This window comes from Heptranchias perlo, unplaced genomic scaffold, assembly GCF_035084215.1.
Source record: "Heptranchias perlo isolate sHepPer1 unplaced genomic scaffold, sHepPer1.hap1 HAP1_SCAFFOLD_457, whole genome shotgun sequence".
In the NCBI taxonomy this organism is placed as follows: Eukaryota; Metazoa; Chordata; class Chondrichthyes; order Hexanchiformes; family Hexanchidae; genus Heptranchias; species Heptranchias perlo.
Window position 1 is genome coordinate 3,242 of NW_027139471.1, and position 144,179 is coordinate 147,420.

The 144,179-nt window shown below is 46.0% G+C and overlaps 1 protein-coding gene across 1 annotated transcript; it reads left to right on the forward strand.

Annotated features, from left to right (window-relative positions):
- Positions 1 to 10,666: 10,666 nt before the first annotated feature.
- Positions 10,667 to 77,590, forward strand: LOC137313280 (excitatory amino acid transporter 1-like; the record flags this gene model as incomplete). The annotated part of the gene is made up of 3 exons (XM_067979403.1): positions 10,667 to 10,866; positions 18,778 to 18,912; positions 77,269 to 77,590. Coding segments are annotated over 3 exons (546 nt in total), but the record flags the coding sequence as incomplete, so codon positions are not given.
- Positions 77,591 to 144,179: the final 66,589 nt, after the last annotated feature.

Sequence of the window (144,179 nt, forward strand, 5' to 3'; positions counted from 1 at the left end):
CCCCTCCAATCACTGACCCCTCCACCACTCCCCCCTCCAATCACTGACCCCCCTCCACCACTCCCCCCTCCAATCACTGACCCCCTCCACCACTCCCCCCCTCCAATCACTGACCCCCTCCACCACTCCCCCCTCCAATCACTGACCCCTCCACCACTCCCCCCTCCAATCACTGCCCCCCTCCACCACTCCCCCTCCAATCACTGACCCCCCTCCACCACTCCCCCCTCCAATCACTGACCCCTCCACCACTCCCCCCTCCACCACTCCCCCCTCCAATCACTGACCCCCTCCACCGGTCCCCCCTCCAATCACTGACCCCTCCACCACTCCCCCTCCACCACTCCCCCCTCCAATCACTGACCCCTCCACCACTCCCCCCTCCAATCACTGACCCCTCCACCACTCCCCCCTCCAATCACTGACCCCCTCCACCACTCCCCCCTCCAATCACTGACCCCTCCACCACTCCCCCCTCCAATCACTGACCCCTCCACCACTCCCCCCTCCAATCACTGACCCCCCTCCACCACTCCCCCCTCCAATCACTGACCCCCCTCCACCACTCCCCCCTCCAATCACTGACCCCCCTCCACCACTCCCCCCTCCAATCACTGACCCCTCCACCACTCCCCCCTCCAATCACTGACCCCTCCAGCACTCCCCCCTCCAATCACTGACCCCTCCACGACTCCCCCCTCCAATCACTGACCCCCCTCCACCACTCCCCCCTCCAATCACTGACCCCTCCACCACTCCCCCCTCCAATCACTGACCCCTCCACCACTCCCCCCTCCAATCACTGACCCCCCTCCACCACTCCCCCCTCCAATCACTGACCCCCCTCCACCACTCCCCCCTCCAATCACTGACCCCCTCCACCACTCCCCCCTCCAATCACTGACCCCTCCACCACTCCCCCCTCCAATCACTGCCCCCTCCACCACTCCCCCCTCCAATCACTGACCCCCTCCACCACTCCCCCCTCCAATCACTGACCCCCTCCACCACTCCCCCCTCCAATCACTGACCCCTCCACCACTCCCCCCTCCAATCACTGACCCCTCCACCACTCCCCCCTCCAATCACTGCCCCCCTCCACCACTCCCCCCTCCAATCACTGCCCCCTCCACCACTCCCCCCTCCAATCACTGACCCCCTCCACCACTCCCCCCTCCAATCACTGACCCCTCCACCACTCCCCCCTCCAATCACTGACCCCTCCACCACTCCCCCCTCCAATCACTGACCCCCTCCACCACTCCCCCCTCCAATCACTGACCCCTCCACCACTCCCCCCTCCAATCACAGACCCCCTCCACCACTCCCCCCTCCAATCACTGACCCCTCCACCACTCCCCCCTCCACCACTCCCCCCCTCCAATCACTGACCCCCTCCACCACTCCCCCCTCCAATCACTGACCCCTCCACCACTCCCCCCTCCACCACTCCCCCCTCCAATCACTGACCCCTCCACCACTCCCCCCTCCAATCACTGACCCCTCCACCACTCCCCCCTCCAATCACTGACCCCTCCACCACTCCCCCCTCCAATCACTGACCCCCCTCCACCACTCCCCCCTCCAATCACTGACCCCTCCACCACTCCCCCCTCCAATCACTGACCCCCCTCCACCACTCCCCCCTCCAATCACTGACCCCTCCACCACTCCCCCCCTCCAATCACTGACCCCCCTCCACCACTCCCCCCTCCAATCACTGACCCCTCCACCACTCCCCCCTCCAATCACTGACCCCCTCCACCACTCCCCCCTCCAATCACTGACCCCCTCCACCACTCCCCCCTCCAATCACTGACCCCCCTCCACCACTCCCCCCTCCAATCACTGACCCCCTCCACCACTCCCCCCTCCAATCACTGACCCCTCCACCACTCCCCCCTCCAATCACTGACCCCTCCACCACTCCCCCCTCCAATCACTGACCCCTCCACCACTCCCCCCTCCAATCACTGACCCCTCCTCCACTGCCCCCTCCAATCACTGACCCCCTCCACCACTCCCCCCTCCAATCACTGACCCCTCCACCACTCCCCCCTCCAATCACTGACCCCCCTCCACTGCCATCCCGTCACCCTTTGAAAATTGAGTCCACAGATTCAAACTGAAAACACACACAGACGGCCTGATTTTGACCCTGAGCTGGGAAGGGGGCGGGGGTTGGGGAGGGGTCAGATTGTAGACGGGAAACCCGGAAATAGGGTTTCCCAAACGTCCTTACAATTTTGACGTAAGGACATCTTTTATGTTTTTTGTCGGTTTGCCGTCAGATTGACCGGCCTGATTGACCGGCCTGATTGACCGGTCAGATTGACAGGCCTGATTGACCGGTCAGATTGACCGGCCTGATTGACCGGTCTGATTGACAGGCCTGATTGACAGGCCTGATTGACCGGCCTGATTGACCGGTCAGATTGACAGGCCTGATTGACCGGTCTGATTGACAGGCCTGATTGACCGGCCTGATTGACCGGCCTGATTGACCGGCCTGATTGACCGGTCTGATTGACAGGCCTGATTGACCGGTCAGATTGACCGGCAGGTCTCAGTCAGACAGGAGAGCAGCCAGGGAGAGGACATGTGCAGGTAAGTCTTTGTTTGTATGGATGGGGGGGCGGGTTGGCACAGGGGTCACCTGCGCGGCGGTGGGGGGTTTGGGATCAGGGGTCAACGTGGAGTTCTGCACACATAGAAGCTCACATTTAGAGACTGAAACACACACAAATACACAGATTAAAACTCACACGGATTGAAACACACATGTAGTGAAACACACACAGACATACACACAGATGCAATTACACACACACATACAGATTGAAACACAAACACAGGCTAAAACACAAATACACACAGACTGAAACACACACACAGACTGAAACACACACACAGGCTGAAACACACACACAGACTGAGACACACACACAGACTGAGACACACACACAGGCTGAAACACACACACACAGACTGAAACACACACACAGGCTGAAACACACATTCACACAGACTGACACACACACACAGGCTGAAACACACACACAGACTGAGACACACACACAGACTGAAACACACACACAGGCTGAAACACACATTCACACAGACTGACACACACACACAGGCTGAAACACACACAGAGACTGAAACACACACAGGCTGAAACATACACACAGACTGAAACACACACAGAGACTGAAACACACACACAGGCTGAAACACACACACAGACTGAGACACACACACAGACTGAAACACACACACAGGCTGAAACACACACACAGACTGAGACACACACACAGACTGAAACACACACACAGGCTGAAACACACATTCACACAGACTGACACACACACACAGGCTGAAACACACACAGAGACTGAAACACACACAGGCTGAAACATACACACAGACTGAAACACACACAGAGACTGAAACACACACAGACTGAGACACACACACAGACTGAAACACACACAGAGACTGAAACACACACAGGCTGAAACACACATTCACACAGACTGAAACACACACACAGACTGAAACACACATTCACACAGACTGAAACACACATTCACACAGACTGAAACACACATTCACACAGGCTGAAACACACATTCACACAGACTGAAACACACACACAGACTGAAACACACATTCACACAGACTGAAACACACACACAGACTGAAACACACATTCACACAGGCTGAAACACACATTCACACAGACTGAAACACACATTCACACAGGCTGAAACACACATTCACACAGGCTGAAACACACATTCACACAGGCTGAAACACACACACAGACTGAAACACCCGCAGAGACTGAAACACACACCTACACAGACTGAAACACACACCTACACAGACTGAAACATACATCCACACAGACTGAAACACACACAGACTGAAACAAACACACAGACTGAAACACACAAACACACAGACTGAAACACACACAGGCTGAAACACACACACAGACTGAAACACACTCACACAGACTGAAACACACACACAGACTGAAACACCCGCAGAGACTGAAACACACACCTACACAGACTGAAACACACACCTACACAGACTGAAACATACATCCACACAGACTGAAACACACACACACAGACTGAAACACACACACACAGACTGAAACACACATTCACACAGACTGAAACACACACAGACTGAAACAAACACACAGACTGAAACACACAAACACACAGACTGAAACACACACAGACTGAAACAAACACACAGACTGAAACACACAAACACATAGACTGAAACACACACACAGACTGAAACACACACACACAGACTGAAACACACATTCACATAGACTGAAACACACACACACTGAAACACACACACAGTCTGAAACACACACACAGACTGAAACACACACACAGTCTGAAACACACACACAGACTGAAACACACATTCACATAGACTGAAACACACACACAGACTGAAACACACAGACTGAAACACACACTTAGATTGAAAAACACACACACAGGCTGAAACACACACAGGCTGAAACACACACAGGCTGAAACACACACAGGCTGAAACACACACAGGCTGAAACACACACAGACTGAAACACACACAGACTGAAACACACACAGACAAACAAACATTCACACAGACTGAAACACATTCACAAAAACTGAAACACACATTCACACAGGCTGAAACACACACACAGACTGAAACACACACTTAGATTGAAAAACACACACACAGGCTGAAACACACATTCACACAGACTGAAACACACACACAGACTGAAACACACATTCACATAGACTGAAACACACACACAGACTGAAACACACACACAGTCTGAAACACACACACAGACTGAAACACACATTCACATAGACTGAAACACACACACAGACTGAAACACACACACAGTCTGAAACACACACACAGACTGAAACACACAGACAGAAACACACACTTAGATTGAAAAACACACACAAAGGCTGAAACACACATTCACACAGACTGAAACACACACACAGACTGAAACACACACACAGACTGAAACACACACACAGACTGAAACACACGCACAGTCTGAAACACACACACAGACTGAAACACACAGACAGAAACACACACTTAGATTGAAAAACACACACACAGGCTGAAACACACACAGACTGAAAAACACACACACACAGACTGAAACACATTCACAAAAACTGAAACACACATTCACACAGGCTGAAACACACACACAGACTGAAACACACACACAGACTGAAACACACACTTAGATTGAAAAACACACACACAGGCTGAAACACACATTCACACAGACTGAAACACATACACAGACTGAAACACACACACAGGCTGAAACATACACACAGACTAAAACAAACACAGATGGAAACACACATTCACACAGGCTGAAACACATACACAGACTGTAACACCCGCAGAGACTGAAACACACGCAGAGACTGAAACACACGCAGAGACTGAAACACACGCAGAGACTGAAACACACGCAGAGACTGAAACACACGCAGAGGCTGAAACACACGCAGAGACTGAAACACACGCAGAGACTGAAACACACGCACAGGCTGAAACACACGCACAGGCTGAAACACACGCAGAGACTGAAACACACGCAGAGACTGAAACACACTCACAGACTGAAACACACTCACAGACTGAAACACACTCACAGACTGAAACACTCACACAGGCTGAAACACTCACACAGACTAAAACACAGACTGAAACACACACACAGGCTGAAACACACACAGAGTGAAACACACACAGAGACTGAAACAAACACAGACTGAAACACACATTCACACAGACTGAAACACACATTCACACAGACTGAAACACACATTCACACAGACTGAAACACACTCACAGACTGAAACACACTCACAGACTGAAACACACACAGACTGAAACACTCACACAGGCTGAAACACTCACACAGACTAAAACACAGACTGAAACACACACACAGGCTGAAACACACACAGAGTGAAACACACACAGAGACTGAAACAAACACAGACTGAAACACACATTCACACAGACTGAAACACACATTCACACAGGCTGAAGCACACACACAGAGACTGAAACACATGCAGAGACTGAGACAACCATTCACACAGACTGAAACACACATTCACACAGGCTGAAACACAAACACAGAGACTGAAACACACGCAGAGACTGAAACACTCGCAGAGACTGAAACACGCAGAGACTGAAACGCAAACACAGACTGAAACAAACATTCACACAGGCTGAAACACACACACAGACTGAAACACACGCAGAGACTAAACACACACACAGACTGAAACACACGGACAGGCTGAAACACATGGACTGTAACACGCACACAGACTGAAACACACACAGGCTGAAACACACTCACAGACTGAAACACACACAGGCTGAAACACACACAGGCTGAAACACACTCACAGACTGAAACACACATTCACACAGGCTGAAACACACACTCACACAAACTGAAATACACATTCACACAGACTGAAACACAAACACGGACTGAAACAAACATTCACACAGACTGAAACACACACACAGACTGAAACACGCATTCACACAGACTGAAACACACATTCACACAGACTGAAACACACATTCACACAGACTGAAACACACACACAGGCTTAAACACACATTCACACAGACTGAAACACACATTCACACAGACTGAAACACACACACAGGCTGAAACACACATTCACACAGACTGAAACACGCATTCACACAGACTGAAACACACATTCACACAGACTGAAACACACATTCACACAGACTGAAACACACACACAGACTGAAACACACATTCACACAGACTGAAACACACATTCACACAGACTGAAACACACACACAGGCTGAAACACACATTCACACAGACTGAAACACGCATTCACACAGGCTGAAACACACACACAGGCTGAAACACACACACACAGACTGAAACACACACACAGGCTGAAACACACACACAGGCTGAAACACACATTCACATAGACTGAAACACACACATAGACTGAAAAACATTCACACAGACTGAAACACACACACACAGACTGAAACACACACACACAGACTGAAACACGCACACAGACTGAAACACGCACACAGACTGAAACACGCACACAGACTGAAACACGCACACAGACTGAAACACACATTCACACAGCCTGAAACACACACAGACTCAAACACACAGACTGAAACACACATTCACATAGACTGAAACACACACACAGACTGAAACACACACACAGACTGAAACACACACACACAGACTGAAACACACACACACAGACTGAAACACACATTCACATAGACTGAAACACACACACAGACTGAAACACGCACACAGATTGAAACACGCACACAGACTGAAACACACATTCACACAGCCTGAAACACACACAGACTCAAACACACAGACTGAAACACACATTCACACAGACTGAAACACACACACAGACTGAAACACGCACACAGACTGAAACACGCACACAGACTGAAACACGCACACAGACTGAAACACGCACACAAACTGAAACACGCACACAGACTGAAACACGCACACAGACTGAAACACGCACACAGACTGAAACACGCACACAGACTGAAACACGCACACAGACTGAAACACACATTCACACAGACTGAAACACGCACACAGGCTGAAACACACACACAGACTGAAACACACACACACAGACTGAAACACACACACACAGACTGAAACACACATTCACATAGACTGAAACACACACACAGACTGAAACACACACTTAGATTGAAAAACACACACACAGGCTGAAACACACACAGACTGAAAAACATTCACACAGACTGAAACACACACAGAGACAAACAAACATTCACACAGACTGAAACACATTCACAAAAACTGAAACACACATTCACACAGGCTGAAACACACACACAGACTGAAACACACACACAGGCTGAAACACACACACACAGACTGAAACACGCACACAGACTGAAACACGCACACAGACTGAAACACACATTCACACAGCCTGAAACACACACAGACTCAAACACACAGACTGAAACACACATTCACATAGACTGAAACACACACACAGACTGAAACACACACACAGACTGAAACACACACACACAGACTGAAACACACATTCACATAGACTGAAACACACACACAGACTGAAACACACACACAGACTGAAACACACACACAGACTGAAACACACACACACAGACTGAAACACACATTCACATAGACTGAAACACGCACACAGACTGAAACACGCACACAGACTGAAACACGCACACAGATTGAAACACGCACACAGACTGAAACACACATTCACACAGCCTGAAACACACACAGACTCAAACACACAGACTGAAACACACATTCACACAGACTGAAACACACACACAGACTGAAACACGCACACAGACTGAAACACGCACACAGACTGAAACACGCACACAGACTGAAACACGCACACAAACTGAAACACGCACACAGACTGAAACACGCACACAGACTGAAACACGCACACAGACTGAAACACGCACACAGACTGAAACACACATTCACACAGACTGAAACACGCACACAGGCTGAAACACACACACAGACTGAAACACACACACACAGACTGAAACACACATTCACATAGACTGAAACACACACACAGGCTGAAACACACACAGACTGAAAAACATTCACACAGACTGAAACACACACAGAGACAAACAAACATTCACACAGACTGAAACACATTCACAAAAACTGAAACACACATTCACACAGGCTGAAACACACACACAGACTGAAAAACACATGCAGACTGAAACACACATTCACACCGGCTGAAACACACACACAGACTGAAACACACACACAGACTGAAACACACACACAGACTGAAACACACACACAGACTGAAACACACACACCGGCTGAAACACACACACCGGCTGAAACACACACACAGACTGAAACACACACACAGACTGAAACACACACACACAGACTGAAACACACATTCACATAGACTGAAACACACACACAGACTGAAACACACACACACAGACTGAAACACACATTCACATAGACTGAAACACACACACAGACTGAAACACACACACCGGCTGAAACACACACATAGACTGAAACACACACACAGACTGAAACACACATTCACATAGACTGAAACACACACACAGACTGAAACACACATTCACATAGACTGAAACACACACACAGGCTGAAACACACACACAGACTGAAACACACACACAGACTGAAACACACATTCACATAGACTGAAACACACACACACAGACTGAAACACACACACACAGACTGAAACACACATTCACATAGACTGAAACACACACACAGACTGAAACACACATTCACATAGACTGAAACACACACATAGACTGAAACACACACACAGACTGAAACACACATTCACATAGACTGAAACACACACACAGACTGAAACACACATTCACACAGGCTGAAACACACACACACAGACTGAAACACACACACACAGACTGAAACACACATTCACATAGACTGAAACACACACACAGGCTGAAACACACACACAGACTGAAACACACACACACAGACTGAAACACACACACACAGACTGAAACACACATTCACATAGACTGAAACACACATTCACATAGACTGAAACACACACACAGACTGAAACACACACACACAGACTGAAACACACATTCACATAGACTGAAACACACACACAGACTGAAACACACTCACAGACTGAAACACACACACAGACTGAAACACACATTCACACAGGCTGAAACACATACACAGACTGAAACACACACACAGGCTGAAACACACACACACAGACTGAAACACACACACAGGCTGAAACACACACAGGCTGAAACACACACAGACTGAAAAACATTCACACAGACTGAAACACACGCACACAGACTGAAACACGCACACAGACTGAAACACGCACACAGACTGAAACACACTCACAGACTGAAACACACACACAGACTGAAACACACATTCACACAGACTGAAACACACACAGACTGAAAAACATTCACACAGACTGAAACACACACAGACTGAAACACACACAGGCTGAAACACAAACACAGACAAACAAACATTCACACAGACTGAAACACATTCACAAAAACTGAAACACACATTCACACAGGCTGAAACACACACACAGACTGAAACACACACACAGACTGAAACACACATTCACACCGGCTGAAACACACACACAGACTGAAACACACACACAGACTGCTTGAAAAACATTCACACAGGCTGAAACACACATACAGACTGAAACACACGCGCAGACCGAAACACACGCACAGACCGAAACACACGCACAGACCGAAACACACGCACAGACCGAAACACACGCACAGACCGAAACACACGCACAGACCGAAACACACGCACAGACCGAAACACACGCATGTACACGTGTGGATTGACAGAGAGATCCTAGCCTGTAGCCGTGTTGTGACTCAGTATGGTGACATTAACCTCCCTGTCCTTCCAGCTCAGCCACCTTGCCCATCACCTTCCGTTGCCTGGAGGACAACATCGGGCTGGATAAACGAATCACCAGATTTGTGCTGCCTGTTGGTGCCACCATTAACATGGATGGCACTGCTCTCTATGAGGCTCTCGCTGCCATCTTCATCGCACAGGTTAACAACTTTGACCTCAACTTTGGACAAATCCTCACCATCAGGTAACAGGGCCCTTTACTCTGAAAACCTTATTTACTCACCACTAGAATTCCAGGACATTACCTAATAGGATAGCTCTTTCAAAGAGCTGGCACAGGCATAATGGGCCGAATGGCCTCCTTTTGTGCTGTATCGTTCTATGGTTCAATGATTGACCCAGTGGCAATAAAGGGTCTGTAATATATGTTCTAGTTGGGATGGTGTGTGATTTCGGGGCAGGGTGGGGTTGGGGGGATCTTGGATGTGATCGGGTTCCCATGACAATCCTGCTCTTGAATTTTGTGATCGTAGAGGAGGCAAGGTTGGGAGGTGCTGTCGAAGTGACTGTGATCAGTTGCTGCAGTGTAGCCAGTAGATTACGCACATTGCCAGTGTGCCAGTGGTGCAGAGAGTGGACAGTGAATGCAGTGCCAGGAATATCAACTTCTCTGTCCTGGATGGTGTCGAGTCTCTGGAGATGTGGCTGCACCCATCCAGGTGAGTACTGAGTATCCCCTCACACTCCTGACTTATGCCTTTATTAAATGGCGGACAGGCTTTGAGGGGTCAGGAGGTGGACCACTCATCACAAGAGTGCCCAGTTTGGGCCTGCGTTTGTGACTGTGGTGATGATATGGCTGCAATTCAGTTTGAAACAACCTAAATCAACTTTAAAAATGGCAATATCCAATCTCAATGGACGTGTACTTGGTCTTTGGGCGACAGTGAATCAGCCGCCTGATCTTTTAAATTGACATCAGTGGAATCGAAGGGGGGGGGTGTAAATCGGGGGGGTGTAAATCGGGGGGGGTTGTAAATCGGGGGGGGTGTAAATCGGTGGGGTAAATCGGGGGGTTTAAATGGGGGGGTGTAAATCGGGGGGGTGTAAATCGGGGGGGGTAAATCGGGGGGTTTAAATGGGGGGGTGTAAATCGGGGGGGGTAAATCGGGGGGTTTAAATGGGGGGTGTGTAAATTGGGGGGCTAAATCGGGGGGGTGTAAATCGGGGGGGTGTAAATCGAGGGTGTAAATCGGGGGGGTGTCAATTGGGGGGGTGTCAATCAGGGGGGTGTCAATCGGGGGAGTCTCAATTGGGGGGGTGTAAATCGGGGGGATGTAAATCGAGGGGGGTGTCAATTGGGGGGGTGTCAATTGGGGGGGTGTCAATCGGGGGGGTGTCAATCGGGGGGGTGTAAATCGAGGGGGGTGTCAATTGGGGGGGTCTCAATTGGGGGGGTGTAAATCGGGGGGGTGTAAATCGGGTGGGGTGTAAATCGAGGGGGGTAAATCGGGGGGTTTAAATCGGGGGTGTAAATCGAGGGGGTGTAAATCGAGGGGGTGTAAATCGGGGGGGTGTAAATCGGGGGGGTGTAAATCGAGGGGGGTAAATCGGGGGGGGTGTAAATCAGGGGTGTAAATCGAGGGGTGTAAATCGGGGGTGTAAATCAAGGGGGTGTAAATCGGGGGGGTGTAAATCGAGGGGGGTAAATCGAGGGGTGTAAATCGGGGGTGTAAATCGAGGGATGTAAATCGGGGGGGGTGTAAATCGAGGGGGTGTAAATCGGGGGGGGTGTAAATCGAGGGGGTGTAAATCGGGGGGGTAAATCGAGGGGGTGTAAATCGGGGGGTGTAAATCGGGGGGGTTTAAATCGAGGGGGGAAATCGGGGGGGGGTTTAAATGGGGGGGGTGTAAATCGGGGGGGATGTAAATCGGGGGGGGTTTAAATGGGGGGGTGTAAATCGGGGAGTGTAAATCAGGGGGTGTGTAAATCGAGGGGGGATGTAAATCGGGGGGGGGGTTAAATGGGGGGGTGTAAATCGGGGAGTGTAAATCGGGGGGTGTAAACTGGGGGGGGGGGGTCAATCGGGAGGGTGTCAATCGGGGGGGTGTAAATCGGGGGGCTAAATCGGGGGGGGGTGTAAATCGGGGGGGTCTCAATTGGGGGGGGTGTAAATCGGGGGGATGTAAATCGAGGGGGGTGTCAATTGGAGGGCGTGTAAATCGGGTGGGGTGTAAATCGGGGGGGTGTAAATCGAGGGGGGTGTAAATCGAGGGGGTAAATCGGGGGGGTGTAATTCGGGGGGTGTAAATCGGGGGGTGTAAATCGAGGGGGGTGTAAATCGAGGGGGTGTAAATCGAGGGCGGGTATAAATCGGGGGGGGTGTAAATCGAGGGGGGGTGTAAATCGGGGGGGTGTAAATCGAGGGGGGTGTAAATCGGGGAGTGTAAATCGGGGGGGTGTAAATCGAGGGGGATGTAAATCGTGGGATGTAAATCGAGGGGGGGTGTAAATCGGGGGGGTGTAAATCAAGGGGGGGTGTAAATCGGGGGGGGGTGTAAATTGGGGGGGGTAAATCGGGGGGGGGTGTAAATCGGGGGGGTAAATCGAGGGGTGTAAATCGGGGGGGTGTAAATCGAGGGGGGTAAATCAGGGGAGGTGTAAATCAGGGTGGATGTAAATCGAGGGGGGTGTAAATCGGGGGGGTGTAAATCGAGGGTGTAAATCGGGGGGGTTTAAATCGGGGGTGTAAATCGAGGGGTGTAAATCGGGGGGGTAAATCGAGGGGGGTGTAAATCGGGGGGTGTAAATCGGGGGGGGGGGAAATCGGGGGGGTTTAAATGGGGGGGTGTAAATCGGGGGGGGATGTAAATAAAGCGGGGGATGTAAATCGGGGGGTTTAAATGGGGGGGTGTAAATCGGGGAGTGTAAATCGAGGGGGGTGTAAATCGAGGCGTGTAAATCGAGGCGTGTAAATCGAGGGGTGTAAATCGAGGGGTGTAAATCGGGGTGGTAAATCGGGGGTGTAAATCGGGTGGTGTAAATCGGGGGGGCAAATCGGGGGGGGGTGTAAATCGAGGGTGGTGTAACTCGGGGGGGGGGTGTAAATGGGGGGGGGTGTAAATCGGGGGGGTGTAAATCGAGGGGGGTGTAAATCGAGGGAGGTAAATCGGGGGGGATATAAATAGAGGAGGGGGTGTAAATCGGGGGGGGGATATAAATCGAGGAGGGGGTGTAAATCGGGGGGGATATAAATCGAGGGGGGGATATAAATCGAGGAGGGGGTGTAAATCGGGGTGGGGGGAGATTTATATGGCTGGTCCAGTTAAGTTTCTGGTCAATGGTGACCCCCAGGATGTTGATGGTGGGGGATTCGGCGATGGTAATGCCGTTGAATGTCAAGGGGAGGTGGTTAGACTCTCTCTTGTTGGAGATGGTCATTGCCTGGCGGTTATCTGGCGCGAATGTTACTTCCCACATATCAGCCCAAGCCTGGATGTTGTCCAGGTCTTGCTGCATGCGGGCTTGTACTGCTTCATTATCTGAGGGGTTGTGAATGGAACTGAACACTGTGCAGTCATCAGCGAACATCCCCATTTCTGACCTTATGATGGAGGGAAGGTCATTGATGAAGCAGCTGAAGATGGTTGGGCCTAGGACACTGCCCTCAGGAACTCCTGCACCAATGTCCTGGGGCTGAGATGATTGGCCTCCAACAACCACTACCATCTTCCTTTGTGCTCGGTATGACTCCAGCCACTGGAGAGTTTTCCCCCTGATTCCCATTGACTTCAATTTTACTAGGGCTCCTTGATGATTGATACTGGGCTATGGGGAGAGAACGGGGCAGTGGGATTAGTTTTGGATTGATACAGGGCTGTGGGGAGAGAGTGGGGCAGTGGGATTAGTTACAGAAGAACATAAGAAATAGGAGCAGGAGTAGGCCAATCGGCCCCTCGAGCCTGCTCCGCCATTCAATAAGATCATGGCTGATCTGATCCTAACCTCAAATCTAAATTCATGTCCAATTTCCTGCCCGCTCCCCGTAACCCCTAATTCCCTTTACTTCTAGGAAACTGTCGATTTCTGTTTTAAATTTATTTAATGATGTAGCTTCCACAGCTTCCTGGGGCAGCAAATTCCACAGACCTACCACCCTCTGAGTGAAGAAGTTTCTCCTCATCTCAGTTTTGAAAGAGCAGCCCCTTATTCTAAGATTATGCCCCCTCGTTCTAGTTTCACCCATCCTTGGGAACATCCTTACTGCATCCACCCGATCAAGCCCCTTCACAATCTTATATGTTTCAATAAGATCGCCTCTCATTCTTCTGAACTCCAATGAGCAGAGTCCCAATCTACTCAACCTCTCCTCATATGTCCACCCCCTCATCCCCGGGATTAACCGAGTGAACCTTCTTTGTACTGCCTCGAGAGCAAGTATGTCTTTTCTTAAGTATGGACACCAAAACTGTATGCAGTATTCCAGGTGCGGTCTCACCAATACCTTATATAACTGCAGCAATACCTCCCTGTTTTTATATTCGATCCCCCGAGCAATAAAAGCCAACATTCCGTTGGCCTTCTTGATCACCTGCTGCACCTGCATACCAACTTTTTGATTTTCTTGCACTAGGACCCCCAGATCCCTTTGTACTGCAGTACTTTCCAGTTTCTTGCCATTAAGATAATAACTTGCTCTCTGATTTTTCCTGCCAAAGTGCATAACCTCACATTTTCCAATATTGTATTGCATCTGCCAAATCTCCGCCCACTCACCCAGCCTGTCTATATCCCCTTGTAGGTTTTTTATGTCCTCCTCACTCTCCACTTTCCCTCCCTTCTTTGTATCATCTGCAAACTTTGATATGTTGCACTAGGTCCCCTCCTCCAAATCGTTAATATAGATTGTAAAGAGTTGGGGACCCAGCACCGACCCCTGCGGAACACCACTGGCTACTGGTTGCCAGTCCGAGAATGAACCATTTATCCCAACTCCCTGCTTCCTGTTAGATAACCAATCCTCCACCCATGCCAGAATATTACCCCCAATCCAGTGATTCTTTATCTTGAGCAATAATCTTTTATGTGGCATCTTGTCGAATGCCTTCTGGAAGTCTAAATACACTACGTCCACTGGTTCCCCTTTATCCACCCTGTACGTTATGTCCTCAAAGAACTCAAACAAATTTGTCAGACATGACTTCCCCTTCATAAAGCCATGCTGACTTTGTCCTATTAAATTATGTTTATCCAAATGTTCCGCTACTGTCTCCTTAATAATAGACTCCAAAATTTTACCCACCACAGATGTTAGGCTAACTGGTCTATAATTTCCAGCCTTCTGCCTAATACCCTTTTTAAATAACGGTGTTACATTAGCAGTTTTCCAATCTGCCGGGACCTTTGCCGAGTCCAGAGAATTTTGGAAAATTATTACCAAAGCATCCACAATCCCTACTGCCACTTCCCTCAAGACCCTCGGATGTAAGCCATCAGGTCCAGGGGATTTATCCGCCTCGAGTCCCATTATTTTACTGAGTACCAATTCCTTAGTGATTTTAATCGTATTTAGCTCCTCCCCCCCCAGAGACCCCTGTTTGTCCAGTGTTGGGATATTCTTAGTGTCCTCTACTGTAAAGACTGAAACAAAATATTTGTTCAGCATTTTTGCCATCTCCATGTTTCCCACCATTAATTTCCCGGTCTCATCCTCTGAGGGACCTACGTTTGCCTTAGCCACCCTTTTTCTTTTTATATAACTATAGTTTGGGATTGATACAGGGCTATGGGGAGAGAGCGGGGCAGTGGGATTAGTTTGGGATTGATACAGAGTTATGGGGAGAGAGCGGGGCAGTGGGATTAGTTTTAGATTTGATATATATTAATGACTTTGACTTGGGTGTACAGGACACAATTTCAAAATTTGCAGATGACTGTAATTGAACAATGGACGGCCTTTTAAAGAGGAGATGGTTCGGGTACAGTCCAGGTACATTCCCACGAGGCAGAAAGGTGGGGCAACTGAAGCCAGAGCTCCCTGGATGACAAAAGAGATAGTGAGTAAGATGAAATGGAAAAAAGGGGTGTGTGACAGATGTCAGGTTGATAACACAAGTGAGAACCAGGCAGAATATAGAAAGTTCAGAGGGGAAGTGAAAAAGGAAATAAGAGAGGCAAAAAGGGAGTATGAGAATAGACTGGCGGCCAATATAAAAGGGAATCCCAAAGCCTTCTACAGGCAAATAAGTAGTAAACGGGTAGTAAGAGGAGCGGAGGGGCCGATTAGGGACCGTAAAGGAGATCTACTCATGGAGGCAGAGGGCATGGCTGAGGTATTAAATGAGAACTTTGCATCTGTCTTTACTAAGGAAGAAGATGCTGCCAGAGTCTCAGTAAAGGAAGATATAGTTAAGATACTGGAAGGACTAAAAATTGATGAAGAAGAGGTACTTGAAAGGCTAGCTGTACTTAAAGTAGATAAGTCACCCGGTCCGGATGGGATGCATCCTAGGTTGCTGAGGGAAGTAAGGGTGGAAATTGCGGAGGTACTGGCCATAATCTTCCAAACATCCTTAGATACGGTGGTGGTGCCAGAGGACTGGAGAATTGCAAATGTTACACCCTTGTTCAAAAAAAGGGTGTAAGGATAAACCCAGCAACTATAGGACAGTCAGTTTAAACTCAGTGGTGGGAAACTGTTAGAAACGATAATCCGGGACAGAATTAACAGTCACTTGGGCGAGTGTGGATTGATCAGGGAAAGCCAGCACAGATTTGTTAAAGGCAAATAGTGTTTAACCAACTTGATAGAGTTTTTTGATGAGGTAACAGAAGGGGTCGATGAGGGCAATGCAGTTGCTGTGGTGTATGTGGACTTTCAAAAGGCGTTTGATAAAGTGCCACACAGTAGGCTTATCATCAAGATTGCGGCCCATGGAATAAAGGGGGCAGTAGCAACATGGATACAGAATTGGCTAAGTGACAGGAAACAGAGAGTAGTGGTGAACGGTTGTTTTTCGGACTGGAGGGAGGTGTACAGTGGTGTTCCCCAGGGGTCAGTGCTGGGACCACTGCTTTTCTTGATATATATTAATGACTTGGACTTGGGTGTACAGGGCACAATTTCAAAATTTGCAGATGACACAAAACTTGGAAGTGCAGTAAACAGTGAGGAGGATAGTGATAGACTTCAAGAGGATATAGACAGGCTGGTGGAATGGGCGGACACGTGGCAGATGAAGTTTAACACAGAAAAATGCGAAGTGATACATTTCGGTAGGAAGAACAAGGAGAGGCAATATAAACTAGAGGGTACAATTCTAAAAGGGGTGGAGGAACAGAGAGATCTGGGGGTATTTGTGCACAAATCGTTGAAGGTGGCAGGGCAGGTTGAGAAAGCGGTTAAAAAAGCATACGGGGTCCTGGGCTTTATGAATAGAGGCATAGAGTACAAAAGCAAGGAAGTCATGATGAACCTTTATAAAACGCTGGTTCGACCACAGCTGGAGTATTGTGTCCAGTTCTGGGCACCGCACTTTAGGAAAGATGTGAAGGCCTTAGAGAGGGTGCAGAGGAGATTTACTAGAATGATTCCAGGGATGAGGGACTTTAGTTGTGTGGATAGACTGGAGAAGCTGGGGTTGTTCTCATTGGAACAGAGACGGTTGTGAGGAGATTTGATCGAGGTATTCAAAATCATGAAGGGTCGAGACAGAGTAGATAGAGAGAAACTGTTCCCATTGGTGGAAGGGTCAAGAACCAGAGGACACAGATTTAAGGTGATTGGCAAAAGAACCAAAGGTGAGATGAGGAAAAACTTTTTACCCAGCGAGTGGTTAGGATCTGGAATGCACTGCCCGAGGGGGTGGTGGAGGCAGATTCAATCATGGCCTTCAAAAGGAACTGGATAAGTACTTGAAAGGAAAAGATTTGCAAGGCTACGGGAATAGGGCGGGGAGTGGGACTGGATGGATTGCTCTTGCATTGAGCCGGCGGGGACTCAATGGGCTGAATGGCCTCCTTCCGTGCTGTAACCTTTCTATGATTTCACATTGTTGGGAATCCCATCCCTCCCCAACATTACCGACTTGACATTATTTCACAATGCCATTAGATTGGAGGTGAATTAACCCTTTGTCTTTCTCTGAAATCCAGCATCACAGCCACAGCTGCCAGTATTGGTGCTGCTGGCATTCCGCAGGCCGGCCTGGTTACAATGGTGATCGTCCTCACATCAGTGGGACTTCCGACAGACGACATTACTCTCATCATCGCAGTCGATTGGTTCCTGTACGTATCTGACTCACACACACACTTGATCATTTGGAGTTGTGGGAACCGTCAGGGTAGTCTCTGTTCACAACACAGAATACAAGATATACATCAGCCCAAAGTTCCTACAATTCAGCAACTGTATCCTGAAACAGTGAGAGCGGTTACAGACAGTGAGAGCAGTTACAGACAGTGAGAGCGGTTACAGACAGTGAGAGCAGTTACAGACAGTGAGAGCGGTTACAGACAGTGAGACCGTTATATACAGTGAGACCGTTATATACAGTGAGACCGTTATATACAGTGAGACCGTTATATACAGTGAGACCGTTATATACAGTGAGAGCGTTATATACAGTGAGAGTGGTTACAGACAGTGAGAGCAGTTACAGACAGTGAGAGCAGTTACAGACAGTGAGACCGTTATATACAGTGAGAGCGTTATATACAGTGAGACCGTTATATAGAGTGAGACCGTTATATAGAGTGAGAGCGTTATATACAGTGAGAGCGGTTACAGACAGTGAGACCGTTATATAGAGTGAGAGCGTTATATACAGTGAGAGCAGTTACAGACAGTGAGAGCGGTTACAGACAGTGAGAGCGTTATATACAGTGAGAGCGTTATATACAGTGAGACCGTTATATAGAGTGAGACCGTTATATAGAGTGAGAGCGTTATATACAGTGAGAGCGGTTACAGACAGTGAGACCGTTATATACAGTGAGACCGTTATATACAGTGAGGCCGTTATATACAGTGAGACCGTTATATACAGTGAGAGCGGTTACAGACAGTGAGACCGTTATATACAGTGAGACCGTTATATACAGTGAGACCGTTATATACAGTGAGAGCGTTATATACAGTGAGACCGTTATATACAGTGAGAGCGGTTACAGACAGTGAGACCGTTATATACAGTGAGACCGTTATATACAGTGAGACCGTTATATACAGTGAGAGCGTTATATACAGTGAGACCGTTATATACAGTGAGACCGTTACAGACAGTGAGAGCGGTTGCAGACAGTGAGACCGTTATATACAGTGAGACCGTTATATACAGTGAGAGCGGTTACAGACAGTGAGAGCGTTATATACAGTGAGACCGTTATATACAGTGAGACCGTTATATACAGTGAGAGCGGTTGCAGACAGTGAGACCGTTATATACAGTGAGACCGTTATATACAGTGAGACCGTTATATACAGTGAGAGCGATTACAGACAGTGAGACCGTTATATACAGTGAGACCGTTATATACATTGAGACCGTTATATACAGTGAGACCGTTATATACAGTGAGACCGTTATATACAGTGAGAGCGGTTACAGACAGTGAGACCGTTATATACAGTGAGACCGTTATATACAGTGAGACCGTTATATACAGTGAGAGCGTTATATACAGTGAGACCGTTACAGACAGTGAGAGCGGTTGCAGACAGTGAGACCGTTATATACAGTGAGACCGTTATATACAGTGAGAGCGGTTACAGACAGTGAGAGCGTTATATACAGTGAGACCGTTATATACAGTGAGACCGTTATATACAGTGAGAGCGGTTGCAGACAGTGAGACCGTTATATACAGTGAGACCGTTATATACAGTGAGACCGTTATATACAGTGAGACCGTTATGTACAGTGAGAGCGTTATATGCAGTGAGACCGTTATATACAGTGAGACCGTTATATACAGTGAGAGCGTTATATACAGTGAGACCGTTATATACAGTGAGAGCGTTATATACAGTGAGACAGTTATATACAGTGAGAGCGGTTACAGACAGTGAGACCGTTATATACAGTGAGACCGTTATATACAGTGAGAGCGTTATATACAGTGAGACCGTTATATACAGTGAGAGCGGTTACAGACAGTGAGACCGTTATATACAGTGAGAGCGTTATATACAGTGAGACCGTTATATACAGTGAGAGCGTTATATACAGTGAGACCGTTATATACAGTGAGACCGTTATATACAGTGAGAGCGTTATATACAGTGAGAGCGTTATATACAGTGAGACCGTTATATACAGTGAGACCGTTACAGACAGTGAGAGCGGTTGCAGACAGTGAGACCGTTATATACAGTGAGACCGTTATATACAGTGAGAGCGGTTACAGACAGTGAGAGCGTTATATACAGTGAGACCGTTATATACAGTGAGACCGTTATATACAGTGAGAGCGGTTACAGACAGTGAGAGCGTTATATACAGTGAGACCGTTATATACAGTGAGACCGTTATATACAGTGAGAGCGGTTACAGACAGTGAGAGCGTTATATACAGTGAGACCGTTATATACAGTGAGACCGTTATATACAGTGAGACCGTTATATACAGTGAGAGCGGTTACAGACAGTGAGAGCGTTATATACAGTGAGACCGTTATATACAGTGAGACCGTTATATACAGTGAGAGCGGTTACAGACAGTGAGACCGTTATATACAGTGAGAGCGGTTACAGACAGTGAGACCGTTATATACAGTGAGAGCAGTTACAGACAGTGAGACCGTTATATACAGTGAGACCGTTATATACAGTGAGACCGTTATATACAGTGAGACCGTTATATACAGTGAGACCAGTTATATACAGTGAGACCGTTATATACAGTGAGACCGTTATATACAGTGAGACCGTTATATACAGTGAGAGCGGTTACAGACAGTGAGACCGTTATATACAGTGAGACCGTTATATACAGTGAGAGCGGTTACAGACAGTGAGACCGTTATATACAGTGAGACCGTTATATACAGTGAGAGCGGTTACAGACAGTGAGACCGTTATATACAGTGAGACCGTGAGATACAGTGAGAGCGTTATATACAGTGAGACCGTTATATACAGTGAGTTCGTTATATACAGTGAGAGCGTTATATACAGTGAGACCGTTATATACAGTGAGTTCGTTATATACAGTGAGACCGTTATATACAGTGAGAGCGGTTACAGACATTGAGACCGTTATATACAGTGAGACCGTTACAGACAGTGAGAGCGGTTACAGACAGTGAGACCGTTATATACAGTGAGACCGTTATATACAGTGGGACCGTTATATACAGTGACAGCGGTTACAGACAGTGAGAGCGTTATATACAGTGAGACCGTTATATACAGTGAGACCGTTATATACAGTGAGAGCGGTTACAGACAGTGAGACCGTTATATACAGTGAGAGCAGTTACAGACAGTGAGACCGTTATATACAGTGAGACCGTTATATACAGTGAGACCGTTATATACAGTGAGAGCGGTTACAGACAGTGAGAGCGTCATATACAGTGAGAGCGTCATATACAGTGAGACCGTTATATACAGTGAGACCGTTATATACAGTGAGACCGTTATATACAGTGAGACCGTTATATACAGTGAGAGCGGTTACAGACAGTGAGACCGTTATATACAGTGAGACCGTTATATACAGTGAGACCGTTATATACAGTGAGACCGTTATATACAGTGAGAGCGGTTACAGACAGTGAGAGCGGTTACAGACAGTGAGACCGTTATATACAGTGAGACCGTTATATACAGTGAGAGCGGTTACAGACAGTGAGACCGTTATATACAGTGAGACCGTTATATACAGTGAGAGCGTTATGTACTGTGAGACCGTTATATACAGTGAGACCGTTATATACAGTGAGAGCGGTTACAGACAGTGAGACCGTTATATACAGTGAGACCAGTTATATACAGTGAGACAGTTATATACAGTGAGACCGTTATATACAGTGAGACCGTTATATACAGTGAGAGCGGTTACAGACAGTGAGACCGTTATATACAGTGAGACCGTTATATACAGTGAGAGCATTATATACAGTGAGACCGTTATATACAGTGAGAGCGGTTACAGACAGTGAGAGCGGTTACAGACAGTGAGACCGTTATATACAGAGAGACCGTTATATACAGTGAGACCGTTATATACAGTGACAGCGGTTACAGACAGTGAGAGCGGTTACAGACAGTGAGACCGTTATATACAGAGAGACCGTTATATACAGTGAGACCGTTATATACAGTGAGACCGTTATATACAGTGAGACCATTATATACAGTGAGAGCGGTTACAGACAGTGAGACCGTTATATACAGTGAGAGCATTATATACAGTGAGACCGTTATGTACAGTGAGAGCGGTTACAGACAGTGAGACCGTTATATACAGTGAGACCGTTATATACAGAGAGACAGTTATATACAGTGAGAGCGTTATATACAGTGAGACCGTTATATACAGTGAGACCGTTATATACAGTGAGAGCGGTTACAGACAGTGAGAGCGTTATATACAGTGAGACCGTTATATACAGTGAGACCGTTATATACAGTGAGAGCGGTTACAGACAGTGAGAGCGTTATATACAGTGAGACCGTTATATACAGTGAGACCGTTATATACAGTGAGACCGTTATATACAGTGAGAGCGGTTACAGACAGTGAGAGCGTTATATACAGTGAGACCGTTATATACAGTGAGACCGTTATATACAGTGAGAGCGGTTACAGACAGTGAGACCGTTATATACAGTGAGAGCGGTTACAGACAGTGAGACCGTTATATACAGTGAGAGCAGTTACAGACAGTGAGACCGTTATATACAGTGAGACCGTTATATACAGTGAGACCGTTATATACAGTGAGACCGTTATATACGGTGAGACCGTTATATACAGTGAGACCAGTTATATACAGTGAGACCGTTATATACAGTGAGACCGTTATATACAGTGAGACCGTTATATACAGTGAGAGCGGTTACAGACAGTGAGACCGTTATATACAGTGAGACCGTTATATACAGTGAGAGCGGTTACAGACAGTGAGACCGTTATATACAGTGAGACCGTTATATACAGTGAGAGCGGTTACAGACAGTGAGACCGTTATATACAGTGAGACCGTGAGATACAGTGAGAGCGTTATATACAGTGAGACCGTTATATACAGTGAGTTCGTTATATACAGTGAGAGCGTTATATACAGTGAGACCGTTATATACAGTGAGTTCGTTATATACAGTGAGACCGTTATATACAGTGAGAGCGGTTACAGACATTGAGACCGTTATATACAGTGAGACCGTTACAGACAGTGAGAGCGGTTACAGACAGTGAGACCGTTATATACAGTGAGACCGTTATATACAGTGGGACCGTTATATACAGTGACAGCGGTTACAGACAGTGAGAGCGTTATATACAGTGAGACCGTTATATACAGTGAGACCGTTATATACAGTGAGAGCGGTTACAGACAGTGAGACCGTTATATACAGTGAGAGCAGTTACAGACAGTGAGACCGTTATATACAGTGAGACCGTTATATACAGTGAGACCGTTATATACAGTGAGAGCGGTTACAGACAGTGAGAGCGTCATATACAGTGAGAGCGTCATATACAGTGAGACCGTTATATACAGTGAGACCGTTATATACAGTGAGACCGTTATATACAGTGAGACCGTTATATACAGTGAGACCGTTATATACAGTGAGAGCGGTTACAGACAGTGAGACCGTTATATACAGTGAGACCGTTATATACAGTGAGACCGTTATATACAGTGAGACCGTTATATACAGTGAGAGCGGTTACAGACAGTGAGAGCGGTTACAGACAGTGAGACCGTTATATACAGTGAGACCGTTATATACAGTGAGAGCGGTTACAGACAGTGAGACCGTTATATACAGTGAGACCGTTATATACAGTGAGAGCGTTATGTACTGTGAGACCGTTATATACAGTGAGACCGTTATATACAGTGAGAGCGGTTACAGACAGTGAGACCGTTATATACAGTGAGACCAGTTATATACAGTGAGACAGTTATATACAGTGAGACCGTTATATACAGTGAGACCGTTATATACAGTGAGAGCGGTTACAGACAGTGAGACCGTTATATACAGTGAGACCGTTATATACAGTGAGAGCATTATATACAGTGAGACCGTTATATACAGTGAGAGCGGTTACAGACAGTGAGAGCGGTTACAGACAGTGAGACCGTTATATACAGAGAGACCGTTATATACAGTGAGACCGTTATATACAGTGACAGCGGTTACAGACAGTGAGAGCGGTTACAGACAGTGAGACCGTTATATACAGAGAGACCGTTATATACAGTGAGACCGTTATATACAGTGAGACCGTTATATACAGTGAGACCATTATATACAGTGAGAGCGGTTACAGACAGTGAGACCGTTATATACAGTGAGAGCATTATATACAGTGAGACCGTTATGTACAGTGAGAGCGGTTACAGACAGTGAGACCGTTATATACAGTGAGACCGTTATATACAGAGAGACAGTTATATACAGTGAGAGCGTTATATACAGTGAGACCGTTATGTACAGTGAGAGCGTTATATACAGTGAGACCGTTATATACAGTGAGACAGTTATATACAGTGAGAGCGGTTACAGACAGTGAGACCGTTATATACAGTGAGAGTCTTATATACAGTGAGACCGTTATATACAGTGAGACAGTTATATACAGTGAGAGCGGTTACAGACAGTGAGACCGTTATATACAGTGAGAGCGTTATATACAGTGAGAGCGTTATATACAGTGAGACCGTTATATACAGTGAGAGCGTTATATACAGTGAGACCGTTATATACAGTGAGACCGTTATATACAGTGAGAGCGGTTACAGACAGTGAGACCGTTATATACAGTGAGACCGTGAGATACAGTGAGAGCGTTATATACAGTGAGACCGTTATATACAGTGAGTTCGTTATATACAGTGAGAGCGTTATATACAGTGAGACCGTTATATACAGTGAGTTCGTTATATACAGTGAGACCGTTATATACAGTGAGAGCGGTTACAGACATTGAGACCGTTATATACAGTGAGACCGTTACAGACAGTGAGAGCGGTTACAGACAGTGAGACCGTTATATACAGTGAGACCGTTATATACAGTGGGACCGTTATATACAGTGACAGCGGTTACAGACAGTGAGAGCGTTATATACAGTGAGACCGTTATATACAGTGAGACCGTTATATACAGTGAGAGCGGTTACAGACAGTGAGACCGTTATATACAGTGAGAGCAGTTACAGACAGTGAGACCGTTATATACAGTGAGACCGTTATATACAGTGAGACCGTTATATACAGTGAGAGCGGTTACAGACAGTGAGAGCGTCATATACAGTGAGAGCGTCATATACAGTGAGACCGTTATATACAGTGAGACCGTTATATACAGTGAGACCGTTATATACAGTGAGAGCGGTTACAGACAGTGAGACCGTTATATACAGTGAGACCGTTATATACAGTGAGACCGTTATATACAGTGAGAGCGGTTACAGACAGTGAGAGCGGTTACAGACAGTGAGACCGTTATATACAGTGAGACCGTTATATACAGTGAGACCGTTATATACAGTGAGAGCGGTTACAGACAGTGAGACCGTTATATACAGTGAGACCGTTATATACAGTGAGAGCGGTTACAGACAGTGAGACCGTTATATACAGTGAGACCGTTATATACAGTGAGAGCGGTTACAGACAGTGAGACCGTTATATACAGTGAGACCGTGAGATACAGTGAGAGCGTTATATACAGTGAGACCGTTATATACAGTGAGTTCGTTATATACAGTGAGACCGTTATATACAGTGAGAGCGGTTACAGACAGTGAGACCGTTATATACAGTGAGACCGTTATATACAGTGAGAGCGGTTACAGACAGTGAGACCGTTATATACAGTGAGACCGTGAGATACAGTGAGAGCGTTATATACAGTGAGACCGTTATATACAGTGAGTTCGTTATATACAGTGAGACCGTTATATACAGTGAGTTCGTTATATACAGTGAGACCGTTATATACAGTGAGTTCGTTATATACAGTGAGACCGTTATATACAGTGAGAGCGGTTACAGACATTGAGACCGTTATATACAGTGAGACCGTTACAGACAGTGAGAGCGGTTACAGACAGTGAGACCGTTATATACAGTGAGACCGTTATATACAGTGGGACCGTTATATACAGTGACAGCGGTTACAGACAGTGAGAGCGTTATATACAGTGAGACCGTTATATACAGTGAGACCGTTATATACAGTGAGAGCGGTTACAGACAGTGAGACCGTTATATACAGTGAGAGCAGTTACAGACAGTGAGACCGTTATATACAGTGAGACCGTTATATACAGTGAGACCGTTATATACAGTGAGAGCGGTTACAGACAGTGAGAGCGTCATATACAGTGAGAGCGTCATATACAGTGAGACCGTTATATACAGTGAGACCGTTATATACAGTGAGACCGTTATATACAGTGAGACCGTTATATACAGTGAGAGCGGTTACAGACAGTGAGACCGTTATATACAGTGAGACCGTTATATACAGTGAGACCGTTATATACAGTGAGACCGTTATATACAGTGAGAGCGGTTACAGACAGTGAGAGCGGTTACAGACAGTGAGACCGTTATATACAGTGAGACCGTTATATACAGTGAGAGCGGTTACAGACAGTGAGACCGTTATATACAGTGAGACCGTTATATACAGTGAGAGCGTTATGTACTGTGAGACCGTTATATACAGTGAGACCGTTATATACAGTGAGAGCGGTTACAGACAGTGAGACCGTTATATACAGTGAGACCAGTTATATACAGTGAGACAGTTATATACAGTGAGACCGTTATATACAGTGAGACCGTTATATACAGTGAGAGCGGTTACAGACAGTGAGACCGTTATATACAGTGAGACCGTTATATACAGTGAGAGCATTATATACAGTGAGACCGTTATATACAGTGAGAGCGGTTACAGACAGTGAGAGCGGTTACAGACAGTGAGACCGTTATATACAGAGAGACCGTTATATACAGTGAGACCGTTATATACAGTGACAGCGGTTACAGACAGTGAGAGCGGTTACAGACAGTGAGACCGTTATATACAGTGAGACCGTTATATACAGTGAGACCGTTATATACAGTGAGACCATTATATACAGTGAGAGCGGTTACAGACAGTGAGACCGTTATATACAGTGAGAGCATTATATACAGTGAGACCGTTATGTACAGTGAGAGCGGTTACAGACAGTGAGACCGTTATATACAGTGAGACCGTTATATACAGAGAGACAGTTATATACAGTGAGAGCGTTATATACAGTGAGACCGTTATGTACAGTGAGAGCGTTATATACAGTGAGACCGTTATATACAGTGAGACAGTTATATACAGTGAGAGCGGTTACAGACAGTGAGACCGTTATATACAGTGAGAGTCTTATATACAGTGAGACCGTTATATACAGTGAGACAGTTATATACAGTGAGAGCGGTTACAGACAGTGAGACCGTTATATACAGTGAGAGCGTTATATACAGTGAGAGCGTTATATACAGTGAGACCGTTATATACAGTGAGAGCGTTATATACAGTGAGACCGTTATATACAGTGAGACCGTTATATACAGTGAGAGCGGTTACAGACAGTGAGACCGTTATATACAGTGAGACCGTGAGATACAGTGAGAGCGTTATATACAGTGAGACCGTTATATACAGTGAGTTCGTTATATACAGTGAGAGCGTTATATACAGTGAGACCGTTATATACAGTGAGTTCGTTATATACAGTGAGACCGTTATATACAGTGAGAGCGGTTACAGACATTGAGACCGTTATATACAGTGAGACCGTTACAGACAGTGAGAGCGGTTACAGACAGTGAGACCGTTATATACAGTGAGACCGTTATATACAGTGGGACCGTTATATACAGTGACAGCGGTTACAGACAGTGAGAGCGTTATATACAGTGAGACCGTTATATACAGTGAGACCGTTATATACAGTGAGAGCGGTTACAGACAGTGAGACCGTTATATACAGTGAGAGCAGTTACAGACAGTGAGACCGTTATATACAGTGAGACCGTTATATACAGTGAGACCGTTATATACAGTGAGAGCGGTTACAGACAGTGAGAGCGTCATATACAGTGAGAGCGTCATATACAGTGAGACCGTTATATACAGTGAGACCGTTATATACAGTGAGACCGTTATATACAGTGAGAGCGGTTACAGACAGTGAGACCGTTATATACAGTGAGACCGTTATATACAGTGAGACCGTTATATACAGTGAGAGCGGTTACAGACAGTGAGAGCGGTTACAGACAGTGAGACCGTTATATACAGTGAGACCGTTATATACAGTGAGACCGTTATATACAGTGAGAGCGGTTACAGACAGTGAGACCGTTATATACAGTGAGACCGTTATATACAGTGAGAGCGTTATGTACTGTGAGACCGTTATATACAGTGAGACCGTTATATACAGTGAGAGCGGTTACAGACAGTGAGACCGTTATATACAGTGAGACCAGTTATATACAGTGAGACAGTTATATACAGTGAGACCGTTATATACAGTGAGACCGTTATATACAGTGAGAGCGGTTACAGACAGTGAGACCGTTATATACAGTGAGACCGTTATATACAGTGAGAGCATTATATACAGTGAGACCGTTATATACAGTGAGAGCGGTTACAGACAGTGAGAGCGGTTACAGACAGTGAGACCGTTATATACAGAGAGACCGTTATATACAGTGAGACCGTTATATACAGTGACAGCGGTTACAGACAGTGAGAGCGGTTACAGACAGTGAGACCGTTATATACAGAGAGACCGTTATATACAGTGAGACCGTTATATACAGTGAGACCGTTATATACAGTGAGACCATTATATACAGTGAGAGCGGTTACAGACAGTGAGACCGTTATATACAGTGAGAGCATTATATACAGTGAGACCGTTATGTACAGTGAGAGCGGTTACAGACAGTGAGACCGTTATATACAGTGAGACCGTTATATACAGAGAGACAGTTATATACAGTGAGAGCGTTATATACAGTGAGACCGTTATGTACAGTGAGAGCGTTATATACAGTGAGACCGTTATATACAGTGAGACAGTTATATACAGTGAGAGCGGTTACAGACAGTGAGACCGTTATATACAGTGAGAGTCTTATATACAGTGAGACCGTTATATACAGTGAGACAGTTATATACAGTGAGAGCGGTTACAGACAGTGAGACCGTTATATACAGTGAGAGCGTTATATACAGTGAGAGCGTTATATACAGTGAGACCGTTATATACAGTGAGAGCGTTATATACAGTGAGACCGTTATATACAGTGAGACCGTTATATACAGTGAGAGCGGTTACAGACAGTGAGACCGTTATATACAGTGAGACCGTTATATACAGTGAGACCGTTATATACAGTGAGAGCGTTATATACAGTGAGACCGTTATATACAGTGAGAGCGGTTACAGACAGTGAGACCGTTATATACAGTGAGACCGTTATATACAGTGAGAGCGGTTGCAGACAGTGAGACCGTTATATACAGTGAGACCGTTATATACAGTGAGAGCGGTTACAGACAGTGAGAGCGTTATATACAGTGAGACCGTTATATACAGTGAGACCGTTATATACAGTGAGAGCGGTTACAGACAGTGAGACCGTTATATACAGTGAGAGCAGTTACAGACAGTGAGACCGTTATATACAGTGAGACCAGTTATATACAGTGAGACCGTTATATACAGTGAGACCGTTATATACAGTGAGAGCGGTTTCAGACAGTGAGACCGTTATATACAGTGAGACCGTTATATACAGTGAGACCGTTATATACAGTGAGAGCGGTTACAGACAGTGAGACCGTTATATACAGTGAGACCGTTATATACAGTGAGAGCGGTTACAGACAGTGAGAGCGTTATATAAAGTGAGACCGTTATATACAGTGAGAGCGTTATATACAGTGAGACCGTTATATACAGTGAGTTCGTTATATACAGTGAGAGCGTTATATACAGTGAGAACGTTATATACAGTGAGAGCGGTTACAGACAGTGAGACCGTTATATACAGTGAGAGCGGTGACAGACAGTGAGACCGTTATATACAGTCAGACCGTTATATACAGTGAGAGCGTTATATACAGTGAGAGTGGTTACAGACAGTGAGAGCGTTATATACAGTGAGAGCGTTATATACAGTGAGAGCGGTAACAGAAAGTGAGACCGTTATATACAGTGAGACCGTTATATACAGTGAGACCGTTATATACAGTGAGAGCGGTGACAGACAGTGAAACCGTTATATACAGTGAGACCGTTATATACAGTGAGACCGTTATATACAGTGAGAGTGGTTACACACAGTGAGACCGTTATATACAGTGAGACCGTTATATACAGTGAGACCGTTATATACAGTGAGACCGTTATATACAGTGAGACCGTTATATACAGTGAGACCGTTATATACAGTGAGACCGTTATATACAGTGAGAGCGTTATATACAGTGAGAGTGGTGACAGACAGTGAGACCGTTATACACAGTGAGACCGTTATACACAGTGAGACCGTTATATACAGTGAGAGCGGTTATATACAGTGAGACCGTTATATACAGTGAGACCGTTATATACAGTGAGACCGGTTACAGACAGTGAGACCGTTATATACAGTGAGACCGTTATATACAGTGAGACCGTTATAAACAGTGAGAGCGGTTACAGACAGTGAGAGCGTTATATACAGTGAGACCGTTATATACAGTGAGACCGTTATATACAGTGAGAGCGGTTACAGACAGTGAGAGCGTTATATACAGTGAGACCGTTATATACAGTGAGACCGTTATATACAGTGAGAGCGGTGACAGACAGTGAAACCGTTATATACAGTGAGACCGTTATATACAGTGAGAGTGGTTACACACAGTGAGACCGTTATATACAGTGAGAGCGTTATATACAGTGAGAGTGGTTACAGACAGTGAGACCGTTATACACAGTGAGACCGTTATACACAGTGAGACCGTTACATACAGTGAGACCGTTATATACAGTGAGAGCGGTTATATACAGTGAGACCGTTATATACAGTGAGACCGTTATATAAAGTGAGACCGGTTACAGACAGTGAGACCGTTATATACAGTGAGACCGTTATATACAGTGAGACCGTTATAAACAGTGAGAGCGGTTACAGACAGTGAGACCGTTATTTCCAGTGAGACCTTTATATACAGTGAGACCGTTATATACAGTGAGACCGTTATATACAGTGAGAGCGGTTACAGACAGTGAGACCGTTATATACAGTGAGACCAGTTATATACAGTGAGACCGTTATATACAGTGAGACCGTTATATACAATGAGAGCGGTTACAGACAGTGAGACCGTTATATACAGTGAGACCGTTATATACAGTGAGACCGTTATATACAGTGAGAGCGTTATATACAGTGAGACCGTTATATACAGTGAGAGCGTTATATACAGTGAGACCGTTATATACAGTGAGAGCGGTTACAGACAGTGAGACCGTTATATACAGTGAGACCGTTATATACAGTGAGACCGTTATATACAGTGAGAGCGTTATATACAGTGAGACCGTTATATACAGTGAGAGCGGTTACAGACAGTGAGACCGTTATATACAGTGAGACCGTTATATACAGTGAGACCGTTATATACAGTGAGAGCGGTGACAGACAGTGAGACCGTTATATACAGTGAGACCGTTATATACAGTGAGACCGTTATATACAGTGAGACCGTTATATACACTGAGACCGTTACATACAGTGAGACCGTTATATACAGTGAGAGCGGTTACAGATAGTGAGACCGTTATATACAGTGAGACCGTTATATACAGTGAGACCGGTTACAGACAGTGAGACCGTTATATACAGTGAGACCGTTATATACAGTGAGAGCGTTATATACAGTGAGACCGTTATATACAGTGAGAGCGGTTACAGACAGTGAGACCATTATATACAGTGAGACCATTATATACAGTGAGAGCGGTTACAGACAGTGAGACCGTTATATACAGTGAGAGCGGTGACAGACAGTGAAACCATTATATACAGTGAGACCGTTATATACAGTGAGACCGTTATATACAGTGAGAGCGGTGACAGACAGTGAAACCATTATATACAGTGAGACCGTTATATACAGTGAGAGCGGTTACAGACAGTGAGACCGTTATATACAGTGAGAGCGGTGACAGACAGTGAAACCATTATATACAGTGAGACCGTTATATACAGTGAGACCGTTATATACAGTGAGAGTGGTTACACACAGTGAGACCGTTATATACAGTGAGAGCGTTATATACAGTGAGAGCGTTATATACAGTGAGACCGTTATATACAGTGAGTGGTTACAGACAGTGAGACCGTTATATACAGTGAGAGCGTTATATACAGTGAGAGCGTTATATACAGTGAGAGCGGTTACAGACAGTGAGACCGTTATATACAGTGAGACCGTTATATACAGTGAGACCGTTATATACAGTGAGAGCGGTTACAGACAGTGAGAGCGTTATATACAGTGAGACCGTTATATACAGTGAGACCAGTTATATACAGTGAGACCGTTATATACAGTGAGAGCGTTATATACAGTGAGACCGTTATATACAGTGAGTGGTTACAGACAGTGAGACCGTTATATACAGTGAGAGCGTTATATACAGTGAGAGCGGTTACAGACAGTGAGACCGTTATATACAGTGAGACCGTTATATACAGTGAGACCGTTATATACAGTGAGACCGTTATATACAGTGAGAGCGGTTACAGACAGTGAGAGCGTTATATACAGTGAGACCGTTATATACAGTGAGACCAGTTATATACAGTGAGACCGTTATATACAGTGAGAGCGGTTACAGACAGTGAGACCGTTATATACAGTGAGAGCGGTTACAGACAGTGAGACCGTTATATACAGTGAGACCGTTATATACAGTGAGAGCGTTATATACAGTGAGAGCGGTGACAGACAGTGAGACCATTATATACAGTGAGAGCGGTTACAGACAGTGAGACCGTTATATACAGTGAGAGCGGTTCCAGACAGTGAGACCGTTATATACAGTGAGACCGTTATATACAGTGAGAGCGTTATATACAGTGAGAGCGGTTACAGACAGTGAGAGCGGTTACAGACAGTGAGAGCGTTATATACAGTGAGAGCGTTATATACAGTGAGAGCGTTATATACAGTGAGAGCGGTGACAGACAGTGAGACCATTATATACAGTGAGAGCGGTTACAGACAGTGAGACCGTTATATACAGTGAGAGCGGTTACAGACAGTGAGACCGTTATATACAGTGAGACCGTTATATACAGTGAGAGCGTTATATACAGTGAGAGCGGTTACAGACAGTGAGAGCGGTTACAGACAGTGAGAGCGTTATATACAGTGAGAGCGTTATATACAGAGAGAGCGTTATATACAGTGAGACCGTGATATACAGTGAGACCGTTATATACAGTGAGAGTGGTTACAGACAGTGAGACCGTTATATACAGTGAGAGTGGTTACAGACAGTGAGACCGTTATATACAGTGAGACCGTTATATACAGTGAGACCGTTATATACAGTGAGAGCGGTTACAGACAGTGAGACCGTTATATACAGTGAGACCGTTATATACAGTGAGACCAGTTATATACAGTGAGACCGTTATATACCGTGAGAGCGGTTACAGACAGTGAGAGCGTTATATACAGTGAGACCGTTATATACAGTGAGACCGTTATATACAGTGAGAGCAGTTACAGACAGTGAGACCGTTATATACAGTGAGACCGTTATATACAGTGAGAAAGTTATTTCCAGTGAGAGCGTTATATACAGTGAGACCTTTATATACAGTGAGAGCGTTATATACAGTGAGACCGTTATATACAGTGAGACCGTTATATACAGTGAGAGCGGTTACAGACAGTGAGAACGTTATATACAGTGAGAAAGTTATTTCCAGTGAGAGCGTTATATACATTGAGACCGTTATATACAGTGAGAGCGTTATATACAGTGAGACCGTTATATACAGTGAGAGCGGTTAAAGACAGTGAGACCGTTATATACAGTGAGACCGTTATATACAGTGAGAAAGTTATTTCCAGTGAGAGCGTTATATACAGTGAGAGCAGTTACAGACAGTGAGACCGTTATATACAGTGAGAGCAGTTACAGACAGTGAGACCGTTATATACAGTGAGACCGTTATATACAGTGAGAGCGTTATATACAGTGAGACCGTTATATACAGTGAGACCGTTATATACAGTGAGAAAGTTATTTCCAGTGAGAGCGTTATATACAGAGAGACCGTTATATACAGTGAGACCGTTATATACGGTGAGAGCGTTATATACAGTGAGACCGTTATATACAGTGAGAGCGTTATATACAGAGAGACAGTTATATACAGTGAGACCGTTATATACAGTGAGTGCGTTATATACAGTGAGACCGTTATATACAGTGAGAGCGGTTACAGACAGTGAGACCGTTATATACAGTGAGACCGTTATATACAGTGAGAAAGTTATTTCCAGTGAGAGCGTTATATACAGTGAGACCGTTATACACAGTGAGAGCGTTATATACAGTGAGAGCGGTTACAGACAGTGAGACCGTTATATACAGTGAGACCGTTATATACAGAGAGACCGTTATATACAGTGAGACCGTTATATACAGTGAGACCGTTATATACAGTGAGAGCGGTTACAGACAGTGAGACCGTTATATACAGTGAGAGCGGTTACAGACAGTGAGACCGTTATATACAGTGAGACCGTTATATACAGTGAGAGCGGTTACAGACAGTGAGACCGTTATATACAGTGAGACCTTTATATACAGTGAGACCGTTATATACAGTGAGACCGTTATATACAGTGAGACCGTTATATACAGTGAGAGCGGTTACAGACAGTGAGAGCGTTATATACAGTGAGACCGTTATATACAGTGAGACCGTTATATACAGTGAGACCGTTATATACAGTGAGAGCGGTTACAGACAGTGAGACCGTTATATACAGTGAGACCGTTATATACAGTGAGACCGTTATATACAGTGAGAGCGTTATATACAGTGAGAGCGGTTACAGACAGTGAGAGCGTTATATACAGTGAGAGCGTTATATACCGTGAGACCGTTATATACAGTGTGACCGTTATATACAGTGAGACCGTTATATACAGTGAGACCGTTATATACAGTGAGATCGTTATATACAGTGAGACCGTTATATACAGTGAGACCGGTTACAGACAGTGAGAGCGGTTACAGACAGTGAGACCGTTATATACAGTGAGACCGTTATATACAGTGAGACCGTTATATACAGTGAGAGCGGTTACAGACAGTGAGAGCGTTATATACAGTGAGAGCGTTATATACAGTGAGACCGTTATATACAGTGAGACCGTTATATACAGTGAGAGCGGTTACAGACAGTGAGACCGTTATATACAGTGAGACCGTTATATACAGTGAGACCGTTATATACAGTGAGAGCGGTTACAGACAGTGAGACCGTTATATACAGTGAGACCGTTATGTACAGTGAGACCGTTATATACAGTGAGACCGTTATATACAGAGAGACCGTTATATACAGAGAGACGGTTATATACAGTGAGACCGTTATATACAGTGAGAGCGGTTACAGACAGTGAGAGCGTTATATACAGTGAGAGCGTTATATACAGTGAGACCGTTATATACAGTGAGAGCGTTATATACAGTGAGAGCGGTTACAGACAGTGAGACCGTTATATACAGTGAGACCGTTATATACAGTGAGAGCGTTATATACAGTGAGAGCGGTTACAGACAGTGATACCGTTATATACAGTGAGAGCGTTATATACAGTGAGAGCGGTTACAGACAGTGAGACCGTTATATACAGTGAGAGCGTTATATACAGTGAGAGCGTTATATACAGTGAGAGTGGTTACAGACAGTGAGACCGTTATATACAGTGAGACCGTTATATACAGTGAGACCGTTATATACAGTGAGAGCGGTTACAGACAGTTAGACCGTTATATACAGTGAGACCGTTATATACAGTGAGACCAGTTATATACAGTGAGACCGTTATATACAGTGAGACCGTTATATACAGTGAGACCGTTATATACAGTGAGAGCGGTTACAGACAGTGAGACCGTTATATACAGTGAGACCGTTATATACAGTGAGAGCGGTTACAGACAGTGAGACCGTTATATACAGTGAGACCGTTATATACAGTGAGAGCGTTATATACAGTGAGACCGTTATATACAGTGAGAGCGGTTACAGACAGTGAGACCGTTATATACAGTGAGACCGTTATATACAGTGAGAGCGGTTACAGACAGTGAGACCGTTATATACAGTGAGACCGTTATATACAGAGAGACCGTTATATACAGAGAGACGGTTATATACAGTGAGACCGTTATATACAGTGAGAGCGTTATATACAGTGAGAGCGGTTACAGACAGTGAGACCGTTATATACAGTGAGACCGTTATATACAGTGAGACCGTTATATACAGTGAGAGCGTTATATACAGTGAGAGCGTTATATACAGTGAGAGCGGTTACAGACAGTGAGACCGTTATATACAGTGAGAGCGTTATATACAGTGAGAGCGGTTACAGACAGTGAGACCGTTATATACAGTGAGACCGTTATATACAGTGAGAGCGTTATATACAGTGAGAGCGGTTACAGACAGTGAGACCGTTATATACAGTGAGACCGTTATATACAGTGAGACCGTTATATACAGTAAGAGCGGTTACAGACAGTGAGACCGTTATATACAGTGAGACCGTTATATACAGTGAGACCAGTTATATACAGTGAGAGCGGTTACAGACAGTGAGACCGTTATATACAGTGAGACCGTTATGTACAGTGAGACCGTTATATACAGTGAGAGCGGTTACAGACAGTGAGACCGTTATATACAGTGAGACCGTTATATACAGTGAGAGCGTTATATACAGTGAGACCGTTATATACAGTGAGAGCGGTTACAGACAGTGAGACCGTTATATAGAGTGAGAAAGTTATTTCCAGTGAGAGCGTTATATACAGTGAGAGCGTTATATACAGTGAGAGCGGTTACAGACAGTGAGACCGTTATATACAGTGAGACCGTTATATACAGTGAGAGCGGTTACAGACAGTGAGACCGTTATATACAGTGAGACCGTTATATACAGTGAGAGCGGTTACAGACAGTGAGACCGTTATATACAGTGAGACCGTTATATACAGTGAGAGCGGTTACAGACAGTGAGACCGTTATATGCAGTGAGACCGTTATATACAGTGAGAGCGTTATATACAGTGAGAGCGGTTACAGACAGTGAGACCGTTATATACAGTGAGAGCGTTATATACAGTGAGACCGTTATATACAGTGAGAGCGGTTACAGACAGTGAGACCTTTATATACAGTGAGACCGTTATATACAGTGAGAGCGTTATATACAGTGAGACCGTTATACACAGTGAGACCGTTATATACAGTGAGACCGTTATATACAGTGAGAGCGTTATATACAGTGAGAACATTATATACAGTGAGAGCGGTTACAGACAGTGAGACCGTTATATACAGTGAGACCGTTATACACAGTGAGAGCGTTATATACAGTGAGACCGTTATATACAGAGAGAGCGTTATATACAGTGAGACCGTGATATACAGTGAGACCGTTATATACAGTGAGAGCGTTATATACAGTGAGAGCGGTTACAGACAGTGAGACCGTTATATACAGTGAGAGCGTTATATATAGTGAGACCGTTACATACAGTGAGAGCGTTACGTACAGTGAGACCGTTATGTACAGTGAGACCGTTATATACAGTGAGAGCGGTTACAGACAGTGAGACCGTTATATACAGTGAGACCGTTATATACAGTGAGAGCGGTTACAGACAGTGAGACCGTTATATACAGTGAGACCGTTATATACAGTTAGACCGTTATATACAGTGAGAGCGGTTACAGACAGTGAGAGCGTTATATACAGTGAGACCGTTATATACAGTGAGACCGTTATATACAGTGAGAGCGGTTACAGACAGTGAGACCGTTATATACAGTGAGACCGTTATATACAGTGAGAGCGGTTACAGACAGTGAGACCGTTATATACAGTGAGACCGTTATATACAGTGAGACCCTTATATACAGTGAGAGCGTTATATACAGTGAGACCGTTATATACAGTGAGAGCGTTATATACAGAGAGACCGTTATATACAGTGAGAGCGTTATATACAGTGAGAGCGTTATATACAGTGAGACCGTTATATACAGTGAGAGCGGTTACAGACAGTGAGACCGTTATATACAGTGAGACCGTTATATACAGTGAGAGCAGTTACAGACAGTGAGACCGTTATATACAGTGAGAAAGTTATTTCCAGTGAGACCGTTATATACAGTGAGACCGTTATATACAGTGAGACCGTTATATACAGTCAGAGCGGTTACAGACAGTGAGACCGTTATATACAGTGAGACCGTTATATACAGTGAGAGCGTTATATACAGTGAGAGCGGTTATATACAGTGAGAGCGTTATATACAGTGAGACCGTTATGTTCAGTGAGACCGTTATATACAGTGAGAGCGGTTACAGACAGTGAGACCGTTATATACAGTGAGACCGTTATATACAGTGAGACCAGTTATATACAGTGAGACCGTTATATACAGTGAGAACGGTTACAGACAGTGAGACCGTTATATACAGTGAGACCGTTATATACAGTGAGAGCGGTTACAGACAGTGAGAGCGGTTACAGACAGTGAGAGCGTTATATACAGTGAGACCGTTATATACAGTGAGACCGTTATATACAGTGAGAGCGGTTACAGACAGTGAGACCGTTATATACAGTGAGACCGTTATATACAGTGAGAGCGGTTACAGACAGTGAGACCGTTATATACAGTGAGACCGTTATATACAGTGAGACCCTTATATACAGTGAGAGCGTTATATACAGTGAGACCGTTATATACAGTGAGAGCGTTATAGACAGTGAGACCGTTAATATACCGTTACAGGAGAGCGTGATTTTTTTTCATTACAGTGAGACGTTTATCAGACAGTGAGACGTTACCTCAGTTAGACCTTATACAGTGAGACCGTTATATACAGTTGAGACCGTTATATACAGTGAGAGCGTTATATACAGAGAGACCGTTATATACAGTGAGAGCGTTATATACAGTGAGAGCGTTATATACAGTGAGACCGTTATATACAGTGAGAGCGGTTACAGACAGTGAGACCGTTATATACAGTGAGACCGTTATATACAGTGAGAGCGGTTACAGACAGTGAGACCGTTATATACAGTGAGAAAGTTATTTCCAGTGAGAGCGTTATATACAGTGAGAGCGTTATATGCAGTGAGACCGTTATATACAGTGAGAGCGTTATATACAGTGAATCCGTTATATACAGCAAGAGCGTTATATACAGTGAGAGCGTTATATACAGTGAGAGCGGTTACAGACAGTGAGACCGTTATATACAGTGAGACCGTTATATACAGTGAGACCGTTATATACAGTGAGAGCGGTTACAGACAGTGAGACCGTTATATACAGTGAGAAAGTTATTTCCAGTGAGACCGTTATATACAGTGAGACCGTTATATACAGTGAGACCGTTATATGCAGTGAGAGCGGTTACAGACAGTGAGAGCGTTATATACAGTGAGAGCGTTATATACAGTGAGAGCGTTATATACAGTGAGACCGTTATATGCAGTGAGAGCGGTTACAGACAGTGAGAGCGTTATATACAGTGAGAGCGTTATATACAGTGAGAGCGTTATATACAGTGAGACCGTTATATACAGTGAGACCGTTATGTACAGTAAGAGCGGTTACAGGCAGTGAGACCGTTATATACAGTGAGACCGTTATATGCAGTGAGAGCGGTTACAGACAGTGAGACCGTTATATACAGTGAGACCGTTATATACAGTGAGACCGTTATATACAGTGAGAGCGGTTACAGACAGTGAGACCGTTATATGCAGTGAGACCGTTATATACAGTGAGACCGTTATATACAGTGAGACCGTTATATACAGTGAGAGCGGTTACAGACAGTGAGACCGTTATATACAGTGAGACCGTTATATACAGTGAGACCGTTATGTACAGTGAGACCGTTATGTACAGTAAGAGCGGTTACAGGCAGTGAGACCGTTATATACAGTGAGACCGTTATATGCAGTGAGAGCGGTTACAGACAGTGAGACCGTTATATACAGTGAGACCGTTATATACAGTGAGACCGTTATATACAGTGAGACCGTTATATACAGTGAGAGCGGTTACAGACAGTGAGAGCGTTATATACAGTGAGACCGTTATATACAGTGAGAGCGGTTACAGACAGTGAGACCGTTATATACAGTGAGAAAGTTATTTCCAGTGAGACCGTTATATACAGTGAGACCGTTATATACAGTGAGAGCGGGTATATACAGTGAGAGCGTTATATACAGTGAGAGCGGTTACAGACAGTGAGAACGTTATATACAGTGAGAGCATTATATACAGTGAGACCGTTATATACAGTGAGAGCGGTTACAGACAGTGAGACCGTTATATACAGTGAGACCGTTATATACAGTGAGACCGTTATATACAGTGAGAGCGGTTACAGACAGTGAGACCGTTATATACAGTGAGACCGTTATATACAGTGAGAGCGGTTACAGACAGTGAGACCGTTATATACAGTGAGAAAGTTATTTCCAGTGAGACCGTTATATACAGTGAGACCGTTATATACAGTGAGAGCGGTTATATACAGTGAGAGCGTTATATACAGTGAGAGCGGTTACAGACAGTGAGAACGTTATATACAGTGAGAGCATTATATACAGTGAGACCGTTATATACAGTGAGAGCGGTTACAGACAGTGAGACCGTTATATACAGTGAGACCGTTATATACAGTGAGACCGTTATATACAGTGAGAGCGTTATATACAGTCAGACCGTTATGTACAGTGAGACCGTTATATACAGTGAGAGCGTTATATACAGTGAGAGCGGTTACAGACAGTGAGACCGTTATATACAGTGAGAGCGTTATATATAGTGAGACCGTTACATACAGTGAGAGCGTTACGTACAGTGAGACCGTTATGTACAGTGAGACCGTTATATACAGTGAGAGCGGTTACAGACAGTGAGACCGTTATATACAGTGAGACCGTTATATACAGTGAGAGCGGTTACAGACAGTGAGACCGTTATATACAGTGAGACCGTTATATACAGTTAGACCGTTATATACAGTGAGAGCGGTTACAGACAGTGAGAGCGTTATATACAGTGAGACCGTTATATACAGTGAGACCGTTATATACAGTGAGAGCGGTTACAGACAGTGAGACCGTTATATACAGTGAGACCGTTATATACAGTGAGAGCGGTTACAGACAGTGAGACCGTTATATACAGTGAGACCGTTATATACAGTGAGACCCTTATATACAGTGAGAGCGTTATATACAGTGAGACCGTTATATACAGTGAGAGCGTTATATACAGAGAGACCGTTATATACAGTGAGAGCGTTATATACAGTGAGACCGTTATATACAGTGAGAGCGGTAACAGACAGTGAGACCGTTATATACAGTGAGACCGTTATATACAGTGAGAGCAGTTACAGACAGTGAGACCGTTATATACAGTGAGAAATTTATTTCCAGTGAGACCGTTATATACAGTGAGACCGTTATATACAGTGAGACCGTTATATACAGTCAGAGCGGTTACAGACAGTGAGACCGTTATATACAGTGAGACCGTTATATACAGTGAGACCGTTATATACATTATATACAGTGAGAACGGTTACAGACAGTGAGACCGTTATATACAGTGAGACCGTTATATACAGTGAGAGCGGTTACAGACAGTGAGAGCGGTTACAGACAGTGAGAGCGTTATATACAGTGAGACCGTTATATACAGTGAGACCGTTATATACAGTGAGAGCGGTTACAGACAGTGAGACCGTTATATACAGTGAGACCGTTATATACAGTGAGAGCGGTTACAGACAGTGAGACCGTTATATACAGTGAGACCGTTATATACAGTGAGACCCTTATATACAGTGAGAGCGTTATATACAGTGAGACCGTTATATACAGTGAGAGCGTTATATACAGAGAGACCGTTATATACAGTGAGAGCGTTATATACAGTGAGAGCGTTATATACAGTGAGAGCGGTTACAGACAGTGAGACCGTTATATACAGTGAGACCGTTATATACAGTGAGAGCGGTTACAGACAGTGAGACCGTTATATACAGTGAGAAAGTTATTTCCAGTGAGAGCGTTATATACAGTGAGAGCGTTATATGCAGTGAGACCGTTATATACAGTGAGAGCGTTATATACAGTGAATCCGTTATATACAGCAAGAGCGTTATATACAGTGAGAGCGTTATATACAGTGAGAGCGGTTACAGACAGTGAGACCGTTATATACAGTGAGACCGTTATATACAGTGAGACCGTTATATACAGTGAGAGCGGTTACAGACAGTGAGACCGTTATATACAGTGAGAAAGTTATTTCCAGTGAGACCGTTATATACAGTGAGAGCGTTATATGCAGTGAGACCGTTATATGCAGTGAGAGCGGTTACAGACAGTGAGAGCGTTATATACAGTGAGAGCGTTATATACAGTGAGACCGTTATATACAGTGAGACCGTTATGTACAGTAAGAGCGGTTACAGGCAGTGAGACCGTTATATACAGTGAGACCGTTATATGCAGTGAGAGCGGTTACAGACAGTGAGACCGTTATATACAGTGAGACCGTGAAATACAGTGAGACCATTATATACAGTGAGAGCGGTTACAGACAGTGAGACCGTTATATGCAGTGAGACCGTTATATACAGTGAGACCGTTATATACAGTGAGACCGTTATATACAGTGAGAGCGGTTACAGACAGTGAGACCGTTATATACAGTGAGACCGTTATATACAGTGAGACCGTTATGTACAGTGAGACCGTTATGTACAGTAAGAGCGGTTACAGGCAGTGAGACCGTTATATACAGTGAGACCGTTATATGCAGTGAGAGCGGTTACAGACAGTGAGACCGTTATATACAGTGAGACCGTTATATACAGTGAGACCGTTATATACAGTGAGACCGTTATATACAGTGAGAGCGGTTACAGACAGTGAGAGCGTTATATACAGTGAGACCGTTATATACAGTGAGAGCGGTTACAGACAGTGAGACCGTTATATACAGTGAGAAAGTTATTTCCAGTGAGACCGTTATATACAGTGAGACCGTTATATACAGTGAGAGCGGTTATATACAGTGAGAGCGTTATATACAGTGAGAGCGGTTACAGACAGTGAGAACGTTATATACAGTGAGAGCATTATATACAGTGAGACCGTTATATACAGTGAGAGCGGTTACAGACAGTGAGACCGTTATATACAGTGAGACCGTTATATACAGTGAGACCGTTATATACAGTGAGAGCGGTTACAGACAGTGAGAGCGTTATATACAGTGAGACCGTTATATACAGTGAGAGCGGTTACAGACAGTGAGACCGTTATATACAGTGAGAAAGTTATTTCCAGTGAGACCGTTATATACAGTGAGACCGTTATATACAGTGAGAGCGGTTATATACAGTGAGAGCGTTATATACAGTGAGAGCGGTTACAGACAGTGAGAACGTTATATACAGTGAGAGCATTATATACAGTGAGACCGTTATATACAGTGAGAGCGGTTACAGACAGTGAGACCGTTATATACAGTGAGACCGTTATATACAGTGAGACCGTTATATACAGTGAGAGCGTTATATACAGTCAGACCGTTATGTACAGTGAGACCGTTATATACAGTGAGACCGTTATATACAGTGAGACCAGTTATATACAGTGAGACCGTTATATACAGTGAGACCAGTTATATACAGTGAGACCGTTATATACAGTGAGAGCGTTATATACAGTCAGACCGTTATGTACAGTGAGACCGTTATATACAGTGAGACCGTTATATACAGTGAGAGCGGTTACAGACAGTGAGACCGTTATATACAGTGAGACCGTTATATACGGTGAGACCGTTATATACAGTGAGACCGTTATATACAGTGAGAGCGGTTACAGACAGTGAGAGCGTTATATACAGTGAGAGCGTTATATACAGTGAGAGCGGTTACAGACAGTGAGACCGTTATATACAGTGAGACCGTTATATACAGTGAGACCGTTATAGACAGTGAGACCGTTATATACAGTGAGAGCGGTTACAGACAGTGAGACCGTTATATACAGTGAGAGCGGTTACAGACAGTGAGACCGTTATATACAGTGAGACCGTTATATACAGTGAGACAGTTATATACAGTGAGAGCGGTTACAGACAGTGAGACCGTTATATACAGTGAGAAAGTTATTTCCAGTGAGAGCGTTATATACAGTGAGAGCGTTATATACAGCGAGAGCGTTATATACAGTGAGAGCGTTATATACAGTGAGAGCGGTTATATACAGTGAGACCGTTATATACAGTGAGACCGTTATATACAGTGAGACCGTTAAAAACAGTGAGAGCGGTTACAGACAGTGAGACCGTTATATACAGTGAGACCGTTATATACAGTGAGAGCGGTTACAGACAGTGAGACCGTTATATACAGTGAGAGCGTTATATACAGTGAGACCGTTATATACAGTGAGAGCGGTTACAGACAGTGAGACCGTTATATACAGTGAGACCGTTATATACAGTGAGACCGTTATATACAGTGAGAGCGATTACAGACAGTGAGAGCGGTTATATACAGTGAGAGCGTTATGTACTGTGAGACCGTTATATACAGTGAGACCGTTATATACAGTGAGAGCGGTTACAGACAGTGAGACCGTTATATACAGTGAGACCAGTTATATACAGTGAGACCGTTATATACAGTGAGACCGTTATATACAGTGAGACCGTTATATACAGTGAGAGCGTTATGTACAGTGAGAGCGGTTACAGACAGTGAGACCGTTATATACAGTGAGACCGTTATATACAGAGAGACAGTTATATACAGTGAGACCGTTATATACAGTGAGAGCGTTATATACAGTGAGAGCGTTATATGCAGTGAGACCGTTATATACAGTGAGACAGTTATATACAGTGAGAGCGGTTACAGACAGTGAGACCGTAATATACAGTGAGACCGTTATATACAGTGAGACCGTTATATACAGTGAGAGCGTTATATACAGTGAGAGCGGTTACAGACAGTGAGACCGTTATATAGAGTGAGACCGTTATATACAGTGAGAGCGTTATATACAGTGAGAGCGGTTACAGACAGTGAGAGCGTTATATACAGTGAGACCGTTATATACAGTGAGAGCGTTATATACAGTGAGACCGTTATATACAGTGAGAGCGTTATATACAGTGAGACCGTTATATACAGTGAGACCGTTATATACAGTGAGAGCGTTATATACAGTGAGAGCGGTTACAGACAGTGAGACCGTTATATAGAGTGAGACCGTTATATACAGTGAGACCGTTATATACAGTGAGAGCGGTTACAGACAGTGAGAGCGTTATATACAGTGAGACCGTTATATACAGTGAGAGCGTTATATACAGTGAGACCGTTATATACAGTGAGAGCGTTATATACAGTGAGAGCGTTATATACAGTGAGACCGTTATATACAGTGAGACCGTTATATACAGTGAGAGCGTTATATACAGTGAGAGCGGTTACAGACAGTGAGACCGTTATATAGAGTGAGACCGTTATATACAGTGAGACCGTTATATACAGTGAGAGCGGTTACAGACAGTGAGAGCGTTATATACAGTGAGAGCGTTATATACAGTGAGACCGTTATATACAGTGAGAGCAGTTACAGACAGTGAGACCGTTATATACAGTGAGACCGTTATATACAGTGAGACCGTTATATACAGTGAGAGCGGTTACAGACAGTGAGACCGTTATATACAGTGAGACCGTTATATACAGTGAGACCGTTATATACAGTGAGAGCGGTGACAGACAGTGAAACCGTTATATACAGTGAGACCGTTATATACAGTGAGAGTGGTTACACACAGTGAGACCGTTATATACAGTGAGACCGTTATATACAGTGAGAGCGGTTACAGACAGTGAGACCGTTATATACAGTGAGACCGTTACAGACAGTGAGACCGTTATATACAGTGAGAGCGGTTACAGACAGTGAGACCGTTAAATACAGTGAGACCGTTATATACAGTGAGAGCGGTTACAGACAGTGAGAGCGTTATATACAGTGAGACCGTTATATACAGTGAGACCGTTATATACAGTGAGAGCGGTTACAGACAGTGAGACCGTTATATACAGTGAGACCGTTATATACAGTGAGACCGTTATATGCAGTGAGACCGTTATATACAGTGAGAGCGGTTACAGACAGTGAGACCGTTATATACAGTGAGACCGTTATATACAGTGAGACCAGTTATATACAGTGAGACCGTTATATACAGTGAGACCGTTATATGCAGTGAGACCGTTATATACAGTGAGACCGTTATATACAGTGAGAGCGTTATATACAGTGAGAGCGGTTACAGACAGTGAGACCGTTATATAGAGTGAGACCGTTATATACAGTGAGACCGTTATATACAGTGAGAGCGTTATACACAGTGAGACCGTTATACACAGTGAGACCGTTATATACAGTGAGACCGTTATATACAGTGAGACCGTTATATACAGTGAGACCGTTATATACAGTGAGACCGTTATATACAGTGAGAGCGGTGACAGACAGTGAAACCGTTATATACAGTGAGACCGTTATATACAGTGAGAGCGGTGACAGACAGTGAAACCGTTATATACAGTGAGACCGTTATATACAGTGAGAGCGTTATATACAGTGAGAGCGTTATATACAGTGAGACAGTTATATACAGTGAGAGCGGTTACAGACAGTGAGACCGTTATATACAGTGAGACCGTTATATACAGTGAGACCGTTATATACAGTGAGAGCGTTATATACAGTGAGAGCGGTTACAGACAGTGAGACCGTTATATAGAGTGAGACCGTTATATACAGTGAGACCGTTATATACAGTGAGAGCGGTTACAGACAGTGAGAGCGTTATATACAGTGAGACCGTTATATACAGTGAGAGCGTTATATACAGTGAGACCGTTATATACAGTGAGAGCGTTATATACAGTGAGAGCGGTTACAGACAGTGAGACCGTTATATAGAGTGAGACCGTTATATACAGTGAGACCGTTATATACAGTGAGAGCGGTTACAGACAGTGAGAGCGTTATATACAGTGAGAGCGTTATATACAGTGAGAGCGGTTACAGACAGTGAGACCGTTATAAACAGTGAGACCGTTATATACAGTGAGAGCGGTTACAGACAGTGAGACCGTTATATACAGTGAGACCGTTATATACAGTGAGACCGTTATATACAGTGAGAGCGGTGACAGACAGTGAAACCGTTATATACAGTGAGACCGTTATATACAGTTAGAGTGGTTACACACAGTGAGACCGTTATATACAGTGAGACCGTTATATACAGTGAGAGCGGTTACAGACAGTGAGACCGTTATATACAGTGAGACCGTTACAGACAGTGAGACCGTTATATACAGTGAGAGCGGTTACAGACAGTGAGACCGTTATATACAGTGAGACCGTTATATACAGTGAGAGCGGTTACAGACAGTGAGAGCGTTATATACAGTGAGACCGTTATATACAGTGAGACCGTTATATACAGTGAGACCGTTATATACAGTGAGAGCGGTTACAGACAGTGAGACCGTTATATACAGTGAGAGCGATTACAGACAGTGAGAGCGGTTATATACAGTGAGAGCGTTATGTACTGTGAGACCGTTATATACAGTGAGACCGTTATATACAGTGAGAGCGGTTACAGACAGTGAGACCGTTATATACAGTGAGACCAGTTATATACAGTGAGACCGTTATATACAGTGAGACCGTTATATACAGTGAGACCGTTATATACAGTGAGAGCGTTATATACAGTGAGAGCGTTATGTACAGTGAGAGCGGTTACAGACAGTGAGACCGTTATATACAGTGAGACCGTTATATACAGAGAGACAGTTATATACAGTGAGACCGTTATATACAGTGAGAGCGTTATATACAGTGAGAGCGTTATATGCAGTGAGACCGTTATATACAGTGAGACAGTTATATACAGTGAGAGCGGTTACAGACAGTGAGACCGTTATATACAGTGAGACCGTTATATACAGTGAGACCGTTATATACAGTGAGAGCGTTATATACAGTGAGAGCGGTTACAGACAGTGAGACCGTTATATAGAGTGAGACCGTTATATACAGTGAGAGCGTTATATACAGTGAGAGCGGTTACAGACAGTGAGAGCGTTATATACAGTGAGACCGTTATATACAGTGAGAGCGTTATATACAGTGAGACCGTTATATACAGTGAGAGCGTTATATACAGTGAGACCGTTATATACAGTGAGACCGTTATATACAGTGAGAGCGTTATATACAGTGAGAGCGGTTACAGACAGTGAGACCGTTATATAGAGTGAGACCGTTATATACAGTGAGACCGTTATATACAGTGAGAGCGGTTACAGACAGTGAGAGCGTTATATACAGTGAGACCGTTATATACAGTGAGAGCGTTATATACAGTGAGACCGTTATATACAGTGAGAGCGTTATATACAGTGAGAGCGTTATATACAGTGAGACCGTTATATACAGTGAGACCGTTATATACAGTGAGAGCGTTATGTACAGTGAGAGCGGTTACAGACAGTGAGACCGTTATATAGAGTGAGACCGTTATATACAGTGAGACCGTTATATACAGTGAGAGCGGTTACAGACAGTGAGAGCGTTATATACAGTGAGAGCGTTATATACAGTGAGACCGTTATATACAGTGAGAGCAGTTACAGACAGTGAGACCGTTATATACAGTGAGACCGTTATATACAGTGAGACCGTTATATACAGTGAGAGCGGTTACAGACAGTGAGACCGTTATATACAGTGAGACCGTTATATACAGTGAGACCGTTATATACAGTGAGAGCGGTGACAGACAGTGAAACCGTTATATACAGTGAGACCGTTATATACAGTGAGAGTGGTTACACACAGTGAGACCGTTATATACAGTGAGACCGTTATATACAGTGAGAGCGGTTACAGACAGTGAGACCGTTATATACAGTGAGACCGTTACAGACAGTGAGACCGTTATATACAGTGAGAGCGGTTACAGACAGTGAGACCGTTAAATACAGTGAGACCGTTATATACAGTGAGAGCGGTTACAGACAGTGAGAGCGTTATATACAGTGAGACCGTTATATACAGTGAGACCGTTATATACAGTGAGAGCGGTTACAGACAGTGAGACCGTTATATACAGTGAGACCGTTATATACAGTGAGACCGTTATATGCAGTGAGACCGTTATATACAGTGAGAGCGGTTACAGACAGTGAGACCGTTATATACAGTGAGACCGTTATATACAGTGAGACCAGTTATATACAGTGAGACCGTTATATACAGTGAGACCGTTATATGCAGTGAGACCGTTATATACAGTGAGACCGTTATATACAGTGAGAGCGTTATATACAGTGAGAGCGGTTACAGACAGTGAGACCGTTATATAGAGTGAGACCGTTATATACAGTGAGACCGTTATATACAGTGAGAGCGTTATACACAGTGAGACCGTTATACACAGTGAGACCGTTATATACAGTGAGACCGTTATATACAGTGAGACCGTTATATACAGTGAGACCGTTATATACAGTGAGACCGTTATATACAGTGAGAGCGGTGACAGACAGTGAAACCGTTATATACAGTGAGACCGTTATATACAGTGAGAGCGGTGACAGACAGTGAAACCGTTATATACAGTGAGACCGTTATATACAGTGAGAGCGTTATATACAGTGAGAGCGTTATATACAGTGAGACAGTTATATACAGTGAGAGCGGTTACAGACAGTGAGACCGTTATATACAGTGAGACCGTTATATACAGTGAGACCGTTATATACAGTGAGAGCGTTATATACAGTGAGAGCGGTTACAGACAGTGAGACCGTTATATAGAGTGAGACCGTTATATACAGTGAGACCGTTATATACAGTGAGAGCGGTTACAGACAGTGAGAGCGTTATATACAGTGAGACCGTTATATACAGTGAGAGCGTTATATACAGTGAGACCGTTATATACAGTGAGAGCGTTATATACAGTGAGAGCGGTTACAGACAGTGAGACCGTTATATAGAGTGAGACCGTTATATACAGTGAGACCGTTATATACAGTGAGAGCGGTTACAGACAGTGAGAGCGTTATATACAGTGAGAGCGTTATATACAGTGAGACCGTTATATACAGTGAGAGCGGTTACAGACAGTGAGACCGTTATAAACAGTGAGACCGTTATATACAGTGAGAGCGGTTACAGACAGTGAGACCGTTATATACAGTGAGACCGTTATATACAGTGAGACCGTTATATACAGTGAGAGCGGTGACAGACAGTGAAACCGTTATATACAGTGAGACCGTTATATACAGTTAGAGTGGTTACACACAGTGAGACCGTTATATACAGTGAGACCGTTATATACAGTGAGAGCGGTTACAGACAGTGAGACCGTTATATACAGTGAGACCGTTACAGACAGTGAGACCGTTATATACAGTGAGAGCGGTTACAGACAGTGAGACCGTTATATACAGTGAGACCGTTATATACAGTGAGAGCGGTTACAGACAGTGAGAGCGTTATATACAGTGAGACCGTTATATACAGTGAGACCGTTATATACAGTGAGAGCGGTTACAGACAGTGAGACCGTTATATACAGTGAGACCGTTATATACAGTGAGACCGTTATATGCAGTGAGACCGTTATATACAGTGAGAGCGGTTACAGACAGTGAGACCGTTATATACAGTGAGACCGTTATATACAGTGAGACCAGTTATATACAGTGAGACCGTTATATACAGTGAGACCGTTATATGCAGTGAGACCGTTATATACAGTGAGAGTGGTTACAGACAGTGAGAGCGTTATACATAGTGAGACCGTTATACACAGTGAGACCGTTATATACAGTGAGACCGTTATATACAGTGAGACCGTTATATACAGTGAGAGCGGTTATATACAGTGAGACCGTTATATACAGTGAGACCGTTATATACAGTGAGACCGTTATATACAGTGAGAGCGGTGACAGACAGTGAAACCGTTATATACAGTGAGACCGTTATATACAGTGAGAGCGTTATGTACTGTGAGACGGTTATATACAGTGAGACCGTTATATACAGTGAGAGCGGTTACAGACAGTGAGACCGTTATATACAGTGAGACCGTTATATACAGTGAGACCGTTATACACAGTGAGACCGTTATATACAGTGAGAGCGGTTACAGACAGTGAGACCGTTATATACAGTGAGACCGTTATATACAGAGAGACCGTTATATACAGTGAGAGCGGTTACAGACAGTGAGAGCGTCATATACAGTGAGACCGTTATATACAGTGAGACCGTTATATACAGTGAGAGCGGTTACAGACAGTGAGACCGTTATATACAGTGAGACCGTTATATACAGTGAGACCGTTATATACAGTGAGAGCGGTTACAGACAGTGAGACCGTTATATACAGTGAGACTGTTATATACAGTGAGAGCGTTATGTACTGTGAGACCGTTATATACAGTGAGACTGTTATATACAGTGAGAGCGGTTACAGACAGTGAGACCGTTATATACAGTGTGACCAGTTATATACAGTGAGACCGTTATATACAGTGAGACCGTTATATACAGTGTGACCAGTTATATACAGTGAGACCGTTATATACAGTGAGACCGTTATATACAGTGAGAGCGGTTATATACAGTGAGACCGTTATATACAGTGAGACCGTTATATACAGTGAGACCGTTATATACAGAGAGACCGTTATATACAGTGAGAGCGGTTACAGACAGTGAGACCGTTATATACAGTGAGAGCGTTATATACAGTGAGACCGTTATGTACAGTGAGAGCGGTTACAGACAGTGAGACCGTTATATACAGTGAGACCGTTATATACAGAGTGACAGTTATATACAGTGAGACCGTTATATACAGTGAGAGCGTTATATACAGTGAGAGCGTTATATACAGTGAGACCGTTATATACAGTGAGAGCGTTATATACAGTGAGACCGTTATATACAGTGAGACCGTTATATACAGTGAGAGCGGTTACAGACAGTGAGACCGTTATATACAGTGAGACCGTTATATACAGTGAGACCGTTATATACAGTGAGAGCGGTTACAGACAGTGAGACCGTTATATACAGTGAGACCGTTATATACAGTGAGAGCGTTATATACAGTAAGAGCGGTTACAGACAGTGAGACCGTTATATACAGTGAGACCGTTATATACAGTGAGACCGTTATATACAGTGAGAGCGGTGACAGACAGTGAAACCGTTATATACAGTGAGACCGTTATATACAGTGAGAGTGGTTACACAAAGTGAGACCGTTATATACAGTGAGACCGTTATATACAGTGAGAGCGGTTACAGACAGTGAGACCGTTATATACAGTGAGACCGTTATATACAGTGAGACCGTTACAGACAGTGAGAGCGGTTACAGACAGTGAGAGCGTTATATACAGTGAGACCGTTATATACAGTGAGACCGTTATATACAGTGAGACCAGTTATATACAGTGAGACCGTTATATACAGTGAGAGCGGTTACAGGCAGTGAGACCGTTATATACAGTGAGACCGTTATATACAGTGAGACCAGTTATATACAGTGAGACCGTTATATACAGTGAGGCCGTTATATACAGTGAGAGCGGTTACAGATAGTGAGACCGTTATATACAGTGAGACCGTTATATACAGTGAGACCGTTATATACAGTGAGAGCGGTTACAGACAGTGAGACCGTTATATACAGTGAGACCGTTGTATACAGTGAGACCGTTATATACAGTGAGACCGTTGTATACAGTGAGACCGTTATATACAGTGAGACCGTTATATACAGTGAGAGCGGTTACAGACAGTGAGACCATTATATACAGTGAGACCGTTATATACAGTGAGAGCGGTTACAGACAGTGAGACCGTTATATACAGTGAGAGCGTTATATACAGTGAGAGCGGTTACACACAGTGAGACCGTTATATACAGTGAGACCGTTATATACAGTGAGACCGTTATATACAGTGAGACCGTTATATACAGTGAGAGCGGTTACAGACAGTGAGACCGTTATATACAGTGAGACCGTTATATACAGTGAGAGCGGTTACAGACAGTGAGACCGTTATATACAGTGAGACCGTTATATACAGTGAGACCGTTATATACAGTGAGAGCGGTTACAGACAGTGAGAGCGTTATATACAGTGAGACCGTTATATACAGTGAGACCGTTATATACAGTGAGACCGTTATATACAGTGAGACCAGTTATATACAGTGAGACCGTTATATACAGTGAGAGCGGTTACAGACAGTGAGACCGTTATATACAGTGAGACCGTTATATACAGTGAGAGCGGTTACAGACAGTGAGACCGTTATATACAGTGAGACCGTTATATACAGAGGGGGCGTTATATACAGTGAGAGCGGTTACAGACAGTGAGACCGTTATATACAGTGAGACCGTTATATACAGAGAGAGCGTTATATACAGTGAGACCGTTACAGACAGTGAGAGCGGTTACAGACAGTGAGAGCGTTATATACAGTGAGAGCGTTATATACAGTGAGAGCGTTATATACAGTGAGAACGTTATATACAGTGAGACCGTTATATACAGTGAGAGCGTTGACAGACAGTGAGACCATTATATACAGTGAGACCGTTATATACAGTGAGAGCGTTATATACAGAGAGAGCGTTATATACAGTGAGACCGTGATATACAGTGAGACCTTTATATACAGTGAGAGTGGTTACAGACAGTGAGACCGTTATATACAGTGAGAGCGTTATATACAGTGAGAGCGTTATATACAGTGAGACCGTTATGTACAGTGAGACCGTTATATACAGTGAGAGCGGTTACAGACAGTGAGACCGTTATATACAGTGAGACCGTTATATACAGTGAGACCAGTTATATACAGTGAGACCGTTATATACCGTGAGAGCGGTTACAGACAGTGAGACCGTTATATACAGTGAGACCGTTATATACAGTGAGACCGTTATATACAGTGAGAGCAGTTACAGACAGTGAGAGCGTTATATACAGTGAGACCGTTATATACAGTGAGAAAGTTATTTCCAGTGAGAGCGTTATATACAGTGAGACCGTTATATACAGTGAGAGCGTTATATACAGTGAGACCGTTATATACAGTGAGACCGTTATATACAGTGAGAGCGGTTACAGACAGTGAGACCGTTATATACAGTGAGACCGTTATATACAGTGAGAGCGGTTACAGACAGTGAGAGCGTTATATACAGTGAGACCGTTATATACAGTGAGACCGTTATATACAGTGAGACCGTTATATACAGTGAGAGCGGTTACAGACAGTGAGACCGTTATATACAGTGAGACCGTTATATACAGTGAGAGCGGTTACAGACAGTGAGACCGTTATATACAGTTAGACCGTTATATACAGTGAGAGCGTTATATACAGTGAGACCGTTATATACAGTGAGAGCGTTATATACAGTGAGAACGTTATATACAGTGAGACCGTTATATACAGTGAGAGCGGTGACAGACAGTGAGACCATTATATACAGTGAGACCGTTATATACAGTGAGAGCGTTATATACAGTGAGACCTTTATATACAGTGAGAGTGGTTACAGACAGTGAGACCGTTATATACAGTGAGAGCGTTATATACAGTGAGAGCGTTATATACAGTGAGACCGTTATGTACAGTGAGAGCGGTTACAGACAGTGAGACCGTTATATACAGTGAGACCGTTATATACAGTGAGAGCGGTTACAGACAGTGAGAGCGTTATATACAGTGAGACCGTTATATACAGTGAGAGCGTTATATACAGTGAGACCGTTATGTACAGTGAGAGCGGTTACAGACAGTGAGACCGTTATATACAGTGAGACCGTTATATACAGTGAGACCGTTATATACAGTGAGAGCAGTTACAGACAGTGAGACCGTTATATACAGTGAGACCGTTATATACAGTGAGACCGTTATATACATTGAGAGCGGTTACAGACAGTGAGACCGTTATATACAGTGAGACCGTTATATACAGTGAGACCGTTATATACAGTGAGAGCGTTATATACAGTGAGACCGTTATATACAGTGAGAGCGGTTACAGACAGTGAGAGCGTTATATACAGTGAGAGCGTTATATACAGTGAGAGCGGTTACAGACAGTGTGACCGTTATATACAGTGTGACCGTTATATACAGTGAGAGCGGTTACAGACAGTGAGAGCGTTATATACAGTGAGAGCGTTATATACAGTGAGAGCGGTTACAGACAGTGTGACCGTTATATACAGTGTGACCGTTATATACAGTGAGATCGTTATATACAGTGAGAGCGGTTACAGACAGTGAGACCGTTATATACATTGAGACCGTTATATACAGTGAGACCGTTATATACAGTGAGACCGTTATATACAGTGAGACCGTTATATACAGTGAGAGCGGTTACAGACAGTGAGACCGTTATATACAGTGAGACCGTTATGTACAGTTAGACCGTTATATACAGTGAGACCGTTATATACAGTGAGAGCGGTTACAGACAGTGAGACCGTTATATACAGTGAGACCGTTATATACAGTGAGACCGTTATATACAGTGAGAGCGGTTACAGACAGTGAGAGCGTTATATACAGTGAGACCGTTATATACAGTGAGAGCGGTTACAGACAGTGAGAGCGGTTACAGACAGTGAGACCGTTATACACAGTGAGACCGTTATATACAGTGAGAGCGGTTACAGACAGTGAGACCGTTATATAAAGTGAGAGCGTTATATACAGTGAGAGCGTTATATACAGTGAGAGCGGTGACAGACAGTGAGACCGTTATATACAGTGGGACCGTTATATACAGTGAGACCAGTTATATACAGTGAGAGCGGTTACAGACAGTGAGACCGTTATATACAGTGAGACCGTTATGTACAGTGAGACCGTTATATACAGTGAGAGCGGTTACAGACAGTGAGACCGTTATATACAGTGAGACCGTTGTATACAGTGAGAGCGTTATATACAGTGAGACCGTTTTATACAGTGAGAGCGGTTACAGACAGTGAGACCGTTATATACAGTGAGACCGTTATATACAGTGAGACCGTTATATACAGTGAGAGCGGTTACAGACAGTGAGACCGTTATATACAGTGAGAAAGTTATTTCCAGTGAGAGCGTTATATACAGTGAGAGCGTTATATACAGTGAGAGCGGTTACAGACAGTGAGACCGTTATATACAGTGAGACCGTTATATACAGTGAGACCGTTATATACAGTGAGACCGTTATATACAGTGAGACCGTTATATACAGTGAGAGCGGTTACAGACAGTGAGACCGTTATATACAGTGAGAGCGTTATATACAGTGAGACCGTTATATACAGTGAGAGCGGTTACAGACAGTGAGAACGTTATATACAGTGAGACCGTTATATACAGTGAGAGCGTTATATACAGTGAGAACGTTATATACAGTGAGAGCGGTTACAGACAGTGAGACCGTTATATACAGTGAGACTGTTATATCCAGTGAGACCGTTATATACAGAGAGAGCGTTATATACAGTGAGACCGTGATATACAGTGAGACCGTTATATACAGTGAGAGCGTTATATACAGTGAGAGCGGTTACAGACAGTGAGACCGTTATATACAGTGAGACCGTTATATACAGTGAGAGCGTTATATATAGTGAGACCGTTACATACAGTGAGAGCGTTATGTACAGTGAGACCGTTATGTACAGTGAGACCGTTATATACAGTGAGAGCGGTTACAGACAGTGAGACCGTTATATACAGTGAGACCGTTATATTCTGTGAGAGCGTTATATACAGTGAGAGCGTTATATACAGTGAGAGCGGTTACAGACAGTGAGAGCGTTATATACAGTGAGAGCGGTTACAGACAGTGAGACCGTTATATACAGTGAGACCGTTATATACTGTGAGAGCGTTATATACAGTGAGAGCGTTATATACAGTGAGAGCGGTTACAGACAGTGAGACCGTTATATACAGTGAGACCGTTATATACAGTGAGACCGTTATATACTGTGAGAGCGTTATATACAGTGAGAGCGTTATATACAGTGAGAGCGGTTACAGACAGTGAGACCGTTATATACAGTGAGACCAGTTATATACAGTGAGACCGTTATATACAGTGAGAGCGGTTACAGACAGTGAGACCGTTATATACAGTGAGACCGTTATATACAGTGAGAGCGGTTACAGACAGTGAGAGCGTTATATACAGTGAGACCGTTATATACAGTGAGACCGTTATATACAGTGAGAGCGGTTGCAGACAGTGAGACCGTTATATACAGTGAGACCGTTATATACAGTGAGAAAGGTATTTCCAGTGAGAGCGTTATATACAGTGAGACCGTTATATACAGTGAGACCCTTATATACAGTGAGAGCGTTACATACAGTGAGACCGTTATATACAGTGAGAGCGTTATATACAGAGAGACCGTTATATACAGTGAGAGCGTTATATACAGTGAGACCGTTATATACAGTGAGAGCGGTTACAGACAGTGAGACCGTTATATACAGTGAGACCGTTATATACAGTGAGAGCGGTTACAGACAGTGAGACTGTTATATACAGTGAGACCGTTATATACAGTGAGAGCGGTTATATACAGTGAGACCGTTATATACAGTGAGACCGTTATATACAGTGAGAGCGGTTATATACAGTGAGAGCGTTATATACAGTGAGAGCGGTTACAGACAGTGAGAACGTTATATACAGTGAGACCGTTATATACAGTGAGACCGTTATATACAGTGAGACCGTTATATACAGTGAGAGCGGTTACAGACAGTGAGAACGTTATATACAGTGAGAGCATTATATACAGTGAGACCGTTATATACAGTGAGACCGTTATATACAGTGAGAGCGGTTACAGACAGTGAGACCGTTATATACAGTGAGACCGTTATATACAGTGAGAGCGGTTGCAGACAGTGAGAACGTTATATACAGTGAGACCGTTATATACAGTGAGAGCGGTTATATACAGTGAGACCGTTATATACAGTGAGACCGTTATATACAGTGAGAGCGGTTACAGACAGTGAGAACGTTATATACAGTGAGAGCATTATATACAGTGAGACCGTTATATACAGTGAGACCATTATATACAGTGAGAGCGGTTACAGACAGTGAGACCGTTATATACAGTGAGACCAGTTATATACAGTGAGACCGTTATATACAGTGAGAGCGTTATATACAGTCAGACCGTTATGTACAGTGAGACCGTTATATACAGTGAGACCGTTATATACAGTGAGAGCGGTTACAGACAGTGAGACCGTTATATACAGTGAGACCTTTATATACGGTGAGACCGTTATATACAGTGAGACCATTATATACAGTGAGAGCGTTATATACAGTGAGAGCGGTTACAGACAGTGAGAGCGTTATATACAGTGAGACCGTTATATACAGTGAGAGCGTTATATACAGTGAGAGCGGTTACAGACAGTGAGACCGTTATATACAGTGAGACCGTTATATACAGTGAGACCGTTATATACAGTGAGAGCGGTTACAGACAGTGAGACCGTTATATACAGTGAGAGCGGTTACAGACAGTGAGACCATTATATACAGTGAGAGCGTTATATGCAGTGAGACCGTTATGTTCAGTGAGACCGTTATATACAGTGAGAGCGTTATATACAGTGAGAGCGGTTACAGACAGTGAGACCATTATATACAGTGAGAGCGTTATATGCAGTGAGACCGTTATGTTCATTGAGACCGTTATATACAGTGAGAGCGGTGACAGACAGTGAGACCGTTATATACAGTGAGACCAGTTATATACAGAGAGACTGTTATATAAAGTGAGACCGTTATATACAGTGAGAGCGGTTACAGACAGTGAGACCGTTATATACAGTGAGACCGTTATATACAGTGAGAGCGGTTACAGACAGTGAGACCGTTATATACAGTGAGAAAGTTATTTCCAGTGAGAGCGTTATATACAGTGAGACCGTTATATACAGTGAGACCGTTATATACAGTGAGACCGTTATATGTAGTGAGAGCGGTTACAGACAGTGAGACCGTTATATACAGTGAGAAAGTTATTTCCAGTGAGAGCGTTATATACAGTGAGACCGTTATATACAGTGAGACCGTTATATACAGTGAGAGCGTTATATGCAGTGAGACCGTTATATACAGTGAGAGCGTTATATACAGTGAATCCGTTATATACAGCGAGAGCGTTATATACAGTGAGACCGTTATATACAGTGAGAGCGGTTACAGACAGTGAGACCGTTATATACAGTGAGAAAGTTATTTCCAGTGAGACCGTTATATACAGTGAGACCGTTATATACAGTGAGACCGTTATATACAGTGAGACCGTTATATGTAGTGAGAGCGGTTACAGACAGTGAGACCGTTATATACAGTGAGAGCGTTATATACAGTGAGAGCGTTATATACAGTGAGAGCGGTTGCAGACAGTGAGACCGTTATATACAGTGAGACCGTTATATACAGTGAGACCAGTTATATACAGTGAGACCGTTATATACAGTGAGACCGTTATATACAGTGAGAGCGGTTACAGACAGTGAGACCGTTATATACAGTGAGAGCGTTATATACAGTGAGACCGTTATATACAGTGAGACCGTTATATACAGTGAGAGCGGTTACAGACAGTGAGACCGTTATATACAGTGAGACCGTTATATACAGTGAGAGCGGTTACAGACAGTGAGACCGTTATATACAGTGAGACCGTTATATACAGTGAGACCGTTATATACAGTGAGAGCGGTTACAGACAGTGAGACCGTTATATACAGTGAGACCGTTATATACAGTGAGAGCGGTTACAGACAGTGAGAGCGTTATATACAGTGAGACCGTTATATACAGTGAGACCGTTATATACAGTGAGAGCGTTATATACAATGAGAGCGGTTGCAGACAGTGAGACCGTTATATACAGTGAGACCGTTATATACAGTGAGAGCGTTATATACAGTGAGACCGTTATATACAGTGAGAGCGTTATATACAGTAAGAGCGGTTACAGACAGTGAGACCGTTATATACAGTGAGACCGTTATATACAGTGAGAGCGTTATATACAGTGAGAACGTTATATACAGTGAGACCGTTATATACAGTGAGAGCGGTGACAGACAGTGAGACCATTATATACAGTGAGACCGTTATATACAGTGAGAGCGTTATATACAGTGAGACCTTTATATACAGTGAGAGTGGTTACAGACAGTGAGACCGTTATATACAGTGAGAGCGTTATATACAGTGAGAGCGTTATATACAGTGAGACCGTTATGTACAGTGAGAGCGGTTACAGACAGTGAGACCGTTATATACAGTGAGACCGTTATATACAGTGAGAGCGGTTACAGACAGTGAGAGCGTTATATACAGTGAGACCGTTATATACAGTGAGAGCGTTATATACAGTGAGACCGTTATGTACAGTGAGAGCGGTTACAGACAGTGAGACCGTTATATACAGTGAGACCGTTATATACAGTGAGACCGTTATATACAGTGAGAGCAGTTACAGACAGTGAGACCGTTATATACAGTGAGACCGTTATATACAGTGAGACCGTTATATACATTGAGAGCGGTTACAGACAGTGAGACCGTTATATACAGTGAGACCGTTATATACAGTGAGACCGTTATATACAGTGAGAGCGTTATATACAGTGAGACCGTTATATACAGTGAGAGCGGTTACAGACAGTGAGAGCGTTATATACAGTGAGAGCGTTATATACAGTGAGAGCGGTTACAGACAGTGTGACCGTTATATACAGTGTGACCGTTATATACAGTGAGAGCGGTTACAGACAGTGAGAGCGTTATATACAGTGAGAGCGTTATATACAGTGAGAGCGGTTACAGACAGTGTGACCGTTATATACAGTGTGACCGTTATATACAGTGAGATCGTTATATACAGTGAGAGCGGTTACAGACAGTGAGACCGTTATATACATTGAGACCGTTATATACAGTGAGACCGTTATATACAGTGAGACCGTTATATACAGTGAGACCGTTATATACAGTGAGAGCGGTTACAGACAGTGAGACCGTTATATACAGTGAGACCGTTATGTACAGTTAGACCGTTATATACAGTGAGACCGTTATATACAGTGAGAGCGGTTACAGACAGTGAGACCGTTATATACAGTGAGACCGTTATATACAGTGAGACCGTTATATACAGTGAGAGCGGTTACAGACAGTGAGAGCGTTATATACAGTGAGACCGTTATATACAGTGAGAGCGGTTACAGACAGTGAGAGCGGTTACAGACAGTGAGACCGTTATATACAGTGAGACCGTTATATACAGTGAGAGCGGTTACAGACAGTGAGACCGTTATATAAAGTGAGAGCGTTATATACAGTGAGAGCGTTATATACAGTGAGAGCGTTATATACAGTGAGAGCGGTTACAGACAGTGAGACCGTTATATACAGTGGGACCGTTATATACAGTGAGACCAGTTATATACAGTGAGAGCGGTTACAGACAGTGAGACCGTTATATACAGTGAGACCGTTGTATACAGTGAGAGCGTTATATACAGTGAGACCGTTTTATACAGTGAGAGCGGTTACAGACAGTGAGACCGTTATATACAGTGAGACCGTTATATACAGTGAGACCGTTATATACAGTGAGAGCGGTTACAGACAGTGAGACCGTTATATACAGTGAGACCGTTATATACAGTGAGAGCGTTATATACAGTGAGAGCGGTTACAGACAGTGAGACCGTTATATACAGTGAGACCGTTATATACAGTGAGAGCGGTTACAGACAGTGAGACCGTTATATACAGTGAGAGCGTTATATACAGTGAGACCGTTATATACAGTGAGAGCGGTTACAGACAGTGAGACCGTTATATACAGTGAGACCGTTATATACAGTGAGAGCGTTATATACAGTGAGAACGTTATATACAGTGAGAGCGGTTACAGACAGTGAGACCGTTATATACAGTGAGACTGTTATATACAGTGAGACCGTTATATACAGAGAGAGCGTTATATACAGTGAGACCGTGATATACAGTGAGACCGTTATATACAGTGAGAGCGTTATATACAGTGAGAGCGGTTACAGACAGTGAGACCGTTATATACAGTGAGAGCGTTATATACAGTGAGAGCGTTATATATAGTGAGACCGTTACATACAGTGAGAGCGTTATGTACAGTGAGACCGTTATGTACAGTGAGACCGTTATATACAGTGAGAGCGGTTACAGACAGTGAGACCGTTATATACAGTGAGACCGTTATATACTGTGAGAGCGTTATATCCAGTGAGAGCGTTAGATACAGTGAGAGCGGTTACAGACAGTGAGAGCGTTATATACAGTGAGAGCGGTTACAGACAGTGAGACCGTTATATACAGTGAGACCGTTATATACTGTGAGAGCGTTATATACAGTGAGAGCGTTATATACAGTGAGAGCGGTTACAGACAGTGAGACCGTTATATACAGTGAGACCGTTATATACAGTGAGACCGTTATATACTGTGAGAGCGTTATATACAGTGAGAGCGTTATATACAGTGAGAGCGGTTACAGACAGTGAGACCGTTATATACAGTGAGACCAGTTATATACAGTGAGACCGTTATATACAGTGAGACCGTTATATACAGTGAGAGCGGTTACAGACAGTGAGACCGTTATATACAGTGAGACCGTTATATACAGTGAGAGCGGTTACAGACAGTGAGAGCGTTATATACAGTGAGACCGTTATATACAGTGAGACCGTTATATACAGTGAGAGCGGTTGCAGACAGTGAGACCGTTATATACAGTGAGACCGTTATATACAGTGAGAAAGGTATTTCCAGTGAGAGCGTTATATACAGTGAGACCGTTATATACAGTGAGACCCTTATATACAGTGAGAGCGTTACATACAGTGAGACCGTTATATACAGTGAGAGCGTTATATACAGAGAGACCGTTATATACAGTGAGAGCGTTATATACAGTGAGACCGTTATATACAGTGAGAGCGGTTACAGACAGTGAGACCGTTATATACAGTGAGACCGTTATATACAGTGAGAGCGGTTACAGACAGTGAGACTGTTATATACAGTGAGACCGTTATATACAGTGAGAGCGGTTATATACAGTGAGACCGTTATATACAGTGAGACCGTTATATACAGTGAGAGCGGTTATATACAGTGAGAGCGTTATATACAGTGAGACCGTTATATACAGTGAGAGCGGTTACAGACAGTGAGAACGTTATATACAGTGAGAGCATTATATACAGTGAGACCGTTATATACAGTGAGACCGTTATATACAGTGAGAGCGGTTACAGACAGTGAGACCGTTATATACAGTGAGACCGTTATATACAGTGAGAGCGGTTGCAGACAGTGAGAACGTTATATACAGTGAGACCGTTATATACAGTGAGAGCGGTTATATACAGTGAGACCGTTATATACAGTGAGACCGTTATATACAGTGAGAGCGGTTACAGACAGTGAGAACGTTATATACAGTGAGAGCATTATATACAGTGAGACCGTTATATACAGTGAGACCATTATATACAGTGAGAGCGGTTACAGACAGTGAGACCGTTATATACAGTGAGACCAGTTATATACAGTGAGACCGTTATATACAGTGAGAGCGTTATATACAGTCAGACCGTTATGTACAGTGAGACCGTTATATACAGTGAGACCGTTATATACAGTGAGAGCGGTTACAGACAGTGAGACCGTTATATACAGTGAGACCTTTATATACGGTGAGACCGTTATATACAGTGAGACCATTATATACAGTGAGAGCGTTATATACAGTGAGAGCGGTTACAGACAGTGAGAGCGTTATATACAGTGAGACCGTTATATACAGTGAGAGCGTTATATACAGTGAGAGCGGTTACAGACAGTGAGACCGTTATATACAGTGAGACCGTTATATACAGTGAGACCGTTATATACAGTGAGAGCGGTTACAGACAGTGAGACCGTTATATACAGTGAGAGCGGTTACAGACAGTGAGACCATTATATACAGTGAGAGCGTTATATGCAGTGAGACCGTTATGTTCAGTGAGACCGTTATATACAGTGAGAGCGTTATATACAGTGAGAGCGGTTACAGACAGTGAGACCATTATATACAGTGAGAGCGTTATATGCAGTGAGACCGTTATGTTCATTGAGACCGTTATATACAGTGAGAGCGGTGACAGACAGTGAGACCGTTATATACAGTGAGACCAGTTATATACAGAGAGACTGTTATATAAAGTGAGACCGTTATATACAGTGAGAGCGGTTACAGACAGTGAGACCGTTATATACAGTGAGACCGTTATATACAGTGAGAGCGGTTACAGACAGTGAGACCGTTATATACAGTGAGAAAGTTATTTCCAGTGAGAGCGTTATATACAGTGAGAGCGTTATATGCAGTGAGACCGTTATATACAGTGAGAGCGTTATATACAGTGAATCCGTTATATACAGCGAGAGCGTTATATACAGTGAGACCGTTATATACAGTGAGAGCGGTTACAGACAGTGAGACCGTTATATACAGTGAGAAAGTTATTTCCAGTGAGACCGTTATATACAGTGAGACCGTTATACACAGTGAGACCGTTATATACAGTGAGACCGTTATATGTAGTGAGAGCGCTTACAGACAGTGAGAGCGTTATATACAGTGAGAGCGTTATATACAGTGAGAGCGGTTGCAGACAGTGAGACCGTTATATACAGTGAGACCGTTATATACAGTGAGACCAGTTATATACAGTGAGACCGTTATATACAGTGAGAGCGGTTACAGACAGTGAGACCGTTATATACAGTGAGAGCGTTATATACAGTGAGACCGTTATATACAGTGAGACCGTTATATACAGTGAGAGCGGTTACAGACAGTGAGACCGTTATATACAGTGAGACCGTTATATACAGTGAGAGCGGTTACAGACAGTGAGACCGTTATATACAGTGAGACCGTTATATACAGTGAGACCGTTATATACAGTGAGAGCGGTTACAGACAGTGAGACCGTTATATACAGTGAGACCGTTATATACAGTGAGAGCTGTTACAGACAGTGAGAGCGTTATATACAGTGAGACCGTTATATACAGTGAGACCGTTATATACAGTGAGAGCGTTATATACAGTGAGAGCGGTTGCAGACAGTGAGACCGTTATATACAGTGAGACCGTTATATACAGTGAGAGCGTTATATACAGTGAGACCGTTATATACAGTGAGAGCGTTATATACAGTAAGAGCGGTTACAGACAGTGAGACCGTTATATACAGTGAGACCGTTATATACAGTGAGAGCGGTTACAGACAGTGAGACCGTTATATACAGTGAGACCGTTATATACAGTGAGAGCGGTTACAGACAGTGAGACCGTTATATACAGTGAGACCGTTATATACAGTGAGACGGTTATAGACAGTGAGACCGTTATATACAGTGAGAGCGGTTACAGACAGTGAGACCGTTATATACAGTGAGACCGTTATATACAGTGAGACCGTTATAGACAGTGAGACCGTTATAGACAGTGAGACCGTTATATACAGTGAGAGCGGTTATAGACAGTGAGACCGTTATATACAGTGAGAGCGGTTGCAGACAGTGAGACCGTTATATACAGTGAGACCGTTATATACAGTGAGAGCGTTATATACAGTGAGAGCGGTTGCAGACAGTGAGACCGTTATATACAGTGAGACCGTTATATACAGTGAGAGCGTTATATACAGTGAGACCGTTATATACAGTGAGAGCGGTTGCAGACAGTGAGACCGTTATATACAGTGAGACCGTTATATACAGTGAGAGCGGTTACAGACAGTGAGACCGTTATATACAGTGAGACCGTTATATACAGTGAGACCGTTATATACAGTGAGAGCGGTTATATACAGTGAGAGCGTTATATACAGTGAGACCGTGAAATACAGTGAGAGCGGTTACAGACAGTGAGAACGTTATATACAGTGAGAGCGTTATATACAGTGAGACCGTTATATACAGTGAGAGCGGTTACAGACAGTGAGACCGTTATATACAGTGAGACCGTTATATACAGTGAGAGCGTTATATACAGTGAGAGCGGTTACAGACAGTGAGAACGTTATATACAGTGAGAGCATTATATACAGTGAGACCGTTATATACAGTGAGACCGTTATATACAGTGAGAGCGGTTACAGACAGTGAGACCGTTATATACAGTGAGACCAGTTATATACAGTGAGACCGTTATATACAGTGAGAGCGTTATATACAGTGAGACCGTTATGTACAGTGAGACCGTTATATACAGTGAGACCGTTATATACAGTGAGAGCGGTTACAGACAGTGAGACCGTTATATACAGTGAGACCTTTATATACGGTGAGACCGTTATATACAGTGAGACCATTATATACAGTGAGAGCGGTTACAGACAGTGAGACCGTTATATACAGTGAGACCGTTATATACAGTGAGAGCGTTATATACAGTGAGAGCGTTATATACAGTGAGAGCGGTTACAGACAGTGAGACCGTTATATACAGTGAGACCGTTATATACAGTGAGACCGTTATATACAGTGAGAGCGGTTACAGACAGTGAGACCTTTATATACAGTGAGAGCGGTTACAGATAGTGAGACCATTATATACAGTGAGAGCGTTATATGCAGTGAGACCGTTATGTTCAGTGAGACCGTTATATACAGTGAGAGCGGTTACAGACAGTGAGACCGTTATATACAGTGAGACCGTTATATACAGTGAGACCAGTTATATACAGTGAGACCGTTATATAAAGTGAGACCGTTATATACAGTGAGAACGGTTACAGACAGTGAGACCGTTATATACAGTGAGACCGTTATATACAGTGAGAGCGGTAACAGACAGTGAGAGCGTTATATACAGTGAGACCGTTATATACAGTGAGACCGTTATATACAGTGAGAGCGGTTACAGACAGTGAGACCGTTATATACAGTGAGAGCGGTTACAGACAGTGAGACCGTTATATAAAGTGAGAAAGTTATTTCCAGTGAGAGCGTTATATACAGTGAGAGCGTTATATACAGTGAGAGCGTTATATGCAGTGAGACCGTTATATACAGTGAGAGCGTTATATACAGTGAATCCGTTATATACAGCGAGAGCGTTATATACAGTGAGACCGTTATATACAGTGAGAGCGGTTACAGACAGTGAGACCGTTATATACAGTGAGAAAGTTATTTCCAGTGAGACCGTTATATACAGTGAGACCGTTATATGCAGTGAGAGCGGTTACAGACAGTGAGACCGTTATATACAGTGAGACCGTTATATGCAGTGAGAGCGGTTACAGACAGTGAGACCGTTATATACAGTGAGAGCGTTATATACAGTGAGAGCGTTATATACAGTGAGACCGTTATATACAGTGAGAGCGGTTGCAGACAGTGAGACCGTTATATACAGTGAGACCGTTATATACAGTGAGACCAGTTATATACAGTGAGACCGTTATATACAGTGAGACCGTTATATACAGTGAGAGCGGTTACAGACAGTGAGACCGTTATATACAGTGAGAGCGTTATATAGAGTGAGATCGTTATATACAGTGAGACCGTTATATACAGTGAGAGCGGTTACAGACAGTGAGACCGTTATATACAGTGAGACCGTTATATAGAGTGAGATCGTTATATACAGTGAGACCGTTATATACAGTGAGAGCGTTATATACAGTGAGAGCGGTTACAGACAGTGAGAGCGGTTACAGACAGTGAGACCGTTATATACAGTGAGACCGTTATATACAGTGAGAGCGGTTACAGACAGTGAGAGCGGTTACAGACAGTGACACCGTTATATACAGTGAGACCGTTATATACAGTGAGAGCGGTTACAGACAGTGAGAGCGGTTACAGACAGTGAGAGCGGTTACAGACAGTGAGACCGTTATATACAGTGAGACCGTTATATACAGTGAGAGCGGTTACAGACAGTGAGACCGTTATATACAGTGAGACCGTTATATACAGTGAGAGCGTTATATACAGTGAGAGCATTATATACAGTAAGAGCGGTTACAGGCAGTCAGTCCGTTATATACAGTGAGACCGTTATATACAGTGAGAGCGGTTACAGACAGTGAGACCGTTATATACAGTGAGACCGTTATATACAGTGAGAGCGGTTACAGACAGTGAGAGCGTTATATACAGTGAGACCGTTACATACAGTGAGAGCGGTTACAGACAGTGAGACCGTTATATACAGTGAGAAAGTTATTTCCAGTGAGACCGTTATATACAGTGAGACCGTTATATACAGTGAGAGCGGTTACAGACAGTGGGAGCATTATATACAGTGAGACCGTTATATACAGTGAGACCGTTATATACAGTGAGAGCGGTTATATACAGTGGGAGCGTTATATACAGTGAGAGCGGTTACAGACAGTGAGAACGTTATATACAGTGAGAGCATTATATACAGTGAGACCGTTATATACAGTGAGACCGTTATATACAGTGAGAGCGGTTGCAGACAGTGAGACCGTTATATACAGTGAGAGCGTTATATACAGTCAGACCGTTATATACAGTGAGACCGTTATATACAGTGAGACCGTTATATACAGTGAGAGCGGTTACAGACAGTGAGACCGTTATATACAGTGAGACCGTTATATACAGTGAGAGCGGTTACAGACAGTGAGACCGTTATGTTCAGTGAGACCGTTATATACAGTGAGACCGTTATATACAGTGAGAGCGTTATATACAGTGAGACCGTTATGTTCAGTGAGACCGTTATATACAGTGAGAGCGGTTACAGACAGTGAGACCGTTATATACAGTGAGACCAGTTATATACAGTGAGACCGTTATATACAGTGAGACCGTTATATACAGTGAGAACGGTTACAGACAGTGAGACCGTTATATACAGTGAGACCGTTATATACAGTGAGAGCGGTTACAGACAGTGAGACCGTTATATACAGTGAGACCGTTATATACAGTGAGAACGGTTACAGACAGTGAGACCGTTATATACAGTGAGACCGTTATATACAGTGAGAGCGGTTATATACAGTGAGAGCGTTATATACAGTGAGACCGTTATATACAGTGAGACCGTTATATACAGTGAGAGCGGTTACAGACAGTGAGACCGTTATATACAGTGAGAAAGTTATTTCCAGTGAGAGCGTTATATACAGTGAGAGCGTTATATGCAGTGAGACCATTATATACAGTGAGAGCGTTATATACAGTGAGAGCGTTATATGCAGTGAGACCATTATATACAGTGAGAGCGTTATATACAGTGAGAGCGTTATATACAGTGAGAGCGGTTACAGACAGTGAGACCGTTATATACAGTGAGACCATTATATACAGTGAGAGCGGTTACAGACAGTGAGACCGTTATATACAGTGAGACCGTTATATACAATGAGACCGTTATATACAGTGAGAGCGGTTACAGACAGTGAGACCGTTATATACAGTGAGAAAGTTATTTCCAGTGAGACCGTTATATACAGTGAGACCGTTATATACAGTGAGACCGTTATATGCAGTGAGAGCGGTTACAGACAGTGAGACCGTTATATACAGTGAGACCGTTATATACAGTGAGACCGTTATATACAGTGAGAGCGGTTACAGACAGTGAGACCGTTATATACAGTGAGACCGTTATATACAGTGAGACCAGTTATATACAGTGAGACCGTTATATACAGTGAGAACGGTTACAGACAGTGAGACCGTTATATACAGTGAGACCGTTATATACAGTGAGAGCGGTTACAGACAGTGAGACCGTTATATACAGTGAGACCGTTATATACAGTGAGAACGGTTACAGACAGTGAGACCGTTATATACAGTGAGACCGTTATATACAGTGAGAGCAGTTACAGACAGTGAGACCGTTATATACAGTGAGACCGTTATATACAATGAGACCGTTATATACAGTGAGAGCGTTATATACAGTGAGACCGTTATATACAGTGAGAGCGGTTCCAGACAGTGAGACCGTTATATACAGTGAGACCGTTATATACAGTGAGACCGTTATATACAGTGAGAGCGGTTGCAGACAGTGAGACCGTTATATACAGTGAGACCGTTATATACAGTGAGACCGTTATATACAATGAGACCGTTATATACAGTGAGAGCGTTATATACAGTGAGACCGTTATATACAGTGAGAGCGGTTCCAGACAGTGAGACCGTTATATACAGTGAGACCGTTATATACAGTGAGACCGTTATATACAGTGAGAGCGGTTGCAGACAGTGAGACCGTTATATACAGTGAGAAAGTTATTTCCAGTGAGACCGTTATATACAGTGAGACCGTTATATACAGTGAGACCGTTATATGCAGTGAGAGCGGTTACAGACAGTGAGACCGTTATATACAGTGAGACCGTTATATACAGTGAGAGCGTTATATACAGTGAGACCGTTATATACAGTGCGAGCGGTTGCAGACAGTGAGACCGTTATATACAGTGAGACCAGTTATATACAGTGAGACCGTTATATACAGTGAGAGCGGTTACAGACAGTGAGACCGTTATATACAGTGAGAGCGTTATATACAGTGAGACCGTTATATAGAGTGAGACCGTTATATACAGTGAGAGCGTTATATACAGTGAGACCGTTATATACAGTGAGAGCATTATATACAGTGAGACCGTTATATACAGTGAGAGCGGTTACAGACAGTGAGACCGTTATATACAGTGAGACCGTTATACACAGTGAGACCGTTATATACAGTGAGAGCATTATATACAGTGAGAGCGTTATATACAGTAAGAGCGGTTACAGGCAGTGAGACCGTTATATACAGTGAGAGCGGTTACAGGCAGTGAGACCGTTATATGCAGTGAGACCGTTATATGCAGTGAGAGCGGTTACAGACAGTGAGACCGTTATATACAGTGAGACCGTTATATACAGTGAGAGCGGTTACAGGCAGTGAGACCGTTATATACAGTGAGACCGTTATATACAGTGAGAGCGGTTACAGACAGTGAGACCGTTATATACAGTGAGACCGTTATATACAGTGAGAGCGGTTACAGACAGTGAGAGCGTTATAAACAGTGAGACCGTTATATACAGTGAGAGCGGTTACAGACAGTGAGACCGTTATGTACAGTGAGACCGTTATATACATAGAATCATAGAATCATAGAAGTTACAACATGGAAACAGGCCCTTCGGCCCAACATGTCCATGTCGCCCAGTTTATACCACTAAGCTAGTCCCAATTGCCTGCACTTGGCCCATATCCCTCTATACCCATCTTACCCATGTAACTGTCCAAATTCTTTTTAAAAGACAAAATTGTACCCGCCTCTCCTCCTGCCTCTGGCAGCTCGTTCCAGACACTCACCACCCTTTGAGTGAAAAAATTGCCCCTCTGGACCCTTTTGTATCTCTCCCCTCTCACCTTAAATCTATGCCCCCTCGTTATAGACTCCCCTACCTTTGGGAAAAGATTTTGACTGTCGACCTTATCTATGCCCCTCATTATTTTATAGACTTCTATAAGATCACCCCTTAACCTCCTACTCTCCAGGGAAAAAAGTCCCAGTCTCTCTAACCTCTCCCTATAAGTCAAACCATCAAGTCCCGGTAGCATCCTAGTAAATCTTTTCTGCACTCTTTCTAGTTTAATAATATCCTTTCTATAATAGGGTGACCAGAACTGTACACAGTACTCCAAGTGTGGCCTCACCAATGCCCTGTACAACTTCAACAAGACATCCCAACTCCTGCATTCAATGTTCTGACCAATGAAACCAAGCATGCCGAATGCCTTCTTCACCACCCTATCCACCTGTGACTCCACTTTCAAGGAGCTATGAATCTGTACTCCTAGATCTCTTTGTTCTATAACTCTCCCCAACGCCCTACCATTAACGGAGTAGGTCCTGGCCCGATTCGATCTACCAAAATGCATCACCTCACATTTATCTAAATTAAACTCCATATGCCATTCATCGGCCCACTGGCCCAATTGATCAAGATCCCGTTGCAATCCCAGATAACCTTCTTCACTGTCCACAATGCCACCAATCTTGGTGTCATCTGCAAACTTACTAACCATGCCTCCTAAATTCTCATCCAAATCATTAATATAAATAACAAATAACAGCGGACCCAGCACCGATCCCTGAGGCACACCGCTGGACACAGGCATCCAGTTTGAAAAACAACCCTCTACAACCACCCTCTGTCTTCTGTCGTCAAGCCAATTTTGTATCCAATTGGCTACCTCACCTTGGATCCCATGAGATTTAACCTTATGTAACAACCTACCATGCGGTACCTTGTCAAATGCTTTGCTGAAGTCCATGTTGACCACGTCTACTGCACAGCCCTCATCTATCTTCTTGGTTACCCCTTCAAAAAACTCAATCAAATTCGTGAGACATGATTTTCCTCTCACAAAACCATGCTGACTGTTCCTAATTAGTCCCTGCCTCTCCAAATGCCTGTAGATCCTGTCCCTCAGAATACCCTCTAACAACTTACCCACTACAGATGTCAGGCTCACTGGTCTGTAGTTCCCAGGCTTTTCCCTGCCGCCCTTCTTAAACAAAGGCACAACATTTGCTACCCTCCAATCTTCAGGCACCTCACCTGTAGCGGTGGATGATTCAAATATCTCTGCTAGGGGACCCGCAATTTCCTCCCTAACCTCCCATAACGTCCTGGGATACATTTCATCAGGTCCCGGAGATTTATCTACCTTGATGCACGTTAAGACTTCCAGCACCTCCCTCTCTGTAATATGTACACTCCTCAAGACATCACTATTTATTTCCCCAAGTTCCCTAATATCCATGCCTTTCTCAACCGTAAATACCGATGTGAAATATTCATTCAGGATCTCACCCATTTCTTGTGGTTCCGCACATAGATGACCTTGTTGATCCTTAAGAGGCCCTACTCTCTCCCTAGTTACCCTTTTGCCCTTTATGTATTTGTAGAAGCTCTTTGGATTCACCTTTGCCTGATCTGCCAAAGCAATCTCATATCCCCTTTTTGCCCTCCTGATTTCTCTCTTAACTCTACTCCGACAATCTCTATACTCTTCAAGGGATCCACTTGATCCCAGCTGCCTATGCATGTCATATGCCTCCTTCTTCTTTTTGACTAGTGCCTCAATCTCCCGAGTCATCCAAGGTTCCCTACTTCTACCAGCCTTGCCCTTCACTTTATAAGGAATGTGCTTACCCTGAACCCTGGTTAACACACTTTTGAAAGCCTCCCACTTACCAGACGTCCCTTTGCCTGCCAACAGACTCTCCCAATCAACTTCTGAAAGTTCCTGTCTAATGCCATCAAAATTGGCCTTTCCCCAATTTAGAATTTTAACTTTTGGGCCAGACCTATCCTTCTCCATAGCTATCTTAAAACTAATGGAATTATGATCACTGGTCCCAAAGTGATCCCTCACTAACACTTCTGTCACCTGCCCTTCCTTATTTCCCAAGAGGAGGTCAAGTTTTGCCCCCTCTCTAGTCGGGCCATCCACATACTGACTGAGAAATTCCTCCTGAATACACTCAACAAATTTCTCTCCATCCAAGCCCCTAATGCTATGGCTGTCCCAGTCAATGTTGGGAAAGTTAAAGTCCCCTACTATTACCACCCTATTTTTCTTGCAGCTGTCTGTAATCTCCTTACATATTTGCTCCTCAATTTCCCGTTGACTATTTGGGGGTCTGTAGTACAATCCTATCAAAGTGATCTCTCCCTTCTTATTTTTCAGTTCTACCCATATAGACTCAGTGGGCGAACCCTCGGATATATCCCCTCTCACTACTGCCGTGATGTTCTCCCTAATCAAGAACGCAACTCCCCCTCCTCTCTTACCTCCTGCTCTATCTTTCCTATAGCATCTGTACCCTGGAACATTGAGCTGCCAGTCCTGCCCCTCCCTTATCCATGTTTCAGTAATAGCTATAACATCCCAGTCCCATGTACCCATCCATGCCCTGAGTTCATCTGCCTTGCCCATCAGACTTCTTGCATTGAAATAAATGCAGTTTAATCTAGACTTCCCTTGGTCTTTGCCCTGCTTTCTCAGACCATCTGTCCGGTCATGTTCTGTACACTCTCCCTTACTGCCTTTTGTTTCTGTCACCATTTTATTTCCCACTGACTTCCTGCATCGGTTCCCATCCCCCTGCCACATTAGTTTAAACCCTCCCCAACAGCACTGGCAAACACTCCCCCTAGGACATTGGTTCCAGTCCTGCCCAGATGCAGACCGTCCAATTTGTACTGGTCCCACCTCCCCCAGAACCGGTTCCAATGGCCCAGGAATTTGAATCCCTCCCTCTTGCACCATCTCTCAAGCCACGTATTCACCCTAGCTATCCTGTCATTCCTACTCTGACTTGCCCGTGGCACTGGTAGCAATCCTGAGATTACTACCTTTGAGGTCCTACTCTTTAGTTTAACTCCTAACTCCCTAAATTCAGCTTGTAGGACCTCATCCTGTTTTTTACCTATATTGTTGGTACCTATATGCACCACGACAACTGGCTGTTCACCCTCCCCCTCCAGAATGTCCTGCAGCCGCTCCGAGACATCCTTGACCCTTGCACCAGGGAGGCAACATACCATCCTGGAGTCTCGGTTGCGTCCGCAGAAACGCCTGTCTATTCCCCTTACAATCGAGTCCCCTATCACTATAGCTCTGCCACTCTTTTTCCTGCCCTCCTGTGCAGCAGAGCCAGTGAGACCGTTATATACAGTGAGACCGTTATATACAGTGAGAGCGATTACAGACAGTGAGACCGTTATATACAGTGAGAGCGTTATATACAGTGAGACCGTTATATACAGTGAGAGCGTTATATACAGTGAGACCGTTATATACAGTGAGAGCGATTACAGACAGTGAGACCGTTATATACAGTGAGACCGTTATATACAGTGAGAGCGATTACAGACAGTGAGACCGTTATATACAGTGAGACCGTTATATACAGTGAGACCGTTATATACAGTGAGAGCGGTTACAGACAGTGAGACCGTTATGTACAGTGAGACCGTTATATACAGTGAGACCGTTATATACAGTGAGAGCGATTACAGACAGTGAGACCGTTATATACAGTGAGAGCGTTATATACAGTGAGACCGTTATATACAGTGAGAGCGATTACAGACAGTGAGACCGTTATATACAGTGAGACCGTTATATACAGTGAGACCGTTATATACAGTGAGAGCGGTTACAGACAGTGAGACCGTTATATACAGTGAGACCGTTATATACAGTGAGAGCGTTATATACAGTGAGACCGTTATATACAGTGAGAGCGATTACAGACAGTGAGACCGTTATATACAGTGAGACCGTTATATACAGAGAGACCGTTATATACAGTGAGAGCGGTTACAGACAGTGAGACCGTTATATACAGTGAGACCGTTATATACAGTGAGACCGTTATATACAGTGAGACCGTTATATACAGTGAGAGCGGTTACAGACAGTGAGACCGTTATATACAGTGAGACCGTTATATACAGTGAGACCGTTATATACAGTGAGACCGTTATATACAGTGAGAGCGTTATTTTCACTGATGAAACCTGTTTTCCGTGCTGGGAGCTGGGTTTTGGTGGTTTCACTGATGTGATGAAGGATTTGATGGGTGTGTGTGTATCGTTGATTGATTTTATAGGGATCGACTACGCACTACGACCAACGTCCTGGGAGACTCGCTGGGAGCAGGCATTGTGCAGCATCTCTCACACCATGAGCTTCAGAAAATGGACGCTGATATTGGCAACTCTGTCATTGAGGAGAATGAGATGAAGAAACCCTACCAGCTGATTTGCCAGGAGAACGAGAATGAGAATGAGAAGCCCGTAGACAGTGAGACCAAGATGTAGACAGGGACAAACACAAGATTTAAACTACCCCCCTGGCTATCTGCGGTGGGGCTGATCACATTATCTTGGCTGACTCCTCCTGTTCGTGGCAAGCCAGAAATAATAATTATTTTTTAAATTTAGAAATGATTGCCATATATTTTATCTTCATTTTCTACCCTCACATAGTCAGTCCTATTAGATGTCAGTGAGTCCTGTTATAAATGTAAGGAGCCGCACAACACCAGGTTATAGTCCAACTGCTTTATTTGAAATCACAAGCTTTCGGAGCTTTGCTCCTTCGTCAGGTGAAGTGAGGAGTTGCATAAAGGCACAGCGTATATAGTCAGAGAACAATGCCTGGTGATTACAGATAATCTTTCCAACTGCCCTTTATCACACCTCGGCTGGGAGATAATCACAGCAATCAAAGGAGTGGATGGTGTTCAGACAGGTTAGTCAGGGAAACATTACATCCAAGAATACTGAGGTGGGGTCACAAGGTGTCCGTTCATCCGTTGTCGCAGTGTCTGCATGGTCTCGCCGATGTACCATGCTCCGGGGCATCCTTTCCTTTCCTGCGACAACAGATGAACGGACACCGCACAACAATCGCCAGACAGGAGGGTTCCCTCCCAGTCGGGGAACACTTCAGCAGTCAAGGACATTCAGCCTCCGATCTTCGGGTAAGCGTTCTCCAAGGCGGCCTTCAGGACACACGACAACGCAAAATCGTCGAGCAGAAATTGATAGCCAAGTTCCGCACCCATGAGGACGGCCTCAACCGGGATCTTGGGTTCATGTCACGCTACACGTCACCCCACCTGACGTCGAGTCATCCAGACTCAGGTCGTAGTTGGCTTGTTCTCCATACACAGATGCGGCCGGACCTGCTGCGATTTCCAGCAAAAAAAGTTATCTGTTTTTAGTACAACTGGTCACACTCTCTCTCTCTCTCTCTCTCTGTTTTTCTGGTCTCTCTCGCTCTCTCTTTCTGTCTTTCTGATTTGACCCCTTGTGACCCCACCTCAGTATTCTTGGATGTAATGTGTCCCTGACTAACCTGTCTGAACACCATCCACTCCTTTGATTGCTGTGATTATCTCCCAGCCGAGGTGTGATAAAGGGCAGTTGGAAAGATTATCTGTAATCACCAGGCATTGTTCTCTGACTATATACGCTGTGCCTTTATGCAACTCCTCACTTCACCTGACGAAGGAGCAAAGCTCCGAAAGCTTGTGATTTCAAATAAAGCAGTTGGACTATAACCTGGTGTTGTGCGGCTCGTTACATTTGTCCACCCCAGTCCATCACCGGCATCTCCACATCAGTCCTGTTATATACAGTGAGTCCTGTTCTATACAATAGTCCTGTTCTATATAGTGAGTCCTGTTCTATACAATAGTCCTGTTCTATACAGTGAGTCCTGTTCTATACAATAGTCCTGTTCTATACAATAGTCCTGTTCTATACAGTGAGTCCTGTTCTATACAATAGTCTTGTTCTATACAGTGAGTCCTGTTCTATACAATAGTCCTGTTATATACAGTGAGTCCTGTTATATACAGTGAGTCCTGTTATATACAGTGAGTCCTGTTCTATACAGTGAGTCCTGTTATAGACAATGAGTCCTGTTCTATACAGTGAGTCCTGTTATATACAATGAGTCCTGTTATATACAGTGAGTCCTGTTCTATACAGTGAGTCCTGTTCTATACAATGAGTCCTGTTATATACAGTGAGTCCTGTTCTATACAGTGAGTCCTGTTATATACAGTGAGTCCTGTTCTATACAATGAGTCCTGTTCTATACAGTGAGTCCTGTTATATACAGTGAGTCATGTTCTATACAATAGTCCTGTTATATAGAGAGTCATAGAGAGAGTCATAGAGTCATAGAGTCATGCAGCATGGATAGAGGCCCTTCGGCCCATCGTGTCCGCGCCGGCCATCAGCCCTGTCTACTCTAATCCCATATTCCAGCATTTGGTCCGTAGCCTTGTATGCTATGGCATTTCAAGTGCTCATCCAAATGCTTCTTGAATGTTGTGAGGGTTCCTGCCTCCACAACCCTCTCAGGCAGTGAGTTCCAGACTCCAACCACCCTCTGGGTGAAAAAGTTCTTTCTCAAATCCCCTCTAAACCTCCCGCCTTTTACCTTGAATCTATGCCCCCTTGTTATAGAACCCTCAATGAAGGGAAAAAGCTCCTTAGTATCCATCCTATCTGTGCCCCTCATAATTTTGTACACCTCAATCATGTCCCCCCGCAGCCTCCTCTGCTCCAAGGAAAACAAACCCAATCTTCCCAGTCTCTCTTCATAGCTGAAGCGCTCCAGCCCTGGTAACATCCTGGTGAATCTCCTCTGCACCCTCTGCACCCTGTATATACAGTGAGTCCTGTTCTATACAGTGAGTCCTGTTATATACAGTGAGTCCTGTTCTATACAGTGAGTCCTGTTATAGACAATGAGTCCTGTTCTATACAGTGAGTCCTGTTATATACAGTGAGTCCTGTTATATACAGTGAGTCCTGTTATATACAGTGAGTCCTGTTATAGACAATGAGTCCTGTTCTATACAGTGAGTCCTGTTATATACAGTGAGTCCTGTTCTATACAATAGTCCTGTTCTATACAATTGTCCTGTTATATACAGTGAGTCCTGTTATATACAATGAGTCCTGTTCCATACAGTGAGTCCTGTTCTATACAATAGTCATAGAATCATAGAATCATAGAAGTTTACAACATGGAAACAGGCCCTTCGGCCCAACATGTCCATGTCGCCCAGTTCATACCACTAAGCTAGTCCCAATTGCCTGCACTTGGCCCATATCCCTCTATACCCATCTTACCCATGTAACTGTCCAAATGCTTTTTAAAAGACAAAATTGTACCCGCCTCTACTACTGCCTCTGGCAGCTCGTTCCAGACACTCACCACCCTTTGAGTGAAAAAATTGCCCCTCTGGACCCTTTTGTATCTCTCCCCTCTCACCTTAAATCTATGCCCCCTCGTTATAGACTCCCCTACCTTTGGGAAAAGATTTTGACTATCTACCTTATCTATGCCCCTCATTATTTTATAGACTTCTATAAGATCACCCCTTAACCTCCTACTCTCCAGGGAATAAAGTCCCAGTCTGTCTAACCTCTCCCTGTAAGTCAAACCATCAAGTCCCGGTAGCATCCTAGTAAATCTTTACTGCACTCTTTCTAGTTTAATAATATCCTTTCTATAATAGGGTGACCAGAACTGTACACAGTACTCCAAGTGTGGCCTTACTAATGTCTTGTACAACTTCAACAAGACATCCCAACTCCTGTATTCAATGTTCTTTACAATAGTGCTGTTATATACAATGAGTCCTGTTCTTTACAATAATGCTGTTATATACAATGAGTCCTGTTCTTTACAATAGTGCTGTTATAAACAATGAGTCCTGTTCTTTACAATAGTGCTGTTATATACAGTGAGTCCTGTTCTATACAATAGTGCTGTTATATACAGTGAGTCCTGTTCTTTACAAGAGTGCTGTTATATACAGTGAGTCCTGTTCTTTACAATAATGCTGTTATATACAATGAGTCCTGTTCTTTACAATAGTGCTGTTATAAACAATGAGTCCTGTTCTTTACAATAGTGCTGTTATATACAGTGAGTCCTGTTCTATACAATAGTGCTGTTATATACAGTGAGTCCTGTTCTTTACAATAGTGCTGTTATATACAATGAGTCCTGTTCTTTACAATAGTGCTGTTATATACAATGAGTCCTGTTCCTTACAATAGTCCTGTTATATACAGTGAGTCCTGTTCTATACAATAGTGCTGTTATATACAATGAGTCCTGTTCTTTACAATAGTCCTGTTATATACAATGAGTCCTGTTCTTTACAATAGTCCTGTTATATACAATGAGTCCTGTTCTTTACAATAGTCCTGTTATATACAATGAGTCCTGTTCTTTACAATAGTCCTGTTATATACAATGAGTCCTGTTCTATACAATAGTCCTGTTATATACAATGAGTCCTGTTATATACAATAGTGCTGCTATAAATCCAAATCCAATCCGGCCAATTACCGCCCCATCAGTCTACTCTCAATCATCAGCAAAGTGATGGAAGGTGTCGTCGACAGTGCTATCAAGCGGCACTTACTCACCAATAACCTGCTCACCGATGCTCAGTTTGGGTTCCGCCAGGACCACTCGGCTCCAGACCTCATTACAGCCTTGGTCCAAACATGGACCAAAACAGCTGAATTCCAGAGGTGAGGTGAGAGTGACTGCCCTTGACATCAAGGCAGCATTTGACCGAGTGTGGCACCAAGGAGCCCGAGTAAAATTGAAGTCAATGGGAATCAGGGGGAAAACTCTCCAGTGGCTCGAGTCATACCTAGCACAAAGGAAGATGGTAGTGGTTGTTGGAGGCCAATCATCTCAGCCCCAGGACATTGCTGCAGGAGTTCCTCAGGGCAGTGTCCTAGGCCCAATCATCTTCAGCTGCTTCATCAATGACCTTCCCTCCATCATAAGGTCAGAAATGGGGATGTTCGCTGATGATTGCACAGTGTTCAGTTCCATTCACGACCCCTCAGATAATGAAGCAGTCCGTGCCCGCATGCAGCAAGACCTGGACAACATCCAAGCTTGGACTGATAAATGGCAAGTAACTGTCGTGCCAGACAATGACCATCTCCAACAAGAGAGAGTCTAACCACCTCCCCTTGACATTCAACGGCATTACCATCGCCGAATCCCCCACCATCAACATCCTGGGGGTCACAATTGACCAGAAACTTAACTGGACCAGCCCCATAAATACTGTGGCTACAAGAGCAGGTCAGAGGCTGGGTATTCTGCGGCGAGTGACTCACCTCCTGACTCCCCAAAGCCTTTCCACCATCTACAAGGCACAAGTTAGGAGTGTGATGGAATACTCTCCACTTGCCTGGATGAGTGCAGCTCCAACAACACTCAAGAAGCTCGACACCATCCAGGACAAAGCAGCCCGCTTGATTGGCACCCCATCCTCCACTCTAAACATTCACTCCCTTCTCCACCGGCGCACAGTGGCTGCAGTGTGTACCATCCACAGGATGCACTGCAGCAACTCGCCAAGGCTTCTTCGACAGCACCTCCCAAACCCACGACCTCTACCACCTAGAAGGACAAGAGCAGCAGGCACATGGGAACAACACCACCTGCACGTTCCCCTCCAAGTCTCACACCATCCCGACTTGGAAATATATCGCCGTTCCTTCATCGTCGCTGGGTCAAAATCCTGGAACTCCCTTCCTAACAGCACTGTGGGAGAACCTTCACCACACGGACTGCAGCGGTTCAAGAAGGCGGCTCACCACCACCTTCTCAAGGGCAATTAGGGATGGGCAATAAATGCCAGCCTCGCCAGCGACGACCAAATCCCATGAATGAATAAAAAAAAATAAAGAGCAAGTCCTGTTATATACATTGAGTCCTGATATATACAGACAGTCAGGGGCCCTTCAGCTCCTCGAGCCTGTTCCACCCTTCAATGAGATCTGGCTGATCTGTATCCTAACCTCATCCACCTGCCTTGGCTCCATATCCCATAATATCCTTGGCGAGCAAAATTCTATTGATCTCAGATTTAAAATTATTAATTGAGCTAACATCTACTGCTTTTTGTGGGAGAGAGTTCCACACTTCTACCACCCTTTGTGTGTAAAGTGTTTCCGAACTTCTCTCCTGAATGGCCTGGCTCTGATTTTAAGGTTATGTCTCCTTGTCTTAGACTCCCCCACCAGCGAAAAATGTTTCTCTCTATCTACCCTATCAATTCCTTTCAAAATCCTAAATACCTCCAATCAGCCTTTAACCTTTATATTCCAGCGAATACAAGCTTACTTTATGTAACCTCTCCTCATAATCCAACCCCTGGAGCCCTGGTGACATTCTGGTCAATCTGTGCTGCACTCCTTCCAAGACCAATATCCCCTTTCTAAGGTGCGATGCCCAGAACTGTACACAGTCTCCAGATGTGGTCTAAGGTCCCGTTATACAGAGAGCGAGTCCTGTTATAGAGAGAGCGAGTCCTGTTATAGAGAGAGCGAGTCCTGTTATAGAGAGAGCGAGTCCTGTTATACGGAGAGCGAGTCCTGTTATACAGAGAGCGAGTCCTGTTATAGAGAGAGCGAGTCCTGTTATAGAGAGAGCGAGTCCTGTTATAGAGAGAGCGAGTCCTGTTATAGAGAGAGCGAGTCCTGTTATAGAGAGAGCGAGTCCTGTTATAGAGAGAGAGCGAGTCCTGTTATACGGAGAGCGAGTCCTGTTATAGAGAGAGCGAGTCCTGTTATAGAGAGAGCGAGTCCTGTTATAGAGAGAGCGAGTCCTGTTATAGAGAGAGCGAGTCCTGTTATAGAGAGAGCGAGTCCTGTTATAGAGAGAGCGAGTCCTGTTATACGGAGAGCGAGTCCTGTTATAGAGAGAGCGAGTCCTGTTATAGAGAGAGCGAGTCCTGTTATACGGAGAGCGAGTCCTGTTATAGAGAGAGCGAGTCCTGTTATAGAGAGAGCGAGTCCTGTTATAGAGAGAGCGAGTCCTGTTATACGGAGAGCGAGTCCTGTTATACAGAGAGCGAGTCCTGTTATAGAGAGAGCGAGTCCTGTTATAGAGAGAGCGAGTCCTGTTATACAGAGAGCGAGTCCTGTTATAGAGAGAGCGAGTCCTGTTATAGAGAGAGCGAGTCCTGTTATCGAGAGAGCGAGTCCTGTTATACAGAGAGCGAGTCCTGTTATACAGAGAGCGAGTCCTGTTATAGAGAGAGCGAGTCCTGTTATACAGAGAGCGAGTCCTGTTATAGAGAGAGCGAGTCCTGTTATAGAGAGAGCGAGTCCTGTTATAGAGAGAGCGAGTCCTGTTATAGAGAGAGCGAGTCCTGTTATACAGAGAGAGCGAGTCCTGTTATAGAGAGAGCGAGTCCTGTTATAGAGAGAGCGAGTCCTGTTATACGGAGAGCGAGTCCTGTTATACAGAGAGCGAGTCCTGTTATACAGAGAGCGAGTCCTGTTATAGAGAGAGCGAGTCCTGTTATACGGAGAGCGAGTCCTGTTATAGAGAGAGCGAGTCCTGTTATACAGAGAGCGAGTCCTGTTATACAGAGAGCGAGTCCTGTTATACGGAGAGCGAGTCCTGTTATAGAGAGAGCGAGTCCTGTGATAGAGAGAGCGAGTCCTGTTATACAGAGAGCGAGTCCTGTTATACAGAGAGCGAGTCCTGTTATACGGAGAGCGAGTCCTGTTATAGAGAGAGCGAGTCCTGTGATAGAGAGAGCGAGTCCTGTTATAGAGAGAGCGAGTCCTGTTATAGAGAGAGCGAGTCCTGTTATACGGAGAGCGAGTCCTGTTATAGAGAGAGCGAGTCCTGTTATATAGAGAGCGAGTCCTGTTATACAGAGAGAGCGAGTCCTGTTATAGAGAGAGCGAGTCCTGTTATAGAGAGAGCGAGTCCTGTTATACAGAGAGCGAGTCCTGTTATAGAGAGAGCGAGTCCTGTTATAGAGAGAGCGAGTCCTGTTATAGAGAGAGCGAGTCCTGTTATACAGAGAGCGAGTCCTGTTATAGAGAGAGCGAGTCCTGTTATACAGAGAGCGAGTCCTGTTATAGAGAGAGAGCGAGTCCTGTTATACGGAGAGCGAGTCCTGTTATAGAGAGAGCGAGTCCTGTGATAGAGAGAGCGAGTCCTGTTATAGAGAGAGCGAGTCCTGTTATACGGAGAGCGAGTCCTGTTATAGAGAGAGCGAGTCCTGTTATAGAGAGAGCGAGTCCTGTTATAGAGAGAGCGAGTCCTGTTATACAGAGAGAGCGAGTCCTGTTATAGAGAGAGCGAGTCCTGTTATAGAGAGAGCGAGTCCTGTTATAGAGAGAGAGCGAGTCCTGTTATACGGAGAGCGAGTCCTGTTGTAGAGAGAGCGAGTCCTGTTATACAGAGAGCGAGTTCTGTTATACGGAGAGCGAGTCCTGTTACAGAGAGAGCGAGTCCTGTTATAGAGAGAGCGAGTCCTGTTATAGAGAGAGCGAGTCCTGTTATAGAGAGAGCGAGTCCTGTTGTACAGAGAGCGAGTCCTGTGATACGGAGAGCGAGTCCTGTTATAGAGAGAGCGAGTCCTGTTATAGAGAGAGCGAGTCCTGTTATACAGAGAGCGAGTCCTGTTATACGGAGAGCGAGTCCTGTTACAGAGAGAGCGAGTCCTGTTATAGAGAGAGCGAGTCCTGTTATAGAGAGAGCGAGTCCTGTTATAGAGAGAGCGAGTCCTGTTGTACAGAGAGCGAGTCCTGTGATACGGAGAGCGAGTCCTGTTATAGAGAGAGCGAGTCCTGTTATACGGAGAGCGAGTCCTGTTATACGGAGAGCGAGTCCTGTTATAGAGAGAGCGAGTCCTGTTATACAGAGAGCGAGTCCTGTTATAGAGAGAGCGAGTCCTGTTATACTGAGAGCGAGTCCTGTTATACGGAGAGCGAGTCCAGTTATACGGAGAGCGAGTCCAGTTATACGGAGAGCGAGTCCTGCTATACTGAGAGCGAGTCCTGTTATACTGAGAGCGAGTCCTGTTATACGGAGAGCGAGTCCTGTTATACGGAGAGCGAGTCCTGTTATAGAGAGAGCGAGTCCTGTTATAGAGAGAGCGAGTCCTGTTATAGAGAGAGCGAGTCCTGTTATACGGAGAGCGAGTCCTGTTATAGAGAGAGCGAGTCCTGTTATAGAGAGAGCGAGTCCTGTTATACAGAGAGCGAGTCCTGTTATAGAGAGAGAGCGAGTCCTGTTATACAGAGAGCGAGTCCTGTTATAGAGAGAGCGAGTCCTGTTATAGAGAGAGCGAGTCCTGTTATACAGAGAGCGAGTCCTGTTATAGAGAGAGCGAGTCCTGTTATAGAGAGAGCGAGTCCTGTTATACAGAGAGCGAGTCCTGTTATACAGAGAGCGAGTCCTGTTATAGAGAGAGCGAGTCCTGTTATACAGAGAGCGAGTCCTGTTATAGAGAGAGCGAGTCCTGTTATAGAGAGAGCGAGTCCTGTTATACAGAGAGCGAGTCCTGTTATAGAGAGAGAGCGAGTCCTGTTATACAGAGAGCGAGTCCTGTTATAGAGAGAGCGAGTCCTGTTATAGAGAGAGCGAGTCCTGTTATAGAGAGAGCGAGTCCTGTTATACAGAGAGCGAGTCCTGTTATACAGAGAGCGAGTCCTGTTATAGAGAGAGCGAGTCCTGTTATACGGAGAGCGAGTCCTGTTATACAGAGAGCGAGTCCTGTTATAGAGAGAGCGAGTCCTGTTATAGAGAGAGCGAGTCCTGTTATACGGAGAGCGAGTCCTGTTATACGGAGAGCGAGTCCTGTTATACGGAGAGCGAGTCCTGTTATACAGAGAGCGAGTCCTGTTATAGAGAGAGCGAGTCCTGTTATAGAGAGAGCGAATCCTGTTATACAGAGAGCGAGTCCTGTTATAGAGAGAGCGAGTCCTGTTATAGAGAGAGCGAGTCCTGTTATACAGAGAGCGAGTCCTGTTATAGAGAGAGCGAGTCCTGTTATACAGAGAGCGAGTCCTGTTATAGAGAGAGCGAGTCCTGTTATAGAGAGAGCGAGTCCTGTTATAGAGAGAGCGAGTCCTGTTATAGAGAGAGCGAGTCCTGTTATACAGAGAGCGAGTCCTGTTATAGAGAGAGCGAGTCCCGTTATACGGAGAGCGAGTCCTGTTATAGAGAGAGCGAGTCCTGTTATACAGAGAGAACGAGTCCTGTTATACAGAGAGCGAGTCCTGTTATACAGAGAGCGAGTCCTGTTATACAGAGAGCGAGTCCTGTTATAGAGAGAGCGAGTCCTGTTATACAGAGAGAGCGAGTCCTGTTATAGAGAGAGCGAGTCCTGTTATAGAGAGAGCGAGTCCTGTTATACGGAGAGCGAGTCCTGTTATACAGAGAGCGAGTCCTGTTATAGAGAGAGCGAGTCCTGTTATAGAGAGAGCGAGTCCTGTTATACAGAGAGCGAGTCCTGTTATACAGAGAGCGAGTCCTGTTATACGGAGAGCGAGTCCTGTTATAGAGAGAGCGAGTCCTGTGATAGAGAGCGAGTCCTGTTATAGAGAGAGCGAGTCCTGTTATAGAGAGAGCGAGTCCTGTTATAGAGAGAGCGAGTCCTGTTATAGAGAGAGCGAGTCCTGTTATAGAGAGAGCGAGTCCTGTTATACAGAGAGAGCGAGTCCTGTTATGGAGAGAGCGAGTCCTGTTATAGAGAGAGAGCGAGTCCTGTTATACGGAGAGCGAGTCCTGTTATCGAGAGAGCGAGTCCTGTTATAGAGAGAGCGAGTCCTGTGATAGAGAGAGCGAGTCCTGTTATAGAGAGAGCGAGTCCTGTTATACGGAGAGCGAGTCCTGTTATACGGAGAGCGAGTCCTGTTATAGAGAGAGCGAGTCCTGTTATACGGAGAGCGAGTCCTGTTATACGGAGAGCGAGTCCTGTTATAGAGAGAGCGAGTCCTGTTATAGAGAGAGCGAGTCCTGTTATAGAGAGAGCGAGTCCTGTTATACAGAGAGAGCGAGTCCTGTTATAGAGAGAGCGAGTCCTGTTATAGAGAGAGCGAGTCCTGTTATAGAGAGAGCGAGTCCTGTTATACGGAGAGCGAGTCCTGTTATAGAGAGAGCGAGTCCTGTTATAGAGAGAGCGAGTCCTGTTATACAGAGAGAGCGAGTCCTGTTATAGAGAGAGCGAGTCCTGTTATAGAGAGAGCGAGTCCTGTTATACAGAGAGAGCGAGTCCTGTTATAGAGAGAGCGAGTCCTGTTATAGAGAGAGAGCGAGTCCTGTTATACAGAGAGCGAGTCCTGTTATACAGAGAGCGAGTCCTGTTATACAGAGAGCGAGTCCTGTTATACAGAGAGCGAGTCCTGTTAGAGAGAGAGCGAGTCGTGTTACAGAGAGAGCGAGTCGTGTTACAGAGAGAGCGAGTCCTGTTATACAGAGAGCGAGTCCTGTTATACAGAGAGCGAGTCCTGTTATAGAGAGAGCGAGTCCTGTTATAGAGAGAGCGAGTCCTGTTATAGAGAGAGCGAGTCCTGTTATAGAGAGAGCGAGTCCTGTTATAGAGAGAGCGAGTCCTGTTATAGAGAGAGCGAGTCCTGTTATACAGAGAGAGCGAGTCCTGTTATAGAGAGAGCGAGTCCTGTTATAGAGAGAGCGAGTCCTGTTATACAGAGAGAGCGAGTCCTGTTATAGAGAGAGCGAGTCCTGTTATAGAGAGAGAGCGAGTCCTGTTATACAGAGAGCGAGTCCTGTTATACAGAGAGCGAGTCCTGTTATACAGAGAGCGAGTCCTGTTATACAGAGAGCGAGTCCTGTTAGAGAGAGAGCGAGTCGTGTTACAGAGAGAGCGAGTCGTGTTACAGAGAGAGCGAGTCCTGTTATACAGAGAGCGAGTCCTGTTATACAGAGAGCGAGTCCTGTTATAGAGAGAGCGAGTCCTGTTATAGAGAGAGCGAGTCCTGTTATAGAGAGAGCGAGTCCTGTTATAGAGAGAGCGAGTCCTGTTATAGAGAGAGCGAGTCCTGTTATAGAGAGAGCGAGTCCTGTTATACAGAGAGAGCGAGTCCTGTTATAGAGAGAGCGAGTCCTGTTATAGAGAGAGCGAGTCCTGTTATACAGAGAGAGCGAGTCCTGTTATAGAGAGAGCGAGTCCTGTTATATACATTGAGTCCTGATATATACAGACAGTCAGGGGCCCTTCAGCTCCTCGAGCCTGTTCCACCCTTCAATGAGATCTGGCTGATCTGTATCCTAACCTCATCCACCTGCCTTGGCTCCATATCCCATAATATCCTTGGCGAGCAAAATTCTATTGATCTCAGATTTAAAATTATTAATTGAGCTAACATCTACTGCTTTTTGTGGGAGAGAGTTCCACACTTCTACCACCCTTTGTGTGTAAAGTGTTTCCGAACTTCTCTCCTGAATGGCCTGGCTCTGATTTTAAGGTTATGTCTCCTTGTCTTAGACTCCCCCACCAGCGAAAAATGTTTCTCTCTATCTACCCTATCAATTCCTTTCAAAATCCTAAATACCTCCAATCAGCCTTTAACCTTTATATTCCAGCGAATACAAGCTTACTTTATGTAACCTCTCCTCATAATCCAACCCCTGGAGCCCTGGTGACATTCTGGTCAATCTGTGCTGCACTCCTTCCAAGACCAATATCCCCTTTCTAAGGTGCGATGCCCAGAACTGTACACAGTCTCCAGATGTGGTCTAAGGTCCCGTTATACAGAGAGCGAGTCCTGTTATAGAGAGAGCGAGTCCTGTTATAGAGAGAGCGAGTCCTGTTATACGGAGAGCGAGTCCTGTTATAGAGAGAGCGAGTCCTGTTATAGAGAGAGCGAGTCCTGTTATAGAGAGAGCGAGTCCTGTTATAGAGAGAGCGAGTCCTGTTATAGAGAGAGCGAGTCCTGTTATAGAGAGAGCGAGTCCTGTTATACGGAGAGCGAGTCCTGTTATACAGAGAGCGAGTCCTGTTATACGGAGAGCGAGTCCTGTTATAGAGAGAGCGAGTCCTGTTATAGAGAGAGCGAGTCCTGTTATAGAGAGAGCGAGTCCTGTTATACAGAGAGAGCGAGTCCTGTTATAGAGAGAGCGAGTCCTGTTATAGAGAGAGCGAGTCCTGTTATAGAGAGAGCGAGTCCTGTTATAGAGAGAGAGCGAGTCCTGTTATACGGAGAGCGAGTCCTGTTATAGAGAGAGCGAGTCCTGTTATAGAGAGAGCGAGTCCTGTTATCGAGAGAGCGAGTCCTGTTACAGAGAGAGCGAGTCCTGTTATACGGAGAGCGAGTCCTGTTATACAGAGAGAGCGAGTCCTGTTATAGAGAGAGCGAGTCCTGTTATAGAGAGAGCGAGTCCTGTTATACAGAGACCGAGTCCTGTTATACAGAGAGCGAGTCCTGTTATAGAGAGAGCGAGTCCTGTTATAGAGAGAGCGAGTCCTGTTATACAGAGACCGAGTCCTGTTATACAGAGAGCGAGTCCTGTTATTGAGAGAGCGAGTCCTGTTATACAGAGAGCGAGTCCTGTTATACAGAGAGCGAGTCCTGTTATACGGAGAGCGAGTCCTGTTATAGAGAGAGCGAGTCCTGTGATAGAGAGAGCGAGTCCTGTTATAGAGAGAGCGAGTCCTGTTATAGAGAGAGCGAGTCCTGTTATACGGAGAGCGAGTCCTGTTATAGAGAGAGCGAGTCCTGTTATAGAGAGAGCGAGTCCTGTTATACAGAGAGAGCGAGTCCTGTTATAGAGAGAGCGAGTCCTGTTATAGAGAGAGCGAGTCCTGTTATACAGAGAGCGAGTCCTGTTATAGAGAGAGGGCGAGTCCTGTTATACGGAGAGCGAGTCCTGTTAGAGAGAGAGCGAGTCCTGTGATAGAGAGAGCGAGTCCTGTTATAGAGAGAGCGAGTCCTGTTATACGGAGAGCGAGTCCTGTTATAGAGAGAGCGAGTCCTGTTATAGAGAGAGCGAGTCCTGTTATAGAGAGAGCGAGTCCTGTTATACAGAGAGAGCGAGTCCTGTTATAGAGAGAGCGAGTCCTGTTATAGAGAGAGAGCGAGTCCTGTTATACGGAGAGCGAGTTCTGTTATACGGAGAGCGAGTCCTGTTACAGAGAGAGCGAGTCCTGTTATAGAGAGAGCGAGTCCTGTTATAGAGAGAGCGAGTCCTGTTATACAGAGAGCGAGTCCTGTTATAGAGAGAGCGAGTCCTGTTATAGAGAGAGCGAGTCCTGTTATACAGAGAGCGAGTCCTGTTATAGAGAGAGCGAGTCCTGTTATACGGAGAGCGAGTCCTGTTATAGAGAGAGCGAGTCCTGTTATAGAGAGAGCGAGTCCTGTTATAGAGAGAGAGCGAGTCCTGTTATACGGAGAGCGAGTTCTGTTATACGGAGAGCGAGTCCTGTTACAGAGAGAGCGAGTCCTGTTATAGAGAGAGCGAGTCCTGTTATATAGAGAGAGCGAGTCCTGTTATAGAGAGAGCGAGTCCTGTTATAGAGAGAGCGAGTCCTGTTATACAGAGAGCGAGTTCTGTTATACGGAGAGCGAGTCCTGTTACAGAGAGAGCGAGTCCTGTTATAGAGAGAGCGAGTCCTGTTATACGGAGAGCGAGTCCTGTTATAGAGAGAGCGAGTCCTGTTATAGAGAGAGCAAGTCCTGTTATACGGAGAGCGAGTCCTGTTATAGAGAGAGCGAGTCCTGTTATAGAGAGAGCGAGTCCTGTTATAGAGAGAGCGAGTCCTGTTGTACAGAGAGCGAGTCCTGTTATACAGAGAGCGAGTCCTGTTATACGGAGAGCGAGTCCTGTTACAGAGAGAGCGAGTCCTGTTATAGAGAGAGCGAGTCCTGTTGTACAGAGAGCGAGTCCTGTGATACGGAGAGCGAGTCCTGTTATAGAGAGAGCGAGTCCTGTTATACGGAGAGCGAGTCCTGTTATACTGAGAGCGAGTCCTGTTATACGGAGAGCGAGTCCAGTTATACGGAGAGCGAGTCCTGCTATACTGAGAGCGAGTCCTGTTATACGGAGAGCGAGTCCTGTTATAGAGAGAGCGAGTCCTGTTATACAGAGAGCGAGTCCTGTTATAGAGAGAGCGAGTCCTGTTATACTGAGAGCGAGTCCTGTTATACTGAGAGCGAGTCCAGTTATACGGAGAGCGAGTCCTGTTATACGGAGAGCGAGTCCTGTTATAGAGAGAGCGAGTCCTGTTATAGAGAGAGCGAGTCCTGTTATAGAGAGAGCGAGTCCTGTTATACGGAGAGCGAGTCCTGTTATACGGAGAGCGAGTCCTGTTATAGAGAGAGCGAGTCCTGTTATAGAGAGAGCGAGTCCTGTTATACGGAGAGCGAGTCCTGTTATAGAGAGAGCGAGTCCTGTTATACAGAGAGCGAGTCCTGTTATACAGAGAGAGCGAGTCCTGTTATACAGAGAGAGCGAGTCCTGTTATACAGAGAGCGAGTCCTGTTATAGAGAGAGCGAGTCCTGTTATCGAGAGAGCGAGTCCTGTTATACGGAGAGCGAGTCCAGTTATACGGAGAGCGAGTCCAGTTATACGGAGAGCGAGTCCTGTTATAGAGAGAGCGAGTCCTGTTATAGAGAGAGCGAGTCCTGTTATACAGAGAGCGAGTCCTGTTATACGGAGAGCGAGTCCTGTTATACGGAGAGCGAGTCCTGTTATACGGAGAGCGAGTCCTGTTATACGGAGAGCGAGTCCTGTTATAGAGAGAGCGAGTCCTGTTATAGAGAGAGCGAGTCCTGTTATACAGAGAGCGAGTCCTGTTATAGAGAGAGCGAGTCCTGTTATACAGAGAGCGAGTCCTGTTATAGAGAGAGCGAGTCCTGTTATACAGAGAGCGAGTCCTGTTATACGGAGAGCGAGTCCTGTTATAGAGAGAGCGAGTCCTGTTATACAGAGAGAGCGAGTCCTGTTATACAGAGAGCGAGTCCTGTTATAGAGAGAGCGAGTCCTGTTATAGAGAGAGCGAGTCCTGTTATACAGAGAGCGAGTCCTGTTATAGAGAGAGAGCGAGTCCTGTTATACAGAGAGCGAGTCCTGTTATAGAGAGAGCGAGTCCTGTTATAGAGAGAGCGAGTCCTGTTATAGAGAGAGCGAGTCCTGTTATACAGAGAGAGCGAGTCCTGTTATACGGAGAGCGAGTCCTGTTACAGAGAGAGCGAGTCCTGTTATAGAGAGAGCGAGTCCTGTTATAGAGAGAGCGAGTCCTGTTATAGAGAGAGCGAGTCCTGTTATACGGAGAGCGAGTCCTGTTACAGAGAGAGCGAGTCCTGTTATAGAGAGAGCGAGTCCTGTTATAGAGAGAGCGAGTCCTGTTATACGGAGAGCGAGTCCTGTTATACGGAGAGCGAGTCCTGTTATACAGAGAGCGAGTCCTGTTATAGAGAGAGCGAGTCCTGTTATACGGAGAGCGAGTCCTGTTATAGAGAGAGCGAGTCCTGTTACAGAGAGAGCGAGTCCTGTTATACGGAGAGCGAGTCCTGTTATACGGAGAGCGAGTCCTGTTATAGAGAGAGCGAGTCCTGTTATAGAGAGAGCGAGTCCTGTTATACAGAGAGCGAGTCCTGTTATAGAGAGAGCGAGTCCTGTTATACAGAGAGCGAGTCCTGTTATACAGAGAGAGCGAGTCCTGTTATACAGAGAGAGCGAGTCCTGTTATCCAGAGAGCGAGTCCTGTTATAGAGAGAGCGAGTCCTGTTATACGGAGAGCGAGTCCTGTTATACGGAGAGCGAGTCCTGTTATACGGAGAGCGAGTCCTGTTATAGAGAGAGCGAGTCCTGTTATAGAGAGAGCGAGTCCTGTTATAGAGAGAGCGAGTCCTGTTATACGGAGAGCGAGTCCTGTTATAGAGAGAGCGAGTCCTGTTATAGAGAGAGCGAGTCCTGTTATACGGAGAGCGAGTCCTGTTATACGGAGAGCGAGTCCTGTTATACGAAGAGCGAGTCCTGTTATAGAGAGAGCGAGTCCTGTTATAGAGAGAGCGAGTCCTGTTATACGGAGAGCGAGTCCTGTTATAGAGAGAGCGAGTCCTGTTATACAGAGAGCGAGTCCTGTTATAGAGAGAGCGAGTCCTGTTATAGAGAGAGCGAGTCCTGTTATACAGAGAGCGAGTCCTGTTATAGAGAGAGCGAGTCCTGTTATAGAGAGAGCGAGTCCTGTTATACGGAGAGCGAGTCCTGTTATACGGAGAGCGAGTCCTGTTATACGGAGAGCGAGTCCTGTTATACGGAGAGCGAGTCCTGTTATAGAGAGAGCGAGTCCTGTTATACGGAGAGCGAGTCCTGTTATACGGAGAGCGAGTCCTGTTCTCCGGAGAGCGAGTCCTGTTATAGAGAGAGCGAGTCCTGTTATAGAGAGAGCGAGTCCTGTTATACGGAGAGTGAGTTCTGTTATACGGAGAGCGAGTCCTGTTATAGAGAGAGCGAGTCCTGTTATAGAGAGAGCGAGTCCTGTTATACGGAGAGCGAGTCCTGTTATAGAGAGAGCGAGTCCTGTTATAGAGAGAGCGAGTCCAGTTATAGAGAGAGCGAGTCCTGTTATACGGAGAGCGAGTCCTGTTATAGGGAGAGCGAGTCCTGTTATACAGAGAGAGCGAGTCCTGTTATAGAGAGAGCGAGTCCTGTTATAGAGAGAGCGAGTCCTGTTATAGAGAGAGCGAGTCCTGTTATAGAGAGAGCGAGTCCTGTTAAAGAGAGAGCGAGTCCTGTTATAGAGAGAGCGAGTCCTGTTATACGGAGAGCGAGTCCTGTTATAGAGAGAGCGAGTCCTGTTATACGGAGAGCGAGTCCTGTTATACGGAGAGCGAGTCCTGTTATAGAGAGAGCGAGTCCTGTTATAGAGAGAGCGAGTCCTGTTATAGAGAGAGCGGGTCCTGTTATAGAGAGAGCGAGTCCTGTTATAGAGAGAGCGAGTCCTGTTATACAGAGAGCGAGTCCTGTTATAGAGAGAGCGAGTCCTGTTATAGAGAGAGCGAGTCCTGTTAGACAGAGAGCGAGTCCTGTTATAGAGAGAGCGAGTCCTGTTATACGGAGAGCGAGTCCTGTTATACGGAGAGCGAGTCCTGTTATACGGAGAGCGAGTCCTGTTATAGAGAGAGCGAGTCCTGTTATACGGAGAGCGAGTCCTGTTATAGAGAGAGCGAGTCCTGTTATACGGAGAGCGAGTCCTGTTATAGAGAGAGCGAGTCCTGTTATAGAGAGAGCGAGTCCTGTTATACGGAGAGAGCGAGTCCTGTTATAGAGAGAGCGAGTCCTGTTATACGGAGAGAGCGAGTCCTGTTATAGAGAGAGCGAGTCCTGTTATACAGAGAGCGAGTCCTGTTATACAGAGAGCGAGTCCTGTTATACAGAGAGCGAGTCCTGTTATAGAGTGAGCGAGTCCTGTTATAGAGAGAGCGAGTCCTGTTATAGAGAGAGCGAGTCCTGTTATAGAGAGAGCGAGTCCTGTTATACGGAGAGCGAGTCCTGTTCTTGAGAGAGAGCGAGTCCTGTTATAGAGAGAGCGAGTCCTGTTATAGAGAGAGCGAGTCCTGTTATAGAGAGAGCGAGTCCTGTTATACGGAGAGAGCGAGTCCTGTTATAGAGAGAGCGAGTCCTGTTATAGAGAGAGCGAGTCCTGTTATAGAGAGAGAGCAAGTCCTGTTATAGAGAGAGCGAGTCCTGTTATAGAGAGAGCGAGTCCTGTTACAGAGAGAGCGAGTCCTGTTATAGAGAGAGCGAGTCCTGTTATACGGAGAGCGAGTCCTGTTATAGAGAGAGCGAGTCCTGTTATACGGCGAGCGAGTCCTGTTATACGGAGAGCGAGTCCTGTTATAGAGAGAGCGAGTCCTGTTATAGAGAGAGCGAGTCCTGTTATAGAGAGAGCGAGTCCTGTTATAGAGAGAGCGAGTCCTGTTATACGGAGAGCGAGTCCTGTTATAGAGAGAGCGAGTCCTGTTATACGGAGAGCGAGTCCTGTTATAGAGAGAGCGAGTCCTGTTTTGAGAGAGCGAGTCCTGTTATAGAGAGAGCGAGTCCTGTTATAGAGAGAGCGAGTCCTGTTATACAGAGAGCGAGTCCTGTTATACGGAGAGCGAGTCCTGTTATAGAGAGAGCGAGTCCTGTTATCGAGAGAGCGAGTCCTGTTATAGAGAGAGCGAGTCCTGTTATACGGAGAGCGAGTCCTGTTATCGAGAGAGCGAGTCCTGTTATAGAGAGAGCGAGTCCTGTTATAGAGAGAGCGAGTCCTGTTATAGAGAGAGAGCGAGTCCTGTTTTGAGAGAGCGAGTCCTGTTATAGAGAGAGCGAGTCCTGTTATAGAGAGAGCGAGTCCTGTTATAGAGAGAGAGCGAGTCCTGTTATCCGGAGAGCGAGTCCTGTTTTGAGAGAGCGAGTCCTGTTATGAGAGAGCGAGTCCTGTTATAGAGAGAGCGAGTCCTGTTATCCGGAGAGCGAGTCCTGTTTTGAGAGAGCGAGTCCTGTTATACGGAGAGCGAGTCCTGTTATACAGAGAGCGAGTCCTGTTATAGAGAGAGCGAGTCCTGTTATAGAGAGAGCGAGTCCTGTAATACGGAGAGCGAGTCCTGTTATACGGAGAGCGAGTCCTGTTATACGGAGAGCGAGTCCTGTTATACAGAGAGCGAGTCCTGTTATAGAGAGAGCGAGTCCTGTTATACGGAGAGCGAGTCCTGTTATACGGAGAGCGAGTCCTGTTATAGAGAGAGCGAGTCCTGTTATAGAGAGAGAGCGAGTCCTGTTATAGAGAGAGCGAGTCCTGTTATACAGAGAGCGAGTCCTGTTATAGAGAGAGCGAGTCCTGTTATACGGAGAGCGAGTCCTGTTATAGAGAGAGCGAGTCCTGTTATACGGAGAGCGAGTCCTGTTATACGGAGAGCGAGTCCTGTTATACGGAGAGCGAGTCCTGTTATAGAGAGAGCGAGTCCTGTTATAGAGAGAGCGAGTCCTGTTATACAGAGATCGAGTCCTGTTAGACAGAGATCGAGTCCTGTTATGCAGAGAGCGAGTCCTGTTATAGAGAGAGCGAGTCCTGTTATAGAGAGAGCGAGTCCTGTTATACAGAGATCGAGTCCTGTTATGCAGAGAGCGAGTCCTGTTATAGAGAGAGCGAGTCCTGTTATACAGAGATCGAGTCCTGTTATAGAGAGAGCGAGTCCTGTTATACGGAGAGCGAGTCCTGTTATACGGCGAGCGAGTCCTGTTATACGGAGAGCGAGTCCTGTTATAGAGAGAGCGAGTCCTGTTATACAGAGATCGAGTCCTGTTATACAGAGATCGAGTCCTGTTATGCAGAGAGCGAGTCCTGTTATAGAGAGAGCGAGTCCTGTTATAGAGAGAGCGAGTCCTGTTATACAGAGATCGAGTCCTGTTATGCAGAGAGCGAGTCCTGTTATAGAGAGAGCGAGTCCTGTTATACAGAGATCGAGTCCTGTTATGGAGAGAGCGAGTCCTGTTATAGAGAGAGCGAGTCCTGTTATAGAGAGAGCGAGTCCTGTTATACGGCGAGCGAGTCCTGTTATACGGAGAGCGAGTCCTGTTATAGAGAGAGCGAGTCCTGTTATAGAGAGAGCGAGTCCTGTTATAGAGAGAGCGAGTCCTGTTATACAGAGATCGAGTCCTGTTATACAGAGATCGAGTCCTGTTATGCAGAGAGCGAGTCCTGTTATAGAGAGAGCGAGTCCTGTTATAGAGAGAGCGAGTCCTGTTATACAGAGAGCGAGTCCTGTTATACAGAGATCGAGTCCTGTTATGCAGAGAGCGAGTCCTGTTATAGAGAGAGCGAGTCCTGTTATACAGAGATCGAGTCCTGTTATGGAGAGAGCGAGTCCTGTTATAGAGAGAGCGAGTCGTGTTATACAGAGAGCGAGTCCTGTTATGGAGAGAGCGAGTCCTGTTATAGAGAGAGCGAGTCCTGTTATAGAGAGATCGAGTCCTGTTATACGGAGAGCGAGTCCTGTTATAGAGAGAGCGAGTCCTGTTATACAGAGATCGAGTCCTGTTATGGAGAGAGCGAGTCCTGTTATAGAGAGAGCGAGTCCTGTTATACAGAGAGAGCGAGTCCTGTTATACAGAGAGCGAGTCCTGTTATAGAGAGAGCGAGTCCTGTTATAGAGAGAGCGAGTCCTGTTATAGAGAGAGCGAGTCCTGTTATACAGAGAGAGCGAGTCCTGTTATAGAGAGAGCGAGTCCTGTTATACAGAGAGCGAGTCCTGTTATAGAGAGAGCGAGTCCTGTTATAGAGAGAGCGAGTCCTGTTATACGGAGAGCGAGTCCTGTTATAGAGAGAGCGAGTCCTGTTATACGGCGAGCGAGTCCTGTTATACGGAGAGCGAGTCCTGTTATAGAGAGAGCGAGTCCTGTTATAGAGAGAGCGAGTCCTGTTATAGAGAGAGCGAGTCCTGTTATACGGAGAGCGAGTCCTGTTATAGAGAGAGCGAGTCCTGTTATAGAGAGAGCGAGTCCTGTTATACGGAGAGCGAGTCCTGTTATAGAGAGAGCGAGTCCTGTTATACAGAGAGCGAGTCCTGTTATGCAGAGAGCGAGTCCTGTTATGCAGAGAGCGAGTCCTGTTATAGAGAGAGCGAGTCCTGTTATACAGAGATCGAGTCCTGTTATGGAGAGAGCGAGTCCTGTTATAGAGAGAGCGAGTCCTGTTATACAGAGAGCGAGTCCTGTTATACAGAGATCGAGTCCTGTTATACGGAGAGCGAGTCCTGTTATACAGAGATCGAGTCCTGTTATACAGAGATCGAGTCCTGTTATACGGAGAGCGAGTCCTGTTATAGAGAGAGCGAGTCCTGTTATACAGAGATCGAGTCCTGTTATACAGAGATCGAGTCCTGTTATGGAGAGAGCGAGTCCTGTTATACAGAGAGCGAGTCCTGTTATACAGAGATCGAGTCCTGTTATGCAGAGAGCGAGTCCTGTTATAGAGAGAGCAAGTCCTGTTATACAGAGAGCGAGTCCTGTTATAGAGAGAGCGAGTCCTGTTATAGAGAGAGCGAGTCCTGTTATACAGAGAGCGAGTCCTGTTATAGAGAGAGCGAGTCCTGTTATAGAGAGAGCGAGTCCTGTTATAGAGAGAGCGAGTCCTGTTATAGAGAGAGCGAGTCCTGTTATACAGAGAGCGAGTCCTGTTATAGAGAGAGCGAGTCCTGTTATAGAGAGAGCGAGTCCTGTTATACAGAGAGCGAGTCCTGTTATACAGAGAGCGAGTCCTGTTATAGAGAGAGCGAGTCCTGTTATAGAGAGAGCGAGTCCTGTTATACAGAGAGCGAGTCCTGTTACAGAGAGAGCGAGTCCTGTTATAGAGAGAGCGAGTCCTGTTATAGAGAGAGCGAGTCCTGTTATACAGAGAGCGAGTCCTGTTATAGAGAGAGCGAGTCCTGTTATACGGAGAGCGAGTCCTGTTATAGAGAGCGCGAGTCCTGTTATACGGAGAGCGAGTCCTGTTATAGAGAGAGCGAGTCCTGTTATACGGAGAGCGAGTCCTGTTATCGAGAGAGCGAGTCCTGTTATACAGAGAGCGAGTCCTGTTATAGAGAGAGCGAGTCCTGTTATACGGAGAGCGAGTCCTGTTATAGAGAGCGCGAGTCCTGTTATACGGAGAGCGAGTCCTGTTATAGAGAGAGCGAGTCCTGTTATACGGAGAGCGAGTCCTGTTATCGAGAGAGCGAGTCCTGTTATACAGAGAGCGAGTCCTGTTATAGAGAGATCGAGTCCTGTTATAGAGAGAGCGAGTCCTGTTATACAGAGAGCGAGTCCTGTTACAGAGAGAGCGAGTCCTGTTATAGAGAGAGCGAGTCCTGTTATACGGAGAGCGAGTCCTGTTATAGAGAGAGCGAGTCCTGTTATAGAGAGCGAGTCCTGTTACAGAGAGAGCGAGTCCTGTTATAGAGAGAGCGAGTCCTGTTATACAGAGAGCGAGTCCTGTTATAGAGAGAGCGAGTCCTGTTATACGGAGAGCGAGTCCTGTTATAGAGAGAGCGAGTCCTGTTATACGGAGAGCGAGTCCTGTTATAGAGAGAGCGAGTCCTGTTATACGGAGAGCGAGTCCTGTTATAGAGAGAGCGAGTCCTGTTATACGGCGAGCGAGTCCTGTTATACGGAGAGCGAGTCCTGTTATAGAGAGAGCGAGTCCTGTTATAGAGAGAGCGAGTCCTGTTATAGAGAGAGCGAGTCCTGTTATACGGAGAGCGAGTCCTGTTATAGAGAGAGCGAGTCCTGTTATAGAGAGAGCGAGTCCTGTTATAGAGAGAGCGAGTCCTGTTATACAGAGAGAGCGAGTCCTGTTATAGAGAGAGCGAGTCCTGTTATACAGAGAGCGAGTCCTGTTATAGAGAGAGCGAGTCCTGTTATAGAGAGAGCGAGTCCTGTTATACGGAGAGCGAGTCCTGTTATAGAGAGAGCGAGTCCTGTTATACGGCGAGCGAGTCCTGTTATACGGAGAGCGAGTCCTGTTATAGAGAGAGCGAGTCCTGTTATAGAGAGAGCGAGTCCTGTTATAGAGAGAGCGAGTCCTGTTATACGGAGAGCGAGTCCTGTTATAGAGAGAGCGAGTCCTGTTATAGAGAGAGCGAGTCCTGTTATAGAGAGAGCGAGTCCTGTTATACGGAGAGCGAGTCCTGTTATAGAGAGAGCGAGTCCTGTTATGCAGAGAGCGAGTCCTGTTATGCAGAGAGCGAGTCCTGTTATAGAGAGAGCGAGTCCTGTTATACAGAGATCGAGTCCTGTTATGGAGAGAGCGAGTCCTGTTATAGAGAGAGCGAGTCCTGTTATAGAGAGAGCGAGTCCTGTTATACAGAGAGCGAGTCCTGTTATACAGAGATCGAGTCCTGTTATACGGAGAGCGAGTCCTGTTATACAGAGATCGAGTCCTGTTATACAGAGATCGAGTCCTGTTATACGGAGAGCGAGTCCTGTTATACAGAGATCGAGTCCTGTTATACAGAGATCGAGTCCTGTTATACAGAGATCGAGTCCTGTTATGGAGAGAGCGAGTCCTGTTATACAGAGATCGAGTCCTGTTATACAGAGATCGAGTCCTGTTATGGAGAGAGCGAGTCCTGTTATACAGAGAGCGAGTCCTGTTATACAGAGATCGAGTCCTGTTATGCAGAGAGCGAGTCCTGTTATAGAGAGAGCGAGTCCTGTTATACAGAGAGCGAGTCCTGTTATACAGAGAGCGAGTCCTGTTATAGAGAGAGCAAGTCCTGTTATAGAGAGAGCGAGTCCTGTTATAGAGAGAGCGAGTCCTGTTATACAGAGAGCGAGTCCTGTTATAGAGAGAGCGAGTCCTGTTATAGAGAGAGCGAGTCCTGTTATAGAGAGAGCGAGTCCTGTTATAGAGAGAGCGAGTCCTGTTATACAGAGAGAGCGAGTCCTGTTATAGAGAGAGCGAGTCCTGTTATACAGAGAGCGAGTCCTGTTATAGAGAGAGCGAGTCCTGTTATAGAGAGAGCGAGTCCTGTTATACAGAGAGCGAGTCCTGTTATACAGAGAGCGAGTCCTGTTATAGAGAGAGCGAGTCCTGTTATACAGAGAGCGAGTCCTGTTACAGAGAGAGCGAGTCCTGTTATAGAGAGAGCGAGTCCTGTTATAGAGAGAGCGAGTCCTGTTATAGAGAGAGCGAGTCCTGTTATACGGAGAGCGAGTCCTGTTATAGAGAGCGCGAGTCCTGTTATACGGAGAGCGAGTCCTGTTATAGAGAGAGCGAGTCCTGTTATACGGAGAGCGAGTCCTGTTATCGAGAGAGCGAGTCCTGTTATACAGAGAGCGAGTCCTGTTATAGAGAGAGCGAGTCCTGTTATAGAGAGAGCGAGTCCTGTTATAGAGAGAGCGAGTCCTGTTATACGGAGAGCGAGTCCTGTTATAGAGAGCGCGAGTCCTGTTATACGGAGAGCGAGTCCTGTTATAGAGAGAGCGAGTCCTGTTATACGGAGAGCGAGTCCTGTTATCGAGAGAGCGAGTCCTGTTATACAGAGAGCGAGTCCTGTTATAGAGAGATCGAGTCCTGTTATAGAGAGAGCGAGTCCTGTTATACAGAGAGCGAGTCCTGTTACAGAGAGAGCGAGTCCTGTTATAGAGAGAGCGAGTCCTGTTATACGGAGAGCGAGTCCTGTTATAGAGAGAGCGAGTCCTGTTATACGGAGAGCGAGTCCTGTTATAGAGAGAGCGAGTCCTGTTATACGGAGAGCGAGTCCTGTTATAGAGAGAGCGAGTCCTGTTATACAGAGAGCGAGTGCTGTTATACAGAGAGCGAGTCCTGTTATAGAGAGAGCGAGTCCTGTTATACGGAGAGCGAGTCCTGTTATAGAGAGAGCGAGTCCTGTTATACAGAGAGCGAGTGCTGTTATACGGAGAGCGAGTCCTGTTATAGAGAGAGCGAGTCCTGTTATACAGAGAGCGAGTCCTGTTATAGAGAGAGCGAGTCCTGTTATACGGAGAGCGAGTGCTGTTATACGGAGAGCGAGTCCTGTTATACGGAGAGCGAGTCCTGTTATAGAGAGAGCGAGTCCTGTTATAGAGAGAGCGAGTCCTGTTATACAGAGAGCGAGTCCTGTTATGGAGAGAGCGAGTCCTGTTATAGAGAGAGCGAGTCCTGTTATAGAGAGAGCGAGTCCTGTTATACAGAGAGCGAGTCCTGTTATAGAGAGAGCGAGTCCTGTTATAGAGAGAGCGAGTCCTGTTATACAGAGAGCGAGTCCTGTTATGGAGAGAGCGAGTCCTGTTATAGAGAGAGCGAGTCCTGTTATAGAGAGAGCGAGTCCTGTTATGGAGAGAGCGAGTCCTGTTATACAGAGAGCGAGTCCTGTTATAGAGAGAGCGAGTCCTGTTATGGAGAGAGCGAGTCCTGTTATAGAGAGAGCGAGTCCTGTTATACAGAGAGCGAGTCCTGTTATGGAGAGAGCGAGTCCTGTTATAGAGAGAGCGAGTCCTGTTATACAGAGATCGAGTCCTGTTATGGAGAGAGCGAGTCCTGTTATAGAGAGAGCGAGTCCTGTTATACAGAGAGCGAGTCCTGTTATACAGAGATCGAGTCCTGTTATACGGAGAGCGAGTCCTGTTATACAGAGATCGAGTCCTGTTATACAGAGATCGAGTCCTGTTATACGGAGAGCGAGTCCTGTTATAGAGAGAGCGAGTCCTGTTATACAGAGATCGAGTCCTGTTATACAGAGATCGAGTCCTGTTATGGAGAGAGCGAGTCCTGTTATACAGAGAGCGAGTCCTGTTATACAGAGATCGAGTCCTGTTATGCAGAGAGCGAGTCCTGTTATAGAGAGAGCAAGTCCTGTTATACAGAGAGCGAGTCCTGTTATAGAGAGAGCGAGTCCTGTTATAGAGAGAGCGAGTCCTGTTATACAGAGAGCGAGTCCTGTTATAGAGAGAGCGAGTCCTGTTATAGAGAGAGCGAGTCCTGTTATAGAGAGAGCGAGTCCTGTTATAGAGAGAGCGAGTCCTGTTATACAGAGAGCGAGTCCTGTTATAGAGAGAGCGAGTCCTGTTATAGAGAGAGCGAGTCCTGTTATACAGAGAGCGAGTCCTGTTATACAGAGAGCGAGTCCTGTTATAGAGAGAGCGAGTCCTGTTATAGAGAGAGCGAGTCCTGTTATACAGAGAGCGAGTCCTGTTACAGAGAGAGCGAGTCCTGTTATAGAGAGAGCGAGTCCTGTTATAGAGAGAGCGAGTCCTGTTATACAGAGAGCGAGTCCTGTTATAGAGAGAGCGAGTCCTGTTATACGGAGAGCGAGTCCTGTTATACGGAGAGCGAGTCCTGTTATAGAGAGAGCGAGTCCTGTTATAGAGAGAGAGCGAGTCCTGTTATAGAGAGAGCGAGTCCTGTTATACAGAGAGCGAGTCCTGTTATAGAGAGAGCGAGTCCTGTTATACGGAGAGCGAGTCCTGTTATAGAGAGAGCGAGTCCTGTTATACGGAGAGCGAGTCCTGTTATACGGAGAGCGAGTCCTGTTATACGGAGAGCGAGTCCTGTTATAGAGAGAGCGAGTCCTGTTATAGAGAGAGCGAGTCCTGTTATACAGAGATCGAGTCCTGTTAGACAGAGATCGAGTCCTGTTATGCAGAGAGCGAGTCCTGTTATAGAGAGAGCGAGTCCTGTTATAGAGAGAGCGAGTCCTGTTATACAGAGATCGAGTCCTGTTATGCAGAGAGCGAGTCCTGTTATAGAGAGAGCGAGTCCTGTTATACAGAGATCGAGTCCTGTTATAGAGAGAGCGAGTCCTGTTATACGGAGAGCGAGTCCTGTTATACGGCGAGCGAGTCCTGTTATACGGAGAGCGAGTCCTGTTATAGAGAGAGCGAGTCCTGTTATACAGAGATCGAGTCCTGTTATACAGAGATCGAGTCCTGTTATGCAGAGAGCGAGTCCTGTTATAGAGAGAGCGAGTCCTGTTATAGAGAGAGCGAGTCCTGTTATACAGAGATCGAGTCCTGTTATGCAGAGAGCGAGTCCTGTTATAGAGAGAGCGAGTCCTGTTATACAGAGATCGAGTCCTGTTATGGAGAGAGCGAGTCCTGTTATAGAGAGAGCGAGTCCTGTTATAGAGAGAGCGAGTCCTGTTATACGGCGAGCGAGTCCTGTTATACGGAGAGCGAGTCCTGTTATAGAGAGAGCGAGTCCTGTTATAGAGAGAGCGAGTCCTGTTATAGAGAGAGCGAGTCCTGTTATACAGAGATCGAGTCCTGTTATACAGAGATCGAGTCCTGTTATGCAGAGAGCGAGTCCTGTTATAGAGAGAGCGAGTCCTGTTATAGAGAGAGCGAGTCCTGTTATACAGAGAGCGAGTCCTGTTATACAGAGATCGAGTCCTGTTATGCAGAGAGCGAGTCCTGTTATAGAGAGAGCGAGTCCTGTTATACAGAGATCGAGTCCTGTTATGGAGAGAGCGAGTCCTGTTATAGAGAGAGCGAGTCGTGTTATACAGAGAGCGAGTCCTGTTATGGAGAGAGCGAGTCCTGTTATAGAGAGAGCGAGTCCTGTTATAGAGAGATCGAGTCCTGTTATACGGAGAGCGAGTCCTGTTATAGAGAGAGCGAGTCCTGTTATACAGAGATCGAGTCCTGTTATGGAGAGAGCGAGTCCTGTTATAGAGAGAGCGAGTCCTGTTATACAGAGAGAGCGAGTCCTGTTATACAGAGAGCGAGTCCTGTTATAGAGAGAGCGAGTCCTGTTATAGAGAGAGCGAGTCCTGTTATAGAGAGAGCGAGTCCTGTTATACAGAGAGAGCGAGTCCTGTTATAGAGAGAGCGAGTCCTGTTATACAGAGAGCGAGTCCTGTTATAGAGAGAGCGAGTCCTGTTATAGAGAGAGCGAGTCCTGTTATACGGAGAGCGAGTCCTGTTATAGAGAGAGCGAGTCCTGTTATACGGCGAGCGAGTCCTGTTATACGGAGAGCGAGTCCTGTTATAGAGAGAGCGAGTCCTGTTATAGAGAGAGCGAGTCCTGTTATAGAGAGAGCGAGTCCTGTTATACGGAGAGCGAGTCCTGTTATAGAGAGAGCGAGTCCTGTTATAGAGAGAGCGAGTCCTGTTATACGGAGAGCGAGTCCTGTTATAGAGAGAGCGAGTCCTGTTATACAGAGAGCGAGTCCTGTTATGCAGAGAGCGAGTCCTGTTATGCAGAGAGCGAGTCCTGTTATAGAGAGAGCGAGTCCTGTTATACAGAGATCGAGTCCTGTTATGGAGAGAGCGAGTCCTGTTATAGAGAGAGCGAGTCCTGTTATACAGAGAGCGAGTCCTGTTATACAGAGATCGAGTCCTGTTATACGGAGAGCGAGTCCTGTTATACAGAGATCGAGTCCTGTTATACAGAGATCGAGTCCTGTTATACGGAGAGCGAGTCCTGTTATAGAGAGAGCGAGTCCTGTTATACAGAGATCGAGTCCTGTTATACAGAGATCGAGTCCTGTTATGGAGAGAGCGAGTCCTGTTATACAGAGAGCGAGTCCTGTTATACAGAGATCGAGTCCTGTTATGCAGAGAGCGAGTCCTGTTATAGAGAGAGCAAGTCCTGTTATACAGAGAGCGAGTCCTGTTATAGAGAGAGCGAGTCCTGTTATAGAGAGAGCGAGTCCTGTTATACAGAGAGCGAGTCCTGTTATAGAGAGAGCGAGTCCTGTTATAGAGAGAGCGAGTCCTGTTATAGAGAGAGCGAGTCCTGTTATAGAGAGAGCGAGTCCTGTTATACAGAGAGCGAGTCCTGTTATAGAGAGAGCGAGTCCTGTTATAGAGAGAGCGAGTCCTGTTATACAGAGAGCGAGTCCTGTTATACAGAGAGCGAGTCCTGTTATAGAGAGAGCGAGTCCTGTTATAGAGAGAGCGAGTCCTGTTATACAGAGAGCGAGTCCTGTTACAGAGAGAGCGAGTCCTGTTATAGAGAGAGCGAGTCCTGTTATAGAGAGAGCGAGTCCTGTTATACAGAGAGCGAGTCCTGTTATAGAGAGAGCGAGTCCTGTTATACGGAGAGCGAGTCCTGTTATAGAGAGCGCGAGTCCTGTTATACGGAGAGCGAGTCCTGTTATAGAGAGAGCGAGTCCTGTTATACGGAGAGCGAGTCCTGTTATCGAGAGAGCGAGTCCTGTTATACAGAGAGCGAGTCCTGTTATAGAGAGAGCGAGTCCTGTTATACGGAGAGCGAGTCCTGTTATAGAGAGCGCGAGTCCTGTTATACGGAGAGCGAGTCCTGTTATAGAGAGAGCGAGTCCTGTTATACGGAGAGCGAGTCCTGTTATCGAGAGAGCGAGTCCTGTTATACAGAGAGCGAGTCCTGTTATAGAGAGATCGAGTCCTGTTATAGAGAGAGCGAGTCCTGTTATACAGAGAGCGAGTCCTGTTACAGAGAGAGCGAGTCCTGTTATAGAGAGAGCGAGTCCTGTTATACGGAGAGCGAGTCCTGTTATAGAGAGAGCGAGTCCTGTTATAGAGAGCGAGTCCTGTTACAGAGAGAGCGAGTCCTGTTATAGAGAGAGCGAGTCCTGTTATACAGAGAGCGAGTCCTGTTATAGAGAGAGCGAGTCCTGTTATACGGAGAGCGAGTCCTGTTATAGAGAGAGCGAGTCCTGTTATACGGAGAGCGAGTCCTGTTATAGAGAGAGCGAGTCCTGTTATACGGAGAGCGAGTCCTGTTATAGAGAGAGCGAGTCCTGTTATACGGCGAGCGAGTCCTGTTATACGGAGAGCGAGTCCTGTTATAGAGAGAGCGAGTCCTGTTATAGAGAGAGCGAGTCCTGTTATAGAGAGAGCGAGTCCTGTTATACGGAGAGCGAGTCCTGTTATAGAGAGAGCGAGTCCTGTTATAGAGAGAGCGAGTCCTGTTATAGAGAGAGCGAGTCCTGTTATACAGAGAGAGCGAGTCCTGTTATAGAGAGAGCGAGTCCTGTTATACAGAGAGCGAGTCCTGTTATAGAGAGAGCGAGTCCTGTTATAGAGAGAGCGAGTCCTGTTATACGGAGAGCGAGTCCTGTTATAGAGAGAGCGAGTCCTGTTATACGGCGAGCGAGTCCTGTTATACGGAGAGCGAGTCCTGTTATAGAGAGAGCGAGTCCTGTTATAGAGAGAGCGAGTCCTGTTATAGAGAGAGCGAGTCCTGTTATACGGAGAGCGAGTCCTGTTATAGAGAGAGCGAGTCCTGTTATAGAGAGAGCGAGTCCTGTTATAGAGAGAGCGAGTCCTGTTATACGGAGAGCGAGTCCTGTTATAGAGAGAGCGAGTCCTGTTATGCAGAGAGCGAGTCCTGTTATGCAGAGAGCGAGTCCTGTTATAGAGAGAGCGAGTCCTGTTATACAGAGATCGAGTCCTGTTATGGAGAGAGCGAGTCCTGTTATAGAGAGAGCGAGTCCTGTTATAGAGAGAGCGAGTCCTGTTATACAGAGAGCGAGTCCTGTTATACAGAGATCGAGTCCTGTTATACGGAGAGCGAGTCCTGTTATACAGAGATCGAGTCCTGTTATACAGAGATCGAGTCCTGTTATACGGAGAGCGAGTCCTGTTATACAGAGATCGAGTCCTGTTATACAGAGATCGAGTCCTGTTATACAGAGATCGAGTCCTGTTATGGAGAGAGCGAGTCCTGTTATACAGAGATCGAGTCCTGTTATACAGAGATCGAGTCCTGTTATGGAGAGAGCGAGTCCTGTTATACAGAGAGCGAGTCCTGTTATACAGAGATCGAGTCCTGTTATGCAGAGAGCGAGTCCTGTTATAGAGAGAGCGAGTCCTGTTATACAGAGAGCGAGTCCTGTTATACAGAGAGCGAGTCCTGTTATAGAGAGAGCAAGTCCTGTTATAGAGAGAGCGAGTCCTGTTATAGAGAGAGCGAGTCCTGTTATACAGAGAGCGAGTCCTGTTATAGAGAGAGCGAGTCCTGTTATAGAGAGAGCGAGTCCTGTTATAGAGAGAGCGAGTCCTGTTATAGAGAGAGCGAGTCCTGTTATACAGAGAGAGCGAGTCCTGTTATAGAGAGAGCGAGTCCTGTTATACAGAGAGCGAGTCCTGTTATAGAGAGAGCGAGTCCTGTTATAGAGAGAGCGAGTCCTGTTATACAGAGAGCGAGTCCTGTTATACAGAGAGCGAGTCCTGTTATAGAGAGAGCGAGTCCTGTTATACAGAGAGCGAGTCCTGTTACAGAGAGAGCGAGTCCTGTTATAGAGAGAGCGAGTCCTGTTATAGAGAGAGCGAGTCCTGTTATAGAGAGAGCGAGTCCTGTTATACGGAGAGCGAGTCCTGTTATAGAGAGCGCGAGTCCTGTTATACGGAGAGCGAGTCCTGTTATCGAGAGAGCGAGTCCTGTTATACGGAGAGCGAGTCCTGTTATCGAGAGAGCGAGTCCTGTTATACAGAGAGCGAGTCCTGTTATAGAGAGAGCGAGTCCTGTTATAGAGAGAGCGAGTCCTGTTATAGAGAGAGCGAGTCCTGTTATACGGAGAGCGAGTCCTGTTATAGAGAGCGCGAGTCCTGTTATACGGAGAGCGAGTCCTGTTATAGAGAGAGCGAGTCCTGTTATACGGAGAGCGAGTCCTGTTATCGAGAGAGCGAGTCCTGTTATACAGAGAGCGAGTCCTGTTATAGAGAGATCGAGTCCTGTTATAGAGAGAGCGAGTCCTGTTATACAGAGAGCGAGTCCTGTTACAGAGAGAGCGAGTCCTGTTATAGAGAGAGCGAGTCCTGTTATACGGAGAGCGAGTCCTGTTATAGAGAGAGCGAGTCCTGTTATACGGAGAGCGAGTCCTGTTATAGAGAGAGCGAGTCCTGTTATACGGAGAGCGAGTCCTGTTATAGAGAGAGCGAGTCCTGTTATACAGAGAGCGAGTGCTGTTATACAGAGAGCGAGTCCTGTTATAGAGAGAGCGAGTCCTGTTATACGGAGAGCGAGTCCTGTTATAGAGAGAGCGAGTCCTGTTATACAGAGAGCGAGTGCTGTTATACGGAGAGCGAGTCCTGTTATAGAGAGAGCGAGTCCTGTTATACAGAGAGCGAGTCCTGTTATAGAGAGAGCGAGTCCTGTTATACGGAGAGCGAGTGCTGTTATACGGAGAGCGAGTCCTGTTATACGGAGAGCGAGTCCTGTTATAGAGAGAGCGAGTCCTGTTATAGAGAGAGCGAGTCCTGTTATACAGAGAGCGAGTCCTGTTATGGAGAGAGCGAGTCCTGTTATAGAGAGAGCGAGTCCTGTTATAGAGAGAGCGAGTCCTGTTATACAGAGAGCGAGTCCTGTTATAGAGAGAGCGAGTCCTGTTATAGAGAGAGCGAGTCCTGTTATACAGAGAGCGAGTCCTGTTATGGAGAGAGCGAGTCCTGTTATAGAGAGAGCGAGTCCTGTTATAGAGAGAGCGAGTCCTGTTATGGAGAGAGCGAGTCCTGTTATACAGAGAGCGAGTCCTGTTATAGAGAGAGCGAGTCCTGTTATGGAGAGAGCGAGTCCTGTTATAGAGAGAGCGAGTCCTGTTATACAGAGAGCGAGTCCTGTTATAGAGAGAGCGAGTCCTGTTATAGAGAGAGCGAGTCCTGTTATACAGAGAGCGAGTCCTGTTATAGAGAGAGCGAGTCCTGTTATACAGAGAGCGAGTCCTGTTATACGGAGAGCGAGTCCTGTTATAGAGAGAGCGAGTCCTGTTATACGGAGAGCGAGTCCTGTTATAGAGAGAGCGAGTCCTGTTATAGAGAGAGCGAGTCCTGTTATACGGAGAGCGAGTCCTGTTATAGAGAGAGCGAGTCCTGTTATACGGAGAGCGAGTCCTGTTATAGAGAGAGCGAGTCCTGTTATACGGAGAGCGAGTCCTGTTATAGAGAGAGAGCGAGTCCAGTTATAGAGAGAGAGCGAGTCCTGTTATACAGAGAGCGAGTCCTGTTATACAGAGAGCGAGTCCTGTTATAGAGAGAGCGAGTCCTGTTATACGGAGAGCGAGTCCTGTTATAGAGAGAGCGAGTCCTGTTATACGGCGAGCGAGTCCTGTTATACGGAGAGCGAGTCCTGTTATAGAGAGAGCGAGTCCTGTTATAGAGAGAGCGAGTCCTGTTATACGGAGAGCGAGTCCTGTTATAGAGAGAGCGAGTCCTGTTATAGAGAGAGCGAGTCCTGTTATAGAGAGAGCGAGTCCTGTTATACAGAGAGCGAGTCCTGTTATGGAGAGAGCGAGTCCTGTTATACAGAGAGCGAGTCCTGTTATACAGAGATCGAGTCCTGTTATACGGAGAGCGAGTCCTGTTATAGAGAGAGCGAGTCCTGTTATACAGAGATCGAGTCCTGTTATACAGAGATCGAGTCCTGTTATGGAGAGAGCGAGTCCTGTTATACAGAGAGCGAGTCCTGTTATGCAGAGAGCGAGTCCTGTTATACAGAGAGCGAGTCCTGTTATAGAGAGAGCGAGTCCTGTTATAGAGAGAGCGAGTCCTGTTATAGAGAGAGCGAGTCCTGTTATAGAGAGAGCGAGTCCTGTTATAGAGAGAGCGAGTCCTGTTATACAGAGAGCGAGTCCTGTTATAGAGAGAGCGAGTGCTGTTATACAGAGAGCGAGTGCTGTTATAGAGAGAGCGAGTCCTGTTATAGAGAGAGCGAGTCCTGTTATAGAGAGAGCGAGTCCTGTTATACAGAGAGAGCGAGTCCTGTTATAGAGAGAGCGAGTCCTGTTATACAGAGAGCGAGTCCTGTTATACAGAGAGCGAGTCCTGTTATAGAGAGAGCGAGTCCTGTTATAGAGAGAGCGAGTCCTGTTATAGAGAGAGCGAGTCCTGTTATAGAGAGAGCGAGTCCTGTTACAGAGAGAGCGAGTCCTGTTATAGAGAGAGCGAGTCCTGTTATAGAGAGAGCGAGTCCTGTTATACGGAGAGCGAGTCCTGTTATAGAGAGAGCGAGTCCTGTTATACGGAGAGCGAGTCCTGTTATAGAGAGAGCGAGTCCTGTTATACGGAGAGCGAGTCCTGTTATCGAGAGAGCGAGTCCTGTTATAGAGAGAGCGAGTCCTGTTATACGGAGAGCGAGTCCTGTTATACAGAGAGCGAGTCCTGTTATAGAGAGAGCGAGTCCTGTTATAGAGAGAGCGAGTCCTGTTATACAGAGAGCGAGTCCTGTTATAGAGAGAGCGAGTCCTGTTATAGGGAGAGCGAGTCCTGTTATACAGAGAGCGAGTCCTGTTACAGAGAGAGCGAGTCCTGTTATAGAGAGAGCGAGTCCTGTTATAGAGAGAGCGAGTCCTGTTATACGGAGAGCGAGTCCTGTTATAGAGAGAGCGAGTGCTGTTATACAGAGAGCGAGTCCTGTTATAGAGAGAGCGAGTCCTGTTATACGGAGAGCGAGTCCTGTTATAGAGAGAGCGAGTCCTGTTATAGAGAGAGCGAGTCCTGTTATACAGAGAGCGAGTGCTGTTATACGGAGAGCGAGTCCTGTTATAGAGAGAGCGAGTCCTGTTATACGGAGAGCGAGTCCTGTTATAGAGAGAGCGAGTCCTGTTATACAGAGAGCGAGTCCTGTTATACGGAGAGCGAGTCCTGTTATACGGAGAGCGAGTCCTGTTATACAGAGAGCGAGTCCTGTTATACAGAGAGCGAGTCCTGTTATGGAGAGAGCGAGTCCTGTTATGGAGAGAGCGAGTCCTGTTATACAGAGAGCGAGTCCTGTTATAGAGAGAGCGAGTCCTGTTATGGAGAGAGCGAGTCCTGTTATAGAGAGAGCGAGTCCTGTTATACGGAGAGCGAGTCCTGTTATACGGAGAGCGAGTCCTGTTATAGAGAGAGCGAGTCATGTTATACGGAGAGCGAGTCCTGTTATAGAGAGAGCGAGTCCTGTTATAGAGAGAGCGAGTCCTGTTATAGAGAGAGCGAGTCCTGTTATACGGAGAGCGAGTCCTGTTATGGAGAGAGCGAGTCCTGTTATAGAGAGAGCGAGTCCTGTTATAGAGAGAGCGAGTCCTGTTATACGGAGAGCGAGTCCTGTTATAGAGAGAGCGAGTCCTGTTATACGGAGAGCGAGTCCTGTTATAGAGAGAGCGAGTCCTGTTATACGGAGAGCGAGTCCTGTTATGGAGAGAGCGAGTCCTGTTATAGAGAGAGCGAGTCTTGTTATAGAGAGAGCGAGTCCTGTTATGGAGAGAGCGAGTCCTGTTATAGAGAGAGCGAGTCCTGTTATAGAGAGAGCGAGTCCTGTTATACGGAGAGCGACTCCTGTTATCGAGAGAGCGAGTCCTGTTATACAGAGAGCGAGTCCTGTTATAGAGAGAGCGAGTCCTGTTATAGAGAGAGCGAGTCCTGTTATAGAGAGAGCGAGTCCTGTTATACAGAGAGCGAGTCCTGTTATACAGAGAGAGCGAGTCCTGTTATAGAGAGAGCGAGTCCTGTTATACGGAGAGCGAGTCCTGTTATACGGAGAGCGAGTCCTGTTATAGAGAGAGCGAGTCCTGTTATACAGAGAGCGAGTCCTGTTATACAGAGAGAGCGAGTCCTGTTATAGAGAGAGCGAGTCCTGTTATACGGAGAGCGAGTCCTGTTATAGAGAGAGCGAGTCCTGTTATAGAGAGAGCGAGTCCTGTTATACAGAGAGCGAGTCCTGTTATACAGAGAGCGAGTCCTGTTACAGAGAGAGCGAGTCCTGTTATACGGAGAGCGAGTCCTGTTATACGGAGAGCGAGTCCTGTTATACGGAGAGCGAGTCCTGTTATAGAGAGAGCGAGTCCTGTTATAGAGAGAGCGAGTCCTGTTATACGGAGAGCGAGTCCTGTTATACAGAGAGCGAGTCCTGTTATAGAGAGAGCGAGTCCTGTTATACGGAGAGCGAGTCCTGTTATACAGAGAGCGAGTCCTGTTATAGAGAGAGCGAGTCCTGTTATACAGAGAGCGAGTCCTGTTATAGAGAGAGCGAGTCCTGTTATACGGAGAGCGAGTCCTGTTATACAGAGAGCGAGTCCTGTTACAGAGAGAGCGAGTCCTGTTATAGAGAGAGCGAGTCCTGTTATACGGAGAGCGAGTCCTGTTATAGAGAGAGCGAGTCCTGTTATACAGAGAGCGAGTCCTGTTATGCAGAGAGCGAGTCCTGTTATGCAGAGAGCGAGTCCTGTTATAGAGAGAGCGAGTCCTGTTATACAGAGATCGAGTCCTGTTATGGAGAGAGCGAGTCCTGTTATAGAGAGAGCGAGTCCTGTTATAGAGAGAGCGAGTCCTGTTATACAGAGAGCGAGTCCTGTTATACAGAGATCGAGTCCTGTTATACGGAGAGCGAGTCCTGTTATACAGAGATCGAGTCCTGTTATACAGAGATCGAGTCCTGTTATACGGAGAGCGAGTCCTGTTATACAGAGATCGAGTCCTGTTATACAGAGATCGAGTCCTGTTATACAGAGATCGAGTCCTGTTATGGAGAGAGCGAGTCCTGTTATACAGAGATCGAGTCCTGTTATACAGAGATCGAGTCCTGTTATGGAGAGAGCGAGTCCTGTTATACAGAGAGCGAGTCCTGTTATACAGAGATCGAGTCCTGTTATGCAGAGAGCGAGTCCTGTTATAGAGAGAGCGAGTCCTGTTATACAGAGAGCGAGTCCTGTTATAGAGAGAGCAAGTCCTGTTATAGAGAGAGCGAGTCCTGTTATAGAGAGAGCGAGTCCTGTTATACAGAGAGCGAGTCCTGTTATAGAGAGAGCGAGTCCTGTTATAGAGAGAGCGAGTCCTGTTATAGAGAGAGCGAGTCCTGTTATAGAGAGAGCGAGTCCTGTTATACAGAGAGAGCGAGTCCTGTTATAGAGAGAGCGAGTCCTGTTATACAGAGAGCGAGTCCTGTTATAGAGAGAGCGAGTCCTGTTATAGAGAGAGCGAGTCCTGTTATACAGAGAGCGAGTCCTGTTATACAGAGAGCGAGTCCTGTTATAGAGAGAGCGAGTCCTGTTATACAGAGAGCGAGTCCTGTTACAGAGAGAGCGAGTCCTGTTATAGAGAGAGCGAGTCCTGTTATAGAGAGAGCGAGTCCTGTTATAGAGAGAGCGAGTCCTGTTATACGGAGAGCGAGTCCTGTTATAGAGAGCGCGAGTCCTGTTATACGGAGAGCGAGTCCTGTTATAGAGAGAGCGAGTCCTGTTATACGGAGAGCGAGTCCTGTTATCGAGAGAGCGAGTCCTGTTATACAGAGAGCGAGTCCTGTTATAGAGAGAGCGAGTCCTGTTATACGGAGAGCGAGTCCTGTTATCGAGAGAGCGAGTCCTGTTATACAGAGAGCGAGTCCTGTTATCGAGAGAGCGAGTCCTGTTATACAGAGAGCGAGTCCTGTTATAGAGAGATCGAGTCCTGTTATAGAGAGAGCGAGTCCTGTTATACAGAGAGCGAGTCCTGTTACAGAGAGAGCGAGTCCTGTTATAGAGAGAGCGAGTCCTGTTATACGGAGAGCGAGTCCTGTTATAGAGAGAGCGAGTCCTGTTATACGGAGAGCGAGTCCTGTTATAGAGAGAGCGAGTCCTGTTATACGGAGAGCGAGTCCTGTTATAGAGAGAGCGAGTCCTGTTATACAGAGAGCGAGTGCTGTTATACAGAGAGCGAGTCCTGTTATAGAGAGAGCGAGTCCTGTTATACGGAGAGCGAGTCCTGTTATAGAGAGAGCGAGTCCTGTTATACAGAGAGCGAGTGCTGTTATACGGAGAGCGAGTCCTGTTATAGAGAGAGCGAGTCCTGTTATACAGAGAGCGAGTCCTGTTATAGAGAGAGCGAGTCCTGTTATACGGAGAGCGAGTGCTGTTATACGGAGAGCGAGTCCTGTTATACGGAGAGCGAGTCCTGTGAAACAGAGAGCGAGTCCTGTTATACAGAGAGCGAGTCCTGTTATAGAGAGAGCGAGTCCTGTTATAGAGAGAGCGAGTCCTGTTATACAGAGAGCGAGTCCTGTTATGGAGAGAGCGAGTCCTGTTATAGAGAGAGCGAGTCCTGTTATAGAGAGAGCGAGTCCTGTTATGGAGAGAGCGAGTCCTGTTATACAGAGAGCGAGTCCTGTTATAGAGAGAGCGAGTCCTGTTATGGAGAGAGCGAGTCCTGTTATAGAGAGAGCGAGTCCTGTTATACAGAGAGCGAGTCCTGTTATAGAGAGAGCGAGTCCTGTTATAGAGAGAGCGAGTCCTGTTATACAGAGAGCGAGTCCTGTTATAGAGAGAGCGAGTCCTGTTATACAGAGAGCGAGTCCTGTTATACGGAGAGCGAGTCCTGTTATAGAGAGAGCGAGTCCTGTTATACGGAGAGCGAGTCCTGTTATAGAGAGAGCGAGTCCTGTTATAGAGAGAGCGAGTCCTGTTATACGGAGAGCGAGTCCTGTTATAGAGAGAGCGAGTCCTGTTATACGGAGAGCGAGTCCTGTTATAGAGAGAGCGAGTCCTGTTATACGGAGAGCGAGTCCTGTTATAGAGAGAGAGCGAGTCCAGTTATAGAGAGAGAGCGAGTCCTGTTATACAGAGAGCGAGTCCTGTTATACAGAGAGCGAGTCCTGTTATAGAGAGAGCGAGTCCTGTTATACGGAGAGCGAGTCCTGTTATAGAGAGAGCGAGTCCTGTTATACGGCGAGCGAGTCCTGTTATACGGAGAGCGAGTCCTGTTATAGAGAGAGCGAGTCCTGTTATAGAGAGAGCGAGTCCTGTTATACGGAGAGCGAGTCCTGTTATAGAGAGAGCGAGTCCTGTTATAGAGAGAGCGAGTCCTGTTATAGAGAGAGCGAGTCCTGTTATACAGAGAGCGAGTCCTGTTATGGAGAGAGCGAGTCCTGTTATACAGAGAGCGAGTCCTGTTATACAGAGAGCGAGTCCTGTTATACAGAGATCGAGTCCTGTTATACGGAGAGCGAGTCCTGTTATAGAGAGAGCGAGTCCTGTTATACAGAGATCGAGTCCTGTTATACAGAGATCGAGTCCTGTTATGGAGAGAGCGAGTCCTGTTATACAGAGAGCGAGTCCTGTTATGCAGAGAGCGAGTCCTGTTATACAGAGAGCGAGTCCTGTTATAGAGAGAGCGAGTCCTGTTATACAGAGAGCGAGTCCTGTTATAGAGAGAGCGAGTCCTGTTATAGAGAGAGCGAGTCCTGTTATAGAGAGAGCGAGTCCTGTTATACAGAGAGCGAGTCCTGTTATAGAGAGAGCGAGTGCTGTTATACAGAGAGCGAGTGCTGTTATAGAGAGAGCGAGTCCTGTTATAGAGAGAGCGAGTCCTGTTATAGAGAGAGCGAGTCCTGTTATAGAGAGAGCGAGTCCTGTTATACAGAGAGCGAGTCCTGTTATACAGAGAGCGAGTCCTGTTATAGAGAGAGCGAGTCCTGTTATAGAGAGAGCGAGTCCTGTTATAGAGAGAGCGAGTCCTGTTATAGAGAGAGCGAGTCCTGTTACAGAGAGAGCGAGTCCTGTTATAGAGAGAGCGAGTCCTGTTATAGAGAGAGCGAGTCCTGTTATACGGAGAGCGAGTCCTGTTATAGAGAGAGCGAGTCCTGTTATACGGAGAGCGAGTCCTGTTATAGAGAGAGCGAGTCCTGTTATACGGAGAGCGAGTCCTGTTATCGAGAGAGCGAGTCCTGTTATAGAGAGAGCGAGTCCTGTTATACGGAGAGCGAGTCCTGTTATACGGAGAGCGAGTCCTGTTATAGAGAGAGCGAGTCCTGTTATAGAGAGAGCGAGTCCTGTTATACAGAGAGCGAGTCCTGTTATAGAGAGAGCGAGTCCTGTTATAGGGAGAGCGAGTCCTGTTATACAGAGAGCGAGTCCTGTTACAGAGAGAGCGAGTCCTGTTATAGAGAGAGCGAGTCCTGTTATAGAGAGAGCGAGTCCTGTTATACGGAGAGCGAGTCCTGTTATAGAGAGAGCGAGTGCTGTTATACAGAGAGCGAGTCCTGTTATAGAGAGAGCGAGTCCTGTTATACGGAGAGCGAGTCCTGTTATAGAGAGAGCGAGTCCTGTTATAGAGAGAGCGAGTCCTGTTATACAGAGAGCGAGTGCTGTTATACGGAGAGCGAGTCCTGTTATAGAGAGAGCGAGTCCTGTTATACGGAGAGCGAGTCCTGTTATAGAGAGAGCGAGTCCTGTTATACAGAGAGCGAGTCCTGTTATACAGAGAGCGAGTGCTGTTATACGGAGAGCGAGTCCTGTTATACGGAGAGCGAGTCCTGTTATACAGAGAGCGAGTCCTGTTATACAGAGAGCGAGTCCTGTTATGGAGAGAGCGAGTCCTGTTATGGAGAGAGCGAGTCCTGTTATACAGAGAGCGAGTCCTGTTATAGAGAGAGCGAGTCCTGTTATGGAGAGAGCGAGTCCTGTTATAGAGAGAGCGAGTCCTGTTATACGGAGAGCGAGTCCTGTTATACGGAGAGCGAGTCCTGTTATAGAGAGAGCGAGTCATGTTATACGGAGAGCGAGTCCTGTTATAGAGAGAGCGAGTCCTGTTATAGAGAGAGCGAGTCCTGTTATAGAGTAAGCGAGTCCTGTTATACGGAGAGCGAGTCCTGTTATGGAGAGAGCGAGTCCTGTTATAGAGAGAGCGAGTCCTGTTATAGAGAGAGCGAGTCCTGTTATACGGAGAGCGAGTCCTGTTATAGAGAGAGCGAGTCCTGTTATACGGAGAGCGAGTCCTGTTATAGAGAGAGCGAGTCCTGTTATACGGAGAGCGAGTCCTGTTATGGAGAGAGCGAGTCCTGTTATAGAGAGAGCGAGTCTTGTTATAGAGAGAGCGAGTCCTGTTATGGAGAGAGCGAGTCCTGTTATAGAGAGAGCGAGTCCTGTTATAGAGAGAGCGAGTCCTGTTATACGGAGAGCGACTCCTGTTATCGAGAGAGCGAGTCCTGTTATACAGAGAGCGAGTCCTGTTATAGAGAGAGCGAGTCCTGTTATAGAGAGAGCGAGTCCTGTTATAGAGAGAGCGAGTCCTGTTATACAGAGAGCGAGTCCTGTTATACAGAGAGCGAGTCCTGTTATACAGAGAGCGAGTCCTGTTATAGAGAGAGCGAGTCCTGTTATAGAGAGAGCGAGTCCTGTTATAGAGAGAGCGAGTCCTGTTATACAGAGAGCGAGTCCTGTTATACAGAGAGAGCGAGTCCTGTTATAGAGAGAGCGAGTCCTGTTATACGGAGAGCGAGTCCTGTTATACGGAGAGCGAGTCCTGTTATAGAGAGAGCGAGTCCTGTTATACAGAGAGCGAGTCCTGTTATACAGAGAGAGCGAGTCCTGTTATAGAGAGAGCGAGTCCTGTTATACAGAGAGCGAGTCCTGTTATACGGAGAGCGAGTCCTGTTATAGAGAGAGCGAGTCCTGTTATAGAGAGAGCGAGTCCTGTTATACAGAGAGCGAGTCCTGTTATACAGAGAGCGAGTCCTGTTACAGAGAGAGCGAGTCCTGTTATACGGAGAGCGAGTCCTGTTATACGGAGAGCGAGTCCTGTTATACGGAGAGCGAGTCCTGTTATAGAGAGAGCGAGTCCTGTTATAGAGAGAGCGAGTCCTGTTATACGGAGAGCGAGTCCTGTTATACAGAGAGCGAGTCCTGTTATAGAGAGAGCGAGTCCTGTTATACGGAGAGCGAGTCCTGTTATACGGAGAGCGAGTCCTGTTATACAGAGAGCGAGTCCTGTTATAGAGAGAGCGAGTCCTGTTATACAGAGAGCGAGTCCTGTTATAGAGAGAGCGAGTCCTGTTATAGAGAGAGCGAGTCCTGTTATACGGAGAGCGAGTCCTGTTATACGGAGAGCGAGTCCTGTTATACAGAGAGCGAGTCCTGTTATAGAGAGAGCGAGTCCTGTTATAGAGAGAGCGAGTCCTGTTATACAGAGAGCGAGTCCTGTTATAGAGAGAGCGAGTCCTGTTATACAGAGAGCGAGTCCTGTTATACAGAGAGCGAGTCCTGTTATAGAGAGAGCGAGTCCTGTTATACGGAGAGCGAGTCCTGTTATACGGAGAGCGAGTCCTGTTATACGGAGAGCGAGTCCTGTTATAGAGAGAGCGAGTCCTGTTATACAGAGAGAGCGAGTCCTGTTATACGGAGAGCGAGTCCTGTTATAGAGAGAGCGAGTCCTGTTATAGAGAGAGCGAGTCCTGTTATACGGAGAGCGAGTCCTGTTATACGGAGAGCGAGTCCTGTTATACGGAGAGCGAGTCCTGTTATACGGAGAGCGAGTCCTGTTATACGGAGAGCGAGTCCTGTTATAGAGAGAGCGAGTCCTGTTATAGAGAGAGCGAGTCCTGTTATAGAGAGAGCGAGTCCTGTTATAGAGAGAGCGAGTCCTGTTATACGGAGAGCGAGTCCTGTTATACGGAGAGCGAGTCCTGTTATACGGAGAGCAAGTCCTGTTATACGGAGAGCGAGTCCTGTTATACGGAGAGCGAGTCCTGTTATACAGAGAGCGAGTCCTGTTATAGAGAGAGCGAGTCCTGTTATACAGAGAGAGCGAGTCCTGTTATACGGAGAGCGAGTCCTGTTATAGAGAGAGCGAGTCCTGTTATAGAGAGAGCAAGTCCTGTTATACGGAGAGCGAGTCCTGTTATAGAGAGAGCGAGTCCTGTTTTCCAGAGAGAGAGCGAGTCCTGTTATAGAGAGAGCGAGTCCTGTTATACAGAGAGCGAGTCCTGTTATAGAGAGAGAGCGAGTCCTGTTATAGAGAGAGCGAGTCCTGTTATACGGAGAGCGAGTCCTGTTATACAGAGAGCGAGTCCTGTTATAGAGAGAGCGAGTCCTGTTATACGGAGAGCGAGTCCTGTTATACGGAGAGCGAGTCCTGTTATACAGAGAGCGAGTCCTGTTATAGAGAGAGCGAGTCCTGTTATACAGAGAGCGAGTCCTGTTATAGAGAGAGCGAGTCCTGTTATAGAGAGAGCGAGTCCTGTTATACGGAGAGCGAGTCCTGTTATACGGAGAGCGAGTCCTGTTATACAGAGAGCGAGTCCTGTTATACAGAGAGCGAGTCCTGTTATAGAGAGAGCGAGTCCTGTTATAGAGAGAGCGAGTCCTGTTATACGGAGAGCGAGTCCTGTTATAGAGAGAGCGAGTCCTGTTATAGAGAGAGCGAGTCCTGTTATACGGAGAGCGAGTCCTGTTATACGGAGAGCGAGTCCTGTTATAGAGAGAGCGAGTCCTGTTATAGAGAGAGCGAGTCCTGTTATAGAGAGAGCGAGTCCTGTTATACGGAGAGCGAGTCCTGTTATACAGAGAGCGAGTCCTGTTATAGAGAGAGCGAGTCCTGTTATACAGAGAGCGAGTCCTGTTATAGAGAGAGCGAGTCCTGTTATAGAGAGAGCGAGTCCTGTTATACAGAGAGCGAGTCCTGTTATAGAGAGAGCGAGTCCTGTTATACAGAGAGCGAGTCCTGTTATAGAGAGAGCGAGTCCTGTTATACGGAGAGCGAGTCCTGTTATACGGAGAGCGAGTCCTGTTATACGGAGAGCGAGTCCTGTTATAGAGAGAGCGAGTCCTGTTATACAGAGAGAGCGAGTCCTGTTATACGGAGAGCGAGTCCTGTTATACAGAGAGCGAGTCCTGTTATAGAGAGAGCGAGTCCTGTTATACAGAGAGAGCGAGTCCTGTTATAGAGAGAGCGAGTCCTGTTATACGGAGAGCGAGTCCTGTTATACGGAGAGCGAGTCCTGTTATAGAGAGAGCGAGTCCTGTTATACAGAGAGCGAGTCCTGTTATAGAGAGAGCGAGTCCTGTTACAGAGAGAGCGAGTCCTGTTATAGAGAGAGCGAGTCCTGTTATAGAGAGAGCGAGTCCTGTTATAGAGAGAGCGAGTCCTGTTATACGGAGAGCGAGTCCTGTTATAGAGAGAGCGAGTCCTGTTATACAGAGAGCGAGTCCTGTTACAGAGAGAGCGAGTCCTGTTATAGAGAGAGCGAGTCCTGTTATACGGAGAGCGAGTCCTGTTATAGAGAGAGCGAGTCCTGTTATACAGAGAGCGAGTCCTGTTATACGGAGAGCGAGTCCTGTTATAGAGAGAGCGAGTCCTGTTATAGAGAGAGCGAGTCCTGTTATAGAGAGAGCGAGTCCTGTTATACAGAGAGCGAGTCCTGTTATAGAGAGAGCGAGTCCTGTTATACGGAGAGCGAGTCCTGTTATAGAGAGAGCGAGTCCTGTTATACAGAGAGCGAGTCCTGTTATAGAGAGAGCGAGTCCTGTTATACGGAGAGCGAGTCCTGTTATACAGAGAGCGAGTCCTGTTATAGAGAGAGCGAGTCCTGTTATACGGAGAGCGAGTCCTGTTATACAGAGAGCGAGTCCTGTTATAGAGAGAGCGAGTCCTGTTATACAGAGAGCGAGTCCTGTTATACGGAGAGCGAGTCCTGTTATAGAGAGAGCGAGTCCTGTTATACGGAGAGCGAGTCCTGTTATAGAGAGAGCGAGTCCTGTTATACGGAGAGCGAGTCCTGTTATACAGAGAGCGAGTCCTGTTATAGAGAGAGCGAGTCCTGTTATACGGAGAGCGAGTCCTGTTATAGAGAGAGCGAGTCCTGTTATAGAGAGTGCGAGTCCTGTTATAGAGAGAGCGAGTCCTGTTATAGAGAGAGAGCGAGTCCTGTTATAGAGAGAGCGAGTCCTGTTATAGAGAGAGCGAGTCCTGTTATACAGAGAGCGAGTCCTGTTATAGAGAGAGCGAGTCCTGTTATACGGAGAGCGAGTCCTGTTATAGAGAGAGCGAGTCCTGTTATAGAGAGAGCGAGTCCTGTTATAGAGAGAGCGAGTCCTGTTATAGAGAGAGCGAGTCCTGTTATACAGAGAGCGAGTCCTGTTATAGAGAGAGCGAGTCCTGTTATACGGAGAGCGAGTCCTGTTATAGAGAGAGCGAGTCCTGTTATAGAGAGAGCGAGTCCTGTTATAGAGAGAGCGAGTCCTGTTATAGAGAGAGCGAGTCCTGTTATACAGAGAGCGAGTCCTGTTATAGAGAGAGCGAGTCCTGTTATAGAGAGAGCGAGTCCTGTTATAGAGAGAGCGAGTCCTGTTATACGGAGAGCGAGTCCTGTTATAGAGAGAGCGAGTCCTGTTATAGAGAGAGCGAGTCCTGTTATACAGAGAGCGAGTCCTGTTATACGGAGAGCGAGTCCTGTTATAGAGAGAGCGAGTCCTGTTATACAGAGAGCGAGTCCTGTTATACAGAGAGCGAGTCCTGTTATAGAGAGAGCGAGTCCTGTTATACGGAGAGCGAGTCCTGTTATAGAGAGAGCGAGTCCTGTTATAGAGAGAGCGAGTCCTGTTATACAGAGAGCGAGTCCTGTTATAGAGAGAGCGAGTCCTGTTATAGAGAGAGCGAGTCCTGTTATAGAGAGAGCGAGTCCTGTTATACGGAGAGCGAGTCCTGTTATAGAGAGAGCGAGTCCTGTTATAGAGAGAGCGAGTCCTGTTATAGAGAGAGCGAGTCCTGTTATAGAGTGAGCGAGTCCTGTTATACAGAGAGCGAGTCCTGTTATACGGAGAGCGAGTCCTGTTATAGAGAGAGCGAGTCCTGTTATACGGAGAGCGAGTCCTGTTATAGAGAGAGCGAGTCCTGTTATAGAGAGAGCGAGTCCTGTTATACAGAGAGAGCGAGTCCTGTTATACGGAGAGCGAGTCCTGTTATACAGAGAGAGCGAGTCCTGTTATACGGAGAGCGAGTCCTGTTATAGAGAGAGCGAGTCCTGTTATAGAGAGAGCGAGTCCTGTTATAGAGAGAGCGAGTCCTGTTATAGAGAGAGAGCGAGTCCTGTTTTACAGAGAGAGCGAGTCCTGTTATAGAGAGAGCGAGTCCTGTTATACAGAGAGCGAGTCCTGTTATAGAGAGAGCGAGTCCTGTTATAGAGAGAGCGAGTCCTGTTATACAGAGAGCGAGTCCTGTTATAGAGAGAGCGAGTCCTGTTATAGAGAGAGCGAGTCCTGTTATACAGAGAGCGAGTCCTGTTATAGAGAGAGCGAGTCCTGTTATAGAGAGAGCGAGTCCTGTTATACAGAGAGCGAGTCCTGTTATAGAGAGAGCGAGTCCTGTTATACAGAGAGCGAGTCCTGTTATAGAGAGAGCGAGTCCTGTTATAGAGAGAGCGAGTCCTGTTACAGAGAGAGCGAGTCCTGTTATACAGAGAGAGCGAGTCCTGTTATACGGAGAGCGAGTCCTGTTATAGAGAGAGCGAGTCCTGTTATAGAGAGAGCGAGTCCTGTTATACAGAGAGCGAGTCCTGTTATAGAGAGAGCGAGTCCTGTTACAGAGAGAGCGAGTCCTGTTATACAGAGAGCGAGTCCTGTTATACGGAGAGCGAGTCCTGTTATCGAGAGAGCGAGTCCTGTTACAGAGAGAGCGAGTCCTGTTACAGAGAGAGCGAGTCCTGTTATACAGAGAGAGCGAGTCCTGTTATACAGAGAGAGCGAGTCCTGTTATACGGAGAGCGAGTCCTGTTATAGAGAGAGCGAGTCCTGTTATAGAGAGAGCGAGTCCTGTTATACGGAGAGCGAGTTCTGTTATACGGAGAGCGAGTCCTGTTACAGAGAGAGCGAGTCCTGTTATAGAGAGAGCGAGTCCTGTTATATAGAGAGAGCGAGTCCTGTTATAGAGAGAGCGAGTCCTGTTATAGAGAGAGCGAGTCCTGTTATACAGAGAGCGAGTCCTGTTATACAGAGAGAGCGAGTCCTGTTATAGAGAGAGCGAGTCCTGTTATACGGAGAGCGAGTCCTGTTATACGGAGAGCGAGTCCTGTTATAGAGAGAGCGAGTCCTGTTATACAGAGAGCGAGTCCTGTTATACAGAGAGAGCGAGTCCTGTTATAGAGAGAGCGAGTCCTGTTATACAGAGAGCGAGTCCTGTTATACGGAGAGCGAGTCCTGATATAGAGAGTGCGAGTCCTGTTATAGAGAGAGCGAGTCCTGTTATACAGAGAGCGAGTCCTGTTATACAGAGAGCGAGTCCTGTTACAGAGAGAGCGAGTCCTGTTATACGGAGAGCGAGTCCTGTTATACGGAGAGCGAGTCCTGTTATACGGAGAGCGAGTCCTGTTATAGAGAGAGCGAGTCCTGTTATAGAGAGAGCGAGTCCTGTTATACGGAGAGCGAGTCCTGTTATACAGAGAGCGAGTCCTGTTATAGAGAGAGCGAGTCCTGTTATACGGAGAGCGAGTCCTGTTATACGGAGAGCGAGTCCTGTTATACAGAGAGCGAGTCCTGTTATAGAGAGAGCGAGTCCTGTTATACAGAGAGCGAGTCCTGTTATAGAGAGAGCGAGTCCTGTTATAGAGAGAGCGAGTCCTGTTATACGGAGAGCGAGTCCTGTTATACGGAGAGCGAGTCCTGTTATACAGAGAGCGAGTCCTGTTATAGAGAGAGCGAGTCCTGTTATAGAGAGAGCGAGTCCTGTTATACAGAGAGCGAGTCCTGTTATAGAGAGAGCGAGTCCTGTTATACAGAGAGCGAGTCCTGTTATACAGAGAGCGAGTCCTGTTATACGGAGAGCGAGTCCTGTTATACGGAGAGCGAGTCCTGTTATACGGAGAGCGAGTCCTGTTATAGAGAGAGCGAGTCCTGTTATACAGAGAGAGCGAGTCCTGTTATACGGAGAGCGAGTCCTGTTATAGAGAGAGCGAGTCCTGTTATAGAGAGAGCGAGTCCTGTTATACGGAGAGCGAGTCCTGTTATACGGAGAGCGAGTCCTGTTATACGGAGAGCGAGTCCTGTTATACGGAGAGCGAGTCCTGTTATACGGAGAGCGAGTCCTGTTATACGGAGAGCGAGTCCTGTTATAGAGAGAGCGAGTCCTGTTATAGAGAGAGCGAGTCCTGTTATAGAGAGAGCGAGTCCTGTTATAGAGAGAGCGAGTCCTGTTATACGGAGAGCGAGTCCTGTTATACGGAGAGCGAGTCCTGTTATACGGAGAGCAAGTCCTGTTATACGGAGAGCGAGTCCTGTTATACGGAGAGCGAGTCCTGTTATACAGAGAGCGAGTCCTGTTATAGAGAGAGCGAGTCCTGTTATACAGAGAGAGCGAGTCCTGTTATACGGAGAGCGAGTCCTGTTATAGAGAGAGCGAGTCCTGTTATAGAGAGAGCAAGTCCTGTTATACGGAGAGCGAGTCCTGTTATAGAGAGAGCGAGTCCTGTTTTCCAGAGAGAGAGCGAGTCCTGTTATAGAGAGAGCGAGTCCTGTTATACAGAGAGCGAGTCCTGTTATAGAGAGAGAGCGAGTCCTGTTATAGAGAGAGCGAGTCCTGTTATACGGAGAGCGAGTCCTGTTATACAGAGAGCGAGTCCTGTTATAGAGAGAGCGAGTCCTGTTATACGGAGAGCGAGTCCTGTTATACGGAGAGCGAGTCCTGTTATACAGAGAGCGAGTCCTGTTATAGAGAGAGCGAGTCCTGTTATACAGAGAGCGAGTCCTGTTATAGAGAGAGCGAGTCCTGTTATAGAGAGAGCGAGTCCTGTTATACGGAGAGCGAGTCCTGTTATACGGAGAGCGAGTCCTGTTATACAGAGAGCGAGTCCTGTTATACAGAGAGCGAGTCCTGTTATAGAGAGAGCGAGTCCTGTTATACGGAGAGCGAGTCCTGTTATAGAGAGAGCGAGTCCTGTTATAGAGAGAGCGAGTCCTGTTATACGGAGAGCGAGTCCTGTTATACGGAGAGCGAGTCCTGTTATAGAGAGAGCGAGTCCTGTTATAGAGAGAGCGAGTCCTGTTATAGAGAGAGCGAGTCCTGTTATACGGAGAGCGAGTCCTGTTATACAGAGAGCGAGTCCTGTTATAGAGAGAGCGAGTCCTGTTATACAGAGAGCGAGTCCTGTTATAGAGAGAGCGAGTCCTGTTATAGAGAGAGCGAGTCCTGTTATACAGAGAGCGAGTCCTGTTATAGAGAGAGCGAGTCCTGTTATACAGAGAGCGAGTCCTGTTATAGAGAGAGCGAGTCCTGTTATACGGAGAGCGAGTCCTGTTATACGGAGAGCGAGTCCTGTTATACGGAGAGCGAGTCCTGTTATAGAGAGAGCGAGTCCTGTTATACAGAGAGAGCGAGTCCTGTTATACGGAGAGCGAGTCCTGTTATACGGAGAGCGAGTCCTGTTATAGAGAGAGCGAGTCCTGTTATACAGAGAGAGCGAGTCCTGTTATAGAGAGAGCGAGTCCTGTTATACGGAGAGCGAGTCCTGTTATACGGAGAGCGAGTCCTGTTATAGAGAGAGCGAGTCCTGTTATACAGAGAGCGAGTCCTGTTATAGAGAGAGCGAGTCCTGTTACAGAGAGAGCGAGTCCTGTTATAGAGAGAGCGAGTCCTGTTATAGAGAGAGCGAGTCCTGTTATAGAGAGAGCGAGTCCTGTTATACGGAGAGCGAGTCCTGTTATAGAGAGAGCGAGTCCTGTTATACAGAGAGCGAGTCCTGTTACAGAGAGAGCGAGTCCTGTTATAGAGAGAGCGAGTCCTGTTATACGGAGAGCGAGTCCTGTTATAGAGAGAGCGAGTCCTGTTATACAGAGAGCGAGTCCTGTTATACGGAGAGCGAGTCCTGTTATAGAGAGAGCGAGTCCTGTTATAGAGAGAGCGAGTCCTGTTATAGAGAGAGCGAGTCCTGTTATACAGAGAGCGAGTCCTGTTATAGAGAGAGCGAGTCCTGTTATACGGAGAGCGAGTCCTGTTATAGAGAGAGCGAGTCCTGTTATACAGAGAGCGAGTCCTGTTATAGAGAGAGCGAGTCCTGTTATACGGAGAGCGAGTCCTGTTATACAGAGAGCGAGTCCTGTTATAGAGAGAGCGAGTCCTGTTATACGGAGAGCGAGTCCTGTTATACAGAGAGCGAGTCCTGTTATAGAGAGAGCGAGTCCTGTTATACAGAGAGCGAGTCCTGTTATACGGAGAGCGAGTCCTGTTATAGAGAGAGCGAGTCCTGTTATACGGAGAGCGAGTCCTGTTATAGAGAGAGCGAGTCCTGTTATACGGAGAGCGAGTCCTGTTATACAGAGAGCGAGTCCTGTTATAGAGAGAGCGAGTCCTGTTATACGGAGAGCGAGTCCTGTTATAGAGAGAGCGAGTCCTGTTATAGAGAGTGCGAGTCCTGTTATAGAGAGAGCGAGTCCTGTTATAGAGAGAGAGCGAGTCCTGTTATAGAGAGAGCGAGTCCTGTTATAGAGAGAGCGAGTCCTGTTATACAGAGAGCGAGTCCTGTTATAGAGAGAGCGAGTCCTGTTATACGGAGAGCGAGTCCTGTTATAGAGAGAGCGAGTCCTGTTATAGAGAGAGCGAGTCCTGTTATAGAGAGAGCGAGTCCTGTTATAGAGAGAGCGAGTCCTGTTATACAGAGAGCGAGTCCTGTTATAGAGAGAGCGAGTCCTGTTATACGGAGAGCGAGTCCTGTTATAGAGAGAGCGAGTCCTGTTATAGAGAGAGCGAGTCCTGTTATAGAGAGAGCGAGTCCTGTTATACAGAGAGCGAGTCCTGTTATAGAGAGAGCGAGTCCTGTTATAGAGAGAGCGAGTCCTGTTATAGAGAGAGCGAGTCCTGTTATACGGAGAGCGAGTCCTGTTATAGAGAGAGCGAGTCCTGTTATAGAGAGAGCGAGTCCTGTTATACAGAGAGCGAGTCCTGTTATACGGAGAGCGAGTCCTGTTATAGAGAGAGCGAGTCCTGTTATACAGAGAGCGAGTCCTGTTATACAGAGAGCGAGTCCTGTTATAGAGAGAGCGAGTCCTGTTATACGGAGAGCGAGTCCTGTTATAGAGAGAGCGAGTCCTGTTATAGAGAGAGCGAGTCCTGTTATACAGAGAGCGAGTCCTGTTATAGAGAGAGCGAGTCCTGTTATAGAGAGAGCGAGTCCTGTTATAGAGAGAGCGAGTCCTGTTATACGGAGAGCGAGTCCTGTTATAGAGAGAGCGAGTCCTGTTATAGAGAGAGCGAGTCCTGTTATAGAGAGAGCGAGTCCTGTTATAGAGTGAGCGAGTCCTGTTATACAGAGAGCGAGTCCTGTTATACGGAGAGCGAGTCCTGTTATAGAGAGAGCGAGTCCTGTTATACGGAGAGCGAGTCCTGTTATAGAGAGAGCGAGTCCTGTTATAGAGAGAGCGAGTCCTGTTATACAGAGAGAGCGAGTCCTGTTATACGGAGAGCGAGTCCTGTTATACAGAGAGAGCGAGTCCTGTTATACGGAGAGCGAGTCCTGTTATAGAGAGAGCGAGTCCTGTTATAGAGAGAGCGAGTCCTGTTATAGAGAGAGCGAGTCCTGTTATAGAGAGAGAGCGAGTCCTGTTATAGAGAGAGCGAGTCCTGTTATACAGAGAGCGAGTCCTGTTATAGAGAGAGCGAGTCCTGTTATAGAGAGAGCGAGTCCTGTTATACAGAGAGCGAGTCCTGTTATAGAGAGAGCGAGTCCTGTTATACAGAGAGCGAGTCCTGTTATAGAGAGAGCGAGTCCTGTTATAGAGAGAGCGAGTCCTGTTACAGAGAGAGCGAGTCCTGTTATACAGAGAGAGCGAGTCCTGTTATACGGAGAGCGAGTCCTGTTATAGAGAGAGCGAGTCCTGTTATAGAGAGAGCGAGTCCTGTTATACAGAGAGCGAGTCCTGTTATAGAGAGAGCGAGTCCTGTTACAGAGAGAGCGAGTCCTGTTATACAGAGAGCGAGTCCTGTTATACGGAGAGCGAGTCCTGTTATCGAGAGAGCGAGTCCTGTTACAGAGAGAGCGAGTCCTGTTACAGAGAGAGCGAGTCCTGTTATACAGAGAGAGCGAGTCCTGTTATACGGAGAGCGAGTCCTGTTATAGAGAGAGCGAGTCCTGTTATACAGAGAGCGAGTCCTGTTATACAGAGAGCGAGTCCTGTTATACAGAGAGCGAGTCCTGTTATACAGAGAGCGAGTCCTGTTATAGAGAGAGCGAGTCCTGTTATACAGAGAGCGAGTCCTGTTATACAGAGAGCGAGTCCTGTTATAGAGAGAGCGAGTCCTGTTATAGAGAGAGCGAGTCCTGTTATAGAGAGAGAGCGAGTCCTGTTATAGAGAGAGCGAGTCCTGTTATACAGAGAGCGAGTCCTGTTACAGAGAGAGCGAGTCCTGTTATACAGAGAGCGAGTCCTGTTATAGAGAGAGCGAGTCCTGTTATACAGAGAGCGAGTCCTGTTATAGAGAGAGCGAGTCCTGTTATATAGAGAGAGCGAGTCCTGTTATACAGAGAGCGAGTCCTGTTATAGAGAGAGAGCGAGTCCTGTTATAGAGAGAGCGAGTCCTGTTACAGAGAGAGCGAGTCCTGTTATACGGAGAGCGAGTCCTGTTATAGAGAGAGCGAGTCCTGTTATAGAGAGAGCGAGTCCTGTTATAGAGAGAGCGAGTCCTGTTATAGAGAGAGCGAGTCCTGTTATAGAGAGAGCGAGTCCTGTTATAGAGAGAGCGAGTCCTGTTATACAGAGAGCGAGTCCTGTTATACAGAGAGCGAGTCCTGTTATACAGAGAGCGAGTCCTGTTATACGGAGAGCGAGTCCTGTTATAGAGAGAGCGAGTCCTGTTATAGAGAGAGCGAGTCCTGTTATAGAGAGAGCGAGTCCTGTTCCCCCGCGCCCAATGGACCCTCCGCAGACAGGGTGCAGTTTGGATCCACTTTGCTGCGATCACCGTTCCGTTCCGGGCCTTGCACTGGAATCGATGCAATTCGCACTTTGCACCACCAGAGGGAGCTCCATCTCTTCAAGGGAGGATGTTTCTTCGAAATCTCTTAAAGGGAGCTGGTCGCTGGTATTTGCTGAAAATAACAGTCTCCTGTCTGCTCCGAGTCTCAACAGACATCAGACATTATACCCGTAAAACACAGATGCAGGTCCCATCCCTATGTTTACACACTGATGAGTTATGTTAAAACATTGAATAAAGGTTGCACACTACTAAATCCCACATCCGCCAATCTGCACACCAGACCTCACCAATCTGCCGATCTGAGTTTGTACCAGGCCTGTGAGACCGCATGCACCAAGGTTCACTGCTGATGCACGAGAGACCTTGGGTGCAGGAGGTGGACAGAAGGAGGGACATCGTATATCAGCAGGGGGGCAAGAGGCCCTCCAGACATATACCCAAAAGGCAGTGGGAGGCAGCGGGGGACGAAGTCAATGCCAGGCTCACAGCATCATGAACATGGATGCAGTGCAGGAAGAAGTTCAATGCTTTGACATGAGTGGTCAAGGTGAGTGAGGTCAACTGTCAAGTGGTGTCTCCGACCAACTGCACCACACACTACACCCCCATCACCCACACACCAATAAACTCTCTCCATCAGTACTCAACTCTTCCAATCAGATGCTTCCTCTCACCCTTACACATTACCACTGTTTCAAACCGCCCACCCACAACTCACAGGCCCCACACACTGGCAGCTATTCAACCATGTCAGGCACATTACCAGACACACGTCCCGCTTCCTTGCAGGAGAAGGTGGCGCATATCAAGAGGCAGCAAGTGGCCGTGGCATTTAGCCCCTCGAGCCTGTTCCACCATTCAATGAGATCATGGTGGACCTCATGTGAATCCTGTTATGTACCAGGCTCCCAGGGAGGGGGAGGGGGAGGGGGAGCAGACTCCCCGGGAGGGGGAGGGGGAGCAGACTCCCCGGGAGGTGGAGAGGGAGAGGGAGGGGGAGGTGGAGCAGACTCCCCGGGAGGGGGAGGTGGAGCAGACTCCCCGGGAGGGGGAGGGGGAGGTGGAGCAGACTCCCCGGGAGGGGGAGCAGACTCCCCGGGAGGGGGAGGGGGAGGGGGAGCAGACTCCCCGGGAGGGGGAGGGGGAGGGGGAGCAGACTCCCCGGGAGGGGGAGCAGACTCCCCGGGAGGGGGAGGGGGAGCAGACTCCCCAGGAGGGGGAGGGGGAGGGGGAGCAGACTCCCCGGGAGGGGGAGCAGACTCCCCAGGAGGGGTAGGGGGAGCAGGAGCAGACTCCCCTGGAGGGGGAGGGGGAGCAGACCCCCCGGGAGGGGGAGGGTGCTGAGCGGTGTTTGGCAGCGGCCCATGGTTTTAATTTGGAACCAGTAAGAGCCACTCCTCCACCTCCCGGCTCCATATTCAGGAAAATAGAATATTTGTTACTTACCATTTTCCAGGAAACTCCAGCAGTCCCTTTTAAAAACCAGCCCGCACTGCGGTCAGTTGCCATCCAATATCAGGAAGGGCCAGGTGATGGGCTCCCAATTTGCATAGGCATTGTTTCAGACCTGCTCCATAACCAATATTGCATGCTGTGTGCGATGAGAGCACTCACCGCTCGCTCTGTTAAACCCTCAGCACCTGTTTCTCGATTTCTAAGCCACAATCTCTTTGAATTGTATTACCCCGGTTTTCGTACTGTACACCCCCATTTATAAAGCTTAGAACATGAGAAACATAAGAAATAGGAGCAGGAGTAGGCCATTCAGCCCCTCGAGCTTGCTCTGCCATTCAATATGATTATGGCTGATCTTCGACCTCAAATAATGAAGCAGTCCGAGCCCGCATACAGCAAGACCTGGACAACATCCAGGCTTGGGCTCATAAGTGGCAAGTAACATTCGCGCCAGACAAGTGCCAGGCAATGACCATCTCCAACAAGAGAGAATCTAACCACCTCCCCTTGACATTCAACGGCATTACAATCGCCGAATCCCCCACCATCAACATCCTGGGGGTCACCATTGACCAGAAACTTAACTGGACCAGCCACATAAATACTGTGGCTACAAGAGCAGGTCAGAGGCTGGGTATTCTGCGGCGAGTGACTCACCTCCTGACTCCCCAAAGCCTTTCCACCATCTACAAGGCACAAGTCAGGAGTGTGATGGAATACTCTCCACTTGCCTGGATGAGTGCAGCTCCAACAACACTCAAGAAGCTCGACACCATCCAGGACAAAGCAGCCCACTTGATTGGCCCCCCATCCACCACCCTAAACATTCACTCCCTTCACCACCGGCGCACTGTGGCTGCAGTGTGTACCATCCACAGGATGCACTGCAGCAACTTGCCAAGGCTTCTTCGACAGCACCTCCCAAACCCGCGACCTCTACCATCTAGAAGGACAAGAGCAGCAGGCACATGGGAACAACACCACCTGCACGTTCCCCTCCAAGTCACACACCATCCCGACTTGGAAATATATCGCCGTTCCTTCATCGTCGCTGGGTCAAAATCCTGGAACTCCCTTCCTAACAGCACTGTGGGAGAACCGTCACCACACGGACTGCAGCGGTTCAAGAAGGCGGCTCACCACCACCTTCTCAAGGGCAATTAGGGATGGGCAATAAATGTTGGCCTCGCCAGCGACGCCCACATCCCATGAACGAATAAAAAAATACTCCACTTTCATAGAATCGTAGAAAGGTTACAGCACGGAAGGAGGCCTTTAGGCCCATCGAGTCTGTGCTGGCTCTATGCAAGAGCAATCCAGCTAGTCCCATTCCCCCACCTATCCCCGTAGCCCTGCAAATTTTTTCCTTTCAAGTACTTATCCAGTTCCCTTTTGAAGGCCATGATTGAATCTGCCTCCACCACCCCCTCAGGCAGTGCATTCCAGATCCTAACCACTCGCTGTGTAAAAAAGTTTTTCCTCATGTCACCTTTGGTTCTTTTGCCAATCACCTTAAATCTGTGTCCTCTGGTTCTTGACCCTTCCGCCAATGGGAACAGTTTCTCTCTATCTACTCTGTCTCGACCCTTCATGATTTTGAACACCTCGATCAAATCTCCTCTCAACCTTCTCTGTTCCAAGGAGAACAACCCCAGCTTCTCCAGTCTATCCACACAACTAAAGTCCCTCATCCCTGGAATCATTCTAGTAAATCTCCTCTGCACCCTCTCTAAGGCCTTCACATCTTTCCTAAAGTGCGGTGCCCAGAACTGGACACAATACTCCAGTTGTGGCCGAACCAGTGTTTTATAAAGTTTCATCATGACTTCCTTGCTTTTGTATTCTATGCCTCTATTTATAAAGCCCAGGATCCCGTATGCTTTTTTAACCGCTTTCTCAACCTGCCCTGCCACCTTCAACGATTTGTGCACATAAACCCCCAGATCTCTCTGTTCCTGTACCCCTTTTAGAGTTGTGCCCTCTAGTTTATATTGCCTCTCCTTGTTCTTCCTACTGAAATGTATCACTTCGCATTTTTCTGCGTTAAATTTCATCTGCCATGTGTCCACCTGTTCCACCAACCTGTCTATATCCTCTTGAAGTCTATCACTATCCTCCTCACTGTTTACTACCTTTCCAAGTTTTGTGTCATCTGCAAATTTGGAAATTGTGCCCTGTACACCCAAGTCCAAGTCATTAATATATCTCAAGAAAAGCAGTGGTCCCAGCACCGACCCCTGGGGAACACCACTGTACACCTCCCTCCAGTCCGAAAAACAACCGTTCACCACTACTCTCTGTTTCCTGTTACTTAGCCAATTCTGTATTTGCTTTCCCGCTCAATCCTCATATCCCTTGATTCCCATAGAGTCCAAAAATCTATCGATCTCAGCCTTGAATATACCCAATGACTGAGCATCCACAGCCCTCTGGGGTATAGAATTCCAATAATCCTAAATGGCCGACCCCTTATCCTGAGACGATGCCCCCTAGTTCTAGACTCTCCAGCCAGGGGAAACAACCTCTCAGCATCTACCTTGTCAAGCCCCCTCAGAATCTTATATGTTTCAATGAGATCACCTCTCATTCTTCTAAACTCCAGAGAGTATAGGCCCATTCTCCTCAATCTCTCCTCATAGGACAACCCTCTCATCCCAGGAATTAATCTAGTGAACCTTCGTAGTACCACCTCTAAGGCAAGTATATCCTTCCTTAGATAAGGAGACCAAAACTGTACAAAGTACTCCAGGTGAAGTCTCATCAAAGTCCTGTACAACTGTAAACAATTTTACAACACCAAGTTATAGTCCAGCAATTTTATTTTAAATTCACAAGCTTTCGGAGGCTTCCTCCTTCGTCAGGTGAACGATGTGAAAATGAAATCCTCGAGATGAAATCGCATTTATAATTCACAGAACAATGCTTGGTGAGTACAGACAGTTTTTTCAACTGCCCGTTGCCAAGGCAATCAGTGTGCAGACAGACAGGTGTTACCTGCAAGGTCTCACAGAATATACAAATCACCAAAAAAAACAACAAACAAAAAAAAACAGAGATAGAGAGGTAGAAACATAGAAAAGACAGCAACTGACCCGTTATATTAAAAACAGATAACATTTGTTCACTGGTGGGGTAACGTGTAGCGTGACATGAACCCAAGATCCCGGTTGAGGCCGTCCTCATGGGTGCGGAATTTGGCTATCAATTTCTGCTCGACGATTTTGCGTTGTCGTGTGTCTCGAAGGCCGCCTTGGAGTACGCTTACCCGAAGATCGGTGGCTGAATGTCCATGACTGCTGAAGTGTTCCCCGACTGGGAGGGAACCCTCCTGTTTGGCGATTGTTGCGCGGTGTCCATTCATCCGTTGTCGCAGCGTCTGCATGGTCTCGCCAATGTACCATGCTCTGGGGCATCCTTTCCTGTAACGTATGAGGTAGACAACGTTGGCCGAGTCACAGGAGTATGAACCAAGCACCTGGTGGGTGGTGTCCTCTCGTGTGATGGTGGTATCTGTGTCGATGATCTGGCATGTCTTGCAGAGGTTACCGTGGCAGGGTTGTGTGGTGTCGTGGACGCTGTTCTCTTGAAAGCTGGGTAATTTGCTGCGAACGATGGTCTGTTTGAGGTTGGGTGGCTGTTTAAAGGCGAGTAGTGGAGGTGTGGGGATGGCCATAGCGAGGTGTTTGTCCTCATTGATGACATGTTGAAGGCTGCGGAGAACATGGCGTAGTTTCTCCGCTCCGGGGAAGTACTGGACGACAAAGGGTACTCTGTTGGTTGCGTCCCGTGTTAGTCTCCTGAGGAGGTCTATGCGATTTTTTGCTGTGGCCCGTCGGAACTGTCGATCGATGAGTCGAGCGTCATATCCCATTCTTACTAGGGCGTCTTTCAGCGTCTGTAGGTGTCCATCGCGTTCCTCCTCGTCTGAGCAGACCCTGTGTATTCGCAGGGCCTGTCCATAGGGGATGGCCTCTTTGACGTGGTTAGGGTGGAAGCTGGAAAAGTGGAGCATCGTGAGGTTGTCCGTGGGCTTGCGGTCGAGTGAGGTGCTGAGGTGCCCGTCTTTGATGGAGATTCGTGTGTCCAAGAAAGAAACTGATTCTGAGGAGTAGTCCATGGTGAGCTTGATGGTGGGATGGAACTTGTTGATGTTATCGTGTAGTCTCTTTAGTGATTCCTCGTCGTGGGTCCATAGAAAGAAAATGTCGTCGATGTATCTGGTGTATAGTGTTGGTTGGAGGTCTTGTGCAGTGAAGAAGTCCTGCTCGAACTTGTGCATGAAAATGTTGGCGTATTGGGGTGCGAATTTGGTCCCCATGGCTGTTCCGTGTGTTTGGGTAAAGAACTGGTTATCGAAGGTGAAGACATTGTGATCCAGGATGAAGCGGATGAGTTGTCGGATGGCGTCTGGAGATTGGCTGTTGTTGGTGTTGAGTATTGATGCTGTCGCAGCGATGCCGTCATCGTGGGGGATACTGGTGTAGAGTGCCGAGACGTCCATCGTGGTGAGAAGTGTTCCTGGTTCAACTGGTACGTGGGTACTGAGTTTTTGAGTTTCTGTACAACTGTAGTAAGACTTCCTTTCTTTTGTACTCCAACCCCCTTGAAATAAAGGCCAACATGCCATTTACCTTCCTAATTGTTTACTGTACCTTCATGTTAACTTTATGTGCTTTGTGTATAAGGACACCCAAATCTCTCTGAACACCAACATTTAATGGTTTCTCACCATTTAAAAAATATTCTGTTTTTCTAATCTTCCTACCAAAGTGAATAACCTCACATTTCCCCACATTATACTCCATCTGCCACCTTCTTGCCCACTCACTTAACCTGTCTATATCCCTTTGCAGACTCTGTGTCCTCCTCATAGCTTACTTTCCCACCTAGCTTTGTATCGTCAGAAAACTTGGATACATTAAACTCGGTCCCTTCATCTAAGTCATTAATATAGATTGTAAATAGCTGAGGCACCCACTAGTTACAGCCTGCCAACCTGAGAATGACCCGTTTATTCCTACTCTCTGTTTTCTGTCCTTTAACCAATCCTCTGACCATGCTAATATTTTACCCCCAACCCCATGAGCCCTTATCTTGTGTAACAAACTTTTATGTGACATTTTATCAAATGCCTTTTGAAAATCCAAATATACTACATCCACTGGTTCCCCTTTATCTACCCTGCTAGTTACATCCTCAAAAAACTCGAATGAATTTGTCAAACACGATTTCCCTTTGATAAAACAATGTTGACTCTGCCTAATCATATTATGATTTTCTAAGTGCCCTGTTACCATGTCCTTAATAATGGATTCCAGCATTTTCCCGATGACTGATGTCAGGCTAACTGGCCTGTAGTTCCCTGTTTTCTCTCTCCCTCTTTAGCGTTCTATAAACTTTTGCGACAGTTTCTCAGCTTGTACTCCCACTTTTAAACACTTTTAAATATTTCCTCTCATTGTTCTTCCTAAAAGCTATCAGCTCACATTTCTCTACATTAAATTTCGTCTGACATCTCTCTGCCCCATCTACTAACCTGTTTATGTCCTAATGAAGTCTCTCACAGTCCCCATCACAGTAACCATGCTCCCTGTTTTTGTGTCATCTGCAGGTTTTGATTCTGTGCTCTCGGCCTAAGACCACATCATTTACTTATTGAGATGGACACATTGTAAACAGTTCCCTCTCCTCAGGTACTGTCCCCCGCCCTTTCAAAAACACCGTCATCACCCACCTCCTCAAAAAAACCACCCTTGACCCCTCTGTCCTTCTAAACTACTGGCCCATCTCCACCCTCCCTTTCCTCTCCAAAGTCCTTCAACGTGTTGTCACCTCCCAAATCCATGCCCATCTTTCCCACAACTCCGTGTTTGAATCCCTCCAATCAGGTTTCTGTCCCTGCCACAATACTGAAACGACCCTTATCAACGTCACAAATGACCTCCTATGTGACTGAGACTGTGGTAAACTATCCCTCCTCATCCTTCTCCACCTGTCTGCAACCTTTGACATGGTTGGGCACACAAAACCTGCGCTGGGAGTGTTTGATGGGAAAGTGGAGAAGGGGCTTTACTCTGTATCTAACCCTGTACCTGCCCTGGGAGTGTTTGATGGGACAGTGTAGAGGGAGCTTTACTCTGTATCTAACCCGTGCTGTACCTGACCCTGGGAGTGTTTGATGGGACAGTGTAGAAGGGGCTTTACTCTGTATCTAACCCGTGCTGTACCTGACCCTGGGAGTGTTTGATGGGACAGTGTAGAAGGGGCTTTACTCTGTATCTAACCCTGTACCTGACCCTGGGAGTGTTTGATGGGACAGTGAATAGGGAGCTTTACTCTGTATCTAACCCTGTACCTGACCCTGGGAGTGTTTGATGGGACAGTGAATAGGGAGCTTTACTCTGTATCTAACCCTGTACCTGCCCTGGGAGTGTTTGATGGGACAGTGTGGAGGGGGCTTTACTCTGTATCTAACCCGTGCTGTACCTGACCCTGGGAGTGTTTGATGGGACAGTGTAGAAGGGGCTTTACTCTGTATCTAACCCGTGCTGTACCTGACCCTGGGAGTGTTTGATGGGACAGTGTAGAAGGGGCTTTACTCTGTATCTAACCCTGTACCTGACCCTGGGAGTGTTTGATGGGACAGTGAATAGGGAGCTTTACTCTGTATCTAACCCTGTACCTGACCCTGGGAGTGTTTGACAGGACAGTGTAGAAGGGGCTTTACTCTGTATCTAACCCTGTACCTGCCCTGGGAGTGTTTGATGGGACAGTGTAGAGGGAGCTTTATTCTGTATCTAACCCTGTACCTGACCCTGGGAGTGTTTGATGGGACAGTGTAGAGGGAGCTTTATTCTGTATCTAACCCTGTACCTGACCCTGGGAGTGTTTGATGGGACAGTGTAGAAGGGGCTTTACTCTGTATCTAACCCTGTACCTGACCCTGGGAGTGTTTGATGGGACAGTGTAGAGGGAACTTTACTCTGTATCTAACCCTGTACCTGCCCTGGGAGTGTTTGATGGGACAGTGTAGACGGAGCTTTACTCTGTATCTAACCCGTGCTGTACCTGACCCTGGCAGTGTTTGATGGGACAGTGTAGAAGGAGCTTTACTCTGTATCTAACCCCCTGTACCTGACCCTGGGAGTGTTTGATGGGACAGTGTAGAGGGAGCTTTACTCTGTATCTAACCCTGTGCCTGCCCTGGGAGTGTTTGATGGGACAATGTAGAGGGAGCTTTACTCTGTATCTAACCCTGTGCCTGCCCTGGGAGTGTTTGATGGGACAGTGTAGAGGGAGCTTTACTCTGTATCTAACCCTGTACCTGACCCTGGGAGTGTTTGATAGGACAGTGTAGAGGGAGCTTTACTCTGTACCTAACCCTGTACCTGACCCTGGGAGTGTTTGATGGGACAGTGTGGAGGGAACTTTGATCTGTATCTAACCCGTGCTGTACCTGTCCTGGGAGTGTTTGATGGGACAGTGTGGAGGGAGCTTTACTCTGTATCTAACCCGTGCTGTACCTGTCCTGGGAGTGTTTGATGGGACAGTGTAGAGGGAGCTTTACTCTGTATCTAACCCTGTACCTGCCCTGGGAGTGTTTGATGGGACAGTGTAGAGGGAGCTTTACTCTGTATCTAACCCTGTACCTGCCCTGGGAGTGTTTGATGGGACAGTGTGGAGGGAGCTTTACTCTGTATCTAACCCGTGCTGTACCTGTCCTGGGAGTGTTTGATGGGACAGTGTGGAGGGAGCTTTACTCTGTATCTAACCCGTGCTGTACCTTTCCTGGGAGTGTTTGATGGGACAGTGTGGAGGGAGCTTTACTCTGTATCTAACCCGTGCTGTACCTGTCCTGGGAGTGTTTGATGGGACAGTGTAGAGGGGGCTTTGCTCTGTATCTAACCTTGTACCTGTCCTGGGAGTATTGACAGTGTCGAGGGAGTGGCGATGAGCACAAGCAGCTGAATCATTGCTGGATTCTGATCATATTTGATATACTTTTTAATTTGAAATTTATGTGCAACTTGGATGATACCGCCAGAGAAACACCAAAGGAGGATCATCGGTAAGAATAGAGCGAGTGACATCCGCACAGGTCAGTAGACAGAGAGAGGGCTATAAGACTGGTACTGTGTGTATTGAGAGGGCTGAAAGTTGTGGTAGAAGGATGTTGGAGAGGGCTGACATTAGGCCACAAGATGATGAGTTTGAATGAGTGAAGCAGTTTTCATGGCCCTCGTTGAGTTTTATTTTGCTCCTGTACTGTGGGCCCGTACGTTGTTTGCAGTGGGAGATTATGGTGAGGTTTAGGACTTCCCCTTTTTCTGAGTCTTTTTCCCTTGTGTATTTTAGTTACAGAGATTCCAGTTTACATTAATTAACAGCACGTTGGTCCCACCAACCACTCACCCCATTGAATACAGTCACATCAATATCCCTGGCGGAGCAGGCACGAGGGGCTGAATGGCCTACTCCTGTTCCTATGTTCCTATATCTACCCTTCAACCAACATCACTAAAAAACAAAAATTATCTGGTCATTTATCTCATCGCTGTTTGTGGAATCTTGCTGTGCACAAATTGGCTGCCACATTTCCTACATTACAACAGTGAGTACATTTCAAAAGTACTCCATTGGCTGTAAAGCACTTTGGGGCGACCTGAGGTCGTGAAAAGCGTGATAGAAATTCAAATCTGTCTTTCTTTCTATTACCCACTCCCAAACTCAGTCACACACAGATTCACACTCATACACTCACACCCACACTCACACTCACACCCACACTCACACCCACACCCACTCCCAAACTCAGTCACACACAGATTCACACTCATACACTCACACCCACACTCACACTCACACCCACACCCACACTCACACCCACACTCACACCCACACTCACACCCACACTCACACCCACACTCACACTCACACCCACACTCACACCCACACTCACACTCACACTCACACTCACACCCACACTCACACCCACACTCACACCCACACTCACACCCACACTCACACTCACACCCACACTCACACCCACACTCACACTCACACCCACACCCACACTCACACCCACACTCACACCCACACTCACACTCACACCCACACTCACACCCACACTCACACTCACACTCACACTCACACCCACACTCACACCCACACTCACACCCACACTCACACCCACACTCACACTCACACTCACACTCACACTCACACCCACACCCACACTCACACTCACACCCACACTCACACCCACACTCACACTCACACCCACACTCACACCCACACTCACACCCACACTCACACCCACACTCACACTCACACCCACACTCACACCCACACTCACACTCACACCCACACCCACACTCACACCCACACTCACACCCACACTCACACTCACACCCACACTCACACCCACACTCACACTCACACTCACACTCACACCCACACTCACACCCACACTCACACCCACACTCACACCCACACTCACACTCACACTCACACTCACACTCACACTCACACCCACACTCACACCCACACTCACACCCACACCCACACTCACACCCACACTCACACCCACACTCACACCCACACTCACACCCACACCCACACTCACACTCACCCACACTCACACCCACACTCACACCCACACTCACACTCACACCCACACTCACACTCACACTCACACCCACACTCACACCCACACTCACACCCACACTCACACTCACACTCACACCCACACTCAGTCACACACAGATTCACACTCATACACTCACACCCACACTCACACCCACACCCACACTCACACTCACACTCACACTCACACCCACACTCACACCCACACTCACACTCACACCCACACTCACACCCACTCACACCCACACTCACATCCACACTCAAACTCACACCCACACTCACACCCACACTCACACCCACACTCACACCCACACTCAAACTTATACACACACTCACACCCACACCCACACTCACACTCACACCCACACTCACACCCACACCCAAACTCACACCCAAACTCACACTTATACACACACTCAAACTCACACACTCACACCCACACTCACACCCACACTCAAACTCACACCCAAACTCACACCCACACTCACACCCACACTCACACCCACACTCACACCCACACTCACACCCACACCCACACTCAAACTTATACACACACTCAAACTCACACACACACCCACACTCAAACTCACACTCATACCCACACTCAAACTTATACACTCACACTCAAACTCACACACACACCCACACTCAAACTCACACTCACACTCAAACTTATACACTCACACTCAAACTCACACACACACCCACACTCAAACTCATACACTCACACCCACACATTCACACCGACACTCAAACTCAAACTCATACACTCAGCCAACGTCCCAGACTCTTCGATCACCATCCCTGGGTATGTCCTGTCCCATCGACAGGACAGACTGACCACAGGTGGCGGTACAGTGATACACAGTCAGGAGGGAATGGCCCTGGGAGTCCTCAACATTGACTCTGGACCCCATGAAATCTCATGGCATCAGGTCGAACATGGGCAAGGAAACCTCCTGCTGATTACCACCACCAGCGCACAGTGGCTGCAGCGTGTACCATCCACAGGATGCACTGCAGCAACTCGCCAAGGCTTCTTCGACAGCACCTCCCAAACCCGCGACCTCTACCACCTAGAAGGACAAATGCAGCAGGCACATGGGAACAACACCACCTGCACGTTCCCCTCCAAGTCACACACCATCTCGACTTGGAAATATATCGCCGTTCCTTCATCGTCGCTGGGTCAAAATCCTGGAACTCCCTTCCTAACAGCACTGTGGGAGAACCGTCACCACACGGACTGCAGCGGTTCAAGAAGGCGGCTCACCACCACCTTCTCAAGGGCAATTAGGGATGGGCAATAAATGTTGTCCTTGCCACCGATGCTCACATCCCATGAACGAATAAAAAAAAGGATATTACACAGGATCACATGAGATATTCCCAGGAACACATACGGCATCTACAGGATATCTTGCAGTTACACAGGGGGGCATAGAATCAGAGAAAGTTACGGCACAGAAGTAGGCCAATCGGCCCATCGTGACCATGCCAGCTGAAAAAGAGCTATCCCACTTTCCAGCCCTTGGACCGTATCCCTGTAGGTTTCGGCACTTCAAGTGCACATTCAAGTACTTTTTAAATGTGCTGAGGGTTTCTGCCTCTACCACCCTCTCAGGCAGTGAGTTCTCCCTCACTATCTTTATCTCATCCAATATTTCACACTCCTCCTCCTTAACTACAATGTCTGCTCCGTGAAGACAGACACAAAGTATTAATTTAGAACCGTACCCACATCTTCCGCCTCCAAACGGCATCGATGGGTTATCACACACTAACATTTAGTGGAACAGGCCTGTACTCTCTGGAGTTTAGAAGACTGAGAGGTGATTTCATTGAAACATCTAAGATTCTGAGAGGGCTTGACAGGGTAGATGCTGAGAGGATGTTTCCCCTCACTGGAGAGTCCAGAACCAGGAGGCACAGTCTCAGGATAAGGGGTCGGCCATTTAGGACTGAGATGAGGAGAAATTTCTTCACAAAGAGGGTTGCGAATCTTTGGAAATCTCTACCCAGATGGCTGTAGATGCTGAATCATTGAATATAAGGCTGAGATCGATAGATTTTTGGACTCTAAATGAATCATAAGAACATAAGAAATAGGAGCAGGAGTAGGCCAATCGGCCCCTCGAGCCTGCTCTGCCATTCAATAAGATCATGGCTGATCTGATCCCAACCACAAATCTAAAGAACACAAGAAGTAGGAGCAGGACCCGGCCACACAGCCCCTGGGCCCTCTCCGCCACCCACAGGGCATTGACCGATCCGAACTCAGCTTCATGTCCAATTTCCTGCCTGCTCCCCGTAACCCCTAATTCCCTTTACTTCTAGGAAACTGTCTATTTCTGTTTTAAATTTATTTAATGATGGAGCTTCCACAGCTTCCTGGGGCAGCAAATTCCACAGACCTACTACCCTCTGAGTGAAGAAGTTTCTCCTCATCTCAGTTTTGAAAGAGCAGCCCCTTATTCTAAGATTATGCCCCCTAGTTCTAGTTTCACCCATCCTTGGGAACATCCTTACCGCATCCACCCGATCAAGCCCCTTCACAATCTTATATGTTTCAATAAGATCGCCTCTCATTCTTCTGAACTCCAATGAGTAGAGTCCCAATCTACTCAACCTCTCCTCATATGTCCACCCCCTCATCCCCGGGATTAACCGAGTGAACCTTCTTTGCACTGCCTCGAGAGCAAGTATGTCTTTTCTTAAGTATGGACACCAAAACTGTATGCAGTATTCCAGGTGCGGTCTCACCAATACCTTATATAACTGCAGCAATATCTCCCTGTTTTTATATTCTATCCCCCGAGCAATAAAAGCCAACATTCCGTTGGCCTTCTTGATCACCTGCTGCACCTGCATACCAAATTTTGATGATCTTGCACTAGGACCCCCAGATCCCTTTGTACTGCAGTACTTTCCAGTCTCTCGCCATTAAGAAAATAACTTGCTCTCTGATTTTTCCTGCCAACGTGCATAACCTCACATTTTCCAATATTATATTGCAT